This window comes from Schistosoma haematobium, chromosome ZW (genome assembly GCF_000699445.3).
Source record: "Schistosoma haematobium chromosome ZW, whole genome shotgun sequence".
NCBI lineage: Eukaryota > Metazoa > Platyhelminthes > Trematoda > Strigeidida > Schistosomatidae > Schistosoma > Schistosoma haematobium.
Window position 1 is genome coordinate 21,503,895 of NC_067195.1, and position 140,080 is coordinate 21,643,974.

Sequence of the window (140,080 nt, forward strand, 5' to 3'; positions counted from 1 at the left end):
TACTAAATGAGCGCTCTATTTGACTTCCTAGCCACTGCTAATAGCCTGAGGCTGAATCTACACGGCAACTGGAACATGATTGAAAACGTTCAAAGACTGGTGATAAGGATTTATTTGACTATCAAGTAAGATTACTTGAAACATTTAGTTTGGAAAATATTATTCACCTTCAGATTTTCAGTAGTAATTAGAAAAAAGGATTCAGAAGAAATTAAATATCTTTAAAGTTTCTAAACTTTAGTTGTAAACTATGTCCGCACTTCTAGTTATTGATTTCACTAAAATCAACAAACATATCAGTCCTTAAGTTTATTAGTGTTGATCGACTTTGTTGAAATATGAATCAACAGATTATTAATAACTGGTAATCAATATGTTTTTTAAAGTTGGTTTCCTAAATGTTTGACCACAACATAAATGTATTGGTATTTCCTGTACCAACACGAGATGTCAGAAATTATACAAAATAGTTGATAGTTTACATGCAAATAAATACGAAGCAATAATTTCTACAGGTCACCTTAGCACTCATATCTTTGAATTTTTTAAATCGAGAATAATTTCCGATTATAACATTTAAAGTCAATTTTGAATCCAAAAATAACATCGCGCATGAGGGATCGTAGATGAACACTGATGACGAGTCATATATTAGGACGAAACGGCCGTCCAGTGCTTCTAGGTTTTCAGAGATAGCCTCACATTGATCAGTTCATGATCTCAAAGAAACTTAAGTGATCATCTCTACCAGGTTCAAGGAAATAATAAATGTGAGACATGCGCTTTGTCACGTAGAAAACTTCTTATAATTGCTTAGATGGAGACTGATTGTTCAATAAGTTTCATCAACGCACAAGGTTAGCAAATATTTGCCTTATCTGTGTAAAGAATTCGGGACTAGAACTCGAATCATAACGTTAAAAAATAACTCAACTGGACGGATAACAGGTAGTTTGTGCATTTTGTGATACATCTGACCAAGGGACAGTTACTTATATTAGGGAATATCTATACTTGACATGTACTCCATATTTGTTCTGTGATAGATTAATTTTTGCTAAAAATTACTTGCCATAATAAATCGACCTTACATAGTAATTAAACTATTGATTAGGAAAAACTATTTCTGTGGGGTTAGTTGAACTGGCCGCACTTAAAGGTTCTTATCATAACAAGCTCGTGAATAAGTACCAAGATGGTTAAGAAAAGGCGTTAAGAAATACATTAAGAGTATTATTGTTTCTCATCTAAAGGGCACGGACATAATATCAAAATTGAAGATATTTTCTCAATTAGATATCAAATCCCTAGTAATTTGCCAAAAGATGTAAGATTACACTTACTTTATATATTCGAAGCAGTCGGAGAAGAAACCTGACTTATGTGTAGAAAAAATATACATTCAACCTCTTTGTTCACCCTGGCACACATTATGGTTTCATTCTTAGTCCTAATTTTGTCTGTTTCCCTTTATCTTGATTTACGCCCCCTTGCAAGACACTTTTTAATCCTTAATTATCTATTCACTTTTTTTCCTACTTGCACAATATACTTATTATTAATTATTCTTACTGTCGTTATTATTATCACAATGACCACAATTCAGTAATTCCTATTTTAGTATAGGGGATTTGTGGAGACTGTGGAATTCTCACAGTATTGTTCGTGACTAGGTTAGCGCAAAATTTGCCATTTCCAACCTCTAGGATAAATTAATTGAATTTTAATAGTGTAACATAATAAGAATTTTGGATCTATAACTGCAGAGCCTAATAAACTGATCCAAAATGATCGTTCTATCTCCGATTCTTTGCTCTTGGAAAAAAACTTAAATTTAAAATGTGCCTTTTGTGTAGTCGCAAAATACAACTTTAGAAGCATAAATTAAATTATTTAGTCCCTTTCTCTTCGTGTGACTAGAGAATGGTGTTTATCACATTTCAGCTTATGCTTTACTGAACTATGTTGTACAATCAGTTCACTTTACAAATGTACTTCATTGGTTAGGATTTGGACCTTTTGATGTCACTATTTTATTCAGCATGCTAATTTACACTTTACATTTCCTTACTCTTTGTCAGTTTGAAACAAACAAATAATGCACTTATCGATTACATCATAGTTACTAACGTCATAGTATATGAGCGTTAGTTCTCCTAGTGCCCTGTCGACTAAGCTCAATGTTGTTACTCTTCCAAATGATTCGGCATTGGGCGATTGGTCAGAATCATCATAAAGCTATTAATCAATTATGTGTCTAATAACACCTATCAATCATGCACCTCTGAACTCTTGGAGAAGCATACATTATCTATAAGATTTGTGCTGTCATCGTGATGATTAATTCCTAGCACTGACTGACTTCCACTAAATAAGTTGTAATAATCCCGATAGTCTAAGCGATGTGGAATATCATATCAACAACAGTACCAGTCTCTCATAAATATGTTAACACCCCTTATTGACACTTATTGACTTTAATAACGATAAACGATATTTACCTTTCTAATGAATATAACTGGTCATTTACTTTTTATTTTTAATAATAATTAGACTTAAAGAGTTTGATCCTACTTACTCTCAATAAAAAAATACTTAATAATTTTAATACGTTCATTAAAAATTTTGCTAATACATTGAATTCGCCGTTGAAGTAAACATCTTTAAAATTAATTCAAAATGAACACTTTAAATGAAACCAACGAAAATTAAACCTCACTGTGTGAAATGAGCATTGACAAAATAGTCAGTATTGGGGTAATCTGCCTTTCAAAAAAACAAACTTTTACTCGTTTCTTACTTCAAGTGTCTTTTGTTTATGTAAACAATTAATGCTCTTGATTCGATTAATCCTACAATAATAATAATAATAATAATAATAATAACAATAATAATAATAATAATATTGTTATTCTCTAATCATTTAATTCAAGAGTTAGAAGCATTTAAGTATTATTTTTACTAGATATTAGATATTCTTTAGGTGTGAGTGACGGATCCCAAATGTAATCGACAATTTATTCAAGAAATATCTTAAGCAAAATGCTTCAGTGGTTATTTATTCACCTGTTCGTTTATGCTTAATAAATTCAGAAAGCGACCTTATCATGCTATCCAAGTTGCTAGAGAAGAAAAAATTGACTTAGACATCATTTTATTTAAAGAAGACCACATAGAGGACAGGATACAAGATCGTAAGTTGTCCAGCTTCTGTTAATTTCTGTTGATTCGCCAGTGGATCTATTGTGTAACAAAATCAATCTTCATATGAAGCCAACCAACTGAACAATACATCTTTTTTAAATATCATTACCAAGATTTGACTTAATGAGTTCAAATAAATTGAAAATCAAGTAGACAGAGTAGATCACATCGACTGGATTAAAATGTGTAGATTTTGATGCATTATAAATTGAAGAGTCCTATCATTAAATCATGATTCATGGCAAAGAACATATAAACTACAAAAAAGACCAAATATACCTGTAGAACTAAACAATCCAAAAGTCAAATCACGAATAGTAGTAGATGTTATTTTAAAAAAGACATCAAATCAATATTGATAATATCAAAATAATCAAAAAAAAGTTGTCTAATTAGAAAGAAAGACAAATGGATGGAGCTTTTGTATCTTACCAATGCTCATTGTGCTTAATAAAAAGAAGGGCCTTACGATCCATTCAACATGTACCATTTATCCAAATATCTACACATTTAACCTATTCACATCTCACGCAACTAAATTACATACAAATATTTTTTTATATACTCCTTCACATTACAAATACCATATTTTCGAAACCCACCAATTTACATTCATGCATTCAAGTTAGTCCCACATAAAAATTATCATCTTGACGAAATTGATATGTCACTAACCTAATCAAACCTCTTTCTAATTTCACTTGTGCTAAAATTATTTTGGATTGTTTCCTTTGCACTATTTAAACTTGTGTTAATTTAATTCGTTTATTTGTTTTATTGTCTTAAGAAATGACTTACACCAGTCTAAACATGGCTTAAATCGATTAGCAATTACACAGATATATTTCATCCTAATCTTATTTATGATCTTCAGTTTTAGTAGTAATCATACATTTTATTCCAAACTATGTTCTGTATGTTTAGTCTTTTTATACAGACTTCCAGGTAAATCATATAATTAATTGAATGTCGGACATTAGAAGCGTGAATTGCGTACATAAGTGCAAACATTCTGCGACATTACCACCAAATCGTTTCTTTATCATTTCTATTTCGTTAAACTACTAACCAATCAATTTTTAAGTTAAGAGGAGTATATAACAAATGCTGACTGTGACATGAACAAGTTCCTTTCGTGATTAAAATACGCGTTACAAACCTTAAGTGTTATGTTTTATTTCCAAAACTCTGTAGACGTTTTTGTTTTATTATCTTTTTGACAGTTATTTTATGATTTTCCTCTTTATCCTCATAAACTAGTAACAAAATGTAAACTTATTTCGACTACTACTCAATATTGAGAACAAAGTGCATAATGAAATGTTACAGCTATTTAAGTTTCGTTTTAAATAAAGATTTCGTTTTATACAATATAAATAAAAAGAGTTTGTTTGGAATACCAATTAAAAACTGTCACATTACTTTGAGAACCAGTTAACCATGTTATTATTTGTTTCCATGTAGTGCTTATCGTTGTGGAGTAATAAAAAAATTTATGATGATAGCGTACTTGTTGTTGAAATGTAGAACGGAATACCGTTTGTTAGTTAATAGGAAAAACGATGAAACCTACCGGTCAGTGACAACCATGTGGAATTATTGAAATGAACACCCACACAAATTTATATAAAAAACAAGTCCATCTTCTAGTGAAATGAAATGCTTATGAGTGAAGTATTAAATATAAAACTGGCAGTAAGTGAAAGTCATCAAAACAATCGTGATCTACGGATCCAAGCTTCATAGGTAACGTATAAGCACATAAAATTAAAACTTGGTTCTTAGGTATTTTTCTTATCGATTGCATTAATAATGTTCAATACTCGATACATCATTATAACAGAAAATATAATAATAACTACTAAATTGTCTTGCACATTGTCAAACTAGTGGCTTTATTACACGTGATATGTATATACGAAATCGTTCCACGAATTATTCATATCAACTTGGAAAGACTTACCATGATCTAAATAAACAATAAAGACATGTGAAACTCAAATCAAACTGTTTTTTTTTATTTTCCTGCTTGTTAATGACATCAACATGTGACAAAAATAATCCATTTAGTTCCTGACTCTTTTTCAACTACAAATGGTTTTTGTTAAAATTATTTCATCACTTTAGACTTGCATTGGCAACATAAGTCATGCTGTGAATCAACAAGCTATGTAAATAAAGGTGTTTCATGAAAAACACCTTTTTAACTCTATATAGACAAACCTTGAACAAAACCATAAAAATGTTTGAAGAAGCTTTCTAATGTGAACTACTGCAGTGCTTATGTGTTAGACCTTGAAAAAATGTTTCCTATTCCCTTACGGTACTAGTACAATAATGATAACGATCGAATTTAAGAGTTGTGTAACTCATTAACTTACATCAAGTGCTTATATATTTGTGTAATAACATATTTGTATAAGGTTTTCCTAATTTAATATTTTACCTGTCCTAACCGGACTTGGAGCCGGAAGGAAACTGAGTTTTATACCGGACAAAGAAGAAAACAAAAGCTGATAAGAGATTATTTTATTCAGCCTAAAAAACACGCTAACAACTTATTAACCAAATATACTAATTTCTATACAGATATACTAACTATTTGATGTTTGGTCAATGAATGTGATCGTAACCAGAATATTGCGAATACGACCGAATTTTTCACTGGAACTATGAAATTGAATATTGTACTGAACAGATGTTACTATGAACAAACGATTATTGAGTGTCATAATGAACAAATATCACATTAACAAAAGGAATATTATGCTAAGTAAATATCATATTGAATGAAAACACGATAATTCAGTTTATCCCATATCTTAGTTAAAAATATATGATTAGGTTTTTCTGAAAGTGTTCCTCTGTTATTTGTTTACGTGTTAATGAAAAAAATCAAGCCACTGAAGCATACGTTTTATACATATTGCTGTTAAATCAATCTTAGAAGATGAGTTTAGCACGCATATTTCTCCTGAGATTGTGTTATTTGGTTAGCGAAATTGCAAAATAGAATTTGATTGTATCTCAAGCATATCAACAAAATATTACCTTGATATTACTGATGATCCTAATTGTTTTCGTAGAAGCTGAGGTTTCATAACTAATGCTATAATCATTAAATGTTTACCTGACAAGGTTACATGGTTATGATAATCTTAGGATGGACAATGGGTACCGTTAGGAATAAGCGACCAAAGTGAGGTATAAAACTTATGTATTCAAACATTGATAAGGTAAACTATGAGTTATCTGTTTCTAACATGGCAAATATTGCTAATTCCTTTGTTTTGCATAAACTACAGTTAGTTAACTATAAGTCTGCTTTATGATGAAAATGTTCTAATTTACGAGCCTCCTAAGAATTATGAATAATTATGCATTGTAATCGTATACTCTACTTGTTTATTCACATGAGTAATAATTATAATCAATGATGGTTCCGACCATTTGTCCAACTTTCAATTTTTTCCAGAAAGTTTCCAAAATATCATTAACCAATACAATAACAGAACTGATAGATATTTTGTAAATAATGTAAGAAAAATCTAGACAGTTTTAAATCATTATAATGACTTGAATGTGGATACTTAATTGTCATATTATTTTGCATTACCCATTAAAGTGTATTAAGTAATGAGTAAAGAGATTATATAATGTTTGTTTAATTAGTAACTAATAGAGCTTAAATTCAATCAACCATCATTAATTACTATTTTACTGATTTATGTTCAAATTTAAAAATTGCCATTATGCATTTATGTATTTTAAGAGATTCAGTTTGTAGAAGAAATAGAAACGGGTTAAAAATTTTATGGTCTTTTTAAAACAGCCAATTAATATAAACATAGTACTTATTTTTTTACATTTTACTTCTTATGCTGTATTTTTATAGAATAAGTTAATAGTTTTCATAACTTATTTACTATGTAACATAACAGATAGTACGGTTACAGTTGTCAAGCTAATACATATTCAAACATACTATGAAGAATGAAGTAGATATCGATTGTATACAGTCTCACAGTGATTAAAACAAGATATTTATGACCTTATTACTTGTTAGTCCGATATGATTTTAGCTAAAGTTCATTATAATTAAATCAATCAATATAGACATGACTAAACATTCCATCTAGTTGATGAGACTAAGATACATATATTTGGTCCATAATCATTGAATTCTCTAGATTATTATTACATAACATGATAAGAATTGAACATATGAATCAATTGTGGATACATAAACTGGCATAAATATTATCTTTATACAATCCTTTAACACTTCAGATACATTAATACATGAAACGAGAAGAGAAAACTTATTCTTACAAAGAAAATTTATCCTATCATAAGAAAAAAAGCCTTCAAAATGGAACATTGCATTATTATTATCTAAAGTTTATTGAATGGTGGATAAAAATACAATCAGAATAAAATTCATGATTTAGAATGACAGTGAAATAAATAAAAGAAATCAGTCTTAATGAAGGATATTCTATCTGTGATTAGTTTACGTTGAATTCTCGTCAACTTCTTGTCAACTTCATCAATTGAAAATGTCAATGATATTTATTATGGATAAAAAGAAACAAAAAAACGAAACAATTACCCATAATTTCATCAAGAAAATGTCTAATTCGAAAGTGATGTCAACGTTTATGATCACTGAATATTTAAGACAATATTCATTCTTATCATAGATAAATTCATAGAATTCAATGAGTTGAATAAAAGTTTTCTTTCTGATATTTATTCATTGTAAAAACATGGACATTTTAGGGCTCATTTTAAATAAAAGAAAAATTAGATTTTAGAATAAGTCTTAGTGATTAAATGATTTAATATAGGAAATGATAATAATATATAAGGAATGATGATTAAAACACAACCAATTGTCTGTCATTAGCGCGTTTAAGTACTTTTTTTATTTTGGGAGTAGTGAAATTTTTTCCAATATCTGTACAGGGTTTTGTTTTGTTTGTTTGGAAAAGATATATAATAGACCACACGTGAACATGGATGTTCACCATACATATATACTCTCTACATTACTAATTATTATTAATGCAAAATAAAAACGATTAGAATCAAAAGAACGTCATTATATATGAATTAGGTTTATATGTTGAGTTTGTTTGGCTATATAACAAATTAACAAGCTATAAATAATCAAGTTCTTTTATAACCTATATAAGAATATGAAATCGGCTCATAAAGGCCTTTTTTCAAATCCATGAATTAAATGAAATAATTCAGTTATATATTTATATAGTAGTGGTAGTAGTAGAATGAGGAAGAGGAGAAGTAGGAGTATCATGGGTAGTAGTAGTATCAGTAGTAATAGTAGTAGTGTGGTATGGGTTACTTATATCCACATAAGTAATATATAACGGTGGTCAGGCATAGAATATATTTCAGTAGAATATCGATAAGGAAAGAACGGGAATGGAGCGCAGTTGGTATGAAAATGCATGAACAATGAAATCTGAGACAATGGACTGATATTTGCAAAAGGAGCAGTCAAGTTTGAGCGGATGGATCGATATTTTGCAAATTAACTATTTACTATATGAATAAATAATATATTTTTAATATCCCAATGACTGATCACATAACATTCGTGTTGTTCTGCTGTACTATTTAAACCTGAATTTTTTAAAATTCGGTTATTTATTTTTTGAAGAAGTGGCTTACACTAAGTCACGAAACTTCGGAAAACCTCAATTTTCTACTCATTGGGATATTACAAATATATTATTTATTTATAACAATCTACCTAATGCTCAATTTATTCGAAATTATCAAATCAAACCTTGGTAATGATAACTATTTATTATATGGTTCTCTGATTTTAGTGAGATGCTCTGTAATTTCGTGTCAAATATATTCGATTGTCCCCACTCGTGTTCTTGTTCACTACAGTAGTAGTAATAATGGTAGTCGTAGTAGTTAAATAATTTAATTTTTTTGACGATAGGTCATTTATGTTTAGAATTATTTCTGAAGGATAAGTTAAAGGTCGTTTTCATTGGAATAAATATTCAAATCATCTCCAAAGTAAGTAACCTTTGCACATTTTTAAATCATTGTATATTTACTCTATCTGTCATGTTTCTCTTGAATAATTTATTTTAAATCCACATTGACAGTGCTTAATAATTATGATGAAATAAATATTTAAAAAGCCAGTTCATTGCAAAATCTTACTTAGTTGTATAAAATAAGATAATCTATTATTTACACACTTAGACTTCTATAATACTTCCTTTGATTTGAAGATGTCTACATCTAATTTATGTCATAGTGGATTTTATAACATTACAAGAGTTTTATAGTTTAAATATAAATAAGGGACTGGAACGTTTGAATGTAACCGACGTTGTTTAAAATAACAGGAAATACTCAATGACATCAAGATTTTGTTAAATTGGTCATTGATCATAGATAATATATTTGAAAATGTGCCAAATCGTTTTTGATTTAAAATTTATACTTATCAACAAATCAATAATTACAGGGTACGTCACAAAATACATAATGTCTACCAACTGAAATATTATCAGTCATTTATGTGTAATAAGAAGAAATACGCAGAACAATGATATAGTTAATGGTTTTCAAAATATTTTTCAAAGCTTAAAACTTTTCTTATTAAATCGATATACTTTCAAAGTTCATTAAAACCCCCTCAAAATTTCATGTATGATTTGATCGAGAAAAGAAACAGAGAATATCTAGGTGATAGATTAGATTCAAGGCATTACGGTTTTTTCAGCTCAGCCATAGAAATCATCGTCAAGTAATTCGGAGATCTACTGAACATTGACGTTACTGGAGAAGCCTTAGAAACCAGAGAGAAATGGGTAGATACTTACATTACGGTTATAAGTTTCTTACACATGAATTCTCTTGATCCCATATTAAATTGTACGGTAGAAATATTGGAGTTTGGGGCTCTGAGTTGGACGGTTCAGTTGGGAAGCTTCTGAGGATGAAAACTACTAAATCTACACCCTTTCAAACGTCATAATACAACTTTTTTTTCTGTTAGATTTAACGCGAACTCCATCTAACCTTTATGAGTGGTTGGCCCAGTTCCTATAGATTTGGGGGACACAATGAATAATTCAACCTCAGACCCAATCCATTGATAGATGTCCTTATATTCCGTCATCACGAAGCACTAATCTGTAGTTGATTCCCTTCCATTGTAGTTTGCTTGAAAGGTGTCGGGATAATGAATAGATCTACAATTTAATTAAAAGTGATGTAAGGTGGCTAAGAATAAAATCAGGATTTGGCCATCAGCAATGAACAATGGTATCTTATAAGCAATGGACAGCAATCTGATCTTAGCTTTCAACTTATCAGGTGCGCCTAATCATGACATCGCCAGAGATCTGATATCTTGCAATTTGATCATTACCTTTATACCTCCGAGTCTGATCAAACTGTTTAAAAACCATCCAGTTAGTAGTGTGGTGTACCGGTAATCTAATATCACGGAAGACACCGGTTTCGCTTCAAACACAATTAGACATTTAAAGTCATGAATTACGATTAGAACTCTAACTCTCGTTCAGTCAGTCATTAATAACGTGGAGCCTAGCATAGATAACCATTGGCCTAAGTAGTCATACCTTACTAGAACAACGAGATTAAAATAATAAGATGAATAATCAAGGAGCTGAAACAACAAAATATCAAGGATAGTGAGAATGGAAACACTGTGAATATGGTTCAACAAGGTACAGTAAAAATATATGTGTGGAGAAGTACGAAAACAGAGTATATAAAAACCATTGTGAACGATTCTGAGCTGTTGCCTTGCCATAACTGTCAGGATTCACCATTACAATGACCCAATAGATACATTGTCAAGACCATTAGTTTTTTAGGTCCAATCATCCCAGGAAGGTTGGTTAGAAAATAATAAGGCGAAGCCTTACTGTTGACTAAGTAGAGGTGTGATGGTAGTTAGGTGTTTCCATTAAACAACCAGCATCTGCAGTGATACCGCCGTACCATAACAGAAGAAAGTGGTTAGGATAGATCAATCCGAAAAATAGACGCACTACATTTTCCTCTTAAGGATTTTTTTTACCACTTGTATAGCCTTAAAAGTATCGAATTTCACGTTTTGTATGTGAATATGTCAATAAGCAAATGAAGTCCACTGTTAATTTTTAAATGGATATTTAACTATGCCTATAGGTTAAAAGCTGACAATAAAATATAAATATTACGTGACTTTTTTCCAAAATAAATCGAACATAAGTAAAAAGATGAATAGGTTCGTCAAGTTACCAAATCATCAAAACGAATTAGCAATAGTAAGATTATTTCACTTGTATTACAACAACTGGTAACATTTAAACAACTGTTGTAGTTTGTAGATGACACCCAATTTAGATTGATCTCGGAGTACCGATTAAAATCCAGGAAGGAGTGGATAGTTGTTTTGTCCTAGTATGGGACCTCTAACGAGTGTCAATCAACTAACCATCCAGGACCCAAACCTAATACCTATATTTCTTTTAGAGTGTGCCTAACCACTACAACCACTAAGTTGGAATACAATGGTACACACTTCCAAATTCTACCAACTAGCAATTTAAGTCGATGACCATTCATTGTCATTGATGATGTGTATTTTACTACTAATCATAACTTCCCAACTGAATTTCATGAACTCATCTCAAAGTAAATAATGAATATGGGGTCTCGCCCCAGAAGAAACTGATTTTCAGCGCTTCCTGATCATAAAATTACCCTCACTGAGATGGATACGTGATGAATACCATCTACATAGTAAAATTATGGCTACAAAACAAATTCATTGTAAATATTGTAATTAACAAGTATTTGTCATAATTATAACAGCAATAATAATTAAAACAACAGTTAAAACTGGTTAAACTTGATCATAATACAGACCCATTTAGCTCTCTTACAATTCATACTGACTTTCCTATAGTTTTTGGGTCGATTTTTTGGCAATGATTCAATGTTATATATATGAAACCATTGAGATGTGATTGAAATTCGTTTTGTTTAAGAGATTCAACTAAGAAATGTTCATTACATTGAGAACTAAATAGCATAGAAATTTAGACATAATCATTTATTAGTGACCATGTGAACTATGCCTTTTAATAGCAAACAACTCTTAGTAATGGATGAAATGACATTGCATAATAGATTAATCGTTACAAAATCCATTTGCTTTTAATTTAACTTCTCATACATTTCAATGTCTAAATTAACTGAAATATTGCTTTTGTAAATGTTACATTTGTTTTCTTCAGAAACTTTCATGCATTTTGTGAGTTTAGTACTTTGAAAAATTATCTTAGGAATAAAGAAACTGGTATTTTTTATTCTAACTTGTATCCTGTATAGTCGACACTGTGCTGTGTGCTACTGATGTCGACAGATATAAGTCAGTCAGTCAGTCAGTAACAACGTAGAACTTCGTACGTACGTACATCAGTTCGAGTTGCCACATCACATTAGCACAGAGATGCAGTTGTCGATTCCAATCCCGTAGTGGTAGAGGTACTAAGATTATAAGCAGTAATCGGACACATTAGGGTTTGGAGATGTTATTTAAAGAGTATAATCCAGTGAAATAAATTTGGAAAGAGGAAAAAAGGGACATGAAGAATTCAGAAGATTAGAATTTGGGAGAACACAAAGAGTGGATGCACCTGCGCCATTGCAAACGATTTTGAGCCATGTCATTCAACGTCTCTAACCATCGGTTGCTATCATCTCGTGGTCCCCAACCAGGTAGTCTACACCTACCAACATGACTCAGTCCACTTGTCAGTGACTTCATGGACTTATGACATTTGTTGGTCTGTCCGCCCCTAGCTTTCTTCCAACCCACTCCTACACCAGAAAACATCGCACGTCGAGGCAGTCGGTCGTTGGGCATACGTAACACGTGTCCCAGCCATCTCAACTGATGAAGTTTCACCACTTCATCAATCGATTTGCCATCCTTACCTAGTACCCTTTTCCTAACAACTGGATTACTTACTCGATGCTCCCAAGATATACGAGCAATGTTTCGAAGACACCTATGATCGAATACTAGTAACCTATGAATTTCCTCTACTCTTACCGGCCACGTTTCACTGCCATAAAGTAGGACGGGACGAACTGCTGCGCAGTAAACACGTCCTTTGTTTGATAGACGGATATCTCGCCTACGCCATAAATGACGCAAGTTGGTAAAAACTAGTCGAACCTTCTGTGTCCGTGCTGAGATCTCGTCACACACCAGACCACAGGGGCTGATGAGACTTCCAAGATAAGTGAAGCGGTCGACACACTCAACTACTTCACTCCCTATCACTAGTTCGGGTGTCGATGCAACCCAATCCTGAAGCAACATTTTGCATTTCGAGGGAGAGAATCTCATCCCGAACATGCTTGCATTGTTGCTGAGAGTGGTCAGAAGACTCTGCATTTTGTCAGCGTCTTCGCCAAATAAAACTATGTCATCGGCATATTCTAAGTCAACAAGTGAACCTCCCGGTAGAAGTTCAACCCCTGGAAATTTAGATGAGGAAAGTGTTATCTCTAAAAGTACGTCGACCACAAAGTTGAACAAGAATGGGGAGAGTGACAGATATAAGTAGTATGTAGCAGCAATCGAAAGTGAAATGCCTGGAGGTAAAAGGTTAAAAAGATCAAAGCGAAGAGGACGAGAACAAAGAATGATTAGTGTGGAAACGAAAGAACAATGAAGTCTGAGACAATTGATTGATTGATATTTACAAAAGGAACAGTCAAGTTTGAGACGGTTGACTAACATTTTGTAAATGAAGTATTTACTGTGTGGTTCTCAGATTTCACTAAAAGGTTCTGTAATTTTATGTTTAAATACATTTGATTGTCCTCACTTGTGTTCTTCTTCACTATAATACTTGTGATATACAAATCAATTCACTCTAAATTGTCAGATAAATTTTAACAGATTAAAATTAAAAACCCGAAGTTCAGAGAAAGGATCTCTTTTCAAGGAATTTATTATCAAGCTGTACAATCGTATATATATGAAAATTTTTTGTTTTTGTAAAAGTACTAATTCCGTGAGGAAATGTGAACAGAGTTAATAAAAAGGGTTATAATACTAGATTACGTAATATGAATAATAACAATAGATTTGATGAATATAATAAGATGATTAAACTGTTTTTGTCATAATAATTAAAGGTCATAGAGGTGTAAAAATAAATAAGGTGATATGATGAGTATTCACAAATAAAACAATGAGAATATATGACATAACTAAAGGGGAGAATGTAGTAATAATAATAATAATAATAATAACAATAATAGTAGAATAATCAAAATAATTAAGGCCAAGGTAACGATAACGATAAGACGTACTTCTCTTGTACTCATAGTTCTGGTTTAAGCTCCTGGATGGTAAGAGCTTCGGATATTTTCAAAAGTTGGATGCGAAGAAATCTGGGTAGATTTGAATGAATCATATAAACAACCCTAAAATCAATTTGTGCATCTGTAGAATGGTTATAGTCGATTAGGTGTTCTAACTGTTTTCCTTTCACAGATTAGTCACTAACATCATTAAATTGTTATAAAATTGTTTCATTTATTTTCACAGTATATAATAATATAACTAACAATTGATGAAATAGTTTATGAGAAGTAAAAATTGTTCAACGAAATAAATTCAGTTATTTATTTTGACCATAGACATACCAAATGGAGAGAAAAAATCAATATGTAAACATCATCGTCATCATCATCATTATCGTTTTATGGTTCTATTTACAATTAAATTTTCAACGAGGAGAGAAAATGTTAAGCTGAAAATTCATCTTATGCTAAATTTCAAATCTTTCTTCTACCCTTTAAACGACAATCAGAAATATTTTCTCTGACTTGTTAACAGTTATATATAATTTAATAATATTATGTTTCATAGGTATAGCAAAATATTAAATAATTTGTTTACAACTTATCTTTCTAATACTAATCATGTTTCATACATATCAAAGATGCCTTCTGTTTATTTACTATAGTGAAGTAAAAGTGAATGAATTACATGTGGATTTGTGAACTGCGGATTCGATCGCCTGAATTGATGTAAATAGTATTGCTAAATGATGATTACGCATAAAATCTGAATTAATGGTTCACTGGTTTAAAAGAATAGATATTAACGACAGAATTATTATTCAGTATATTGTTAGTTGTTCATTTCTAATAAGATATAACAAAAATTATTAACATAAATATAAAAATGGGTGAAATTCATCCGCAAAGTGATTGATTTTAGGATACAGATCTTCTCCTGCGCTTAAAAATCAATCAAATTAAGGTTTCGTCATGAAACTCAATTCTTTCGAGTTATATCACCATAATCCAATTTTTTTCATTTTTAACTGTTCTACAATTTGAAGTCTTATCACTTTGACAAACGTATGTGTATTCAGTGTTCTTTGTCGCTTCAGTTATTCAATCAAACCATTTAACTGAATTTACAGTAAAATCTATATTCAAAAAAATACCCATACTTCGACAACATAATTAAATGATCTAACAGTACATTAAAAAGTGTTTGTCAGAATATAAGTGCGAAAAACCAATGAAGGGAGTGAATGATTGAAGTAGTTGCCTGTTTTCTATACAACGGTATTTTTAACTACGATGAAGGAAAATAATTATTCCCAGCGTACTTTTATTCAAGTATATTTAATTATGTAAACACGTCATGTATTTCGTACGACATAATTATTTAATATTTGCAGTTTAAATAAGACATATCTGACCTGTGAAATACATTGGATTGTAATTTTCTACCTATTAATGTACATATACCGCTATTTTCAACTGAATTTCAAGACAATTGATCAACTTTCAAAAATGCTTGATGTCAGCAATGTTTTTAGCTCTGTACACTAAGCATTAAAATAAATTTTGAAATTGTTTTTGTTTTAGTGTGATCATTTTAGATTTGATGATTTTTCCCAAGATTCGATCGTTGAATAACTATACTATGGTTAGATGAAAATCTTTCATTTTCAATCAATCCATCTTATGTCTTTTGTAGTCACGTTAAGTTGTTTTGAGTTCATTGAAATATGAATTCAAAAATTGTTATGACTAATGTAGCAATAGATTACCCTCATCAGATCAACCGATAAAACATTTTTTCTTGTGAATACGAAAAATTTCGTTTCACGGGAAAATAAACTGAAGTACTGAAAGTTTTAAACTATTTCTCATAATATGAAAATAATAAATGGAATAAGTATTTCAGTAGGTTGAATTCAATTTTCTACGTAATAATGTATTTCAAGTGAACAGTTTCAAGACAAACTGACATGAACTGAGGAACTGATGATTATCAACCAGAACCGGGCATCTATTATCGTCTATTGTAAGACTTCTTAAGACGCTGTAGATGATTGAGATCCAGTGGGGCCGAGTTCACAGATACATAAGTTCCAAACCCAGTCGGCACAATCATTCTCCTATGGTATCAACGTTTATTTAAATTGTGTAAAGCAAAACCTTACATACATACAATCCACAATAATAACTGTTATACTTAAAAAGAGAGAGAAAAAAATAGAAAATAGATAATGAGTTTTCTATTTAACGTTAACCTCATCATATCTTATTATCCACTTACTTATCTTATTCCTAAATAGATTGACTCCATAAGTCATAGACTTCGGCTAGAGTTTTAGGAATTCTACCATGAAATAAGTCAGAGTATACAGTGATTATCTACTTACTTCATAAAACAACTTACTGCAAATTATATTCTGCATCAAAATAAGTTGTCCAACCCTCCGTTTTATATAAGATCTATTTAATACATAATTGCTGACATCTACAAAGTTGCTTAAGTATTATTGAATTCAGAATTACAAAGGTTTAAAATTACATATTACATTAGACAAAACGTATTCATAAAACAACCTTTTGTCTGGACTAATTCCATGTCATTTCACATCAGAGAATAAAAGAGTTTCTTCTGAATGTAAAGTATTTCAGCGAAAAATCGATAAAGCAACCAAGTAATATGTTTAATCTACATTTTACTTTACTAATAAGTTGACCAAAATGTAATGGACTGGAAAAAGTGATATTAACTTATTATCCTTCAACATATATTTTAATAAATTCTTGAATCGCAATTGCTTGTAATATTATAACTTAATCTAAAAGAATAGAAGCTCTGATTGAGTCGATATCTCGTTATAACTTGTTTTTCGAACTTATGAAGCAGTGGGATATGTTGAGCTGTCATTTTTCCAATTATGTTGAGATAAATATATGCGTTTCATAGCTTTAGTCCTTCTTATTACCTTGACGAGAACTCGTTTGAAATATGTAATCAACTGGGGAAAGAATTGAGGGGTAAAGGTGATAACAAACATAAAAGAAAGCATTTAATCACGTTCTATGTTTTATATAGGACTATAAATAATGAATATTCGCCAAAACAAACACTTGGTTCTATAAACTTAACGAGTATAACAAATTTTATACTCTACTTGTTTATTCACATGAGTAATAATTATAATCAATGATGGTTCCGACCATTTGTCCAACTTTCAATTTTTTCCAGAAAGTTTTCAAAATATTATTAACTAATACAATAACAGAACTGATAGATATTTTGTAAATAATGTAAGAAAAATCTAGACAGTTTTAAATCATTATAAACTTAACGAGTATAACAAATTTTATACAAATTCTCGTATTCATATTTTGTACACACAACAATTATAAGCCCAATAGGTAGACTACGTAATATTTTCCCGCCTAACATAGTGCGAGAAGCCTATTGGGCCTTCGAAAAAAGAGAAGAGTCTTACATAGAGGATTTGACTAGGCACAGGAGAAATCAAAGTAAACTTATTCATTTTGGTTCACTTCGCGATCTTTGTATGTATTTAGGGATTATCTTATCAGTAGTATGGGAGATTAAATTTGCTAACACTATGTAGTGCAGACAGACGCATTTTGGCCTAGACTACACTTTCCCACAACTTTCGGAAGGCTTTATGAGAACCAAAGGCGCTGATGAGCCATCAATGAATTCACCAGTGGTGAACGTGGGACGTTCTCCCAGGTATGCTGTATATGCATATATTGGAATGCACATATCACAGGGACAGGTTCCAGTGATAAACATATAGGCATAGATGGGCGCAGTTGCTAGTATGCGTTACATCTAATCATAAAATGCTCAAACAAGTTCACTCATCCCATAATTAAGTACAGGCATGGAAGTTTCCGCCAACAATTATACGTTAAATGCACATATAAAATACACTGGCCAAGGTTCATGCACTCGACATGTACATAAAGGTATGAATGCGATAACCACGGGCCGTAGCCCAGAGGCTTTTTCACTAAATGAATGCCAAATACTCAAACAGTACGCAAATAAGTCGTCTTGAACAATGTTCTCACTTCACGCTCATATCGCAAGCAGTGTTAGTGTCAACCCCTGTGCACTTGTAATGGCACGGCTTATCGCCTACGCTCTGGCCGGCCCCTGCCAGACTTTATGGGCCCTCCCAGACAGAGTCTGTTCAAGCACCAAAAGGAAGTATTCTCCAGCGTCGAAATTGCTCTCTTAACTCAAACTTAACCTCTTTTCCCCCGTTAATCGGAATTAAGATACACTGGTTGATTAACCCAATCTCCATCATTGGTAGAATGGGTGATAAGCCTGATATCCACCGTTTTATGCCGAGTGACTGGTTAATCCAGTCTATACTGTGGCGCTTGAATTGGTTAGTGGGGACAAAGATCACCCACTATCCAGGGAACCCCCCTCATATTACGTATTATTTATTCAACATAAATACTGTTCTGACAACGTAAACTGAGTCGATTTTTCACTAAAAAATAGATAGCACAATCATTTCAAACTGTGTACTTATTTCAATCTTAAATATTCAGAATAATGAGTTCGATGTCTCCTTGATCGAGAATGAGTTAGATATTATATTCTAATAGACATAACAAATAAAGCTTTAAAAATGGGAATAAAAATCCGCCGTTACAAGATAAAAAACGAGATCAATTGGAGACGTTTAAACACACGGTTGTTATCTCACACACAATCGGGTAAATTTTAATAAATTTATACTGCAAGTAGATACAGTCATTGTGCAAATTTGTAGTAAATATGAGTTATCATTTATTTAAAGATAGTTTTAGCTATCAACTGTTATTAACTAAAAAGCCAGAAAGCATTGAATGATCGATTTTTTCTAGTTTGTAATACTTTAGACGTGTACCTAGAGGACCTCACCTAAGGTTGAACTAATCAAATCGAATCATATCACCTTGAAACCAGTGACTTTCAATTTAAAAATTCATATTTTTAACTTTAGAGTAATCAGTACTGAATACTGTCATTGTGTAATTGTTTCAGTTCAAAGACTATGCATATTTAGCGTCATAATTAACTGACATCGTACAACTTATGGTATTATTAGTAGGTTCATTTACCTTGACATATACATTTAACTATACTAGTAGTAAATAGAATTACAAAAATGAACATGCAGCACCTATAGCCATACTCATTAGATACGTACTATAAAATTAGAATCTCAAGAGATATTCCGAACCTAGACAACAAGTTAGAGTATTAGTTCACTTGGGTCCATCAACTACATTTCAGTAAGACAATTTTTGTAAAGAAACAAAATTATAACATTAACTATGTTGAGCAAAATCAGATAGTCAACAGAAGTAGCTTATTATCTATGCATTCTGTTATGAGGCTAGAAATTTCTTACAGGAAAATTATGTGAATTTCTTAGTGATTTATAATCATTTCAGTAAATTTACTACAGTTTTTATGAAATGAAATATTTGCATATTATCGTTTTTTTATTCTCATCCATTAATGGAACTAGATGAGAATGTCGTGAAAGTATATAAAACATTTTATCCTATTCAAAGTCCCATAAAATTGACTTGATTTCTGTTTCTTTCTAGAATGTAAGCTTCTTATTTAATAAAACTGAACTTGAATCGTGCTCAGTTTATGATAAATATTCTCATTTAGATAACTAATTACAAATGTTGATTTAAAACAATAGGCTACAATTCAAGCTGTTATTGATACTTTATGACATAATACATCAGTGCATAAATGTAAATTGCTATGTTTATTGGTTATATTTAGTTTTCAACTTCTTAATGATTCAGATACCATATTTATGTTCATATACAAAACTTTAAGCCAAGTTCATTGTATAAAAATGAGAGAGACTACTATTCAAAATGAAGTAGATAAATTGTGGTCCGACCGATTTTGAATGTCAAGTACTTAAACTACTGGGTTATAAACTTATATACAATTACATACTAGCTTTAACCTTAGTGAGATTGATAAAATTTCTCTAGCTTTTTTTTAATAATCAGGTTTAAACTAGGATTAGATATAAATTACATAAAGGTCATTTAGAAGAAAAAGATATTACATTTATAGTCATTTTAACAATAATAATTCTTTAAGATGTGTTTAGCTTATTTAGTTTACTGTATGATTCACTTCAAGGTAAAGCACTAATTAATGGGGTTATTAACATATGACGATATTTTTATGAAGTTTCAAAACTCAGTGAATCGATATACTATCAAAATCAGTATGATTGTGATGAGAAAATAAGTGATTTGTTAGTCAGTCATTTAACTGTTGAATTGTAAGTTCAAATCAGGTTCCGCCTACTTCCGTCTGAACAGTCAAACAATACCACTGTTCATACAAAACCTTAGCTCTGAGAAAAATACATAAATAAATATTATTGTTCTTTCGGAGTTCTAAAAGTATTCGACAGTAGATAAGTTATGATAATTAGTTTGTATCTCTCTCTGAAGTCAAAAATTTTAGAAACTGAAAGCATATGAGAACTTTTGGGTAACCTTAATGAATTACTGTCCGATTATCTGAAGTATATTAGTATCTGTTAAATTATTGGACAAGACCCAAGAATTTCTATAAATTTGTAACTACGGAGTACATGAGAACTATCCTTTGGTCAACCAGTCTAACTGTACACATCCGTAGTTTTTTTAATCTTACTGTAAACTATGATGTTTTAGTTATCACATTACTGCTCGAGTTGTTTAACTCATAATTCCTTCTGTTTAGTGTTGTGCATTGCTTGCAATAATTAATTTCTGAATAATCAGTTATACACCAGATGGTGGTTGGAGGTAGTTGATAGGAAACCCTGGACATAGGTTCCGTGCTATTTGACACTCGTCAGTAAGGTGTACCTGTAATCATGAAGTAACTAATGCTTCCTGCCGAATTCCATCCCGTGTCACCTAGCTTCACGTTCAGAGACGTTACTGCTGAGCTATCCGGATCGCGACTGACCTCCTGTAGGGACGGACAGCCCAGTGGTTAAGCCTCTAACCGCGAAGCTGGGCGACACGGGATCGAATTAATCAGAAGGCATTAGTTACTTCAAGATTACAGGTACACCTTACTGACGAGTGTCAAGTAGCACGGAACCTATGTCCAGGGTTTCCTGTCAACTACCTCCAACCACCATCTCATCTTAACGTAGTGCACGCAATGTCGAGTCACCTAGACTACTGGCCACATTGCAACTTGCTCGATAGGATTCGATCTGCACTAAGAAGAACCTGACACACACGACATTGAACACCATTCAGTTATCAATCAATTGTAAATAGTTACACACAACCAGTATACTGAAATTTAAGGTAATGACTATTATCAATTGTTTTTCGTAATTCTCATTCACTTCACTTTAAAACAGTTAATACTTCAAATATCTGGCGGTAAAAATATAAACGTAATAATACTAATAGTTTATTTCGTAACCAAACATTATATATAAACAGATTCATTCTAACATTATTTATATCTATCATGAATGCACCCTTATATATCGTTCACATTTAACCACTTCATTTCATACAGTACACACTACCATTTAGAAAAAAACATTGACTACTATTTGCTCTTATCAGCACACACCTTCTGCTTTATTATTTTCTTGTACTTAAGTTATATGTTTTTTTTAAAGAAAATTAGTTAGTCATAAAATGCAATGAAAAAAGTAATAAGGGTTTCATCTAAGCTATAAAAATAAGGATGAATATTTTTGCAATTCTATATTATTTGAAATAAGATAATCAAGAATCATATGGTTTAGTGGTGACCGTACAAACGTTTATGATAGTTTCAGTCATATATATATAAATCGAGTAAGTCTGGTATGAAACTATTACTTTAATGGTAATGTGCATTAGTACATTATAACATTTGAATAAACAAACCATTCAGAACTGATGATCTATATGTATAAACATAAATTATTAAAAGTGTACTAAGATGATATTTCTTGAATGATAACATTTTACAATTGCTAATAATGTTCTATAATTATTTATTTATTTTTAATAAAAATAAGTTATTTTTACTTGATTTAGATAATCATGTTTATACTTTATCAATGATTTACAGTAATGAGTTAAAATCCATGATAAATATTACGTAACCTAAATGGTTCTGATTTGGTACTAATGAAATATAAACGTAAGTAGACTAGTTTGATTGGGAGTTAAAAAAGCTTCGCTAGTCTTAATAATTTGTTTACTAATATCGGTTTTATTTTCTTCATTAATTTTATTAGTGATAGTATTTCAGAGAAACTCTTATATAAAGAATTACTTGTAAGTACTACAAATAAAAATATCATTTATTTGTTTCCAACAAAGTACAGCTTGTCACTTTACGAAATACATCATTTTCATATTCATAATAACAAATGATATTGATTTATGTATCCTAACTCTGTTTAAACGAGCATCTTTAAATAGGTTTCATGAATGAACTGTTTTGAATACTAGTCTGTCCACTTTTATCATGAATCTTTTTTTATAGATATGTATAGTTACGAATACGACACAGGTTTAACATCCTTAGTAGAGCCATAGAAACATAAAATTTGTAAAAATAGCAACTGATAACAATAGTTATAAAATGTTCGCGTTGGTCTCCAAGTGCTGACCACTGGAAGTAAGTTATTTCATCGTGTTTGGAAAATATCACTTTAAGTGATTTTGATGCTTCATTAATGCTAATATATTGATAAATATACAAGACACGATTTCATTGCGATTATTGACTCTAAAATCGTGTTATTCTACTTGATTGTATAAATATTGAAGAAATTGTTGGATAGTTTTCTCGACTTACGATAGTCTTTGCTACAGTAACCAGCAAATGAAATAAATAGCTTTTATAGATTAGCACACAAAATGCCGTATAATAAAAGTCTAATCAAAGTAAAGTGGTAACATAATATTAAAGACAATTTACTGGTAGTTACTCGATTTTTGGCAGTAAAATCAACAATTGCCTTTTTTGGAATACAAATAGTTTTAAGCAAGAGGGGAAGCCATACATTGATTTGGTAGATGGATTTAAGACGATAAATAAACCCTTCTAACGATAAAAGTAGAACGATATATATTTCCAATGATAAAAGAAATTCTGTATAAACTTGATTCATCTACTTCATCCAAACGTGAAATTCACTCCTCATCATTTGCATGTATACAAAGTTATTACATTTCAATTCATCAATCTTAATCTGATGTTCTACCGAAGCTGTATGAAGAGAAAATGTGATTTTCGGAAACGTAACTGAGCTCTAAAATACCTATCTGCATTAAATAACTTCATATGTGTAGATAGTTTATTATACACATGAATCTAGTGTAAAGGACAGGCACACATGCAAAAAAATTGTCATCCGTTTTCAACATAAATGAACCTCTATCTAATCGATGGTTTTTTACTATATTTATTAATCAAACGTCCCAGCAACAATACGCTATCTACACTCGTAACTGAAATTATGAAAATCTTCTAGTAGTTGTAGGAGTTTTGTATCAGAGAGAATTTATTTGATAAACATTATTGAGACGAAATTATTTTAATGTTTAAACGTAGGCTGATTACAAATATACAACAACTGTAGATAATCTGATAGACAGGTAAGAAACAGAACGAATTCAATTTACAGTTAATAAAATATTAAGGTTAACGTATAAACACAACTGAAAACACCGGGATCTTAAGTTAACCCACTATTCAGCTAGTCTCTATTCTAATTAACCCTGATAACATTTATATTATTACACTAATTACGTTTGCTTAATTATGTGGAAGTATTGTCTAATCTCTGTACTAATAAGTTCAGGTTAATGAATTCATGCTGACCTGCTCAAATCTTTGTTATTGTTCTCTTCAGAATGATAAAGGGAACTATGTGTGTGAAGTTTCAGGTTAATAATTGTTATTACTTTTTGTGTTGAAAAGTGTTATATTCTGGACGATGAAAGAATACTTATATATTACATTTAAGTGTTTTCATTCAATATGAACAACTGAATATATAACATAATGATAAATCAACCTTCAGAAAAGAGTAACTGATAAAATTAACAATGTTTTAAATAACATAACAGTAGTAAATTTATAAGTAAATCGCCTTTACTGAAATTGTTTAGTATAAAATATATTGACAGCTACTTGGAAAAGCATTGTTTAACATTACGGTCAATCATAAATCTAAGCATGCCAATACCACTATTTGTAATGAACAGATGGCGAATTAGAAATTTTAATTCACTGTACTCAGTTAAGTCACAAGTCAGTCATACCAGTGATAAACCTTAAAGACTGGATACACACATAAGAACAGACTGATATAGCTAAATCAGTTTATTGCTTAAGTGATGATGACCTTTAGAACCGTAAATAAAGAATAATGAAAATCACATGGTCAATAAAACAATATCGATCATTGCATTGTATAAGTAGTTAAATAGGGATGAAAAACTTAGAAATGCAAAAGGGTTGCTAATCGTCGTCCCTCTCCAGTAACTAGACGTAATTGTCATTTTCATACATACTGATTATCTCTTGTCAGACGTTATTTTATAAATGGTCATCAGAAATTACAAGTCACTCAGATTATGATGATAAAAAACACTAACTGAATATACGTGGTTTTAAAATAACGTAGAAATCATTTCAATATCTAACTGGTGGTAAATAATACTGAGGACGGTTTCAGCCCTGATCAGTGAACTATCATCCAAGTCTTAGCACTTAAATGAGTTCTAATTGGAAACGAATTCAATAACTCGCAACACTGGCTATCTTAATTTCCATTTAGCTGACGTTTTTGTCAGGATTTGACATTCAAGGATCTATCAAATAAATATATTACTCAGTATGAGAAACATCGACTGGACCTGAATGGTAAAAATTATTCAGAAAATGTAATTTTTTTAGCAGTTCCATTCAACGATCCTTGTCAATCTGTTTTCATCTGAAAGATTCGTGAATTGGCAAAATCTGAAGTAGATCAAGTTAAGCATGACTGGCATATTTTATTATTGTTCATTATGGATACAGTTAAGTTTTCTAAAAGAAAACTTGAAAGAAAGCCGATAAAGCGCTATCATTCAATAGATTTTGTTTATCTTCTATTGAATACTGCTTCATAAGAGAAGTGAGGATGTGAGTTTTAAAAGGTGTAAAAATGTGTACTATGGTCAGCAGTATTCATTACTTATCTGTAATTCGTTAACTCAATATTAGTTAACTAAAAGCGTAACGTTTAATTTGAAATATTCTTCGTCACTTAATAGAAATACCACAGTATATGATATTATAAATGAAATCAAGAGCTATTAAGAAAACGTTTGGATTCTTGTCCCAAAGATAAGAACTACCATAACATTTACAACAAGAATAAGAGAACCCTAATTCAGCAACTCCATTTGGCCGTCCACTTACCAAGACACAATTTATAGAGAATACGGTTATTTATTACCCAATTTTTTAATATCGCACTTATTTCAGACTTTACATTTGAACTGTAGATTGTCATCATTTTCTATGTTACTTCAATGTTCTCAATCTACTTCATTTATATAAATTTTACTATCATTCGTTTGTATTGGTTGTTCGAATCTTTCCATTGACATTGACAATATGTACATCCTGTGAACATTGCCTCGATATTGCCTTAAGTTAGGGGCATTATAAGTAGAAATGGATGTTTGCTGGCAGTGGAATTCAGGATGAGTGTTTCGACCTATTCGAGACTCGTTGGCTAGATATATCTACATCCTAGAATTGACTTTCACTCCATGACACGAACTCAGTACTATATGCACTAAACACCATGGAGTTACAATTGATTGATCACTGGGTGGCGATCAATGTCATGCGTGTCTAGTCCTTATTAGTGCAGATCGAATGCTATCGACCATGTTGCAATGTGGCCACCAGTCTAGGTGACTCGACACTGTGTGCACTATTGTGAGATTAGATGGTGGTTGGAGGTAGTCGACAGGAAACCCTGGACCCGGGTTTCGTGCTACTTGGCACTCGTCAGCAAGGTGGACCTGTAATCTTGGCTGGTGGCCACATTGCAACATGGTCGATAGCATTCGATCTGCACTAATAAGGACTAGACACGCATGACATTGATCGCCACCTGGTGATCGATCAATTGTGATTACACCTCAGTCCTACAGGAGGTCGGTCGCGGCTCGGATAGCTCAGTGATAAAGTCTCTGACTGTGAAACTGGGTGACACGAGATCGAATCCGCCAGGAAGCACCAGTTCTCAAGATTACAGGTAAACCCGGGTCCAGGGTTTCCTGTCGACTACCTCCAACCACCATTTAACGCCACGGAGTTATCCACTTAGCTGCGAAATTCAGATAACTTCATATATTCGCATATAGTACACCAGTGATACTGACTAAAGTTTATATTTCCAAATTAGACTCGAGGAATACTATAACAAAGTGGATGTTTCGTATACTTAGCAAATAACGGTATTAAAATATCATCCCACACTCCTACATTATTAGCTGTTTCTATTAGAACACTCAAAAGGCTATTTACAACAACTCTAAATGTAAACTAACAAATTAGAAGAAATACAGCAATTATTTTCCGTCTACTAATTATTTTGATTTTATTGCAGTGTTATGTAAAAGAAAACCTAATTTGTAGTCAACTTTCAACAACAAGAATTAGACATTTAGCATGACAGTGACTATATCTCAACTTCACCATAAAGTAAGCAAGATTAGGTCTTTCCGATTATCTCAATTTGATAGTCATCATTTATCGCTAATTTCCATATATTATTTTTTTGTACCCAATGAATGACCTGGTCATTAAATTAATTAATTTAATGCCCAACTCATCTTGAGTTACCTGGGATTGGTTAGGACATTAATTTAGGTCATATAACATGCCTGTGACAAGGCTTAGTGATGAAAACAGGCCAGAATTAAATGAACCAATAAAACGTTTAGGCAGAATTTCTTTGAATTTAAAATACAGAGAAACATCAATCCAATAGGCGAATAAAACGTAACATCTATATTACAGACAAGTCTACCCAATACTCTTATGTAGTTGTGCGTTACGTATGCTTGAGCGTTTATGTATGTATATGCGCTGACATTATTATATAAATCTGTATATACCTGTGCAAACAAATGTCTTTACTTGTCCACTACAATCAAATACAAACAATAAAACTTCGATACTTCAAATAAATGCTAAATTAACTAATTTGATAACATTTAACAATTTCTCACTAACTATTAGGATGTTTAGCATAAATCACTGAATATTACGTGATGAAGGACTACAATTCTCATTTGCTTAACTGACTTATAAGAGTTCGTTTACTTACCAAAGTGCACAGTGATAAAACTCAAAAAACACTTTGTCATTTCCTCGTACACAATTTTAAAATTATCTTCTTTCGACATTTCATATATTTAATACATTCATAATTATCAGAATCAGCGGTAAGTGCAGTTTACTTATCAACTTATTATTTACATTTTAACAAATTTATTTTAACAACCTTTTGTCGGGTTATGTAAATAACTATTCCATTTCTCATGTATTTGGAAATGAGATATACTGTTGAAGTGAAGCTTCCCTTACTATCTACGCGCAAGCAAAAAAATTAAACATAGTTCCTTTTATCATTTTGAAAAGAGCAAAAACAAAGATTCTAACAGAATAGCATAGATTCATTCTATTTCGTTGGTTCTAATCGGCTGCTTACAACCTGTGATATTTAAAAATCATGATTACATAATGGGTTTAAATTACTTATATGAAACGGTTGAATCGGAAGTTATGTTGAAGACACATTAGTGTAGTATAGCAAGGGTGTAAATAAATTCAATAGACCGAATATTGTAAACATATACCTTATATAAAAGAACATTCTACAACATACATTGTGACAACAGTTCAAACAGCTGGAAACAAGTGATTATATAATGAGTAAACATTGATAGGAATAAAACGAGTAGAGTTCAGTTGATGAAATAAGATTAATTTGGAAGATAATTAAAATAATACTCAATGATGTAATAAATGCAAGAAAGAGTTTAAAGAAAAAAACATTAAGACACAGCAGAGGAATATTAATCACCAAGGCAAGGAAAGATTAATAACCACCTCTTTTTGAACACAAATCAGGTAAGGTAAATCATGTAAGTGATTTAAACCCATTATGTAATTATGATTTTTAAATATCACAGGTTGTAAGCGGCTGACGAGAACCAACGAAATAAAGTGAATTCATGCTATTCTGCTTGAATGTTTGTTCTTGCTCTTTTCAAAGTTGACCATCACTTCGAAATGGCTAAACCTGACTGCAAGAAAATCTGATATCAAAAACAAACTCTGAATATTCTAGTCACCATTAGATTTAGTGTGGAAATAATGTATTATTGTATTTTATGTTATAACACTGATTTTATTTCAAACTTAAGTGAAGGTTTACCATTTGTGCATATTACTTTCTTAAGAAGTAATACGTCACTCGTTACAGTCAGCTACTAATGAGAATAGTTTAAGTCATGAAAATCACTTATTATCTATAGCAATTTTTATTATACACTTCATGTCAAAGTAAGAATTTATCAGCATATGATATAGAAATTAAAAAAGGCACTTGTAATAAACCGCCAACGAGTGTCTATCTACTGATTTGCTTTAAAATGTCACCATTTCATGTCATTCAGTTCATACTACCAACGTTCTCTTCGTTAACTAAACCATACGAGATGATAGATATCCATACCATATCATTTTAATAACTAATCCACAACCAGTTGATATACAAGGCAAACTGGACACTTTATCATTTAATAAGTTTTAGAGTGGTAGCTATTTGAAATAATGTATGAATATAGTGTACGCAAATATCTTTGGAAATAAAAGATTACTATGAGGGTTTATGCGGATTTTATAAATTCACTAGTCAACATCATAGAATAACCTTAGTTAAAGAACCATCGAAAACCAGGAAGCACTGAACAGCTTCTTCCTCTTCGTATGGGACTCAGTGATGCGTGCCGACGACCCTGGTACCAAGGGTCGAACCCAAGACATCTAGTCTCATGCACATCCACTTAACCTCTAGACTACTGGGTTGGAATCCAACGGTCTACATGTTTAACTACGGTCATTTTGCAATATTCCTGACTATCTTCCAATGTACCTTGTGGGCAACTACTTCATTTAGCATTGTTGAACTTGATTGGTCACGGAGTTTAGCCATGATTAATTACTATAATGAATTTTTGGAGAGACTAGGTACATTTGAAGATATCCGCTGATATTAGAAATTGTTTAGAGTTAACCATGTAAGATCATTTGGGCGCCGGCTCGGTGTTAAGATGGTTAAGTGATCACGGGCAAGACTGAAGGGTCGTTTATGCGCCCCGCTTAGCAATTTATTAGATTTCGATTCAGTGATTGAAAGTTATTTTAGGCACATAAACATCTGAACGCCTTGAATTTGACCTCGTAATTATTTTTTAGATTTTTTTAAAATTCCTAAATGTTCTGAGAGAACAAGCAAACGAGAAACTCATTTTCACTTTTACCCTTTGAAATATATGCAAATTTTTTAAATTATGATCATCTTATCGTAACAGATGTTACTATAGATAGTAAGAGTTTGCAAATGCATTTTAGGTCTTCTACTGACAGGTCACATGACAGACTGACTTCAGCCAGGAAAACTACTGAAAAACAGGAAGTTTCGGACAATTAGTTTGTCCAATTTTCGAACTTACAACCAGCCCGTATTCAACACTCCAAAAGGCAACCAAATTCTAAATTACAGTATCACATTTGATTGGATATGGAAATCTAAACACCTGGAATCATTTTGACCGGCCAAATGGTGACGCTGACACCGTCGAACCTGTAGATCCTTAACTGAATATTTGGTCAGGGTGTGGATATAAATTGTCAAGAAGTCCCAGCATACGACAAAACGTCTACCCAGTGTTATCCAGTTTTCAGTAGTTTTTCAGTTGATGTCAATTTATTACTCTTTACTTAGGAAAAGTGTATTGATTTATACTTTATCAAGCATCCATTTTTAGATAAAACTTTGCATTATGTACTTTAAAAGAACTCGTGAGAAATGAAAGGAAAGGGTGTATATTAAAATTACATAAAAACTTTCAGTGTGTGAATTTCATTAATAAACAAAGTTAAGTTTCGTTAGCCATTAAATCAATTATGATTTGTCCCAGTAAAACAGTAATTAAAACGCAATGTTTATTATTTGTTATCATAGATGTTCTAAGTCATATGACGTTCCCATTATCATACTTGTCGATTGTAACACAATCAAAAAGGTGCTACATAATGATAGAACAAATAAATAATGTAATCAATTTACATGTACCCCATATTCATGCATTTAACGCTGGGTTAAATCATGTGATAATAAATAGTAAACATGGTCTTGAATATCAACGGTTCAGTGACATAAATGAATTATGTCATTGATTAGGGTAGGAAACATTCTGATTTGGTTGAAAAAGAAGTTTATGCATATATATCTTTTAAATAGGGACAGGTTTGGCCTGATTCCTGATATATGAATTAGTTTCTCTTTCCACAGTAAAGGGAATAAATAAGAATCAATATAAAATTTTGTAAATTTTTGAAAAAAAAAATGTATACTTTTATTCACTATTAACGAAAATCTCCTGCTGTTAGGATACTTTTATAGGTCAGTTTCTTTCTCAATATTGCTGTCGGTTGATGAATGACTATTAGAATTTTGTAAAAGTCTAATAATATGAACTTGATTTGAGTGTTTCGGAAATAAAATTGTTCAGGATTTAACTTTTTACAGTTGTGACATAGTAGAAAGCATTATCTAAAAATTCAAAATACCAAAAGAGAGAATGTTCAAGTGGAAATTAGATTGTGCTAAAATTGTATAACACTTTCAGTAATCAGTTACAATATTATCTTCAACCCAAGCTTACAAAATTATATGTTTAAACTGTAAGTATTTATTTTAATTCAAAGAACGATTTGAGGACTTTATGACTGCTTCGTCTAATTTTATTTATATTCATTCATCTTTGTTGCAATCACCATAATTAAGAGGTTATCGATGCTATACAAGACCAATATTATCCCCTCACCTTTTTTAATACTAGTCATTTGAGTATTTTAATACAATCCACTGAGTAATGACAGTTCAAACAATATTCAAACTTCACTGAATTTATATTGAATATCCATCGTTCGACACTGAAGAAAAGAAGTAAAATGAAGAAAGAAATTGAAAAATAGGCGTACAAAAAATTTCTTTTCGATCATCCTGTTTTCTACATGAACGATCATTTAATATAAGAAACCTTAATATCATTTTTGCTCATCAATGTAAAATGATAAATGATTCATTAACTGATGAATGCTTGCAGTCTTAAACTATGTCATAACAAAGAACCTATTAAAATTTACGTCATCATGTTGTCTCAATGAAAAAAAACATAGATAAGATATAAATCCGGTAAGTGATAATTACACTTCTATTATTTACGCATGATAGTATAAACTAATACTGAAAAGTATTTTATAATGAAAAAAAAAGATCTTCTCCATAATAAATCCATAGATCTGTATTAAAAACTATTATCATCATGTCCACATTGGATAAATATCAGAAAAAAAAGAATAATGGAACACTTAATAAGAATTTCAAGTACTTATATTTAAAGATGTATTTCATTGTGGAATGACATCATGTGGAAAACCAACACTATTCAAAGAGAATCAAAAAGTCATTTAGACTGAATTCAAGTTTCCATAACAACATTTCTTCACATTATCTTATGTGATTTCTAATCAAAGACCTATAGAATTCTCTTTGACGATTATACATAAATTAACAACTTTGTTGTTGGCCTAGATTTTGAAAATTTTTACTCTTATAAATTCATGAAATTCTGTAACTATAATCCAGCAATATCATTTCATAATTGTTTCATTTCTTACTTGCTTATCAATGTGAAAGTAGTAACTTAAAGAATACTAACAAAAAATCAATCTTTTCATTGATCACATCATGACAACATTACTTGCTTACTCACATACACCTGTTACCGCTCATGGAGGAGCATAGATCACCCACAAATATTCCCAATCTAACTCTGTCCTGGGCAATACTTTCCAGTTTTTCCCAGTTATTATTCATCCTTTTGAGTCGTGACAACATTTCATTTAGAAATTTTGGGTAACTTTACTCATATTTTCTTTTAACTAAATAAAAAGAACAAATGAAAAATAGCCTTGCAATAAATAAGTATTTTAAACACTTAGTTACAATGAGTTAGTAGATAAGTATAATTCGAAAAAAATATTTATTACAGCCTTTGTTTGACACTTTTTTCAGCCGTTTATACTCACACACACACACACATGTATCTCATGTTTTTGTGGATAAGTCATAAAAGAAACATTGAAGAATAGCCTTACAGGCCAAAGTCATTATTTTTATTGAATAGTATTTGTAAATACCTGTAAAATGTTTGTTTCACATAGTTTTCAGTTATGATTATTTATATTATGAGAAAGTTTGCAGATAATATACAAATAAGTCTACGTAACATCATATATACATATATTTATATATACCATAAAAAAAAGATGATTTATTAGATAAGCCCACAGTTTATTTGTAAACATTATCTTATGAAAAGATAGATTATTGAAGATTAAAAATAGGGGAATTAGTAAAACAAAGGATAGGTATAAATAGTGTTATATCCTGAAGAGAATTATGAATGGTACATTATGAGAACTACTTATGGACAAATATTATACGTATATTCTTACTGTATAACTATATAGTGGCTAGATTATGTATATCTATACTCTTTTTATTACAAACTTTACTTTGACCTATAAAGTACTATTATGCGAATTACCATTTTTGAGTTCTGTCCAGTCTAGTAATTACAGTCTCCCGCATCCACAGTCACTTATAGCTAGATCTTGTACAAATGTTGTTTCTATTTTATGGTACGATGTGATCTGTTTGGTTTGTATATAAACCCAGTATGTTTGAAATACCTGTTTCATATCGCGGAAGATGAGATTGGTGTCCTGGATCTAACAGGAAGGGGTAGGTAAGAAGCATGACCGATAAGAACTCTAGACTGCTCGTACGAGTCTTATTTTTCATTGGTCCTGTCGATAATTCACTGTTCTCTAATTGGCAGTATCATTAGATTATATATTAATAGGGCACAAAGCAACAAGTTATAACAAACAGTATAACAGAGCGTTTAACATTAGGTGATGATGATAATAAAATGAAGAAAAATGATGCTTTATATGCTAACTTCTTGCATGCCACACTAGAGTTTCTACAATTATCAACTCTCTATAGATAAAGGACTTGAATATGCAGTATTGAATGTGTTAGTGTGGATCAAATAATAAATTAACAAAATCAAGAACTAAGATTAGTCCATGAATTATATGTTCTTACATATTGTCTTAAGCAAATTAATGATTTAAATATGATCACAAATAAAAATTGTTTAGCTTAATTTTCCATTTGCAAATTACAAAGACTTTTTTTTCACTATAAATCATATTTTCCATTCTGAAGAATATGAATAAATAGTGTACGTTTAGAGAATCATTTTTATGACTGTTTATTTCATAAATCAGTATCCAATTCAATGTGTTTGAACTTTAAAAACAAAACCCGTTTAGTTTCAGAGCAATAAAAAAGTAGAAAAAACTATACGGATGGATAAGTTAACGAGAAGCATATATTTCAATCGCTCCAGATTAAGTTCTTGATTTCTGTATCTTAATTGATGGCCAAAGCGAATAATTACGCCTAAGGTAGTTAAGTTTTCAGGATATAGAATATGATTCTAAGAATATTCGAAAAATATCATTGCTGTAATTTCAAAATGTTGTAATACCTAGTCGAAATATATATATAAAAAAACACGACTTACTGCAAAACACGACTTACTAATTTTCACACCGAAATTTTTATCAAATGTCACGAGGATACTGAGTAGGTTGTTCATATTTACATGAACAAAATGTAATCAAAGTGGTTACTAATGGTTACTAGAATATAATTGAGTAATTCATATTACAGTTATACTTCAATTCATAATAGGAATTGTTACTGACTTAATAGGTGATAATGCAGTTTACGTTGCAGAAAATACTAAATAGCTTATTTTGTTGCTTACAAGATCCACAGTTTAACTCTATTTTTAACTGCTTTAAAAATGAGGGACTATAATCAGTAAACAAAGCCTCAACTTCTATAATTCGGCACATATAAATCGTTAGTAAATTATTTATCTTAAGATTTTATAGACGTTATGTTATCTGATTATACAGAGAATTTATACTTAAGAAAACATAAAGTATCATCTGTCATAAACACATTAATTATGACCAGGAAAAAGAGGTAAGACGCTTAAGAATAAGTGATTGACTAAAATGATTTTTAGTCATTTGCACAAATAATACCGTATTAGTTTTTCTACTTAGTTCAATGGATATTTTTGCTGCCTAATGTATTTTGTAATTGAAAAGGTGTCTATTTTTATATCTAGTTTTATGTTTTATACAGATTTCCTAAGAAAAATTATGTCAAATACCATAGATAACTTGAAATGTAGTCATTTTACCTGTAGTGATTTCATCGTTACGACCACAAAAACTAATCAGTACCTGATTAATTTATGCTATCTAACATAATGCAATAGCTGTTACTTACATTTGGGTAAAACTCTGATTGATTGACATAGATCCCATTTAGTGTGAAAAAAGCAGGCGCTGATTTTGTAACGCCAAACGTGATTCTTTCGATTTACCCTCTAATTTTCTCTTCAAAGGTGGTTTTTTTAATAAAGTTATTCAGATAAAAATAATTACTTGTGGTTTTTGTATGCACTAACTCTTCTTTATATGGAACTCAGTTATGTTTGCGTAAACTATTGTTCATCTGAAAAATAATCTTCAAAAAACCACATTTGTAGCTAATTAGATAAGTTCAGTTTCATATTCAGTTTAAGACTTCAGATTGTATATACTTGAAATGTAAAGTAGCTAATGAGCATTTAAGGCAGTATAATGTCAAGGGAATAATATCCATATTAACATGTTCTGTTCAGTAAACTGCTTGAAAAGTTTCATAAGTATAATTAGTGTCTATACTTATATTTATATACACTTTAACTAATAAATACATCCTTTTATAGAGGGTAAGCTAATTCGGTGACCAACAAAAGAGCCGTATTTTGAAATAAAACTACAATGTTAAAACAAATAAATCTGATTTTGATTTTTCCACACAAATGTTTGAGTTAACAAAACAAAACTTAAAATGTTATATACTCATAACTGTACTCATCAAAATTATGACGGCTAGTAGTATCTTCCGTCTGTTTTGAAACAAAAGACCAACAGGCAAAGTGAAAGTTATAATGTTCTATAATGCTATCTTTGTCAACGGTTAGATATAATATTTTCTTTATTCCATAGATATCCGATGACAAAATTCCTGTTTCCTATAGATCTTATTCGTTATGTTATAGTATAAATAATTTTTAATAACATTTGAACAGGCAGTCTTCTTTTAAGAAATTTAAAGTAATTAGTCCCTTTGATAAATTTTGATCAGATTGTTTTAAATGTATTGCGCTAATCATATCACATAATTCCGATAATCTTCGTCTTCTTATTACACTATCGAAACATTTGAACAATTTAGATTGGGTATTAATAAATATTGGATGTTGTAATGCAAATTAACAAGTATGTCATCAATGTTCTATTGAATTTTTTAGACTTTATTTTTGGCCTATACAAGATTATTTACCTCTGGTATCAATTTACACTGATGAATGATATTCCCCTGAACAATCTACTGTTTATGAATGCATATTCAATCATAAACTGGTTATCGATTGTTTCGCTACGCAATAATACGTACCTGATTACATATTCATTTGAATTCTCACCTTATATTTACGTCAATTAACTTCGTTATTCAAAACAATGTATAGAATTATTATTATTATTATTATTATTATTATTATTATTATTATTATTTAAAAGGATACGTACACATCTATAATAACATTCGAAAATATCACATGTTAATTTCCTTATTATTTTTTTCCAAATGTTGAAACAAACAAGTTAGGCAATCAATATTTTTACGATGATTACCCGAAACAATTGAACATTGTAAGCATAAGTAGATTGACATTCAAATAAAAGTTAATTAACTTATAGGTTATTTAATTACTTGAAGGGGAACAAGCAAAAACAAAAAAACAAACAATAAATAATAAAACATGTTTTAATAATTACTAATCGATTGTCTTTAAAATTTAATTAAAACTCTTTGATATCTTATATACAAAGTAAATGAATAAGTTTGTTAAACGATTCCCCTACTTTTTGATGTATCAAGCTTAATGGCTTTCAATAATTTTAATGAAGACCATTTTGTTTTTGTTAAATATGGTGAAAGTAAACACATAAGATTGTTTTTATAAACAAGTGGTATTCCATTTATTCAGTAACACTATTAGAATCAAGTCCACCAACTATGTGTAGTTAGCTTAGATTAGTAAGTATTATAAATAGTTTGTAGGAACGCATTGCTTCTATTATGGTGAGTGAAAAAGAACGATAAACATTAGTTTATGATCAATCTTAGTTGGCATATGTTCGTGCTGTAAGGAAGTTGTTTAGAACAAATTAACTGTGGCTAGCAGTGCGATGTAAGAAGCGAGTGTCGTTCTTTTTATGTCTTTGAATTAGTTTAGTATAACGTGGGTCATAGACTCTGATCAAGATTTATTTTCTCTTATTTGTAGGCTCGTCCAGTTGATGGGCCTTCGATGCTTCAAATATATGACTGATTTATTTAGCTTCGGTAGTTCTAACTAATTACTGAGTTACCTTAGCGTATCGCTGCTAGCGTTTTTTCTTAAAATCATTGAGTTAAAATTTCGTAATCCCCGTTTTCAGTCAATCCGGTTATGATATGATTCGACTTTGGTTCAGTGCTATTGCTGAAGTTCCACCTTAATTCCGATATGATTTCCCACAGTTTAATGACTAACATCAGTCTGTGAGAAAAACTAACTTCAAGTTATACACTGTTTCTAATAAACCGATTATCGTAATTAAAATACAAAGTTTACTTTATCATCCGAGTTTTGTGCAAATTGAGATTTTAATGCTTTTTCAGGAAAATTTACTGAATATAAACCAATAATAGTTCTTAATAGGGAAAAATGGTTTATTATATAAAGCATCTTTTTACCATTATCTAATTTACATTTTGCACTGTAAATTCACAATATTTGACACTGTACAGTCATATGTTTCTATAGCGTACCTATTACTTAACCAACTCTTCCTAATATGTCTAGTAATTTGTATTATAATTCACTAGAATCTTTCTATTTCATCCGATTTGTCATCTTTTCTCTGAAAGATTTGTTAGGACATTTTTTACATCAAGTTTTCTTTTAAAAGAAAACTATTTTTTGTGCATTACCGTCTAAAAATGTCAGTAGTTGTGTCTCGCCATTCTTAATTATTTTGTTCTTTATTTGGAAAATATCTCTTAACTTACTTATGTAACAAAATGGTTAACCATACATATATGTGAATATGGTATAACTTTATTAATTTACTATCAAAATTTGACCTAGTCATCCCAGAAAGTAACAACTTGTTGTCTTCATCTTTCTGGAATTTTTCCAAACACATTGGTTAAATAAAAGTAAGTTTGGATATTTTTTAAAGATTTCCAGCAACATCTTGAAGCAAAGGTAAACTTTGATGTCGCTTCATTATAAATGACTTAAGTGAACTTGTAACTGTTTCTCTTATTGTTCAGACAGTAATGGTTTTCACTATACTTAAACACCAGTATAAAAAACTTTTTGAAATTAGAAGAAAAGCTACGTCGTCTTTATTTGGGACTTTTAAAAAGCGTAATTACACAACCTTATTTATGACCAAATAACTTTCATATCTCTTGACAAGCATCCTACTGTTATGGAATTACTGAGTATAATCCAGTTCAATCAGATTAGTTATATGTGTCATCGATGAGTTAGTGAATTAAATTGATTGACTCCATAACTCACGAATTCTCAGTATATATGATTACAACACATGGGCTTTGTGATAATTTCATAGGATGTGAATTTTATCACAATTTACTAGACATCTTGTCAAGGTTCAATGTTTTAATAAATTTATTTTTATTTTTGTAATTACTATCATCACCGGGACGATAAAAAAAAGAAAAAAAAGAACAATTTGATGCCTTGTTATTAACAAAATATGAAGAAACTTTCTAAACCTACAGAGAATAATAAAAGTATTTGGTAAACAGTTATACATAATTTATTTATTTTTAGCCCAGAATAAATAATATAACTTTCTAGTATAGAACTAATGTTATTTTGTTGTTTTTTTGAAAATGGTAATGATGATGTATCTTAACAGAAGCATTAGTCATTGTAAGTCACTAAGATGTTTCTTTAGTTCCAAAAAAGAAAAAAAAAAGAAAGTAGAATATGTTTACATTTGTTTTTTGCATTTTTTCCCTTGCATCCTTTAGTTGTTCACTCTTTGTTTACCATTACTTTTCTCAATAAAATACAGATTTTTTAAAAATATTTCTATAATTTAGATCATTGTAAATAAGTAGTTTAATCTAAAATTTGATTGGGGAATATAAAATTTGTCTATTGCATAACAAACAATGAGTAAATTTGAACAACTTGCATATGGTCATATATTCCTACTAATACCAATTAGGATTCTTGCTTTTTTTAACATTGAATGATGATCTTGGGGAAGTTGATGAGTAATAGTGATTATCAAAACAATTACAACTATAAATGTAAACACATTTTTGTTATTTTGTTATTATAAGTTAATGACTTAGAGAAACGTTTCATAATGCTCCAAGGAGGGGCGTAACTAAAAAAATTCAGTCATTTTGAGAGTAAAACAATAATGAATTATTATATCAGACAATGATCTTACTATAATTCTAGCTGGCTTTAACTGAAAACTCGAGAGGAAAATTTTAAAATCAGCAGCTTGAATTTGTCGTACTGGTCATGAACGATTCGGTGTTCTGTGTATTCATTGACAAGCCACTTCTTCAGAGTGACTTCAGAAGTGACTTACATTAAGTCACGGAACTTCAAGAATACAACGTTTCATAACTCTCTACCCAATGCCCAATTTATTTACAAATAATAAGTCCAACCTTGGTACTTGGTACCTATAAACTCGAAAATAGTATTATGAGTGTACAGCATTGAGAAGCGTTAGCCAATGGTAAAACTAATTATCAACTACACCTTTGCGCTTCATGTTAAGCAAATGTTTAAATAATTTCGATGATTGATAAAAAACGTGTTCAACTGTTATACTTATTCAATAATCACAATCTCTAAATTTATAATTTATTTATTTTCACGTCCTTTGTTCCGTTTTATTGTTAATTCTGTTTCATAAGATGATATTCAACTGCTTTGTCTAATCCTTTTTATAACCTTATTCTAGTGTAAATTCAGTTTTAAACCTGAAGTCACTTATCAGACGAGAAAATTTTAGTAATTTAATAGTTGGATCCGTGAGTCAATTAAAGCTAGACATTAACACTGTTGGATGATGGTTCACCGGTCTAGAAATTAAGCGTTCGCGCGCGAGACCGATAGGTCCTGAGTTCGAATCCCGATAGAGGGGTCGTGGTTGAGCACTACTGAGGAGTCCTATGCTAGGACGAAGCGGCCTTCTAGTGCTTCCAGGTTTTCTATGGTGGTCTAGCTTCAATTGACTCATGAATTCAACCACTAAACTATTAAGACCACTTAATCATATGAAAATTTTTTAGTAATTATTGTACTAACACACTAATCTAGTTGAATGACGAATACCAGTAAAATTACACAATGACTCATTTGACATGTTATGTATTACAATACTAATGATAATATTATAAATTTGATGACAGTCAATTCATAAAATGATTCAGCTATTCTCAAATTTACTTGAGGTTTCATTTTATAACAAGCCTTAAATGGAATAGACAATAGTTATTCAAACCAGACGGTAGAAATTTTGGAAAGTACTACATTTAGCACACATACATATCCTTATGTGAGTGAGTGTTATAAAGTACCCTGTATACTAAATGTAAACAATGAGTCACAGGGCGTATACATACAAATAAAACACTCCTTAAATTTTCACTCAAGTTCTTTCTAAAAAGTCGGTAGAAGAAAACTACCAAAAAATTTACGTCTATATAATAATTAGTTATCTTGTATTAAATAAATGATTTCAGCTGTTGTAGAAACCGAATTGCCAACATTTTGTATGCAAAATATCAACTACCAATAAGAACTAATAAGCACAAATTCGCAAAATACACCAATTCACTCTTCCTTGAATGTATGTTTAATTGGATAAAATGGACATAGTTGTGAGTTTTTCCATATATTAGAAAGTTTCAAAGTCATTTGAATCAAGTGTTTGATAAGAGTTCATTGTATAGATCAAAAAAATCAGTAGAGATCTAAGATCTCTGAATTATATTATTTCAGCGATTAAAGTTATTATTTATGTTAGCAGTAATTTAAACGAAAATGCTTAAACTGCTATACTCATTTTCACAAACTTCGTTCTGATGATAAACCTGAACAAAGTAAAAACAAGACTATATAGATTCATTTGTATTGGTTGTTTGAATCTTTCCACTGACATTTAGAATTGCAATTGATCACTTTGTTTTGACATATGTACAGCTTGTGAACATTGCCTCGATACTGCCTTAAGCCGCGAGCATTAAAATTAGTGATATATGTTCGCTATTAGTGGAATTCAAGATAAGCCTCATCATCTGGATGTACTTGCATCCCAGAATTGATTTTCACTCCATGACTCGAACTCAGTACTATATGCCTTAAACGTCATGAAGTTATCCAATTTGCTACTGAGTCCAGATAACTAGCGACTATATTGAAAACGAAAAAAACTCATCCTATTTTAAGGATTCTTTTCAAATACAAACAACCTAAACTTAAAAATAATAATTTAAGTTAACTCACTCAACGAAGATGAGATACTTGAAAATGAGAAAAAACAATGATGAGAAGGAGAAAACAAAAGTATGGTATATATATACGACTTATATATTGAAACCTAGTTAAACAAGGTAGGAGGGAATAGTCATAACTACTAGAAACCGTAATGAAAATACGTAATTACATACTGAATTGTTATAATCAAGACAAAATAAACTAAATCACCAAATTTTTTTCCACAATATTTGGGCGCCGAGTTAATATGAGACATTAAAGAGGAAGAATGTATTTGGATTTGGATTTACTTCAAATTCTTTCGCTGAGATTTTACAAATACATTCTTCCTCTTTAAATCACTAAATGTTTATGAATGTGAAAAAAAAAAACAAGTTAATTACATTGATTTTTACCAAGACAAATAGAGATTAAACTTTTCTTACTATGCACATAGATCAGGATAGAAATGTTTAATAACAATGTCATCTACTAAGCTTGTCCGTTATTTTGAATAAAATCTGTCGGGATATGCACCTTTTGCTCATTATCTTTTTATTATAACTATCGAACATGAAATAAACATTACCATTTTTTGAACATGTTCCAAAAAGCCTCAGAACAAGAGAAAGAAAGACTCTAAACAGTGTAATGACAAAATATCTCCGTGATGCACGATATCAGGTCGATACTTTGCAATCTTTCAAGGTGATTAGTAAGAATCAAAACTCCAGCCTTCTGAAGTTTGCTGAAGCCGTTTCTGTCAGGCATAAAAAACCTGACTTATGAGTTCAAAAGGAGATGGTTATTAATCTTCCTTACCTCGGTGACAAATATTCCTTCGTTGCGTCTTAGACATTTTTAAAACTCTTTCTTGCATTTATTACATCACTGAGTTTTATTTCAACTATCTTCCGAATTAGTGATTTTATTATATCAAATGAGCTCTACTCATTTTACTCCTATAAACGTTTAGTCATTATGTAATCACTTGTTTCTGGCTGTTTGAACTTTTGTCACAATGAATGTTGTAGAATTTCCTTTTACATAAAATACTTACTTACGCCTGTTACTCCTCGTCAAGGAGCATAGGCCGCTTACCAGCATTCTCCATCCAACCCTGTCCTGAGCACTCCTTTCCAGCTCCTTCCAGTCGTTATTCATCCTTTTCATATCTGCTTCTATTATCCGACGTAATGTGTTCTCTGGCCTTCCTCTTTTCTGCTTCCCTTCAGGATTCCAAGTTAGGGCTTGACTCGTGATGCAGTTTGACGATTTGCGTAATGTATGTCCTGTCCATTTTCATCGTCTTTTCCTAATTTCTTCTTCATCTGGAAGCTGGTTTGTCCTCTCCCACAGAAGGCTATTGCTGATGGTATCCGGCCAATGGATGTTGAGTATCTTGCGTAGACAACTGTTAATAAGTACTTGTGCCTTCTTGATGGTGGTTGTTGTAGTTCTCCAAGTTTCAGCTCCATACAGTAGAACTGCCTTGACATTCGTATTGAAGATCCTCACTTTGATAGTGGTTGAAAGTTGTTTTGAGTTCCATATGTTGTTCAATTGTAGGAATTCGGCCCTTGCTTTGCCAATCCTCGCCTTTACGTCTGCATCTGAACCTCCTTGTTCATCGATGGTGCTTCCCAGGTATGTGAAGGATTCTACATCTTCCAGAGTTTCGCCGTCAAGTGTGGTTGGGTTGCTGTTCTCCGTGTTGTAATTGAGGACCTTGGTTTTCCCCTTGTGTATACTGAGGCCTACTGATGCAGAGACTACTGCTACACTTGCTGTCTTTATCTGCATCTGTTCGTCTGTACGTGATAGGAGGGCTAGGTCATCTGCGAAGTCCAAATCGTCTAATTGGTTCTGAGCTGTCCATTGTATTCCGTGTTTTCCCTCAAATGTCGAGGTCTTCATAATCCAGTCGACCACCAGAAGAAAGGGGAAGGGAGAATATATATATATATATATATATATATATATATATATATATTTACAGTATTCGGTCTATTGAATTTATTTACACCCTTGCTATACTACACTAATGTGTCTTCAACATAACTTCCGATTCAACCGTTTCATATAAGTAATTTAAACCCATTATGTAATCATGATTTTTAAATATCACAGGTTGTAAGCAGCCGATTAGAACCAACGAAATAGAATGAATCTGTGCTATTCTGTTAGAATCTTTGTTCTTACTCTTTTCAAAATGATAAAAGGAACTATGCGTATGAAATTACCATTTTCTTTATCATTAAAACTAGTAATAGTAATATGTTTAGCAATGCAAGAAAACAAACAACCGAACACTAATTCGATTACAATGATTTTTGTCAAAATTTTATTGTTAATTACAATTGGAAATATTTGTTTATTACCTTAAAGTATATTAATGAATAAATAATTGTTCGATTTAGTTAGTAACAAATAAATACAATTATAGATTAATTATACAATACTGTTCGCTCACATAAAACGATTATTTTACGTAATTAATCATAATAGATTAATATTATTTCCCGTTTTTATTGCCAAACAATATATTATTACATTGTACAAGAACACTAATCTTTCTCTTTCTCTCTTTTGCCCCAGTGAAGTCCAACAAAACCTTTTAATAATAAAATTAAAGTGTATTTTATAGGATCAGTTAAGTATGAAATCTACTGAGTATGCATATAAAACAAGTCGTAATCACTTGATATAAATTAAAGGAATACCTCTTTTTAAAGACATTAATACAAAGAAACGAATTAACTAAAAACGAATTTACTTTGTCAATTAATTCTGTGATTTATAATATCTATCACGTCACATAAATCACCATAATCAACAACAGTCATTGTTTATTAATGACTGCTTCAATTTTAAATTACTTGATCACTATTCAGTAGCTCTATAATACAAAAAGCATAAGATTGTGTAGTTTGAGATAATGAGGTTCAATTTATTAATATATTTCTTTAAAGATAAAAATAGAGAGTTGTATCAAGCCATTTCTATTTCTTATAGACAAAACCTGTCCTTTATTCTTGAAGTAGAATTTTAGTGTTTATTATTCTATATTATATGATGTGAATTAAGGAACGTATATTTCATTCATTGAAAAACGCCAGATATGGGTAGATTCGTAAATTTACTTTCCACATATAAGAATGAAATTTATCAACTATTAATAGGATTCAAAGCAGTAGATCATGAGATTTATTCAAAGAACTTAAACATTGCACAAGTGGAAATTATGATCAGTCACCGCTTTCAACTAATTGATAAACATTCATTACAAAATTAATCATTTTGTATCATCATTATACATGCCTAATAAATATTTCTTTGAAAAGTTAAGCAATGGTTATGGGGTTGTATAACTGAGAATTTTTAAAACCTTTTCTATTGACGTTGAGAGAATGCGCTTAAATCGGGATTTATTTTGTACTGAATATCTTCAATGTCATCCCTTCTCCTACACGGTTGAACTGAAAAATATCAGTTTGCTAACTTTGACATGTGAAATGATATGAATATGAATAGAAGGCAGTTTTAAAACTGGTTCAAATGTGCTTGTTTATTGCAGGAGCTTGTATTATTTACCATTTTGACTCAATCAAAGAAATGACTATTTACTAATAATGGCGACACAGAATGAGTAGAATAAGTAAATGCATTATTCTAGTGTAACCAATAAGTGAAAAAAGTGCCATTATGTATTATTTTTCACTGTACTATCATATAGGTTCTAATACCAAGTTTGTAAACAATGGATTGTGCCTGATTATCACTACTAAAACCCAAGTATTTATAAAGTTCTTCTTATGATAAGTCGTGCGTATTTGACTCTACTATAAAACACTGTTAAATATTGTTGTACATATAAACGACTTTATGAGAGATTCACTTCATAGATTGTTAGCAGATTCGATTGTTTTGTATCTTCAAATGAATGATAATGATTTCGTTCGGAAATGAACAACTCTCGGATACAATCAATACGAAATTCAGTTGTCTGCTAAAATTCCAATTTCGTTGTCTTAAACAACAGGTTCAAGTAAATAAGGCGTATGAATTTTATCGTCATGTTAGGATGTTAATTTCAGTGTTCTAGTGGATAATACATTGATGTTCGAAACCAATAGTGCTTGGTCCAACACATATTGTCCACATCAAAATTTGAATGAAGATCATAAGCATGACCGATGTTGTGACGTCACCTAAACAGAAGTTCGTGGAGGTAAAGTCATGTACCCGTTAAGCCACTCCTTTACCTGTTGTTCTATAACAGGTGCAAATGAAATAATTTTACTTAATTATTTCTCTGCATTAGTTATTAGTTAAGAGTACTAACATAATTAATAACATGATAGTAACCAAGTACTCACTTGTGCTTTATTTATGAAATCATTCTTAGGAAATAAGTAACTTTAAATCTTTTAGTCATTTTTCTTTTAAAAATGCTTAGGTTGTTACTTAAGTAGATGAAATAGAGTTTTGAACTAATGTTCTTGCAGTTAAAAAATGCTATTTTGATTATTCGATTTGAAGATACTCCAAATTATAAACTAGCTTTGACTTTAAAGCTACTAAAAACGACAAATAACCGTATAGCTGTTTAATCGTTTTCTGAGATTTCTTGGTTATGTACAACCATAACCTCTTCAGAGATCGCACTTTGTTAGCATCTAATAATTCAGATTTGTGACTTCAATTAAGTTATCCGTATACACCGGTGTTAACTGTCTCACTCCGTAATGGTTATTTAGTGCTCTCTAGTTTACAATACTGGTCCAGCTAAAATTATTAATTGATATAGGCTTTGTTAAAATTGAATAGTCTCGACATATCATGGAACCTGATAACAGTCATAAGGCAATCAAATGAATTTAATTCACATGTCTTTTTTGTTAACTTAAGTTTTCCAAATGTATTCGTTACATTGCGTAATGAAACTATCTTTAATATTTAAAAAACTATCAGCCAGAACAACTACTAAAAGCTTGTTAAGACTTTAATTTCTAACGTCTTCATACTACAAACAGCTTATTCATGATCTCAACCATTAAAATTACCATAATATCCACAAAAACCCTTTTCTGATTATAATCACCATATGCTCACTAGTGACGGTCTCCAAGAGGTGTTTCATGGAGTTCTAGTGAGAAGCAGTGACCAGTGGAGTTCAACCGGGTCTTTTGTGAGATAGTAACTCACTGAGGATAATGGTATAGGCGACGAAACTTCGTGGATTGGTTGAAATCAAACATTAGCACCGTTGGATTCCGGCTCAGTGGTCTATTGGTTAAGCACTTGCGCGCGAGACTGATAGGTCCTGGATTCGAATATCACGAGGTGAGGTCGTGGATGAGCACTGTTGAGGAGTACCACAATAGGACGAAACGGCCATCTAGTGCTTCCAGGTTTTCAATGATGGTCTAGCTTCAATTGACTCATGATCTCAACCATTGAAATTACTATAATATCCGTAAAACCCTCCTGATGTGAATTATTCATTATTGACTAACAATCCATTTCTTTAATTTAATGATTATGCGTAAACTGAAATATATAAACTTATTACTTTGTACGTAACTGAAAAGAAAGCAACGAACCACAACGAAATCATCGTACTTTTTGACAAGATTGTCCTTGTTTAATTTAAATTTATAAAGGAAACCAATTATATGGAATGCTTTATTAATCTAATTACCTTTAGATCTTATATTCAACATTTGTATTTGAAATTTGACACAAAATTAATGCATCCTATAATCTTCTTAATGAACACATACTGATATGATTTCCAACTGGTTCATTTTAGCTTAATTAAAGCATGTATTTTACAAGTATCAGTGAGTGTTTAACTACACACTGTTTCTTTCTTATATTGTTTATCTTTTTTAAAAAAAGCATAAAATCTAATCGTTTTGGTGAAATCTAAATGACTTTTACTTTTTGTCGCAAATCAACAGACACTTACACTTCATTTACATCTCTCTTATTTTCTGTCCCAAATTTAACTTACGTCTCGGTTTTGTCACACCGCACCAATATTCATGAAAAAAAAAAGAAGTAATGAATTACTCTAAAAAAAGTCAGTAAAAATTATTTGTGCATAATGTACAGACACTTTAATTTGTTAAAGAAAAGTATACATTTTTATATTATCGGGAGAAAAAAAATTATTTCCTCAATCAACTGTTGAAAAATATTGGGTAAAATTTCAGTCTTGTTTACATCACTTTGTTCCTTTCAAAATTGTAGTTGTGTATTTTTTTGTTGTTGTTGCTTTATTTACACAAAAAGAAAAATTGTGATGTATTTATGATCAATGTAGAACGGTCGTCTAAAAGTCTACCTAAACTCTTTTTCACTAGTTTAAATAATAATGTATACATATAAGTGTATATGTTGTATTGAAAATTGACCAAGTCATAAACAGATTGAATGATAAATGGGCGACGTTAAAGTGGGTTTATCTATGTTTGTGTATATGTGTCTTTGTGTAAGAGACTCGTCGTTTTTAAGTGTGTCAGTTTCATAAAAATTAGGGAGAATCAGTGAAAATAAGAATAGTTTTTCTTTAAAATTATACTATCTTATGTACATATTCAAATAGATAGCAAAGTATTTGAATCCATTTCATTGTACACTTCCTTAAAGTATTTTAAATTAGATCATGACTCATTGTAAAATACTGATAGAGGAAACAGACAGTTACTAGTACTACAGCTTTTTAGAAAAAAAATTAAAACACTAACTTAGATCTGACTAACAAACTAATTTATCATTATTAATAGTAATCGTAGTAAGAGGTAACATAGTCATCATAACATAATTAAATGACTGGATGACATATACATTTGAATGTTAAAATCTCTGTATAACATTTGAATTTAATTAAACAGTAATTTTGGTAAAACTAATGACAGGCTTCGGAATAGAATATCAATTTCAAACTAAAGAAAATGTTGTTTCTTTTGCGAAGCCTGTATATTGTTATTTTTATCCTGTATGGATAAGATGAAAGGGATCTTTTTTTACAAATTCCTACAATAAAACGATATGTACGCTCAGTGCTTCGTGATTTTTAATAATCATCCAGCTAGTTTTAGTCTTTGACATAATTTACCATCTTTACCACAATTATTTGTCCATAAATTAACTATGCATGAAATATAATTTTGCTGGTCCATGGTAATGATAGTTCAATTTTCAAAAACGTTGATTATTACCAAGAATAGGACTTATAGCGTCTGACTATTGTTAGGCTATTATATGGATGAAAAGTGAACATACAAACACATTTAATCACACTTGTTACTTATTCAGTTCTATTTGTTATATCTTAAGTTGAAAGTGGTATTTTTTATTTATCAAGTAGCAGTTATGACAAAACAAAGTAAGAACAAACAATACGTAGATAACAAGTTTGTTTTGTAGGCAAAGAAATTAAGTAAAAAATATATAATCTCATATTACGTATCTTAAAAAAATATTCGTACATTTCAAATATTCACATAACTGAAATATATATATCTTCAAAAGAGCCACTTTTCTGTAGTTCACGGATAATTGAACATAAAATGCTATTATTCCCCAACTTCTGTTTACACACTCCTAGTTAAATGTGTGTTTTATTTATTTATTTATGTACAGATCGTCCATAAATATTTACAAGCAGAGGATACTGTGATATGTTTAACTGTTTACAGACATAAACTAAAAAGAAAAAAATACTATACCACTAATCAGTTTACCATTTAATTCAATAATCATGAAACATTTGTTAGTATTTACTCTAAACTAAAACTTTGTCGAACAAATTAATGTAGCACTAATCCAAATGTATTTTCTAAATATATAATTAGCATTATGTTTATCATTGTGTTTTCTTTTTTATTTTAATCAGGGAACGCCAAATTGCTCCTTATTACAATACAACAATATTCGGAATTACGTTCTTTTCTTTTTATAAACAATTAACATTTTTTTAAAATCGTAAATAAGAAATAATTTCTCCATTTGAAATGAATACAAACATTTCCATCCGGCTTAGACTAGTACATATGTATTGCAATTAAATAAGTTAAATAACTATCTAATTAATAGAAAAACAAAACTGACTGACAACTTCATTAAATATTTTCTTTCATCTAATTAGTCAAATTTATCTCATTTATCAAAACTAATTTGTTCTCTATTTTCTGTCCACTAATTTTCCCAAACTTATAACCGATAACTTAAATGGTATCCCCCTGCCCCCCCAAACACTGTTGTTTACTGCAAAAATAAAGTGTTTCAATATAGGATAACATTGATTATAAATATTATTTTTGTACCAAAGAAATCAATACGTCGCAAAAAATTAAGCATATCAACAATGAAATTAAATAGTGGAATGATTCTGAACGAATATTGTTTGGTAAGAATTTATCAACCGAAATAAACTTTTAAATGTGTTGTCTTCTGTGTGCCAGATAGTTTGGTCTCTATTTTCTTTTTTTGAAATATGTATTGATGATGTCGCCTAGAAAAAAAGAGAGTGAAACACCTTCAGAATTTTGCTTCTGCTCAACGAAAATTCTATTTATCAACCCAAATAAATTTAACTTTTAAATCCATTAAATTCTTCCATTGGGATTTAGATTCTTTTTTTTTAATTAGTAATTTTGTTGAAGTCTAGATTAAAAAGTAAACATATTTTTACATCACATGACTTGTAATAACCGTTTTTGGTATACAAAAGTAAAACTGATTAATATAATTTCTCAATCGTAACTCAAAAACCACAAAAAAACTTCAGTCTACTTTGAATATTTAGGACACTAAATTTCATAGAACCGCTGACTTGAAGATAGCTAGTCAATTAGCGTGGTTTGAACGTGAGTTACACATGACAATTTAGCTTTAGCCTTGAAGCTGATTAGAATAAAAACATTTCGGAAAGGCTCTGCTAGAAGTACCAAATTAAGACATGGTATTTTTAGCATGCTACACACCACTCATCTCAACAGCAGTGTTCATATAGCTTACAGCATTCAGTATCAAAATATCTATGAAGACGTAATGATGATTATACATGATAGCCATTGCTTAATTTAATTTCTGGCTTCGGTTCTATTTGATTTGTATACTTAACAATGATTCATTTTATGATATTAATCTAATCACAATTGTAATTAATACACAAAACTATTTCTCACATGCGTTTTCGGCTAACATTTCAATAAAAAATGTCCCTACTTATCATTCATGTTGAAACGTAAATAATTATGAAGTGATATTTTTTCGGTTTATTCTCACTTAAGTCACTTAATCATTTTGTTTAAATAGTAAATCTTACTAAATTTTATCACTATGGTAGTTATTAGCAAATAACTCAAAGACTATTGAAATTATCTTTTCGTAACTACTGTATTCATGTAGTTTGCCATCTGTTTTAAAGTAAAAAGTTAATGTATGGAAATATTTTTTTAAATGAACTACATAAAAAATTTAATTCAATAAAATTGGAAACAATTTAAAGACATTAATCATGTGACCAAGACAACATTTCTGTCACAGTATTTTTCCACTCCAAAACTATTATATATTTATATATATATATATATGATACTGATACACGATATGCTACGTACTAACCGTACCACTGAATACTTAAGCGAGAACACAAGAGTAAGCGAGAAAGTGTTTTGGGCTACCGGATAAAATACACAGATACTCATTCATATATATACCACTCTAATTCTTAGGAAATTGATCCATTCCTTACCCAATGAAATGTACTTGTACTTTAGGTAACATCTGATTGCCATCGATTGACTTTCTCATTAGGCTACTTCTGACTGGCTCTCCATATTATATATATTATTTGAAACAAGTTAAAAAATTTTATAAACTCTCAATGAATTACCCCAAAATTGTCATTCTAAGATTCTAATAAACTAACTGTCAAAATACGAGGAAAGAAACATGACGGTTTCGAATACACATGAAAATTAATCAGCTAGGTTTGCAAACAGTTCTATAATTTTAAACATTAACAAGTATATATGTTGTGTGGAAATTCATTTCATAACAAAATTCTTATCCAAAAATCCAACCAACTGTGTTCCAACTGTATATTTCTATACTCATATTGATTACTAATTTACCTTCTTTTATCTGTTCTGATGATGATTACAGTCTGTTGATAAACATTGTACAGTATGCTGTACAGCTGCTTGTTCCTTCACTTTAAACGTATGATTAAAATGAAAGATTTGCATTGTCTTTTAATACAATCCATAATATATAGTTATTGTTAAGTAACGTGGCTGTATAATATACTTAAGTAAGTTATGGTATGCTACTGTTCTTTGATTATATTGATGGTTAGAAATGATTTTCTCAGTGGTCTTTAGTCATTTTGGTAAGTTTAATTTACAAATAACAAGGTCATCTGAAAACAGATATTAGCTGGAACAAATAAAAAAAGTAGCCATACTTTTTAAATCCTCTATCTGGACATAGTAACATGGATTCTTAACATCCTAGTAAAAGTATCATAACCATTAACACAAAGCTATTTCAGTAGTGATAGATGATTTTTATTGTGGTTTAATTAACATATTAGATAGTTTCACCTAATAGACACAATATTAACCAATGACTGTCAACGCCTATTTGAGTTTCAAACAGAGAACTGACTGACATATTTCTCTGACATACATTTGTTGGACCGATGTAAATCCAAATTCATGTATACAGTAAGAAGATGTGTAGTATTCAACCCACACCTGACAATAACCCTGTTGATTGAAGAATACAATTTGATTTACCAACGTGATTACATATAATTTTAAGTTGAACAATATATTTTTTTCTAAACGAAAATAAACCTTACACTGACACTCTCACTATTAGTTTGAACAGAAGTGAACATAGACATACTTTTGAATTATAGAGATAGAGCTTATCGACAAAATTTCTTTATCAAGAATTAAAAATAAGAGTTTATTAGTGGAATCTCACAATACATGGGATATTCTTCATCAATTCATCTTTCAATCAATTTAAAATATTCAACATCATAGAAACAATGATGATCAACTTGAGGAATGAATTAATCAGAGAACTTAATAAAAAGTAAACACAACAACTTTGTTCTTTCCAACTTTAAGTCTAGCTGTAGTTACGGTCGACCTACTGCTAATTACATTCTTCTATGTGTTCGTGATACGATATTACTATCATTCATTTGAATTTGCTATTACCCAAGAATGATATTTGCTTACTTACGCCTGTTACTCCCAATGGAGCATAGACCGCCGACCAGCATTCTCCAACCCATTCTGTCCTGAGCCTTCTTTTCTAGTTCCATCCAATTCTTGTTCATTTTTTTCATGTCTATTTCCATTTCTCGGCGTAATGTGTTCTTTGGTCTTCCTCTTTTCCTTTGGCCTTGAGGATTCCATGTGAGGGCTTGTCTTGTGACGCATTTGGGTGCTTTCCTCAATGTGTGTCCTATCCACTTCCAGCGCTTCTTCCTGATTTCTTCCTCCGCTGGGATCTGGTTTGTTCTCTTCCACAGTGCGTTGTTGCTAATAGTGTCCGGCCAACGGATCTGAAGTATTTTGCGTAGACAACTGTTAATAAACACCTGTCTTTTCTGGATGAAAGAATGATATTTAGTTTCCCCATAAAATATAATTTTAGACTTCTTTATCCTGTACAACTAATGCTCGCTTAAATAAACTCACTTTAATTAGATATTATTAATTACGAATAAACTTCTATCATAATATTCAACTTTCTAGAAAAATGCCCAAAATAACACGGTTCGGCCTATACCTGTTATCGCTTCTGAAATATGGTAACTATGACTACTGCAACTGAGTGAAGGATATGCGTTATGTTTGGGAAAATAATAAGAGTTGTCTTAAATGAGTAAACTGTAACTTAATGAAAAAACATACGACGTGTATTCAGAACTTATTAATGGTGTTTCGTAATGCTTTTTTTTATTTTTCATCCTAGTTACCTCAGGAATGTTTGTAACAATATGACATCATTTGCCAAAGCATGTATAGACTTTTCTAACAATTTGAAAAATTTACGTTTTACTAAATCAAATGCTACAACCACTTCTTCCACGGTCACAGTGAACAATTCAACAGCTACAATGACTAAGTCATCAGTTGTTTTAAATTTTGAATCGGATACAATAAAAAACCCCGTGACAAATGAATATATTATTTCAGCCACTAACAGAATTGTAGCCAATAATTCTAAAACTAACAATCATCATTCCGTTATTAATTCAACTGAAGAAAAAAATCGGTTTGAGAAGAATCATAAGAACAGTGAACACTTTACAGATGATAAATGTACCCTTTGTAATAAACTGTTCTTTATCCCTAATAACATCACTGCTAGCGATGCAAGTAACACCAATAGCAATACTACTAGTATTAGTAGCACAAATCTTGGCGGTAGAATTTCAGATGGAAAAGGAGACTCATCATTATCGGGGAAGTCAGTGGTTGTAAAACATTCTGAAATAAATTCCCTTGAAAACCCTACAATTTCTTCTGGTACAATAGCAATGACACAAAATAGAAAAAACATTATACCTAATGGATTTGTAAATAGTGATTCGTTAAAAACTGTGATTTCAAATTATTCTGATTATCGATTATCGAATTCGAAGATCTCAAACTCGTTACCCAGTAGTCCAGTGCCAAGACATAGTTTTACAATAAAAAATAAGCCTTCATCAGATAGCAATGCTGCTAATGACAGACGTGCTCATAGTAATATAAATAGTTTAACAGATTCCCCATTCACATTCAAAGCTACACTTTCGCCGACTATGACATATCGTTTAGCTATTCTTGCACGTAACTGTAAAAACAGTATTGTTAGTAATAATAATAGTATCAATGGTAGCGATTCTACCGGCTATACATCCAATCGTTATTCAAATAATTCAATTTCATCGTCTTCTTCACCCTTATCATCTCATCGTGGAACAACAGTAGCTGCCATAAAACAAAGATTAGTAAATCAAGGACTACGAATTAATTTAAACATTCCAGTTAAGAAACTATCATGTACACGTTATCGAGATTATGTAAGACGTCAAAAAAGGGGTTGTCCACATACAATCGAATCATTATGGTTGAATAAGAATTTCATGAATAATATATTTGTTTATTTAACTGGAAATGAACTGATTCATTATTCAATCGTATGCCGTACATGGTATGAATTTATGTGTTTAAATGGTTTCCAGAATAAATTATGCTTTGTTTTAAACATCAAAAAATTAATTAGGGAAATAGAAAACAGTCACGAGGATTCAAAATCGAATCAATATGCAGACTATAAAGATCCAGTTATTATTTCAAACCATAGTGATCACATTCCATTGCCAAATGATTTATTGTACAGTTATTTAGAAGACTCTATTCGAATTCGCATTGTATCCGCTATAAACAGACACCTGGAAACCATTAAAATTGTACAGTTAGTTGAGAGATTTAGTTCAGTATTGTATAATATACTAGAAATGCTATTAAGCCCAAATCACAACGTAATTTTGACATCATTATCACAATCCTCCACTATAGAAACGTATTTCCCTCAGATAAATACAACAGTTGCAAACACCTTAACTAAAACTAAAACATTCAACAACCGAATCTTATTGACATCAAATGAAAACTATTCAACATGGATAAATGAAAAAGACGAGAATAATAATCCAGTGTTAAAGACAAATGATTTTATTAATTCATTCCAAAACCAAGTGAAAAAACAACAACAACAAAATGGTTTTATACAAGACAATAGTCTTATAACAGTAAACTATGCTATACAAAATAAATTATCATTAAATACTGATTCACCTTCAGCATCGAGTGATACATGGAAATTTAAAAAAATTAGTGATTCTGAAAACTCTATTTCTTCAAATCGCTCAAGTTTGGAGAACATTAATAGTAATTCATCATATACACATAAATTCACTCATATAATATTTAAATCATGTAGTATACTAGACCAATCATTGTCACGTTTAATAAATTTATTTCCTTCTTTAAAACAATTGGAATTTGAGTGTTGTAACGATTTTACTGAATTAGCATTTTGGTCTTGTCTTTTACCGAGCATTGAATGTTTAACAGTGTTTGATTGCATCAATGTTTCAGATGAAAGTATGAATGCGATTGGACATCTATTACCAGAATTAAAATGTTTTAAATTTCAAGCTTATCATATAACAGATGCAGCATTAAGTTATTTCAGTACAAAACAACGAATTAATATGCATACAATGGAAATGACTCAGTGTATGGATGTAACAAATCAAGGTATTATGACACTGGCCTATACACTGAACAACCTACAAGTTTTGAGTTTAAGTGGATGCAGCAAGCTAACTGATGACGGTTTAGATGTGATATGTGAAAATCTAAAACGTTTAATATCATTGAATTTATCATGGTGCTCGAAGATCACTGACAGCGGATTAGAATGCGTGGCATGTGATTTAGTTCTGTTGAAAAAATTACTACTAGACAGGTGAGTTTCAGCAAATCGATGATGATAATATTCTCGTTTATTCTTTTTCTTATCACTTATACTGATACTTTTATTTCACTATGAATCATATAAACAGATACCACACTTATGGAATATTTGGAAATGCAGTCTTAATACTATTATCAGTAGGTAGTAGAATTTTCCAAAAAATTTAGCTGTATCCACAGTCGTCAGAAATAATTAAACCAATGAAAAACAATTTTGAGGCATTATCATATTATATCTTCAGATGTCTAGGATCAAGTGAATAACTTTCACACTTTATTTAAACTCAGGTCATTCTGAACTAAAAGTGGACTATTTAATAAACTTTTTAAATTCTTAGATTTATGTAAAACGATGGCAGTTCACATCTATCATTAAAGGCACTAACCAAATAATCACGGTGCCTGTTACAGAAGTTAAATGTTATCAGACTGAGGTCGATCAAGACACTGAAGCGCATTTCGTGGGACTGTATTAGGTTCTCAAAATGGATATCTTTGGAATTATTTTGCGCCGCATCAAAAAACAAGAAGTTCAGCGAAGGGATCTCTGTTCAACGAATTCACCATCAAGCTATACTGTCGCGCATATATATATTTGAGGAAACATTAACAATGAATAAACATTATCATGTAACGTAACATTTCTTTTAAAACAACATCCCAATCAGCTTAAAGATTGAAATGGCAACAAAATTTTTACCACTGTATCAGAAAGATGAAGTATGTATTAATATAATAACTTGTCGTTGATCGTTACCTGAATACAATGATTTAGGTATAAAATACAAGACAATTTTTAATAATGTAACCACTACTTCAAATCAAATGGTTTAAATAAAATACCAATAAATAGAATGATTATAGCGAATAAGCGTGGCTCAATCGGGCGAATTTGAAAGTGTTTCGTTCTCTAAGCTGGATGGTTTCATCATAATAGAACTAGCATATTAATCATTTATGGAGAAATTCTAATAGCTCGCTTCTTTTTGAAGTATATGTAGATGACGTTTATAAAGACAATGAAAGCTTCACGATTCAACCAACCAGTCCAGAGAACTCAACACCTCCAAAATAACCAGGGTGAATCGCGTCAAACTTATACGATAGATGTGAGTTAAATATTATGAATTTCAAATAGCTTTATTGAATAAACGCTTATCGAAGTAAACTTGGGGTTCAATGAAACATAATTGAAATAATGTATTCAAGTGCTGTTTGCTGTATTTAACATAACGGTCCATCCAGAAGATCTGTTTTTCGTATAATGAGAAACGACTAGGTCCATACACTGGTACTCGTTATTGTTTCATGTCCAATTCATTTACCTAGTTCAATCTTGCAAACAAATTTTTGAATATGTCAACATTTATTTAGTTTACTTTGTGTATTTAATATATTGGTCGGATTCCAAAATGTTTTCGAAAAATTGATGTTTTATATATTTGGATTGTGATCAGAAGTAGAAGCCAGGACATGTGTTTCATCCAGTTTAGCATTCGTCAGCTGAATGTGCCTAAATTCCAGTGTTGATGTGTACACTCAGACTCCGAAATGGAACCTACTATTTCAAATAGCAATGAGTTATACACCAAGCTACTGAATCCAGATATCCACCAACGTTTTTTTAAAATATAAACCCTTATAAATGAATTCAATTTAGTTAATATGAACAAAAAGTAATTAATTTAATCATTATTAAACAAGTAATAATCATGAAGGATATTGTGTATGGGTGTTTTTAATGTAAAAGTAATGTATGATAATAAAATGATACATTTCTAATATCGTAGTGAATAGAAAATTGAATTTCTGATGCTTCACAGTTTAATGTTAGTGACTTCTTCAAAGAACAAATAAGTGAATTAAATTAAAACAATTTTGAACAGTAAAGAGAAACAAAGAATATTTAGTACAATCAAAATCGGTTTGATCATATCATTTCCGCCTAGATGATTCTGGATAAACTATTATTGTTTACTTTATTTAGTATCAGTGAATAGAGAAATTTTTTTTAAAAACTTCATTTTTTCTTACGTTTTTTGCTTCTCTCAGTAGTATAACGCGTATGTTATAAGTAACTTATGACATTCTGATTGAATAAGGATTTCTAAAGATAACATTACTAAAAAATTAGGATCACTTTGAATTGAAATTTTCTCATAGCTGACTTGATTATAATTCTACAGTTTAAGTATCCTCATTAATTGGAATTTAATTTTTTAGATGTTTCTAATCACTATCCCCATCAATGGCGGAGAGATACAAAAGAATATTTGACTTTACAAAGACGAAATGAATACTAGATAAAAGGGTTATCACATATTTAGTCAAATAACTACCTGAATTCCGTATAAAAATATTCTTCTTAAATGAGAACAGATAAAATTTTATTTGTAATGTAACATTTAAACGAGAATAAGGCCAGTAGATAAACTGAAATAAATCTAAATGTAAACAGCATCAAGGTTTCGAAAATTATTATTAAGATATAAACACTGTATTCCAAATATGCATATATACCTTACGTATAAAAAGGGGTATTGTGGATATTATAGTAATTTTAATAGTTTAGATCATGAGTCAATTGAAGCTAGACCACCCCGGAATACCTGCAAGCACTGGACGGACGTTTCGTCCTAGCATGGAACTCCCCAGAAGTGCGCATCCACGACCCCACCTCGCGGGATTCGAACCCAGGACCTATCAGTCTTGCGCGGGCACTTAACCACTAGGCCACTGAGCCGGCATCCAACGGTGTTAATATCTAACTTAAACTAATCCACGAAATTCATTGACACATCCACCATCGTCTACAGTAAGTTACTCACTTAATTACGCCTGTTACTCCCAATGGAGCATAGACCGCCGACCAGCATTCTCCAACCCATTCTGTCCTGAGCCTTCTTTTCTAGTTCCATCCAATTCTTGTTCATTTTTTTCATGTCTATTTCCATTTCTCGGCGTAATGTGTTCTTTGGTCTTCCTCTTTTCCTTTGGCCTTGAGGATTCCATGTGAGGGCTTGTCTTGTGACGCATTTGGGTGCTTTCCTCAATGTGTGTCCTATCCACTTCCAGCGCTTCTTCCTGATTTCTTCCTCCGCAGTAAGTTACTATCTCATAAAAGACCCGGTTGAACTCCACTGGTAACTCCTTCTCACTAGAACTCCAGGAAATACCTCTTAAAGCCATTCACTAGTGAGCATATGGCCGGATCGTGGATACGCACTGCTGAGTCCCACAATAGGACGAAACGGCCGTTCAGTGTTATTTAGTTATGAGATTTGCTTATATATGATAACCATCATCCTAAACACAGTATTCCTAAAATAAACATAATACTAACTTCAACTATACATGAGATAGGGTCTATGAACTCCGAGTCTCCCAACGTTTGAATCACTGTTAAACTACTGAAATGAAATTTCACTGAACACAGTTTATTAGAGTTTTGTCATTATTTATCCGTTAGTTTAATATTTTATTCATTATAAAATTATTGTTCTTATTTTCAAATCAAATTTCTTTTCAGAAAGATAATGTAATTTAGTGTTTTTTAGTAAGAAGAAATCAATCATTTATTGGTTGATTTAATATTAATCAAAGTCGGTATGATCATAGGAAAACAACATCTCTCATTTCTGTATTAATATGACATAGTGGAACGTCCAAAAGCATTCACTAAATATCAGGTAGTAATTATTACATAAAGTCAGTCATAAAAATAGTAGAGCATGACTCAACTATGAAGCACTTCGAGTTACCAAACTTCAAATCCACACAACAAGAAAACAGAAATGTTTAGTAGAACGTCGCTAAAAATTCACTGAATGTTTGAACACTTTAAGACCTTAACATATGGAAATATTATGAAACTTAATAATATGATCTATTCAGTCACGTGAGTTTATCAGTCAACGCTGTATTTTACCAAAATCTACTATACTAATTCAAAAGCTACCTTCAAGTGTATCTTTGCATTTACGGAAAACTATATCTGAGAGACTCATACTCCATAACTGATTTCCTAGATTACAGAGAAGCTCATGAATCAGAAAATACTGTACTGAGTTACTCCTATCTAAAGAGTAGTTGTCTCACTTGTTTTGAAGAACACACTTCAGAGGACGCTCCTCATGTCCATTGTAATTCTCTTCAAAAGTAGAATTAATGAGATGTTAAAATTTTAGCTTCGCGAAAGACTATGGTTATTATATTACTCATTGATATTACTAATCAAATATGCAGTATTTGATGTCAATTATTTTTAATATGCAATAGCCCTATTTTTACAAACCTTTAAACCTATCCACCATCTTTTAGTTGTTTTCTTTCATTTTCAAACAAGCCGTCAAACACGAATGCAAATGGTAGATGACCATATATTTCCTCACAAATATGAATGCGTTTGGTAAAACACTTAAGTATACCATACTGAGTTAATGCATAGTTTTTTTAAGAAACGAAGTTTAAACGAATGATAGTTTCATTAATGTGCACATTATTAAATACTTTAATCATATAGCTGATTATCACCGCCATAAGGTATTATAACGGTTTCAGGAGTAGTATGTCAAACAAGCCTCATACGGGTTATACCTTAAAACCTAACAGCTTTGTCTTTTCTGTTTTTATCCCCGTACTTTTATGAGTTACGTAATCATCCATTTCAATTACTGTTAGTTTGGAAGTTGGTTTTTATCTTTTCAAAAAAATATTTGATAGTCATAGAAGCAATAGTAATGGTAATAATAATAATACACTCTAAAAAACAACCTGTAATAACTAACATGACCGATTTCTCGGCTTTATTACTAAAATTTTATAACTTGCCACTTAAAATGAAGACAAAATAAAATGAACCTAGTTATCCACTGTCTAATCACCACCACCTCAGAATGTGTCCTTCAAAACTTTATTTCTTTGCACTTGAAATAAAAACAACGAAGTTTCATTTTACTTCACTGTTTAATGATTAGTAAATAAGTCATATTAATTAATTCATACTGATATGTAAGCACAGTTCTTCATGGGATTTAATATAAATATCGTACAATTTCAAGACAGTTTTTTCCACGAAACGATATTTTCTGTAGAACTATTTGAAAACTAGAGATAGTATTGTACTCATCATAAAATCTGAAGGTCCTTAGTATGATTACGTGTAAGTAGGGGATGCAAACTCCCAAGAAGATTCAAATTAGAACTAGATCACTATGAAACCACTTCCTACGAATGTGGAAATCTTTGCATCTGAATCCTTATCCTCTTCAAAACAACAATTTATTTACTCTTTCTTCAATAAGATTTGTGAAGTTGATTATATCAAAGATATTGACTGTTATTACACAGATTATGTTGAGAACATTTTCACGTTTAGTATCACCAAGTAACCATTGTAGTTCCTAAAATTAAGTCTCTTCTGAGAATAACTATGTTCTGTATTTGTAACACTGACTTTTTCTTAGAAAGTTCATTATCATGTATATTTAAACTTTACAACTCCAATCTTCACTATTCAAAACCGGTAGTGGAGTTAAATATGATGTTCTTTAACTTTCAGACTCAAAATATGTGTGCATAGACAAGCACACAAGCTGACTAGAACTCTTCCAACTTATTCAGTTCTGTCATCCAAAACCACTATCCGTTCGTTAGAACCTCAACAAATTCGTCTAGAACGTGTTTAATCTCCCTACAGGTGGTATGGCTCTTAAAAGAGTAGACATCTTGTGCCTCTTAGCTCTTTGTCAGTGCGAATAGGAGTGTATATAACAGTGTGAGTCACCTGTAAATACTTATATTTACCCGGGCACAAAAGGCTTCAGTACATTAAGTTCTGTGCAGTATGCCATCATTGATAATGCTTACCCCATGCATTTCCTTGACACTGAGTTACTTTAGTGGCCTTGGTCCTAGTTAGATCGTATGTTGATTGTTATCGAAATATACGTGCCGCCAACCCTCGTATATTTTCATCAACTTAATTCGCGTTAGCGAATAACAGAGTAAAAGAAGCCAAATATGAGAATGAATTCTGAATACGTATATTTCACACACTCATTGATCTGGACAGACAATCAGAGAAACGAAGTGAAGTGACACGCAACGAAGAAGGCGAGTGAGCCAACTCCTTTTGATCAAATATGACTTAATATTTGCATTCACATAAAAAATGGTCAGGGTTAATAAGAGAATAATTGACAAGGTCGAAATGTGGCTTGAGAATAATGAGCGAATTTTTCAGTAGCTAGAATAACTTATGTGTGCTTGATATCGTACCAGTCTCTACTATACAGCTCCATTTAAATGAGATTATGTTGAGGTGACGTCTTTAGGCATATCTTTAGAGGTTAAGGTTTTACAACAAGCTATTATTTTTCAAAATCTAACAGCGAAACTAATACACCTGGCCACTTTTGTTCGTACAAGCCATTTCACCTACTTATGTGTATTTGGTATTTCAGTAACCATTATATCCAGAAGGTTCCAAAAGACTATTTTGCACGAATCAGTCAGTCAGTAACAACGTAGAACTTCGTACCTACGTACATCAGTCCAAGTTGCCACACCACATTAGCACAGAGATACAACTGTCGATTCAAATCCCGTAGTGGTAGAGGTAGTAAGATTATAAGCAGTAATCGGGAAGATTAGGGTTTGGAGATGTTATTTAAAGAGTATAACACAGTGAAATAAATTTTGGAAGAGAAAAAAGGGACATGAAGAATACAGATTAGAATCAGGGAGAACACAAAGAGTGGATGCACCTACGCCATTGCAAACGATTTTGAGCCATGTCATTCAGGGTCTCTAACCATCGGTTGCTATCATCTCGCGGTCCCCAACCAGGTATACTTAGAGGTAATAATAAATGAATAGGAAGTGAAAGTCATTCGGTGGTAACAGACTTATCATCTAAGGTTATCTCTACTGTGAAAAGAAACGTTACAAAAACAGTTAGTCCTTGTCTTCTCTACAACCCCATAGCGTGTGTCCTTCACCTAGGAAGCCATGTTCTAGTAAGGCCTGCATAACTCAATACTATAGTCTTCATCTTCACTATTAAGTATTGACCAACTGTTTTGTCCTGTTAACATCTTACTTTAAATTCATTTATAAAATTTGTATTTATCTTATTCTCCATTTTGTTTTAATATGTTACGCAACCGATTTACATAGTCGTTTATCTCTATCCAATCACAACGTCAGTTTGAATAATGATAATAATAAATGTCTTTTGTCTTACATTAAATTATCGATTGCTTTGCTATTATGCATACAGTTTTATAATTGTTTTCAATAAATTTGCTGAATCACGAATCAAACAAATTTATTTAGAATATGATCAATGAATTCATTTTTTCTATTTATTTCATATTTGAAGGTAACTACATGTTAAGACAAGTGAAGAAGTAATGATAGCAACTGGTACAATATACGAACTGAAATTGAAAATAATACTTGCTGGCCAGAATCAACTGATATGAAGCCTAAGTCCAGGATTCTCCATCTATTGTTTTCAACTATATCATATCAGAAACATAATATACCGCCATGTTGAATGGCTTAGTCTAGTGGTCGCATTTTCACTTAATCAATATATTTCGATTAGCAATAGAGATTAAAAATCAGAACATCGGTTACTATTACATGATCGATCAGTGTATTCAATTGAACAAACCAGTATTACTTACCAATTTGCAAAATTATACTAAGGTCGTCCATCATAGATTATTGTAATTTTATTACTACAAGAAATTTACACATTTTTGTTAACTAGATAGACGTAAATGTACATAAAGCATATCTGTAACTTTTGCCTGTTCAAAACCAGTGTAGGTATGGTAACTTGAAACATTACAATCCACTAACTTGGGCGACGTAAAAAATAAAACAGCCAAGTCATAGCTTCACACAAGTAGATATACTTTGATCATTAGAACTAATACTGCAGTATGAATTTGTTACACAAGATTCAAATGTTGTATAGTTCTTGACCAGATACACGAAGAATATATTTCTTTATGTTATTAGATAATAACCATCTTATTAAATACTACATCAAAGTATAATAAGAAATTCTTAACACAAGATATAAAATTTCGATATAAGTTCTTCTTAGTCAACATTTTAATTGTAAAAACTCAATGACAAAAGTATTAAAACATTGTTTCAACCAGCCAATTCTCTGATTTACAATTTTCTCTTTGAGTTGGTTAAAGTGATATGTAGATTTTGCATTTGGTTTTACTTATGTGAATCCTAAATTACACGCTTCTCGTTTCACCAATGAATAACTATGAGTAAGGAGGATAGATTGCATTTGCTTACATAACACTGATCAGTTGCTTACACGAGTCCAAACGTCCATTCACAATCAATTAACTAATAAACACAAAAGGTTTATCACCGACTTCACTGACAGACTTCTAGATCCTAAGTCACACACTTTGGCTTTTTCTCGAGTGTTCAAGAGATAGTAGGGAATAATGCAAGAAATTTAAAAAAATAACCATTCATTAACAATTAACGGTTATGAATAAATTATTGTTATTCATAACCTTGCATAGTATAGATAAACATTAAAAATATATTTCCCCAAAGTTCAGATGGACTCAAATTGATATAAAAGCAATGTTTTTTGTCCATGAGTAATTACAGCCCATCAATGATAAATCAATTGTATTCATAAACATACGTCTCAATTGCTTATTACTTTTATGACTAGAATAATCAAACAACCAATCATAATGATAATAAAGTGTATTTCACTGAATTTCTATTGCAATAACTTCCAACTCAATAATTTAAATCATTGTTATATGATCTTATTCTAGTGACTTTTTATTGCATGTTCGTAGCATACATATACGTTAGAAATTACAGCACTAGGTAATTATGTCAGGTAGCAGTCATACACAACTATCATAACGTATTTCATCATCACAAGTAAAAGTGAAAGAACTCCAAGGATAAGCATAAAACCCATCCATCAACCTCGATGCAATTACATCCTGATTTGAATGAATAATCGAGCGACATAAGTCATTAGTGGAGGCATAAAGCATTCTCTACAGATTTTAGACTATCAAAGAACTAGCACCATTAAAAATTCACAGATCTATATCCACGAAAAGTAGGTTGAATCTTTTCTACTTTGATTGGTCACATGTTCAATAAGTAAAAGATTATCTCAAGATTAAGGTAGCTCATATTTATTTTCCTTCTGTATTTTACAGTTTAAATTTATTTGGTTGAACTATCTCTCTCCTTAGATAGTCGAGCAATGTATTAAATAGTAACTCCTTTTTTATTATATTTCACTTAATTCATATCATTTCATGAATTACGTAATCTGGCTGAACATTACAAGTGGTTTTTATGCTTCAAACTACTTCCCTTTATTGTGACCATTGACCTCATAGATGTATTTGTCCTAAAATCTGATTCAAGCCTAAATTACATTATATTCGGGACATTCTTAACAAATTATAACGTATTTCACCTTCAATCTCATAATTTCAGTGTTGTATTTCTAATGTCTCCAAATTACCCATCACTTTTGATTATTAGTTTGAATTGGTAACTATAGTATCTAATTGGAGCTTACTTCTTTTTAACTATTGATCCACACATCTGTGTTGTGATTAGTTATTAGTAGGATACGAAGAGAATAGTTATACTCATGAAGGTAGTTTCAGAGACTGATATTTTCTTATGATCATAATAAAATTATTATCCTCTTTTCTAATCATAAATTTATTTTACAATTTTGATATCTCCAAACCCCATTCACCCGCTTTCAATAATTATAGGTGTACAGAATTGACTGATCTGGGAATAAGCCATTTAGCGACAATGTCTAGTCTTCAACATCTCAGCGTAAGATGGTGTGTCAATTTATCAGACGGTAGTATACCTCATTTACTTAGTACGACAGGATTAAATTATCTATGCTTAAGTGGTAAGTTATACATGCATACTTACTTAGCAATGACATTGTTTTTATCAAATATGCACTTTCAAAATCATAAGAGAGTGAGTAAACGAATTCATCGGAATTATAATTTGTTGTACTTTGTTAAACTGTAATTGAAGAAATGAGAGCTCATCAAAGTAATCCTAATGTTACATACTGAAATCGAAAACGAATGATCAGAAATGAATTTGTAGCCTTTTTAATTTCAGGTTAGCGAATACAATTTACGGGCCCACAAGTTCAGTCCATAATTACACCATTTCGAATTAATTCAATATTTTAAAATCGCCCGTTCATAATTTTGGAATCAAATATCCTTCATTAGTAAGATATGTTTCAATTTCTGGATAAGCCAGTAATAATAATTCTAAACTAAGTTATTTTGAACATTTTTAACTTTAGTCTAACAATTCCAGAATATTTTCTAATCTAGGCTAACACTACACAGTTACATATAGAATTTACCAGTTTTATGATTCAAGCAAGCCAATTATATCCATTACTCAGAGCTTTGAAATTGACTTAATGTTTCGTTCAAACGCAAGAAATGATTTAAAGATAACTACTAGTTTCGAGTGTTCGTATATTATTCGACTTCAAATAATACATGTAAGTCGTACGGTAAAACAAGAGTAACTTTTTGATAATTAACTTGCCTACAGATAAGTGGAGTGATTAAGGCAGTCAACCACTTCATTTTATCAGTGGAAAACGGTACCGAAGATTTAAACCATACTTTACAGAAAAAACTAGGATTTGGTTTTTATAAAGATCTCACAGCCTATTTAGTTGACTGTTGTTTTTTATTGTAAATGGATCAAATGAAAAGCAGGAAGCAGAAATACTCATAATACCTCTCTATAAAGGATCGAAAGAAAACAACTTTAACAGACAAGACTGGCTATTTGCAGATCGAATAACGAATAACCATGAGCTTGACAAAAAAGCCTTTCGTCCGAGAAGAAATATATCACACGAAAATATCATCAATGAAATTACATGGATCTTCTGAAAACACCGAAGATTTTTTGTAAGATACTAGTATTCAAAATCTGCCACTTTAATTTTAAGTCATTTACCACCAAGAGAAAATTTTGTTCTATCTGTGCAATAACACTTGCTTGTGAACCGATTTGTATACACTATAGTGATTACTATGATTATTCAGATACAGAGATCAAGAAATGCACTACTTCTAAGAATCTAAGATCTCTTTGTTGATGGTTTCGAACGAAGGTTTATAAGACGCTGGTTCAATCACCAAATATACGAGTTTCATAAAGCTTTTATGAGACTCATGAAGATCAGTGCCCAGAAGCATGGTATTTTGAAGATTGGTTTTTACTACCTTTTATTGATCGGTTTTCGAATCTGAAGTTCAAACAGCGATATTATTTCGCTGTTATGTGACAACCATTAGTGAACTGCTTCCGTGAAATCTTGTACGACCTGCTCTGAGAGCTGACTGATAGTTGGTACGATACTCTAGTGCATTGACTTAAGGAACAAAACCTTATCTTAGCTATTGTATTTTAAACAAGAGAACAAGATCAACAACACTGAATAATAAACTATAAAATCCATTTGCCACTTAGTTTCTCACCTTCATATAATATATTTCATACAATTTTACTTTCATACGATTTTAATTTTATTTAAATAGGTTGTAAAAGGATAAGTGAGGATGGTCTATGTACATTAGCTCGTCATCCACGTTTGAATTATTTGGAATTGGCTCATTTACCAGCAGCTACACAACCAGTGAAGTTATATTTGAACAAAAATTTACCCGGTTGTAAATTATTATGTTAATAATATAAAATATGTACATATCCATATACATACATACTCATATACATATACTTATCATTTTACATTCTACGTCATGTGGTATATATATATCACAAGACAATTATGCGTAATTAATACATACCATACAAGTATTTTTTTTCTTCTATCCCTTCCCATTTTGTTCATACAAATCACGTCTTATAACAATTGAAATCAAACAAAATCACCTCTCGTCAACTTCTTCTGTGATACAATATATAAATTAATAAATAACGCTTTTATTTTCGAAAATTTATATATTTTTTGTGTTATATTTTCTGTTTACTCAATATATATATATATATAATCTTGTTTATCATGACGTTTCCACTTTTCTTAAAAAGAAAGTAATGAGGGTACATACGTCTTTTTTCTCTTCAAATTTACCGTCATCACCATTAACAATAATATTTCATTAAAAACAAAAAATAACCCCGGTAATAATCAAGTTTAAGAATCTTGAAATACATACATTATAAACAAAAATATCATATCAAAAGAGTTTTCTTTCAGGTTAACTGACCCACCAACAAGTTACACCTAGTCCATCAGCTACAACGGAACCCTAAAATCAGAAACAGAAAATGGATGGAAAAAGAATGTAGTAACAGTCTTCCCTTTACAGAAAAGATTAAGGTAGACTACTTAGTGGTTAAACAGAAATTCGGTTAAACAATAGTAATAATAATAATAATAATAATAATAATAAGAAGAATAAGAAGAAGAAGAAGAAGAAGAAGAAGAAGAAGAAGAAGAAAAGTAATAATCATGTAACTCAATAGTCGGTTACAAATTTGCATAATGTATTTTATTCCCTATTTATCGTGTGAAATTCGTTAAAATAACATGCCTAGCCGAACGCCAAAGTAGATGAAGTAGTGTTTGGACCTGCGGAATCCAAGTGCTATAATCATTAAAATTTCGCTTATAATTTTCAAAATAACAGTTAATTATTGTAATACTCACCGTATATTTACTTTGAATAGATTTATCAACAGTTCCAACAATAACTAACTTTATATTTGAACCAAGATCAGTAATATTTATCACTAAGCCTTATCGTTTTCATATTCTATACTATAATTGTGTTTTACAAATTAAATTAGGTTTGAATTTGAAACCAAATAAATGATATAAACAAGTTTAATCAAGTCTTCATCGAGCTGTTTATGAAGCCTAAGATGAATTTTATAATCATTAGTGTCGAAAACAAAAAGCAGAATGATCGAATTACGATCACTATTTTTATGGTTTATTCCTATAGCTTACAGCAATAAAAAATTCAATGACAAACAAACAAATCGATTCATCTCAGAAGACCAAACACGATCAAACGAATCCCTAACAAAAAACAAACAGTCAATATTACATATTTAAGGTACACTTATAAAAATATTTTCATAAGGAACGCCAGTTTTATTTTTAAATGTCTAAACCTCAGATACAGAAAAACCTGAGGCTTGTCATAACTAATATAATGCTAATTTGACAAATCAAAATATTACAATATACCACACGAAATCGAAATCAGAGCTTTTATATAATCGCAGGTGAATCAACATTAATTCATTTATGAAAAGTGCTGTTCATTCAAAAGATAAAAGCAACTTCCACGCAGTGCAACTTGACCCTAGAATTCCATGATAAAATAGTTTTACATGAACCACTAAATATCACTGTATGTCTATTTTTACAATTAAATACATGCAAAATCCAAGTTTCTGGGAGAAAACTATAATTTTTGAAATTTGAAATGAAGGAACTGTATCATAACCACTTCAATTGAATCACTTAATGGTTTTTTAACCATGAAACTATCAACTTGTCACCTCAATAATAAAATTATATTCTCTTATACATCCGATTACATAGTGTTTTTTTTATGGTTAGTAAATAAACTGTAAACACTTATTAAAATTTAAAAATGAGAGAGAGTAGTTACGTGAAGAGATCCACTATCAGAGGTATTATTTCGTGTTTATGTAAATTTTTTGCTAACATTTAACTTTCTGATTTGTTGTACCAAGTGAAGCAACGCATTTCTACAATTCCGCTTAATTTATCAGTTCTTATAACAATTCTGTTGTCTTAAATCTCTAATTTTATGCGTGGATATCTTTTTGTATATTTCTCCCTACAATTCTATCCTGACGAACGATAAACCAGTTATTATTATTGAAAATATTATAGACGAGATAAAAAGACGTGGTTGTTTAGCTTAGATAACGCAATGGTTAAAAGGCGATCGCCCCGTTGAGCCGCTCTTTACAGCATCGAATTTTCTTATTCACAAATCCCCCAAATACATGTTATATTCAAGCAATTTCTGTTTTTTCCATATACCATTGTCATATGAATGAAATACTTGTTAACAAACTGATAAATTTTATTGTATTATTGGCCTCGTGCAACACCTTCCAAGTAGTTCCTTATCTATCGAAATATATATTACTGATATATAAACAAGTAGCAAAACAGAAAACAGCTAATATTATCAAGGATACGCTAGGAATAAGAAAAAATCTACAAAATTACGGGGAAAAGCTGTCACGATTTTAACTATCTGAAAAAGATATATGAACAGAAGAAGCAAACGAAAATACTCTGGACACTATGGGGAACCAAAATTTAATTTGACTTTAATATTAAATCAACTCAAAATGTAACGTAGTTTATAAAACCACAATGTTGGTTTCTTTCCAATGAAATTTTAGTTATAACGATTTTCAGGATACTTAAATAGAGCAGTAGAAATTATAGTGTAGAGCTTTCTATGATTTGTTCGTATCAAGTCGCACATAGAACAAGAGCATAATTCACGATAAAGATATACCAGAAGCGATGAGATAAACAAATCAAATAATCGACCTTCTTCAAACCGTGAAAGTAATAAAGTCAGAGGCTTGAGTGTTTCTCCCTAACAAATGAACTCAGTATGGGGTTAAATAAGGAAGGCTAAAATTATGTTTAAAGAGGAAAGCATAATGACTGACAGCCCCAAAAACTACAAAACTAAGTAGAATTTCACGACCAGAAAACAAAGATTGGAGATGAGGGAATTTGTTGGACTAAGAAAACACTTATGACATTTATTTAGGACTTCCTGAGATGTCCTTACACACTAACTCAGTGCATGGAGACAAGTAAGTGACTGGCCTTCAGTAGAAATAATAACCATCCCAACCTAACTTGCAGAAGCAAACATCTGATGACTAACTTCCGTCCTAAAGCTTCATCGAACTTTTTATCAATTCGAAATAATTATAAGAGTATCTTCCAAAGAATTCTCAGTCATCGTGAGAAAAAAAGTACGTTTTCACTTTCAGGATGACTAGAACAACAAAATATATCTCATTTCTATTTGTGTATTTCTTCAAACCATTTAAGAGAATCGATTTCTTTCCATACAATGTAAATCAAAGACCACTGATATATAGTCAAAAGTCGTTATATTATGCTTTGACAAATGGAATAATCCATAGTTATTTTTAAACTATTGAAGTTGAAATCAAGTTGTATCGATGGTGAAAAGTCTTTAGGGAATGCCAGCAATATTGTGTTAGACTAAATTACTCACTAACTAATTTATTAACGATTTCAGTCCAGTTTTAGGTGGAGTTTTGATCTCTGAGCTGGATGGTTTGGTCGTGAAGCTTCCATCATTTGCGCTGATGAAGCCACTCGGAAGAACGATGAGAGCCCCATGACCAAACCATTCAGCTCAGAGGACAACAATCCACCCAAACCATACACTTGGGCTACAAATCTTCTCAAACATCTCAAAATCTCAGTCCAGTCTCATTTTAAAAGGTTAAGTAGGGAAATAATAACCTTAAAAATCTAAATAAACGAGATACTAAAATAATGTAACGGGAAGCAGGCAGAATATGTTAACTCGGAGATGTATTTTCATTTTCCAAGGCAGAAATAAATCTGTGAAACTACGAATTACTATGCATTGCCTTCTCGAGGCGGGAGTGTTGTTTACGAAATTGAAAGAACGAAAAGCGAAAGTCCAGTTCTTAAATAGGGCTACTGGGTATGAAGGGTCTATCTAAGGGAGGTAGAAAACCCTGACTGCGAACAAATTGTTCACAGGAGCTCCAGGATCCTCAGGGGGCAAATGGCATATGAACCTATTTCTGGTCACTGACTACCATGAAATTACAGTTCCTAAAGTTGCTCCACTGTCCGATGGACTAGACCTCTAGGTCAAAGGCTCCAACAGAGGCAATTAAGGATGAGTTCTACCACCGCTCAAGTGTTCTTCTACAGAAAGTGAGTTCGACAAATACTGTAGTTATAACCGGAGAATTAAAAGATCGGGTTAGGCTACTAGGCACAAAAAAGAATCGTTGGAATGACCGATGGGAACTTTTTGGTCACAGATCAGATAACAGTAACCGTCTACTGCAACTGTGTGCAGATCACAACCTGTTTCTGGCTAGCACTAACTACAGGCACAGTCACCACCGATGTGCCACCTGGTGTCCTCCCTTCTGATTCTCGAGCGTAGGCTCAGATTGATCACATCGCGATCAGCTAACGCTGGTGTGGTTGTGCACGGAACCGTCTCTCCTTTCAGAGTACCTATCTGGACTCCGATCATGCTATTGTTTGCAGTAATTTTATCCTACGTTTCAGTGGCCAACAAATTCATCGTCCTAAACGCATCGATGTCAGAAAATTGGTTGCAGCTTCTGTTGCAACTAAATATTAAACCGAGCTAGGTTCACGGCTAGCTACCATCTCACCGAAAAGTATAGGTGAGAGTCGGCTACAATTGCATGACGCGATGAAAATAGTGAGTAAAATTACTTACCTCTGGTTCTTTGTACAGATGGTGTCGACCTCCAGGTTAAGGAACTGACTTAGTTGTATAGCAATTAGAGAAATTTCCAACATTGTGGAATGAGTCGATAGTTGTCCCTATCTTTAAAAAGGGTTTACATCACCTATGCAACAACTATCAGGTAATAAGTCTACTTCCGATTGAGTCCAAACCACTGGACTCCGTCATACTTTGCAGATTGTTCAAAACCCGAGAAGCATTGACTCCTGAGGAGCAGCCTGCTTTTCGTCCTAGTCAAGATCCTATTACCCCCGCCAAGTGTGAGAACACCGTTATACTTGTTACAGACTAACAATCGTAGTGTTCTTGATATCAGGGCCGCCTTCAATTCGCTGGACAGGATTGTTCACTGGGATTGTGTATTGAAGAAAGGTGTGTCTGAGTTCACTATATACAAACATCTCAGGCAGAGTGAGAGCATACAACCACCTCTCCCTATTGTTGTGTTCGAGTAGTTGGGTCAATCTGGGTTGTCCAATCTCACCATTCCTCTTCAACTTTGCCATCGATGATTATCTGGAAACAGTTCTGATGGATGTAGGTAGTGGTGGTATGGATTTGTTACCTGGAGAAAAACTTCTCAACCTTGAGTATGCGGGTGATATTATCTTACTGTGCAACGATACAGAAGCCATGCAACCCGCACTTAATCAGTTGGCAATCAGTATCCATAGGTATGGGATTCCCTTTGCACCTTCTAAGTCCAAAGTGCTTTTAAAATACTGGTAGGACCCTGAACCTTCACTCACTTTTGGTAGCCAGCAGATAGAAGTATTCGAGAAATTCGTGTAACTGGTTAGCTGCGTAAGTGATAGTGGTGGTTTGAATGATAAGATCAACTCACGTATAGTGAGAACCAGGACAGCTCATGTCAATCGGAACCAGCCCCCAAATGCCCTGGTACGGCCGAGGGTGGGAAGAGTTAGCTCTCCCTCTCGAAATGCTCTCACATGGCCACATGCATACAGCCAGTACCAGGGAAGTCCTACTCACTGCCTTCTCGCACCAGGGGTGTTATTCACAAAATTGAGAGGACGAAAAGTGAATTTCCGGCTCTTTAACCGGGTTGGTGGACACGGAGAGTCCGCCTAGGGGAGTCGGAAAACCATGATTCTAAACCAATGGTGCACATGCACTCCAGGATCCTGAAGGAACAAATGGCATATGAACCTATTGTTGGTTACTGACTACCATGGGACTGCATCTCATAATGTTGCTCCACTGCCTTTTGGATCAGACCTTTAAGTCGAAGGCTCCGGGCATGGCCCCCTAAGGAAACCACCTGTTTCGATCTGGGCATCCGGGCAGCATCACAGCCCACACGCAAATCAAGTGACCTGTGTTGTACATAAGTATTCAGTGCCTCTTAGTATCAATATTTATGTGTTCAAATAAATAAATCGGAACCACCTTTGGTGCCGTTGTGATATTAACCTGACTGTAAAAGGTAGGATCTACAACGCATCGGTGAGAGAAGTTCTGCTCTGTGCTTGTGAAACCTGGTCTCTCCGAGTTAAGGATGTTAAGTAACTCTGTGTTTGGTCATCGTTGACCTAGACAAATTTCCGACATTCAGCGGCAACACTATGCTAGTAATGTGGAGGTCCAACAATGTGTATGAGCACAGTGATGTTAATTCAATTAATGTCACCATTTCGAAACATCGACTTCAGTGGCTTGGGCATGTCCTCCGAATGTTATCCCAGAGAATTCCACATCGTGGATTATTTGCCGATGCCGAGACTGGTTGGAAAAAGCAGAAAGGTGGTCAGTGTATAAAGCGATACCCTGATGTGAAAGACAGCTGTATAAGCCTCAGATATCTGTCCGTCACTCCCCACCTGGGGTTCTAGGGATAGTGCAACACAGTGGTCTGAAACGTTATTGGATATGGCTCAGAATAGAAGCTGGTAGCGATCCTGCTATAACCTTTTTATTTATTTTATATAAGTGAGAGGAACTTCTTTGGCTGAAAGAATCCTTCCTGGTTGTATTTCTCTTAACTAAACTGCTTCATCAGGCTCTCAGGTCAAGTTGTGAGCCAAACGTGGAGACACTCGAACACTTCACTTCTACCTGAAGTTTTTGCTGATGATATTGATCAGAATGATGAAAGCTCTACAACCAAACCATTCAGCTCAGAGAACAAAACTCCACCAAAGCCATCCACCTGAGCTACAAATCTCCACCATCTCAAGTCCTCAAATAGATGGTTATCTATTATAATCAGGTCATAAGTCTAAGGGCTAATATTTTCTACACATAAACTGATGGTACTACGTCTAGTACATAGGGAGACCATAGCTTCGTGCTAGTGCATTACAAAATAGGACCGAACGGCTGCAAAATACTGCAAAGTTATTCATTTTTAACCATGTAACTTAGATGCTTGATAGTAGCTAGGATAATAAATACTTTCACAGACAAAAAATCGTGATAACAGAAATGACAATTGCAGAAATACCGGAGAAATAAACTCACGATTATTGTATAGGGGGCTTTGGGTTCAATTAAAGAGTCTGGATTACCATCACCGCACTCTAATGGGTCATTAGAAGTTGAAATGCTAGTTTTGTCACTATCTGGGTTTGGATCAGACCAAACTTCTTCAACTACACGAAATCTACAACGGAAATCGAAAGTGGAGACAGTTTTCACACCTCGTTAACTAAATTAAAATGAACTGAAACAGTGTTTTTAAATATACACACGGAAATATTAGGGTGAATTCTGTAAAATGGATTCAATGACATCAAGACCAAACAGAAGCGACTCGAAATCCTCGGAACTCAAATGGAATTATTATATATTTTGGTTGAAGTCCAGCTGGGATTAGATATGGTAGCTCGCGTTTTGCTTCAGAAATTAACGCCACCTATACACTTAAAACAGCGAGAAATCACTGTCCAGTTTCCAAACAACCTAAAGGTAAACTGCGCTAATTCTCAACATTAGCTGCGTAGTCACGTTCATGACTGAACTTCCTGTATCCAGGTTTCGGAAACGCTACAAATATGTCACCTCTTAGTTTGGCACAATACAGAAAGATATTTCATCCCAAGTAACGAGATAAAACGGGATTAGTAAAAATACTTTTATTCGCCAAAGCCACAAAAGCAACTGATTGAGGCCAGCCACACAAGACATTTAACTGGATAGTTTTCACTGTACTAATTCCGTAATCTCCGAAACTTATCGCTAACACTGGAAAGCCGTGGAATGACAAGGAAGATCTTTACTAGCTCTTTTGTCCGTGAAAAGGTACAACAGTAAGAAATTCTGATTATTTGTGGAAGACAGCTTACTGCCGCCAAAACACAGCATAACCAGCAGTACAACTCTATTCCTGGAGCTTATATATTTTACTTCTGAGCTTACCTCAACGAAAACGATCCACCTGGTATGTGAGGACCTCAATCAACAAGCGTACAAGTCATATACCTAAGCTTTCAGTCATTCAGTCAGCAACAGCGTAGAACTTCGTACCTACGTACATCAGTCCAAGTTGCCACACCACATTAGCACAGAGATACAACTGTCGATTCAAATCCCGTAGTGGTAGAGGTAGTAAGATTATAAGCAGTAATCGGGAAGATTAGGGTTTGGAGATGTTATTTAAAGAGTATAACACAGTGAAATAAATTTTGGAAGAGAAAAAAGGGACATGAAGAATACAGATTAGAATCAGGGAGAACACAAAGAGTGGATGCACCTGCGCCATTGCAAACGATTTTGAGCCATGTCATTCAGGGTCTCTAACCATCGGTTGCTATCATCTCGCGGTCCCCAACCAGGTAGTCTACACCTAGCAACATGGCTCAATTCACTTGTCAGTGACTCCATGGATTTGTGACATTTGTTGGTCTGTCCGCCCCTAGCTTTCTTCCAACCCACTCCTACACCAGAAAACATCGCACGTCGAGGCAGTCGGTCGTTGGGCATACGTAACACGTGTCCCAGCCGTCTCAACTGATGAAGTTTCACCACTTCATCAATCGATTTGCCATCCTTACCTAGTACCCTTTTCCTAACAACTGCATTACTTACTCGATGCTCCCAAGATATACGAGCAATGTTTCGAAGACACCTATGATCGAATACTAGTAACCTATGAATTTCCTCTACTCTTACCGGCCACGTTTCACTGCCATAAAGTAGGACGGAACGAACTGCTGCACAGTAAACACGTCCTTTGGTTGATAGACGGATATCTCGCCTACGCCATAGATGACGCAAGTTGGTAAAAGCTAGTCGAGCCTTCTGTATCAGTGCTGAGATTTCGTCACACACCAGACCACGAGGGCTGATGAGACTTCGAAACGTTCAACTACTTCACTCCCTATCATTAGTTCGGGTGTCGATGCAACCCAATCCTGAAGCAACATTTCGCATTTCGAGGGGGAGAATCGCATCCCGAACATGCTTGCATTGTTGCTTAGAGTGGTCAGAAGACTCTGCATTTTGTCAGCGTCTTCACCAAATAGAACCATGTCATCGGCATATTCCAAGTCAACAAGTGAGTCTCCTGGTAGAAGTTCAACCCCTGGAAATTTAGATGAGGAAAGTGTTATCTCTAAAAGCACGTCAATGATAAAGTTAAACAAGAATGGAGAGAGTGGGCAACCCTGACGAACACCACTTGAGGTAATCAATTCTGATAACAGTTCGCCATAAGCTCTCACTCGACCAGTTATGTTCGAGTAGAGAGCCTTTATAAGGTTAATGTACTTCTTTCAGTGACAAACACTACCATAGAACCTCACGATCAACAGAGTCAAACGCCGCCTTAAGGTTAAGAAATACTACTATTATGGGGCGTCTGAATGTGTCTATGTTCGAGGACCTGACAGAGTGTGAGTATCTGGTCTATACAACCACGTCCAGGTCGAAAACCAGCCTAGTTTTATCTAGTCTGCTCTTCACGAGCTTTGGTTAGGCGTCGAAGTATTATTGAAGCTAATATTTTAGACACTATATTAGTCAAGTTGATTCCTCGGTGATTGTCACAAGAGGACTTTTGTCCTTTCTTATAGACTGGCACAATCAGTGATTGAGACCAGTCAGATAGGATTACGTCCAGTTCCCAAATTCTACTCAAGACCTCAGTTAATCTCACTGCTAATACTGGACTGCCATCCTTAAAAATTTCAGGGGTAAACCTGTCAAGCCCTGCTGCTCTCCCACGCCTCAGATTTCCTATGGCTTTTTCAACTTCGTAAAGAGTTGGAGGACTTACATTAACTTGCCATTTAGGTCGACTGAAGATCGTGGAAAACCGAATTTTGGCTGAAGGTCAGTTAAACTGATCCCTAAAAAGTTCTGCCCATCGATCAAATCTCCTGTATTGACAGTGAATAATATGTCGATCTTTTTTCGAGATAGTTTCGTTAACAGTTGGATTCTTAATACCGGTTTCCTTGACAAGTATGAACAGGTGTCTGTTGTTACCTATTGCCATTGCCTTTTCCATCTCTCTTGCTTTCGCTACCCACCACAGTTCGCGATCATTGCGTAGGTTTTTCACCAGCCTGCACTTCAACTGACTCCGCTTTTCATTATGTTCAGAGCCAGATGGAATGAGTTTTCGAGCATCTATCAGTGGGGTAGATGCTGCTGAGACCCAGTGTTTCTCCCTGACCTTGTGGTTTACCTTGCTAGCAGATATCACTGCTGTTTCCACAGCTTTTCGGATATCATTCCATGCTGCCTCGGGGTGGGCATCACATACATGGCTGCCTAACTGTTTTCCTAGTTGTTCCTAAAATATACTCTTAGCTTGACTATCATTAAGTAGGGCCCTAAGAGGTTTACTTGCAGCGTCTTTCCTACGTCCAGTAAGACGCAGACAGATACGCGCTCGTACTAGAGCATGATCTGAATCTAAGCATGTGCTCCAGAATGAGCGACAGTCTTCTATCGAGCCCCTCCACCGGTGGCGATATGATCTAGTTGGGTCCAACGTTGGGATGAACTCGGGGTCGCCATGTCAAAAGGTGTTTTTCTTACGCTTGAAGTTAGTATTTGCTAGAAACAGGCGATTATCTGAGCGTAGTTGCAACAGACAGTCGCCATTATCTGTTCTTTGAGCCACGACACCATAAGATCCACCCAGGTGTCTTTCCTTTTCGCTTAGTTTATCTACTTGAGCATTAAAGCCACCAGCCAATATTACTACATCGGAGCGCCTAACTTTTTGGCGGAGGTCAAAAGGCTTCCTGTAAAACTCATCTCTTACCTCATCTGAGCTGAAGTCAGTGGGAGAGTAGGCAGACGACGAGTGTTCCTATCATTTCGAGTTCCTAATGCTCCGTTTAGTCGGGCAGCGCACAAGCAACTTTTTACTGGGATCCAGTCTAAGAAAGATAGTTCTGCCCTAGGACTCAATACTATACCTATACCAGCGAGGCCATGGGAAGCAGCGTCAGGGCTTCCAGATACATGAAGTATGAATCGAGATGGTTCTTTATTATGATATGATGGGGTCAAATGAATGACGCTACTCGGATTCTGTATACACGTTTCGGAGACGCAGCATACATCGATGGCGTGATATTCTACAGTCCTAGCTAAAGAAGCCTGTTGTCTTATTTGGCACAGTGTTCGGACGTTCAAAGCTCCTACATGTGGTTTAGAGCGTGGTTTCAGGAGACCGGGAATAACGTTCCGCGTACTCGAATCGTTTGCATTAGCGGTGAAAGGTGATAAAGGAACGTGAGAGGGGTTAGTCGTGGAGATAAGAGGCTTATTAAGAGGTGTAGGAAGGGTTTGGTTGTGACCAACCTGCTCTTGTGTGCCGTTACGGGTATGAGGGCTGATGTCACTACCCGGCTGCCCACACTGTGGGAGGGTATTTCTTGAGAAACCTGAAAAGGAAGTTAGATTAATGTTGGTCTTAACGACCTGGGAGCGTGGCCTCAGAGCTAAAGGAACAAATGCTTGAGGCCGGACACGCACAGACTTTTTGTGGGAAGTTTTTAACGTGTTAGCTCTGTTCTTCAAAAGGCCTTATCGTCGGAGACGGAAATCCGTGAGATAAGGTGAGGTGTGACATTTTTAGGGTTGACCTTTTCTAACCCCTTCCTTTCTTGTGAGAAGGAAGCATCGCTACAGATGCTGGTTGCCCGAGGGAAACACTTTACTGCTGTCACGCCCCTCTACAATCAGCAGTACGATTTCTCTCTCAGACCTTGAGTTACTACTCTTAGTCTTACCGTTCTCCAATCGACCTGCTTGGCATGGTAGAACCTACAGGAACACATGTTCCAGCCAATGTAGCCCGGTTGGGTCATCACGATGGGTAAGTCAGACCACCACGTCAAGGTAACAGCTACAGTCGGGTTACCTAAGCTGAGTATTGACAAAATTCAAATGTAACCATCAGGCTTAGCTGAAAGCTGCAATCAGACGAGAACTGTTGAGGAATTCATATCTGTTCTTAGTATAACATCCTGACAAACAACTGCATGTTTATATTCTCGACTTCAAATTCCATCACAGGGGCTAATGATACTGTATAGATCTCTCAACCGAAGTGGATCAATTTTCGAATATGTTATGTATAAGACCTAATTTTCCGAATATACAGCCATATCTCCATACAGAAGAGAACCAAGAACTAGAACCTAGAGGACGTTCACTCCATGGTCTGAAATCGTTTCATAAATGACATTAACTTATGGTGAAAGTAACCTTTAAATTTCAAGTATTTTATAAAAATGAAATATTCTTCGTGGTTTCCTCGTGAAATTCTCAGAAATAGATATACTCTACCAAGATCGAAGATTATGAAGCAAAAGTCCAATAAGTTTGTGACATACCTAAAAATCAGGTGATTTGATCTGAAATCGATGGCCTTTACAGGTTATTTTTGTATTCACATCTTAATAAACTAACATCCACATAATCAGTGAACCATAATTACTTCAACAAAATAATAAACTGTAACAAACATGAATACTCACCGAATCGTATCATGTTTGTCAATGCGCAATTCAGCTGTTTCACCTTCGTACGCATACTCCCATATCCATGCATTTTGTTCATAGTCGCTAAGATGAAGAGTGAATAACAAATTGATAGAATTTACTATCTTGAAGGTGAGCGTAGTTTTTCTGCAGGTATAAATACATCATCAAAAAAATTCAGTGACACACGTAAGCCAGCTTTGGAGAGAGATTTTACAATTCCAATAAGAATTTCATCAATAAATGGACGAAAGCAAACAATTCGAAAGCTCACTAATTAGCCAGCACTGATAGGGAAGGAAATTTTACTACCTGTAGTATAATAGGCACCATCGACATCTGATATAAAGCTTTCTTCAACTTTCAGAATGTCCCATAAAGAAATGCACAGACCAACTTTGTAAATAACCTGCAATTAGAAATATTTGAAAATTAACTTTGAGGAAGATTAGCTATAAAATGAAAAACGACCGGAAAGAAACAATTAAAATAACAAATATAAAGCAGTTTTACATATGCCGAATACTTAAACAAATGACACGAACTAGACTGTCAATCTCAAAGCATGAATGATAGAAACTAAACATGCCTTATTTGAATGAAACTATTAACGCGCGTGTTTACATAAATCTCAATTCGGAAAACTTATAATTTTCAGTGATATTTAAGGTACATAAACCCACTATGACGGAACGTTCATTTAAGTGCCATGTGATGTGAGAATCGTTGTAACATAGTCATAATGTGCCTCGTAGCAACTAACCTGTTTGACTTATAAAAGCCACATTGATACCACCTTAAAAAGCACTGATACTACGCACTCTGTCGTTTAAACTAGCATATGTAGGCAACGGAAAAGTGATCGACAGACGAGTATGCAAGCCAATGGGTGGTTGCTGTGTTGTGATTGATGAAATTTCAACTAACAAATCAATAGAGGTTATTCAGTTGTGTTAAATGAATGGACAAAGGGAGCACGAGAACCAGGCGACTGTGGTGTAGGCATTGGTGCGAAATAAAGGATCCTAGATGGGACAACATAACGAAGAGAAATGAGCTCAGAAACAAAGCAACAAAATTATTGAAGAACATCTACTTGATACCGCCTTGTCTGTATACACATAAATTAGTGAAGTTCGAATGACGTTGAGCGGGTATATAGCAGCTAGAATCCACGGCTCAGATTTACGCATCTAAAGTAACATTTCTACTTAGCTATAAACGTTAACACTAATGTACTTATTTCTACAAAATAAAAAAATATGTATTGCTTACTTTGCTGCAGAAACGAGAATTAAGCTCCTGCTCCATTATTTCTTTCATATCTGAACCGATGTAATTAGGCTTAATTACAACGGTATCCTTCAAAGAAACAAGAACAAACATCTCACTAACAAGTAACGTCTACTTTAAACTAGCCACCATCAAACGTGATACAAAACCAACTACCAGTACACGAAAACTTCAATAAACTCAGTTTCACTTCATAGGAACGAATCCCGTATCAGCCTAAGTAGATTCCACCCTTTATTTGATCCGAATGTTTTTAAACATTCACACAAATGAGGCTACTACATTCAGCTAAAATGGTTCAAAAGGTTGTGAACGGAATCGAAGAAACTTTCGTTTAACAGGCTTCCATGTCTAGTAGTAGTAGATCATCGATACCTCCAGGCAAGGACCTAGGTATATTAACGATAATAGAGAAAAAATAAATTGGTTAATCATAATAAAATATTGTCCTTTGTCCTTAAGAATAGGCCACGTTTCTTCCTAAAGAACTCCTGGGAAGTCGCTTGGACTAGCTCAGCCGGCAGTGAATTCCAGCATTTGGCAACCCTTAAGGAGTAGAAGTTGCGTCTACCGTCCGTTCTGCTGTGTTGTTTCTCTAGTTTCTAGGTGTTACCCCTTGGGTTTGTATTGTTTAAGGAGATGTTCAGAAGCATTAAGAATCCGACAGAGAAAAACAATGCGTGGTGTGAACTATGAGAGTTTCGTGAAATCATCCTTTTATCTGGGATTGAGTCGTAGTTTTCATATCTTTTATGTCTTAGTTTGAAGTATTATCAATAATGATTATGAGAGACGTTGTTACTGATTTCTGTTGAAATATTCTTTCGAATTTCGGACATTGTTCGCGTAGGTTATTTACTTTGATTGTGGTGCATGTGCAATAAGTAAGGATCAAGTGGTCAGTTTTCTCCATCCAACTCCAAGTATATGTACTTGAAGGACATTTTGTGACGAGTTAATAGTGATTTAGTGTTTTTTAACTTTCATAGAATTCCTGACAGTTGTGTAAGGTCAGTGATGTCATGGCCTTAGCCAAGTCACGCGGCAGTCGAGTCGCCGAGTATGGACCCACGTCAAGGTTAAGGACGACCACCGAGCATTAATCAGTTGAACCTCATGAGGCAGCAGTCGCACTCGATTATACATATTATTACCAGACATTTCTGTAATGTCGTTATCTATACGGTCATTAAATTAGCCACAGTACCTGGGTACAACGTAGGGGTGGCCCATGCTACGTGCTAACCTCATGGCGTGACGCTGATGTAATCTATGGGGTCTCACCATTCCCGTACGGCTCAAACAGGCCCTCAATCATCGACACAGACCACCTACGTTGATGATTTACGGTTTTTAGTGTCTATTTTGCTACAGTGTTATTTTAAGAGTTCAAATGCGTGAAGCAATATGCACCATATATTTAGAACTAGTTAGTTAAGAAGAATTGTGTCCCATGTTTTCTCTAACTTAATTTGGTAGCCCACACTCGACAATTGGCAATCGTGATTATGTCGGTTCATTATATGAATAGCATTCGGCAGTTTACATAATCAACCCAATTCTTCACATGCGATGTACCTGTAAGTCGCCCTCCAGGCATGGCCTCGCATTATAGTCTGTCTTGAGAATTCCGTATAACGGTAATGGTCTCCACAGGTACTCTGTAGTGTTCAGGATGCTTTCACAAGGTCCTCCTGTCTACGCCATCGAATCCCTTCTTAAAATCAAGGAAGTTGATATATACCAACAGGTCTCTCTCAACTAATTATTCAGTAACAATCCGAAGAGTCACGGTTTAGTGGATACCCTCAATAAATCAAGGTTGTCGGCCTGGAATATGATCGCCTGCTGAATCTTCTGTTCAAGTTCAACAACGCTGTTGAAACCCTTGCCTAATGCCGATAAAAATTTAATTTCTTCGCAGTTTTTACACATGATAAGATCATTCGTTAATATCTTGATGTGGTATCATTCTTTGCAGTCTCTTGATACTCGTTCTTCCTCACAAATCCTTCCAAAGAAAATTCACAGCACCTTCGTGACCACCCCTTTATCTGACCCTAGTGCTTTGGTCGGTATGTTGCCTGATTCTGGTGTTTCATGCAGCTTGATTTTTCGGTATCCCAGTTAATTCGTTTAACTGTTAATGGGACAGCATCTATAAAAAGGTCTGTGTATGGCGCTTCGATCTACAGTAAGTTCAGTTGCTTTGGTCTGCGTAAGAGCTCTCTGCAGGGTTTTCATCTGTTCCAGTGAACTTGAGTCCCATTAACTGGTTCTCCTTCCTTAACTACGACTGGTCTATACGCTCCTTAACATTTCCCCGCAAGCTTCTACGTTACACAACATATCTACTCCCTTAGGAGTTCCTCAAGAGGAAACATGACCTATTCTTAAGGACAAAGGATAATATCTTATTATGATTGACCAATTTCTTATTTCTCTATTGTCATTAATGCACCAAGGTTCTTGCCTGGAGGTATCAATGATTTACTACTACTAGACATAGAAGACCGTTAAGCGAAAGCTTCTTCTATCCAGTTGAAGACGCTACAGGTATTTGAAGTTTGACAACGCTTTAACCAGCAACACCTTCCATTATGAATCGCACCCATCAAGCGAAATCAAAAGACAGAAGTGAGGATGTTCGAAGATATATTTGATAGGCTATCAGTATACCGAGGAACAACTTATCTAATCTGGCTAGCGATTGCAGAGGATGTTGAGCACGGCGTTTCCACTCGTGATCTGGTGCGGATGCATGACCGAGCACTTCCAGCTAGGTGAGTCCAATAAAACTAATCTGGTCAGCATCCAATGTCGAAGACTTACAGAGCTATTGATTTTGGAGATTTATTTACCGCTACACCGTCCACAACCATTTGAAATCACATTCATGTAACATATATAGCACACACCAATGAAATAACCTTAGGCACCAATAGTACTTCCAAAGTTTCCTTAACAGCGGACACGATATTCCAGACATAATTTTTCATCTATTCTTTTATCATTCCACATATTTCCTGACCATCATTGACCCTTCAGAGCGGTAGTGTGGTTCGCCATCTTGAGTTTGACCTTCGGAAACAAATATTAGCGGTAGACAGGAATTGACAGCGTTGCAATTGGCTACAAGTGTTTACTGTTTTTCTAAAGCGAATAACTACTCATTGCACTTGTTCTCACTAAAACAAACGAAGTTTGATTATGAGTCTATCCAGGTTATCGTTGATTGCATGTTGCAGGCGTGGACTTTCTGTTTCTCCCCACCGACTGAGTTCTACAGCACATCAAGGAGGAGCGGTTAATTGGCTTATTAAAAATTATCCGGTTACATTTCTTGGATCAGTAGTTTCGTTCGGTGTGGTCCTCATGATTGGTTACAGTATTGTTTGTGTGGCAAAGAATCCTGACCTTTACATCGCGATATACGATAGAGTGCCTCGAGATGAATTCTTTTTTAATAAAGACTATTTTGGGGCAAAAGTACCAGAGACCTCGAATATAGCCCCTCCTGTCCGAATGCACTATAACGGAGTCTTGGACCTACCATACGAAAATAAGCATGTTCATCCCCCAAAGGAATTGTAAATCGAAGCACCTTTTTCCTGATGGGAACTTTGATTATTCTTGTGAACGGTGAGGTTAGTCATTAACTTTACTTAGTGTTCCAATGCTTTTCGAAAGATATTTAGGTGTAGTTTGTATTTTATCATAAAGTATAATGTTTCTGAGGATATCGTCTTGCTTTTTGACGTGGATCTTACAGGGATGAGATATTTAGTCTCACAATATAAGTATTGTGAAATTCTCCGAATTAACCAATAGCTAGTGAGTTAACACAGGTAACGTCCTTGAATAGTTTATTATTTAGTAAACTAAGAATTCGTTTGTGACATTTTCTTCATCAAACTATTAGTGGTATGTATAATAGTGTGAAGTGGAATGATTTATTTCACTAACTTTTCCAACTAATCTCAGCGTCGGGAAATGAAATGAAACGGTAGCCGTGTAAATACCCTCCAGTCAGTTTGCCAAGCTTACAATAACTTCCTGCTCATAATCCTCGTACCCAAACACACGTTACTGAACCTTGGCATTATGTGTAGTGTTACAATATCAGATCATCCACTTGTAGATAAAAATACTAGGTACGATATCCCCAAAATCAGTTCAGAGAAGTAGCGTAACAATTCTATTTTAGTGCTATCTATGCGTTGCATATCCGACCTTCGATGTTCAGACGGACACCACGATGACTCCAAAGGCTTTCTGGACTGGTTTCATGTATAGGTCACAACACAGCTGCTTGCAAACATCTTGTGAGTTCAGGCCAGTGACAGCGTTTAATTGCTTCTGCACTTCGTGTAAATTAAACATGTGTTGGATGATGGTTATTGATTATTTAAGTGTAGTTGGGATAATTTGCTTTCCATCATACAGCAATATGATATCAGACTCCAGAAGTCCTGATTTTTATTAGGTCTAGATTTCCATGAACTTCCAAAGTGACATCGGTAGTAAAATTAAAAGCCAGTGGCAAGATCAAGCAATACTGAATAACCATTTGTTTCCGGAGTCGAAAAAAACGTTTATATCCCTCAATGTATTGCTGTAGAGTTCTCAACATGTGAGAAACGCTTCATATAATTCATTAGCTTAGGAATAATCTCAGATTATTGTCTTGCTCAACAAGAGTGCAGTTCGTATAATAAGAAATTATAATTAAGTCTGTAGTACACTTGACAGTCGCTAATCATACGATAGTGTAAAGCCTTAATCAATAATTAAATTAATGCAGGCAATCGTCCTCTCTCAATGGACAGGATCTGCACATGTTTTTAATGAGGAAGCAGACCGAGTTACTGATTAACATACGTAGCGAAGGATAGTGAAACACTTGGTACTCCCTCCCATATGCACCGACGATAGTGCATATAACGGTTTGATCGATGGTGCGGCCAAACTTCTTAGCAATTATCCGTCCAGTAATCCTAATTGGTTTGATATGAATCTCAAGGTGTTTGTTTGCTCTGTATGAAAGCTTGAGGAAATTCTGTCATCTAAAAATACTAGTGAATATAAACAACACCATACGTATTCATGCACAACAGAACCTTCAAATAGCATATATGGCTTGTAGAGTAGCTGCATTGTACAACAAATTAAGCGGTCATATGTTTATAAAAGCCAATATGAAAACTTAGGTAAGTCTTAACAGACCTGGACGTCCATCAGAGATGAGCGACTGAGTATGGTAAGCTTAAAAATTTGAAAAACTAGGGCACACGGGATTTAAAGAGCATGCTAATGTTAAGCGCTGTGAAGATTGGCTTGTTTGTAATAACTTAGTCGAATTTCGTAAGCACAACTTATATTTGTTAGGTATTTTTTGTGATCTGCTTTGAGGTTATAATATTACTAGAGCACCCAAACTAAAGTGAGGTTTATTGACGAGTATGAGCATTGGTCTTAAGGACGTAGGTCTTTGTGGCAGATGGTAGCCGGAATTCGTTTTTACAGAATCACAAAATCCAAATGGACTACTCTTTTGTAATCGGTAATAACTTCTCATAAACCTACATAATTACGAAGTCTGTTTCTGGTGATGGCACTAACACTGATAAAACTTGCTGAAAGACTGACCATACGCGTGACTGAAAGTGGAATACAACTCTCAGGACGGTGCTTTACTCAGCAATCGTAGTTACTGATGACTTTATCCGTCGACACCATTGTAACCAACTTTAATCCATATTGTGGTCTCTGTTTAAACTTTTACTCAGGAACCCTACATCGTTCAACCAGGAGTGACGCCAATTGCTACAGACTTAGTCTAACCATCCCGATGTTTCTCCGACCACTTTTTCCTCACTGTAAACCATCTCGCGTTGGCACCCTTGCATCGATTGCGTTAATCAGTGTAAGTATATGACTATATTGGTTGGCTTATCTCTCATATAATACTTTTATCTTCGGGTCATCATTGCATACCTAGTTGATTTGTCGTTCTTGCTGATACATTCAGTGGTGATGTATCGTGGACCAAGTACCCTCATTTGTTGGGCCATATTTATATCAATCAAGCAAATAATGTCTTTCCCCTGGTCAGATCGCGGGACTGACACATATGCAGGAGGTATACTGCGTAACTATTGTAATACACACGTTTCTGAGTCAATTATGTTAAGAATACAGGGTCATTTCCAAGGTGTGTTCTCATTTTTACTCAATCAACTAGTTCAAGTCTCAATTATCGCGTTATACCTAAGGAACAAATATGAATTACGGGACTTCACAGTTCATTATGTATGCGATACGAGTTGAAAATCAAACGACCTTCATGTATTTTCTATTGTATTCTTAACAAATCGTGTTGATTCGTAAGCTTTTCGCAGTTGCTAGACAAGATATCGTTGATTCGAAGTTGTGGTGCGTTTTTGAGAGAATCCTGCGCATATTAGTTTTGAATGTGAATTAGTAGAGGTTTGTCATTGTTACTTTCGCCACGTCCTTTACTCTTGTGTTTAACATGTTAACAATGTTGGGAGTCGTAACCGACTAATCTAGTAAGAAATTGTGAATGGAGTATCATTCCACTGTTGGGTAGTATTTCGCCGAGACAACCCATTAAATAATATATGGGTAAGCTACGATGTACTATGATTAGTTTGTAAATGACTTAAATTTATTACCAAATGTCATTGGAAGTGGTAAAATACACCTTGGCATGGTTAGCTGAAATAGCTAAAGAAGTTACTAAAAATTGGTCAGTTACACTATTATGTAAAGTAGAATAAATGCTTAAATAAAGGTCTAGTTCATGCTACTAAGTATATCAATATTGGTAAGCAAGTAGAGTATTAATCTATGTAAATACGAATTAGGCTAAGTCAAATCAGAAAGATTTCACCAGCCATTCAGACATAATTAAATAAAGTTAGGTTTTGGTATGTATTAGTACTTCACACAATAAGTGCGACCCTAAATAGCCTAGTGAAACTGTACTCTGTGTGTATGTTACGCCACTTCGATTTCTGGTTTTTGAACACGTCGACAGGACATTGGTCACCTATGGTGGAATCATCTAGTGACTAATGATGTTAGCCATAATTTACTTCAGAGATATCATGAATCGACCGGTAAGATGAGGAATCTTTATTGAATGATTTGGTCGAGAAACGTATTTTACATTCCGAACTAACAGACTAAGCGCAGCCAGGTCTCTCCACTCACTTAATCATCATAAGTTTGCCTTACAACTGGCCTTTATGAACGTGTAAAGGATTAGTAATTGTTAACCAATATAATTTGTTTCATATGAGTTGAGGAAACCTTCAGTATTTAAAAGCAACCAGAGGGCGGAGTTTATCTTTAACAGTCCCAGTAATTAGTCTGTGTCATGCAAACGTTTACCAAGTTCCTCGTTAAACAAACACCTTCCTAGTTGGTTGGAAGAGACAGTCTCCAAGTATTGAGATCCTAGTCGAATTCTGTAAACTAGCTATGTATGTCAATCACCTAAATGTCTTTTTTCACTATTACTTACGCGTTGATCCCAGCAGATACGAACAATATTTCTAAGACATCTGTGGTCAAATACTATTAGCTTACGAATATCTTCTACTCTTAATGGCCACGTTTCGCTGCCGTAAATAATACGGAACGACCTGTCGCGCGGTATATTCGTCCTTTTATTGATAGACGGATACCTCGACTTCTCCACAGGTGAAGTTGGCTAAAGCCGAACGAGCTTTTGGGATCCATGCTGAAACCTCGTCAGACAAAAACCTATTAGGGCTGGTCAGACTTCCAAGATAACTGAAGTTGTCGACGCGTTCGACTGATTTACTCCCTATCCTTAGTTCAGGTGTTGACGGAAGCCAGTCCTGGAGCAACAACGTGCATTTAGAGGGGGAGGAACGCATCCCAAACATTCTGGCATTGTTGCTCAGTGCTACCAAAAGATTGTGTTTTATCAACGTCTTCACCAAATAGGACTATATCACCTGCGTTTTCTAAGTCGATAAGTGGACATCCTGGTGGGAGATAAATGCCCGGAAATTCAGTCGAAGAGAGCGTTATTTCCATCTGTAGGTCTATGATGAAGTTGAACGAAAATGGAGATAGCAGACAACTTTGCCGGACACCACCTGAGGTTGAAAAATCAGATGACAGTTCGCCATAAACTGTGACTCGATTAGTAGTGTTCAAGTGTAGAGCCTTCACAAGGTTTATGTACTTTTGAGGCACACCTTTCAATGACACAATGCCGCAGTACCTCTCGGTCTACAGAGTCAAATGCTGCTTTTAAGTCAAGAAAGATCATTGTCGGACGCTGATAGGCGTGCCTGTGCGCTAGGACGTGACGGATATGTGGTTGGTGCAGCCAATTCTTAGTTCCAGTGTCTTTTATTAGTCTGAAGAGCTGTCTTGTGTTGGTTAACCTAGAATTGATTTGTTTTCGCTCTTCATCTTGTTCAGAGCCTGATGCGATGAGTTTACGAGAATCCACCAGCGCAATAGACTTAGAAATCCATTGGTTTTTTGTAACCGTTTGGTTTAAATCACTGATAATGTCACGGCTGTTTGCATACTTTTCTAAGCAACATCTGGGTCATCCTCGTTTTCGAAACTACCTACGAGTGACCTCAGTTGTTCTTGGAATCTTTGGGATTTCTCGTTACTGAGTTGAATTCTAATAGGTGTTTTTAGTGTGATTTTTCTGCGTCCAGTGAGGCACAAGCAAATGCGTACCCGTATTAGCAATATGCAACAGATCAGAAAATGTAAGTCTGCAGAATCCTAGCCCGAATTTTTTTCAGCTGTTACATCTGCATTTGGTTTGGGACGTTACGAACAACAACAATTCCTTTTTAAGGAATTAAGTGAACTGAATATTTCTGAAGGCTTCAATCAAAATAAATGTTCATCACTGGAAATTTGAAATTCAGATGCAGGTTTATTTTATATTTCTACTTTCAACTAACTTTAGACTTTTGCATATTTCGAGGTCGGCTTATCTTATTTTAACATTGAAATAAATTGTAATAAGACGCTTGAAATGTACGATCATTTTATTCACCACACGTTAAACGTCTTTCTGTGCATCCATAATGCACTTGCCTTAGTTGCAATTGGATTAAATCTTCTCGATGGTTTGGCACTCCGATTTTCATTCACTTCATTTATCTGCTGAATCAGGATTAGGAAAATCCGCGTAACTCTAATCTACGGACGACCTTTGAACGAATCTTAAGTAACCTTGAGAAATACTAGCCAATCAGCAAACGGTCAGATTAGAGTAAAAATATGTTATACAAAACCAAGGAGACAAATTGGATACACTTCTTATACGTGGTTCAAAAACTTGTAAAGGTTAGAAAGAGGTTCTAAAATCGTAATGCATGAAGTAGAGGAAATCATCCATACGGCTACGAAATAGTCGGCCTCTGGAGCCATGATAAAGTCTCAAAAACTATTTCAGCCTCGACCACATAGCTCCAATATTGTTAATGTGCACTCCGGTTGTTGAGCACACAAAATGCCACTTGTGGATAACGACACGATGCACATAACCAAGCCTATGTAGGAGTCTGTACGCTCTCCAAACATCCGTACATACTGTACTACCTGGTTGCAGCCAATGCTACTGGTGCTTTTATTATCCAGTTCCCAATATTTGTCGTAATTTGCCTTAGTTAGGGATTATATATAGGGTTTTCATCACGAACTGACATAAGCTATAAAGCCAGAAATTTATTTAGCCAAATGGATGAAAGGCTTTCGCGTTAAAATCCAAGATTTATTATCTTATACCTGATTGATTCGTCCAGAAATTATAGTCCCGCCATTTTATTTTTTATAGCCGCTCAATTATCACGTTTTGTACAAAATTCCCTGTGAACCGATCGTACGTTAGCATTAAGCTCTGAAGTTGACACCGTAACCTTAAAATCTCTAGAACGCCTCTGATTGGCCCGTCCAAAAATTAGTCTCGCCGGAAAGTCAACAGAATCTCCCGAAACTATTCTTTCCTATCCAGCCTGGGTCCAATGGAATTCACTGATTTCCGAGCACCTCCAAGTTGTATCTCCTTATTTCCTCAATTATTTGACTGGTCCTTCCGATCTCCCACATTGTCGGAACATTTGATGTACCTACATTAATCGTTGCTGTGGTTGTTAGAAGAGGCATCGGCCTCGTGATTCTTGAAGAATATCGGCTTTCGCCACGAAGCGTCACAATTCTTATTTAACTCAAAGAACAGAATTTAAATGGTTTAGTGTGTGTATTCCAGTTTTTATCAAGGCTGTTTCTTATGTTGTGGGATTGCTGACTCCATGCTCAACCCTCCTCCGTTACCAATGATAACCATAGTGAAACAGACGAAGTTGGTTACCCAGAAAAATTACTCAGTATGTCGATGGGTTGCAGTAATATGGTTTTAGATGTCTGGTTAGAACAGATTTCTCGGCCAACAGGCTAGACGTCCGTTTACAGAGCAAATATACTCATGTTGGTCTATTCTTCACTAGATTAGCAACCACGGTTAGTGTGCATTTAGGGATTTGAGACTGGGGTAATCATCAAGCTGGTTTGTCCTCAACTAGTTATATGGAAATGTAGCCCCTATGAACACTAGTGAAAGGGTCATTCAATGTAGTTGCATTTTTTTCGAACAATTTGTTGAGATTGTCAGGACATACTACCTCCCTTTAACTCCATTTGCTTGAGACCTTCAAAATAGTAGCAGTTGAAAACATCTCGCGAATTATGCTTTTGCTTCAACCCGAATGTTTTCCAGTGCCTGGAAATCACCGACTTAGAGCTTGACTTATTGATTGCGAGCATTTTAGCACCAACTCTCCTCGCAACTTTTGTTTTTACTGAACACTCATCACACTCACACATCAAAAGCTGTTAATTATTTACATATATTTATGTGGAAAATATCATAGTTAAAGTACATACGCAATTCTTGAGGATAGTCTTTTAGATCAAACGAGAGCCCATGGTTCCTCAGCCTAGAAAAGAGAAAGAAGCTATTTTTTTCATTCAGATTCAAATAATAACAGTAGCTTCCAATCAGAGATTGAAGCTTCATATGGCACCTACGAGGTCATCACAATACGAGTAATACTTACCAAAATCTGCCAATTTTTGCGTATCCCACATTTGTTAGTGCAGCTGAAGGTATGTGAAACAATTGCCTTTCCAAAAGCGATGAGCTCCACAAGCGATAAGTTCAATAAAAGACAAATAACTGAATGAGTGGTGACCCACTGATCATGGCTTGTCATAAAAATACCAAATTGATTTGATAAATTAACTATTCGCTGATGAATATCAAAGCACTAACTTTGACTGTCTGACTGGAAAATGTTCACTTGAGTGAACCATAGAATTGCGTTGGTCATGATCCAATATCAGAATTTCATATATGACAAGAAAGAATTGTTGAATCTAATAAACACGAATATGGCATGAAGGGCATATTAGTGGTGCGTTATAATGTTCAAGTCAGTATATCTCCCAACCTATGTAGGTTTGCGTTTACCCTGAAAGTAATTCATGAGCTAGAGGAGTATGAACAGCAGTGAGAAATATGGAACAGAAAAGAAATAACAAAAAAAGTTAGTCAACTCATCGAGCACTAATGCTTGAGAGGGAAAATAAACAAGAATTATGAAACGACACAAGCATGAGATTCAGGCAACTTAGGCAAAATATCGTTCGAGTGTTCCATATAAATACAAACACACCTTTTTTCTCAAATGACGTTGTATGTATGGGTATTTCATCGCATTTGTCATGCAAACCCTACTACAAGTAAGTGTTTTTCGAACACTGCACTGTCATTTACATTGTGTATTCTAATCAGCATTTTAGGGTGCACTTTTTAATGGGTTTTCATCTGGCCTAAAGACGTTTTACGCGTGAATGAGAAAAGCAGTGTCAGAGTAAGGATGATATGGAAACAATAAGAAATAGGCTGAATACTCAGTAATGATACAGCATATGAAGTTAGCTGCCAGCAACTAACAAAAACACTACATAAGTCAGCTTGGGATTTCAGTTACTTTTCAAGTGTATGTTATAAATGGAGTAGACGTTTTCAAACTTGTTATAAATTTACTTTGCTTTTGTTAATTGCATCAAAACCTTAATTGGTCTACTTTACATTGAACTGTTGCGATTGAAGCTTGAGATTTTTCTCAAATTCATTCTTTGATACTCCATTTTTGGTCGAATCTCACGCCTGCTAGCAAATTGTTATTTTGTCCGTTTTTTCACTAAAATTTGCTGCATTTCATACTATTTTATTACTCGATGGTTGTATATTAGTGAATTTGTGATGTTAAGTTTTTACACTGGTTGAGTGTATTATTTATATATGGATAACCGAATTGTTCGTTTCCTGTTAAGGAAGGAATGAAGTGTGATGGGTTGAACAACTGGTTCCACAAAACACATGCTCGTTAGAAACTTATTACACACAGGAGATTCTTAAAACCTAACTCCCTTAGCTCCGTATATTTCACTGTTCGAGTAAAGCAATACTGACCCGGGAGGCGATCGACCTTGTAAGTGGAGGTACAGAAATACCTGAACAGCCTACTGCAAAAGTGGCGGAGAGTGAAATATATGGTGTCGGTGGTCAAGACTAATATTGTACTGTCAGTTTCAAATAGTTCTGATATGGCTGTCACGAGTAAAGAGAACGACCACTGTCACGAACAGCGCACACCTCACTGACAGGCTTTCATTGAGAGTCACAGAATAATCCACCAAAAATCTAATGTAAAACCATAGTTAACTATAGCACACGAGCAAAAAGGCATGGTTACATTGAATATAACCGTAATCTTGTAGAATCAAAAGACCCAAATTCGGTTATTAAATCAAATATCGTAAATGGGAAGCCGGTTTTTCTAATTGTAGTTAAGAAATCTAAGGTTGGTCAAAGTGACAGGTTACTTACTTCCCATAGAGTCAAGGAAAGTTCTATGCCCAGAACTCGTCTCGATCATGACGTTGAGGGAATAAAGATTCCACTTGACCGGCTAGCGCCTCAAAATATTTCTGAGGTCACCTCACTGAAATTTTAAAGACAAGGCAGTCAGACAAATGTGAAAAAGTCGAAACAAACTTCTGAAGTTGGTATTTAAATCACTCAAATCAAGTTGAATCAACACTAAAGAATGGGTATAAACTACAAGAATCAAGAAATTCTGTTCGTAAAGGCTTGTCGAAAACCGGGAAGCTGACAATGAAATAAAACCAAGATCAGGTGTCTAGGGACAGAACACTAGCACTTTTAATTTCCAAGGTGGTGTAGCTTCGACAGAGAATGATGCCGAACTCATTTTAGGCGTAACGCGAAGCTATATAAGCGATCTTTGAATATGTGACAGAAATACTTAGCATTCACTTAACAAGCGATTGGAGCTTAACGTCTAGTTAGATTATGTATGATCAGGTATAATTTCTGACGGAAGCTTGGCTGACTCGATCATCAGTCAATAGGGAACTTGGTTCGGAAAATTTCACTCCACTGAGATCTGACAGAACCCAGAAGTGTAGAGATAGAGTGACTTTGTTCATTAGAAATACTATCCCCATTGCGTTTATTTATTAACAACATAACCCACGAAATCAAAGTACATGAATCAGTTGCTGCTTGAGATGGAAGGGAAATGAGCTGCTGATTGGTTTGTTTTAGCGCAGTCTAAACTTGGAGGTGAATGAAGTCTTGCTAAACGGATTCAGTGTTTGGTCTTCGAATAATCGATGTTGAATTTTGGAGGACATTATTGAACCCACTGCAGACTGGGAAAACCCAAGTGTGGAGTCACTATAAAATTTCTTCAAACAGGAACTGGATGGAACGGTGATTACATGTGCACTAGTGTGACATTTCAAGGAAGTAAATAGGCGCGACCCAGACTCTGGATCACCTTCACTAAATCTCATATTGATTCGTTATGAGGATGGAGTGTCAAACCCCGACAATATGCTAATTCGAGATCAGTGAACCTGCAATCCCAATCCTTTCTTTCTATACGGTTGTCAAACCTGTTGCGTCTGCTGAAACCAGACCAAACGTTTTTAAAGCAAAAATTCGGTGAATACTGCACTCACAGTTCTCACCAGCTTGGAAGACGGAACTGAATCCCGTATTTAAACAGCTTGGGAGGTATTCGGGTATTTGTTCACGCACTGCACGTCCCTCGGACTGCATCAAGGAGTCTAAGGAGCTACTCACCACGGTTCAGTAAGGAAGTTTTTAACCTACTTTAAAAAGGAAAAGAAAGTGAGGGTGATTTAGGCTATTAGGTTATAGTGAAACGAAATCTCGATATTAGGAAGTCCAGAGTGCCTTTTTCAACCGCTCCCAGATCCAGAATGCCCATCACACTTGTATTTACGTAAAGGAATGAGAGGATAGGCGACATCCCCAAATCATATAGAGATAATAGTACTACAATACTAGTGGAAGATGATAGAGCTCAGGTATACTCTGACTACCTTAGCAGGGCATGTACAGTAGAGACGCTTATTTGGTATATATTGATCCCCTTATCTATACCCGAAAGTGACTATTAAGGAACTCAATTTATTTGGTCTAACAAATTAATCAAGTGTTAGTAAATCAGCGAGACCCTATGGAATATATCTTAGGTTACCAAAGGAACTACTGAATTTCATTACAGACCTCTTAAGAATAGGTTTTGATCTACTCATAACCCAGGGCAAAGCAACAAAAAACACCACACTGGGTCTTGTCTTGAAAATAGGTACGAGACACAAATCAAAGAACCGTCAAGTCATAAGCATAACCAGGGTTGTCTAAATTCTAGTAAAAATCATTCGAAATAAGTATCCAGACAATATCCTGATATTTTCTGAAGAGCCAATGTTGTACCTACCCAAGATCCCAATTTTGGGAAAGCCGCTATAGTAAACTTTAGGGAAATGGCACAAAAACCCCAAAATTTCCACAGACCTAGGGAAATTCCCCAAACTTTGGGGTTTTTTCCCCCAACTCTGGGGATTTCCCAAAGTTGGGAGCTTGGGTAGTTTTAGAAAGCACTCAATAAGTATTAGCATTACCGATGTTGAGAATATGAAGTCCAAATTTACTCGGATTTAATGTGCAGTGAATTATTCCTGAGCATGCACTGCTAGGTTTGATGTGTTTAGTATGTCACAAGAAAAATTGACGGCGATACTCTAATTTAGGGACGAGCCAATCAGAAGCGTTTGAGCAATTTCAAGGTCACGAAGCCAAGTTCCACACGCGCTGCTAACATACGATCGGTTCACAGCGGATTTTAGAGAGTAGGTGATTAATGAGAGGTTACAACAGATAGGACGGCGAGACTCTAATTTAGGGACGAGCCAATCAGAAGCGTTTGAGCAATTTCAATTATTACTCAATCAGAAGACAGCATAAAGTAAAAATATATTAAAAGAAAGTAATAAATTACAGTGGATATTCTTCTTTAACATGATTTAAAAACTCGTATGTTAGCATCCTAACCCTAACCTTAACCCTCAACTAACCCTTAACCTTAAACCCTAACCTAACCCTTAACCCTCAACTAACCCTAAACCCTCACCTAACCCCAACCCTAACTAACCCTAAACTCTAACCTTAACCCTAAACCCTCACCTAAACCTTAACCCTCAACTAACCCTAACCTTACACGTAAACCTAACTCTAACCTAATAGACGAGTTTCTATTCCATATGCATTGTGAATTCAGAACCTCTGAACCTTAATCAAACCTTAACAAGTTTTTAAATCATGTAAAAGAAGAATATCCATTGTAATTCATTACTTTCATATAATATATTTTCACTTTATACTAACTTTCTTCTGATTGGCTAATAATTGTCAAGGTCATTTAAGATTCGTTCAAAGGTCGTCCTTAAATTAGAGTCTCGCCAACATCCGATATTAAGTTTGCAATGAAGAAAAGTTGGCCCCGAGCAGACAATCTTTTTGTGTTCTTGTTGCCTACACACCATACAGTGCAAGAAGGATGATCAACTTGCCAACATCTCAAGAGTTGGTTTGGTCATTCTACGTTCTCAGAGGAATAAGTAAGCAAATTACCGTATCGTTATGTATGTGTGATATCACAAACGTGGTACAACACTCATTCCATATTAACACGACTAAAATATATGGAACAAGAGATTCGGTAGTTGACCTCATAAACAAATAAAATCATTTAGGCATTCACGATTTTAAGCGTGATAATGGACTTTTAAAAAACCTACTACAAACAATAACATAAAACAGCCGATCTTTTAGCCTTTTACCAAAGAATAGTATTCGGGGTGAAGAAACGTGACATCGATGGGATTAGTAATGGATACCGGCATGATACCGTCACGAACAAAAAGCGCGGTCTCAGTTTCAGTTTTGAAAAGACAGGAGGCTTCATGGCCTGTGCTAGTTCTGGCAATTATGGTCTCTCAGTTGACCCAACTTCTTCTTGAAAGAGTCGACGGGTGGAGTCTCAATCACGCGCTGAAGTAATGAATTCCACTCGTTGATGATTCGATGCAAAAGTCTATATTAAGCTGACAAATAATTTGTTCTGGGCATGTGAACTTTTTAGGAGTGTCCTCGTAAATTCTCTATTTTGGAAGACGGGAAAAATGAGGGCGTATCAGGTGCAAATTTATCACCAAGTAATTTGAAAACTGAAGTCAAGTCACATCTAGTACGTCGATACGACAACGGGGATAAGTTTAGCTTAGCCAGTCGAGCATCATACGAGAGCTTCGCTATTCCGGGGATCAGCTTAGTTGCCGTTCTCTGAGCCCTTTCCAGAAGCCCAATGTCTTTTTTAGGCAGGGGCTAGCTGTTTGTATGCAGTACTCAAGTTTAGGATGTACGAACGCTGTATACAAATTCAAAAGATTTTTGGCGTCGACATTCTAAAGGCCCTACTTATTGACAATACGGTTCTAAAACCTTCGGCGGCTATCACACGGCAGCGTGTGGTAGTCTTTAAGTCTAGGCTAACGATGACTCCTAATTCATTGTGTCTGGACAGCAGGTAGCTCAACGTTATTCATGATGTATGCATCTGAACCTTGATGACCGATCTGCATCACAATACACTTGGAAGTATTTGTCGAAAACTGCCAGATTTGAGACCATTCAGATAATTTCTCTAGATTATTTTGAAGTTCTAAGCTATCACCCCTATTTCTTATCTTTGTCCATAACCTGACATCGTTGTCATTTAGTAAGACCGATGATGATGGGAGAAGAGGAAAGTCATTTACATTCAAGAGGAATAACACTGGCCCCAAAACTGTACACTGAGGCGCTCCACTAGGCACAGTCTTTCAGCTAGACAGCTTGGAGTCCGCCCATATACCTTGTTAGTGCCAACTAGGAAATCTTTTATCCACATCGATCGATTGCCTCCAACCACGACATTTCCTACCCTACAGCCGGCTGTGAGGAACTTTGTTAAAAGCTTTGCTGAAGTCAATGTAGCCGACGTCTATACGTAAATTTTGGTCTTTAAGAGCGCACCAGGTTTCACAAGCCACTAATTAGTTAGTGAGACGGGAATAACCTATTCTAAAATCCATGTTGCTTTTCAGAAAGAATCCCGTTTTCATCGACATACTTATACAATGCCTTCTGAATAATCCTTCCCAGAATTTCAACAACCACACTAGTTAGGCTAACAGGTTGATAATTCTCGGATTTACGTTTCGTACCTGTTTTGAATACAAGACTTAATATGTCGTTCCTCCAGTCTTTTGGTAAATGACCCTGGGTTATATATAGATTAAAGCATATACTTAAAGTTTACGCAACGAAGTTAGCTAATTCCTTTAGTAACCTAGGATGCAGTTCACCGGGTCCCATAGATTTACCTATATCTAGCTTATTTAGCAGACCAAATACATTGAGTTATTTAATGGTCACGTTGCCCACTGTGTGTGTGGATTTGTATGGACTGACGGGAAGAGCGCTTTTTAGGTATATACATTGCTAAAGTAGTTCGAGAATGCTTGAGCTTTACGAAAGTCATCCTCCACTAATGATGAAGCATTACTGTCTCTCCATATTGCCGAAATTTTTCTTTTTTTGTCCCTCGGTTTATATACGAACACAAGTGTTTAGGACATTCTATGGATTCTATGGCAATTTTCTCTTCGTTCAACTTTCTAGACTTACGGAGTGACGAGGCACAGGTAGTCCGAGCTTCTAGATATTAAGATTTCGTTTTATCATTCCCTAGTAACCTGAATCTATCACATATTTTTCTCCTCTTACGAAGAGGGTTGTGAAAATACCTACTCGTGTAGACCTCCGTAAACATTTGTCGAAAAGTTTCCTTCTAAAGAAGACTTATTTAAACTCTTTCTTGTCAATTGGCTACAGTAATAATGAAATTCTGCGCGAAAATAAAATCCCAGTTGATGTGTCTAGAATAGCATGGTTATCTTACTACTCAGTAAAGTCTCATGCCATTTGAAGAGCCTTAACATATGTATGTGATATAAAAACCGAAGTCTAGATGAATGTATTAACTTAAATTCTGAATTCCAAGGATATAAACAGACACTATGATTACATGAAACCCACGAAAATCCCTTGAGTTGGCCTTTGTGTCACGTTGTAACACTTATTACCATTATTTGCTTTGATGATGTCACAGGTATTCAGTGTTTGACAACGCTTCTATCAGTAACACCTTCTAATGTATTTCGTTCCCACCCAGAGAAATCAAAAGACAGAGTCGAGGAGATCGGAAGAGTATATTTGGCGATGACCAATATATCGGAATTCTCTGATCTAATCTGGCTAGCGATTGCGGTTGATGTTGAGCACGGCGTTACCACACGTGATCTGGTGCGGATGCCTGACCGAGCGCCTTCAGCTAGATGAGTCCACTAAAACATATGGTCAGCATCCAATGTCGAAAACTTAGTGCTATTTATTTTGGGGATTTATTTACCGCTACAGCTTGAAAGCGAGAGAGATCTCAAACAACATCATCCAAATCAGGACCAGTGAATGTACGAGCGGGGAAACATGTTATGCTAACAACAACATACGCATATTTCAAAAATCGGATCAGGCGTTTTTGCTACAAAATGGTCTCATACATATTTTCGCAAGTCCAGTCCACGCAGGGCTTGTTCTTCCCATTCCAGTGCACTTTCCCTTTGTTGCCAGCAATAAAAAATCACATAGGTACAACATATAATGATTTTTAATACAGTTAAAATTTTCATGCATAAAAAATCATCGAGTTTGGTTTTCACTGTCTAAAGATATTTGGGTTAACCATACGTAAACCAATTAGGAAATAAAAGTTTTATAACCTCAGAATGTTTCATATTTGGTTCAGAAACCACAATCGCATTTCGACCACTAGGTTGTAATGATGAGAAAGCCTGACATTGGTTACTAGGATAAATTAAAAGGGAGCTTGTGTAGTTAAAACGTCAAAGAATTCTAGCTCCTTGCCTAAGTTTTACACGTCTTACATCACTTAAGGTGAATAACTATATGGCCGTATAATATATGTCGGAAATAGGATGTTTTACAAACACGTGATGTCTATAAAATAATAGTATTTACATTTCTGAGTTAGTTTTTAAAAATCTGATCGCAACTAACGCATCAACACTACTGTCGTCACTTTAGCTAAATGACTTTCAGCCAACGGGATGGTAAGCGTATTATTTTAACAAGTCTATTCAGAACTACACCCATTTTTGGGGTTGGTACAGATTTTTCTCAATCCACACTGTGAGCCTGGAGGCTCACCTATAACTGTTTTGTTTTTACTGAAATATTTTGATTACCGATTCTGCCCTGACTCATTTTGGCCTTTAAAAACATCGCAGGGAAATTTCCGTGTTATAACTGAACTGTATGAAAAACCTTATTGTCGAATTCTCGATCGTTAATACTCTATGGTTGCTTGAGTGTAATGCGATGAGTATACAGTGCGGCACTGAGAAGTGATTGGTTCCTAACCACACGACTCTTCAAGCTTAACCTAAAACAAGTGGAGAGACTCACAATAAAGTTTCGTAGGGTCAGTGAAACGTCAGTGGATCTTAGCCAAATCACTAAATCTCGAACAGTTCGCCGATCCTCGTCAAGTTCAAGGACGACCAACATGCATCAGTTACTTGCACGATATGGAGCGGTCCATATTTCAGTGGTCGCAGCTTGTTCTTTCTACTTACTTCTACCAATATATTCCCGTAATAACGCCGTCTTTTCCTACTGTCATCACATATTAGAATGCTCTTCCCTAATAAGCAACTTAATAAAAGAGATAAATAAAAATAATATATCTGTAATATCCAAATCAGTAGAATATTAGATTTTCTGACGTTTCGTGATTTAGTGTGAGTCACTTCTTCAGAGAATAAACAATCAAATTAAAATTCATCCAAGTTTAAATAGTACAACGGAACAATGCAAGAATAATATCTGATCAATCAAGAACAAGTCTGAGCAAGTTAATGTCATGTCATTTCTGTCAAGGTGATTCATGAGTGATATGTATGTAAATTTGTGTATGTATGTGTGCATTGTTTAAGAATGAACACTTGTGTGACCTATATGGTAAGAAAGGATGGAGTTTAAATTTGTTATATGATAGTGTGAAATTATAAATACGATCAGACTGAATGGCTAGGATAGATGGTCCAAGTAGGATGTATGGTAAGGCCTTCTTTTCTATTGAGAGAAGTAGGATTAAGCATTATATGGAACGCCTCAGCTACCCTCTTTTCTTTGTAGTTGGAAAAGCCTTTTTGCAATATTCTGATATTTTTAAAATCGATTTGGTGGTTGTTGAAAATGGCATGAACAGCTATTGCCGATTTAATTTGAAGTTCGTTCAATTCTACAAGATTGTTGGGAGGTTTCTTTGTGTACCTAATATGTTCTTTGGCTCTAGTCAAGATTTCGCGGGATGACTCTCCAATATAATAGGCATCACAATCGATATAACCTAATTTGTAGACGCAGTTCTGTGTGGACATGGAGGGGATTTTCTCTTTCAGGCGAACTAAAGTGTTACGTAGTGTGTTCGTTGTTTTGTAATATACTTTAATTCTGTGATGTTTTAAGATTCTTTGGATTTCTTTTGTTGTGCCATGACGGTATGTTAGAGAATTAGACTGAGTGGTCATACCTTAACTATTTCTCAATGAACATTGTCTGCTCTACCTTGCGTCCTTTCTTTTTCTTACACCCTTTATCAGCCCCCTCGAGATATACCAGTCATTTGATATAGATCATCTGTGCCAGTGTCTCACACGTTGAACATTTAGAGAAAGCAAAACCGGAAATCTCAGGAATAGTAAGTCTAGATGACATGGCTCGACTATACTGTGCAGTCGTAGTGTCATTGGTCCCTAACTACACAATCTTTGAAGCCGAGTATATAATTACCGAGAATTTTTATATTCAACGTATAACGCTCGGAGAAGGTCGGTAATTGTGAACATGAAAACATTAATTGAATTCAAGAATTAATCAGATGGCGTGGCTCAACCGTGAAGGCGTGGTCATTATTGTGTGACCCACATCTTTACATATCGAATACAACATTCTATCCTCAGCCAAATGTGCTCTACGTAAGCGCCAAACATCGTTTTGTTGAATGTCATGATACAGTGAGTTTGCGAATACAATGATGTGACCTCTACGTAAGGTCTTTATGAATGGGTTGTCAGGTTTAATATTATAGCAATACTAATAAAGACCATAATTCAACATAGTCTCTTCCTCTTTATTCTGAATATATATTTTTCTGTACTGAATCAGAATGTATTCGCACAGGGTTATCATGGACGTCACGGTTTTCACGATGGTACGATTCAGTATAGGTAGTGTAACGACCGAACAACCAGTATTCGGTTGGAACGCCGGACTGACGAACCAAAATTTGTTCGATTAGACCAGACTACTTTCCTCTGTATAGCGTACAAGCGTTTTTGAGATACTCGCATTATATTATATCAAAACACAAACTCTGTGCTCAATATAAACGGTTCTAATTTAGAAAATAGAACAAATTATATCAAAAATACAAAATACCTAAAACAGTACAGCCTTTGCTATACAGTCAGAAGCTTCTCTAACGCAAAATAGAGAGCTAAACAATAAAAGAAACAGTTAGTACCAAAGGGTCCGATACCTGAGAATTAATAAAATATTCCCAACAAAATGGGATCAAATATCTATCTGCAGGGATTCCAGTAATCCTCCCAAGCAGACAGTCAAAAGGTTACAAGTCACACTGAATCACGCAGTGACCTTGAGCTTAGTCAAACACGCCCTTACTGTCAATAGTCCGGCAGCACGCAGTAGAAAATTAGGTAACAAAATACAAGTCTTTAATCGAAATCTCAATAATGGCTCAGACGAGGAAGACTGAAGAACAAAAGGTGTGGTTAAACGAGATCTGAACAAACGTTAAAATACACAACAGGGAGAAGAAACAGATAAATGACAGTACTGTCCAACAAAAATGCTGCAGATCGATTTTCATCGTTCTATTTCCGTTACAGATATTAACGCGATTTCTACATATGAGCTACATAAGATCTTGGTGATAGTTCAGCTACTACTCATTCAGTTAAAGAAAAACCCTTTGGGGCACTATACAGGCTAAGATATATATTTTTAGTAAAGAAGCTAATGTCTGGAAACGCTACGGAAATAACCTTGTGTAAATTTTATGATTTGGGTAGTCAGACTGCAGACCGGATGAATGGTCGGGCTCGGGCAGATAGGGTGTTAAGTACATTCGCAACCTAGATTAAAACCTGATTTTCCTTAAACATGCTACCTGGGTCTGAGCATGATAATGTTCATGTGCTCCGTATGATCAAAGGCTTCCAGTAGACTTGGTCTTCATAAGCTTTAGTAATGATTTTAATAGCAAAAAACCGCCGACTATATTAGGTAAATCCGGGGTCAAGAAGAAGTTGCTTTGGCAGTAAACCGATTTAATAGTCGTTCATTAACAAATGGTTTTGCTGGCCTGGCATGAATAAAGACGTGAGGGAGTGGGCACGCTCCTGTGTAAGCTGCCAAAAATCTAAGGTTATCAGACACAATAAATGTCCCTTAGGCTCGTTTAAAACTCCCGATGCTCGTTTCGACCATGTTCATCTGGATTTGGTAGGACCTTTACCAGATTCAAATGGATACTCTTACCTCTTAATCTGCGTAGACCGTTTCACTCGATGGCCAGAAGCAGTACCTATCAAGGACATCACTGCTGAAACAGTGGGCCACACCTTCGTCGAACGATGGGTAGCAAACTTCGGTTGCCCTTCAACCATCACTACAGATCGCGGACGTCAGTTTGAATCTGATCTTTTCCGTCATCTGACCACACTTTTAGGAACCACTCGCTTCCGAACGACCGCCTACCACCCACAAGCAAACGGGTTGGTAGAACGTTTTCACCGACAACTAAAAGCCTCAATATCAGCTGCAAACGTTTCACAGTGGACCGACGCTCTTCCACTTGTCTTACTAGGTATCCGCAATGCAGTGAAAGCTGACATTGGATACACTGCGGCTCAACTCGTCTATGGAACGACACTTCGACTTCCAGGAGAATTCGTGGATCCTTCGTCCTCTTCAATGAACATGGATCTAACCTCCTACACGAACAGGCTTACAAACGCAATGCGTTCAGCTAAACCTGCTTCCACTCGACCACAATCAACCGATGTTTTCGTTCAACCTGACTTACGATATAGTACACACGTTTTCGTTCGTCGAGACTCGCATCGACGACCATTCGAATCAGCATACGAAGGACCCTTCAAAGTTCTTCAACGTGAATCTAAGTACTATATAGTCGATAAGAACGGAACAAACGATAGCATCAGCATCAATCGCTTAAAAGCAGCGTATTTAGAAGGAAATCCTATTCACGTCGACTTTCCTTCGGTACAGTCGCACAACACGACTCCTACACTCATAATTACTCAACCGACAGCCAACACTAGCGATGATACTCCGAATGTATATGAAAATAAACCTAAAACGACGCGTTCTGGAAGAAGAGTAAGATTTCCAGAACATTTAAACGACTACTGCACGTAAAGCACTACTCGACATTTAATATTATCTCGATCTTTCTTTTTACGATATAAATTTTTTTCTTTAAAAAACAATTTTAATATGCCTGTATATTTTTATTTTTATTTTTAAAAAACAAAAAACGAAAAATTATTTTTTTTAACGCTATTACGTGCGCTTGAGTATATTTTCCATTTTTTCGCCGACATTGTGTTTTTACGCACATACGAGTGTATTTCGACATGCACTTACACTTTCTTTTTTCTTTTCCAGGACGACTGGAAAAGAACGATGCAGTTTACGAGGAGTCGAAGTTTTCGTTGTAACTCTTTCTTTTGTTACTATGTTGTACCTCGGTCCCATATAGTAAGGAAAGACGACCAGACGCTGCTAAACTTAGTAAGCTATCAGAAGAGTGTTTACCAACGACAAACTCGTTGGGTTTAAACTTCTGGCTGGCCACGTCTTAGGGTCGTCACTGCCCGACTTGGGGGAGTGATCTGTAGCGGTAAATAAATCCCAAAAAATAGCTCTAAGTTTTCGACATTGGATGCTGACCATATGTTTTAGTGGACTCATCTAGCTGAAGGCGCTCGGTCAGGCATCCGCACCAGATCACGTGTGGTAACGCCGTGCTCAACATCAACCGCAATCGCTAGCCAGATTAGATCAGAGAATTCCGATATATTGGTCATCGCCAAATATACTCTTCCGATCTCCTCGACTCTGTCTTTTGATTTCTCTGGGTGGGAACGAAATACATTAGAAGGTGTTACTGGTAGAAGCGTTGTCAAACACTGAATACCTGTGACATCATCAAGTTGTAACCAAGGGGAGTACACTCCCAACTCATGTCTATGATAATGGCTTGAACCTTAGTCAGTGTTGGGGTAAATTCGACATCGATGTTTTCAGTTTTTGCAGGAGATTCGCTCGACTGCCAATACTGATTATTTGCATGCATGATTGTGTCGCTAAACCTATAATTAGACTGACAAGGTTTTGAGATACTTACTTAATGAGCAACTGATAGAGAAAATACTGTAATCATCTGTAGTGAATGAAGATAAAAGAAAAACAACACTAGTGATAATTATGAGTCAATTTGCTGACCGATTTTGTTAATAGTTTCATTAATTTTATCAGTCATATTACGTGATTGTCAAGTTATGACAATGCTTTATGACGATATCCTGAAACTATTATGTTTAACTAGTTAGTGTTGAATGAGGATTAGTCAGTGGAAAAATAGGTATTGTTGCTTTAGGTGATTCGAAATTATCAGAAATTTGTAACGTTAAAGAATCAGAGACGCCTAATTTAATTATAAATTTTAATTCAGAAATATTCGTCTAGTGTTAATTCTAGTAGGCTACGGAGTTTTGATTTGAAATGTTTGTTTAGCCAACAGCTACCTAGGGATTTAGTTATTTTACTAGTACAGTTGATGGTACCTAAATTTTTAATCTTATCATCTAAACTATGTTCGCATTTTAGGCTGCTAATATGATAAACCAATCCATAAACCCAAATACGATTAGCAACAACGACTATGATGGGTTTATTGACAAATGTTAAAGGCGATCCAGATGATTTCTAAATTTAGAAGACATGGAGATATAGTGCAACGCGTGTATGGGTCAGGTTAACAAGGAGGTTGTTGACGTATATGACAATTTAAAAATAATGAACAGGACCAGACTGCTTATGAAACTTCAGGCAGGAATATGACGCGTTATAAACATTCCATAAGAATTTACTGCATTTAGCCCTAGGGACACGTACAAATATATGAAAAAAGCAACTGGGAAACATATACATGTTAAGTACAAAAATCGTTAAGTAAAATAGTTGAACTCGCCTGGGTTATTTTTGAAAATTAGATTATTCAGTGGACGACATATATAACGCCATTCGTGAGGAGTAGTAATGATACAAAAGTATCCAGAATAAAACATGCAGTATGGCAATTAATTCCGGGGTGCTTGATGCCGTTGACGTTTTTGCCACTCGCTCGGATCAGAACAATCGAATGAATCCAGATAATTGTTTTGTCGCCATTGAACGAGCTATCTAAAATGACTGTATGTTTCTGGAGTAGTGCCATTCTTGTTGTTTGGCAATGGAACTCAAAAATATGAAATTAGGCAGGCAGTGGCCGGAAGAAAAATATTACAGGATAGTGCATAGTTTAAAACAGGATGAGGTGTTAAGTGAAGGAACACTGAGAATTAGATCCAGATAACTATTCAGTCCTTGATTGCATTGTTAGTCAATGTATATTTACGTTATTTATATGTCATATTTGCTAGAGCTTAATGTTTAAACAGGACTATGTTGCTGAAGCATGTAAATGCTATTAAAGCTTGTTAAGGAACCATCAAAGCTATTTAGTTAATATTGATGACCAGTTTTTACCATCGATTGAGCTAGTATGTTATGAGAACTAATCAACATAACATTACGATAATACATGTGAGCATTAATCGGAGGACTATTAGAATAATGAGTTTACACAAACAAAAATCGATTGAGAAGGTGGATCTAAGGATTAGCAATAATAGGTTGCGCTTCTTTAGTTGGGCTCACCAATGTAGAATTATGGTCTACTATGATATTAGTACTGCGTTAATAATAGACCTAATCCTAAAATTGTAGATTTGTCATGATATAACAGCCTAATCTACAAGATCTTACGTGGAAGTCACACCATCGACTACACCAACTCACTGTATCATATCAATTACCAACACATGATGTAGAACAAGGTTAGGCTAGAGAAAGAACAATATATTTAATATGTATAGAAGATATAAGATAACATTCAGCAGGGACCACGCCTGCATGGTCGAGCCATGCCATTCGGTCAATTCAATCCATTGTTCTCGCCTTTTCCATCGTTAGGTATTTCTCCGTGTTAAATATTGAATATCTATTTTCTGAGTAATCTCGTATTCAGCTTTGAGGATTGTGTGGTTATGATCCAATGCCATTACACCACTCCCCCACTAGAATCAACGTGGTGTTGGTTCGATACCAAATTGGATGGGATCGTCGCGCGCCGGAGGTTACCAAGATTAATAAGGATCCTCCGGGTATCGATAAACTGAAAGATAAATAAAAAGGCGGCAGCATCTGGTCGGAAAATACATGTAAGAATTTTAAAATATCTGCCTGCATGCCTAACACGCTTGAAATGAAAATTTGGGTGAAGATTATTTGAGCTATAAAAAATGGGATTACAATAACAATAATAAAACGATGCGTGTTAGTAGCCGTTGGTTAATAACTTAACGTATAGGTAGTAAGCATTTTGTGTTTGGAAATATTAAAGTAATGAATATTGTAGAAATGTTAATATTGGTATTAGTTTTGATTTAAATTATGAAATCAAATAACGATTATGCCGGTAACCTGTCCATATGTGATATTCAATAGCATCTGTATTAGTAGGCTAACTGAAGGAACAAAAGTATTACCGTGGAGAAGAATTCCAACTAATGTTGCAGTTAGTTTGATACGGTTCATCTAGTTACGAAATTTTCACAACCTCATTTTTACTTGACCATGACAGAATTTAGTAATACTACTAATACACATGAATGTTTATCAAAACAAAATTTAAATACGTGAGTGATAATTATGTGAATTTTGGACAGATAGCTAAGAACAAATCATTAAACATGAGTGTATTCGTAAGAGACATGCTCTAGACTCAATGTTCTGATCTACGGCAGACTATTTATTTATATTTATACTTGCTGGCTGATTGGGCATACAAGTTAGTTGAAAGTATACAGTTTATCATAAGGCGGAATACGATTTAATTGAGATATAGTTGTTATAAGTTATTGAAATCAGTTAAGCCTATGTATCATATTACTAAGTGATGTGGTGCTGCAAGATGTATTTGGCTAAATAAGTTTTTACAAGATGATTAAATAGTAAGTGATGCTCATGTGATTATCAGGGAGAACATAAGTTTGTAGCGGTAAATAAATCCACCCAAAAATAGCTCTAAGTTTTCGACATTGGATGCTGACCATATGTTTTAGTGGACTCATCTAGCTGAAGGCGCTCGGTCAGGCATCCGCACCAGATCACGTGTGGTAACGCCGTGCTCAACATCAACCGCAATCGCTAACCACATTAGATCAGAGAATTCCGATATTTTGGTTATCGCCAAATACACTCTTCCGATCTCCTCGACTCTGTCTTTTGATTTCTCTGGGTGGGAACGAAATACATTAGAAGGTGTTACTGGTAGAAGCGTTGTCAAACACTGAATACCTGTGACTTATCATTGGTGAGACCGACGTGATCTGGTACACCTTATTGCAACTGTGAGTCTGTTCCTTTTTGGGATTTTTATATATCATTGCCTTATTTTTTATTTTTTTTTAAACATTGTGATTTTTTTCGTGTTTTTTCTTGGATATATATAGTTTTTCCCCTCGTTCATTATCGTACTTCATACTTCATCATGACTGAACAGACACATAAAGTACTCAAGCTTAAGACCTTGTCCCCGCCTTCGTTTCAACTGATGCCTTTCTGGCCCGACAACATCGAAGCCTGGTTCTGCTACGCAGAAGCCGACTTCCACGAGCACGGCGTGATCGACACACGTGCACAATTCCTCGCAGTAGTCAAGGCACTACCGCGCGAATTCAACAGGTACGTAACACCTAGTATGTTTACTAGTGATGTTTCTGAACCTTACGAAACCTTGAAACGTTCGATTCTTAAAAGAGGAGACCTAACCGATCGACAAAGGTTAGATCAGCTCTTCAATAACATCGACCTGCAACATGGTTCTGCGACAGACATGTTGCAATGGATGAGAGAGGTTATAGGCCCAAGAACTTTCGACGAAGGTCTATTCAAACAACTCTTCTTGTCAAAACTTCCCCAACAGGTGCAAGCAGTTCTGGTCTCGTTCCAGAACAACGCATTAGACGAGCTAGCTGCATCTGCCGACCGCATTTTAGAAATTACGAAAACTACTACCGAGGTATTTTCAGTCAAAGAAAAACCTCAAACGACTCAGAACGATATAAACGACTTATGTCACACACTCACGCGTTATCTTAGCCTTCGTACCGACCGTAAGAGATCGCGCACCCCACGTAGAAGCATGTCACGTAAGCGATCTGTCTCTAGACCACGAGAGACAGATAACCCCGACTGGTGCTGGTATCATAACCAGTATGGAAAGTTTTCCAGAAATTGCAGAAAACCCTGCAATTTTCCCAACACGAAACCGAGTGACTCGAAAAGCAATTCGGGAAACTTCCAAGCCGGCACGCGATAACGGTAACCGTAGCCGGCGAACAAAGCCGTCTGTTATACGTCACAGATGTGACAACGAGAGTTCGCTACCTCGTCGACACTGGCGCAGAAGTTAGCGTTCTCCCAGCAAATCCTAACGACCGACTTCACGAATCGACCTTAAACTTACAGGCGGCAAACGGAAAACCGATCGCTACGTATGGCAAAAGGTACGTTTACCTTAACGTGGGTTTACGCAAACCCATTCACTGGATCTTCGTTGTTGCAGATGTTTCTATACCAATCATTGGTATGGACCTTCCACAACATCACAATCTGATCATCGATACGCGCAAACGGAGGCTAGTAGACGGAAACACTAATTTATCCGTTTGCGTAACTTCCTTCTCTGTTTGTAGATTATCCCCAGTCACAATTAATAATAATAATAATAATAATATATTTCTGCATGTGCAGGTACACACCATTTTTACAGGCATGATCTATAAATTACAACATTTGTTGGTTCGCAAAATGCTTCCCAACTTATTAAGTTTGTAGTTGTTATAAAGTGAAATCGTAGAGCGCTTGCTGTAAACTATGACCTTGAGAGGACGCGTACGTCAAGTTTGCTCCAAACGTCAGAAGTTTCATAGCTGTGCTCTCAGAGCAAGATTCTGAAACAGAAGAAAAGAGAAACAGAAGAGCAGCAAGGCACTTGGATATGAACGCCAAAGGTTGCTTAACATTGTGTAGTAGTACGGACAGAGGTAGAATAAATTAGAATAAATTCATATTATGTCTTGTTAGAGTGAAGTGAAGTCAGAGGCTCCATATTAGAGAATGTACTAATAAAGAACAATGAGTTGTGATGTTTAACAAGTTGGAGTAAGCTCACATGAAGGAAGAGAAGTCAAGGTTGGTACAAGGAAAGCGGTTTATTAGAAGGGTGTGTACATAGAGAGTGTAGTGTTAAGAATACTAGTGACTATATCTTCTATTGTCTTTTTTCTTTTCTTTTTTTGTCCATCTGATGTCAGCCACGCAATCCCAGTGTAAAAGTCCGAGTTAGCATGTTATAGGTTGTCTTAGTAGAATAGCTAATCCAGCATAATATTGGAAACATGAGTCTGAGTGGTGAGCGTAGGAAGACAATCTATATCTCAGATTGACTGTCTTATTCTCAATTATAAAGAGCCTGGTACATACAAAATGCTCTGTCCCCACAAACACGGGTGGATTGAAGTTATCGCCCTCACCATCAATGCTTGCTGGTCAGAAACTCCACCCTCCCTCCTTTTGTGATGTTAGGCTCATTTAGGCTTATTTTTTGTATATACGTCATACCTCACACAATCCTCTGTTTCACAACCTGTTGGAAAGCACTATTTCTATAAGTACCATTTTACAAGCTTATCAGGCAGTTACAAGCTATGGACTGCGGGTAAAGCATCGATGCAGTGCCTCTGTTGACTATAGTATAATGTATAGTTTGCCAATCAGAGTATAAGTGTTAAGAAGGGTGTATTGCAGGGTAGTTGTTTATCTAAGCAGGCAGAAAAAGTAAAGAAGTATGAGTTGTGGATAAGGGAACGAATGGAGAAATAATATTAATTGCTAGTCAACATAGTGTACAGAAGAGTAAAATGTTAATACAGGATAAACAGGAAGGAACTCACAGTAACTTGGTGCTGATGTTATTTTCTGTTGTCTTAACCAGTTGATTGGTAACAGGTTCCATAGATGCAAGACCACTGGTAGTAGGCAGCCGATTGTGCGGTCCTCTTGACTTTTTAGGGTGGTAGTGAGTGTCCCTTATCGACCGAGTTTAGTTTAACAGTAATGATAGGTCCAGTGAGTTACCTGTCTACTTCAAGTGAAGAAGTAGGGTGAAAAAAGTAATTAATACAACTGCAAAGTAGGAAAAATAAGGCAAACTGAACTTGAAGTCCATTTTGGTCTAGACATGGAGAGAGCCTATGATGTCTGAGTGGGGCGCAGATGTGTTCGTACGTGCAAGATCAGTGCGAGTGAGGGCTTGATCAAGCAGTTTCACAAACGTATGTAGTTCATCTGCCATGCGAGTCTCGGAGGGAAGACTGTTCCATATCATTGCATACTTGGTGAGGAAGAAGTTTTCCCGAGTTTTTGATCTGTATTTCTCAACTGTGACCGTAGATACTTTGTTTCGAAGTCCGTATTCATGTGAATCTCGGGCAAGAATTATCTTACATGTTGAATAAGTAAGGTTTTTGAGTAGTTTGAAGTAGAGAATCAAATTAGACCTAAGCCTTCTCTCCCAAAGGGGTGCTATTCCCAAGATTTGGCATCGAGAACTGTAGTCAATGTCCGAGTCAGTCTTAAGTACTTTGCGGGTGAAGTCTCGTTGTATTCCTTCCATCTTTAGTATATCAGATAGGCGTAGGTTGGAAAATAAGAACGAGCAGTATTCAACGATAGGTCTTACACAAACTTTGTAAAGAAGGATTTTAGAATGAAGCCAAGCAATTTCCTCATTTTGAATGCTTTGGCTGAGATGTGTTCAGAGAAATTAAGACTGTGTGAGTAATGTACCCCTAGGTCAGTTACTGATGCCAGTCTGGGCAGTGTGTGATTGCTAAGTGTTAGTTTCATTTTAAGAGACGTGTCTCCTATACATAACCAGCCGCATTTCTCTATGTTGAGCTCTAACCTCCAGCGTTTGCACCAGTCATCTACCATGTTGAGTTCATGTTGGATTGTTTGCATAGTACTGCGTAAATCGCAAATGTCAGTTTTATAGATGACTTTTAAGTCATCGGCATAGAGGTAGGTCTTACCTGTGCTAAAACACTTGCATATATTGTTGATGTAGATTATAAAGAGCAATGGACCCAAGACACTACCCTGCACAACACCACTGGTTATTGGTCGAGGTGTAGATGTATTAGAGTTAATGTTATTTATTTGATATCTGTTCGTAAGAAAAGACTTGATCCATTGCAAAAGGGGATTTATAATTCCAACTGACTTCAGTCTGTTGATTAGAAGATTATGAGGTACTTTATCAAAGGCTTTCTTAATATCGAAGTATAGTATAATAACTAGTTTCTTCTGGTCACGTATACGAGTAACCTCGTTAAAGAAGTCTATCAGGCATGTACTGCACGACCTTGTTCTAATGAAGCCGTGTTGTGACGGGTCTATTAGATCTTCCTTGAGTAAGTGATCAGACAGTTGATTTGTATCACTTTTTCCATTATGCGTGATATGACTGGAGTGATATTTATAGGTCTGTAGTTTTCAACCAGGTTTCTCGGTCCGGATTTGTGTTTGGGAAGAACATACGTTACCTTCCAGGTTTCCGGATATGTACCTGTCTCTAAAGATAATGTGTATATTTTGAGTAGTAGCGTCTGTATGTCCAGCCCTGACATTTTATAAACGATTGAAGGGATATCATCGGCACCAGAACTCGCATTTGGCTTAAGGGTTTTAATGGCGGTATGTATACTCCTAATGTCGAAGTTTATGGTACTAAGATAGTTTTTGCCGGTGCACTTTATGTCGATATCTGGAGCATCAGATGTATTCCCATTGTGAGAAAACCATTCACTTAATAGTTCACATATGACGGTTTGGTCATTATACGTTACTCCATCGTGCAGTAAGGAGTGAATGTTGTGGTCTGTGTTCTTTCTTATGCGTTTCGTGAGGAGACGACATAGGGCTTGGGCTTTAGATGCAGCAGCGAGCGCAGTACGTTCCTCTACCTGTTTATGCTTGTTGTGTTGACTTTGTACTCCGTCAAGTACAGAGTATATCTGGTGCAGGGCACTGAAGTCTTTTGATATATAGTACATCCTTTTCAGTTTTCGCAGTTTAGACCTAGTCTTTTGGTTTATATAGGGAGTAACTGTTTTAAAACCAATTTTAGAGGGTATAGTAGTGTCTAGTGCAGATTTGGTGGTGATATTGAATATTCCTAATGTTTCTAAGAGGTTAATACTGGTAAAGAAACTGCCCCAGTCAGAGTGTCTTATTAGAAATCGAAAGTTTTCCCAGTCAGCGTTTGCATAGTCTCTATATTGGAATCGCGTGTTTAATGTCTTTAGTTTGTTGCATATGGCAAGAATCGGAAGGGTGCAGAGGACTATTTTATGATCGCTGTTGTGAAACTCTTCGCCAACCACCATTGATGTTGGTGTGACATTATGACAGAATATCAAGTCAAGAATGTTGTGATTTCGTGTAGGCAGGTGTACATGTTGTTGCCAGCCGTGTATGTCTAAGGACCTAAGTATGCTTTCAAAGCTCAATGGGCCAGAGTGTGTTTTCCAGTTGATGGTGGGAAGGTTGAAGTCACCACATACAATTTTGTAAGTGAAGTCAAGCGAGGCAGCCTGAGCAAATGACTTACTTATAATAGTGTCAGTAGAACTAGAAGTGTTAGGAGCTCGATATATGCATCCGATTAGTATTTTACACTCATGAGTGTGCACAGTAAGCCATATCGATTCAGGAAGTTTGCTGAGGACGTGGTCGCTATAGATTTCCGCTCTCAAATTTTTTGATACATAAACGAGACAACCACCACCCTTCTTGGTGACTCGATCACAGCGGAAGAGCTCATAGGTGTCTATTTGTAGATATGTGTCTGTGGTATCAGAGGACAGCCAACTTTCCGTTATCAAAACAAGTGAGGGGTTGTTTAGAAGTAATAGGGTGCGTAGGTAAGTCATCTTACTTTGTACAGATCGAGCGTTGATTAACATAAGTGTCAGGTACGGTGACTGTTTGTCTAGTAGAAGGGTATGATGTAAACCGAGTGGTTTGTCTGTTTTGCCATGAGAAAAGGAAGAATTGGAAGCGTTGACTCCATATTGATGAGCGTTTAGTTTATTACCAGTAGGGTTAATGCAAGAAGGGTAGTCGGGTGTGGTTTTGGTGAAAGAAGTATGTCTAAGAGTGGAAGGTAGAGTTGAATGGTTAGGTAATGTGTCCGGGGAATGATCAGGGGGTTCAGTCAAGGAGTTTTCAAGACTAGAGACAGTTATCGAAGTTGAGTAGGATGTGCGACTCCCCATTAAATCGGAGTATATAGATGGTTTCAGAATAGTGGGATTGTCGCCCTCAACATTTGGAGACCCCATAGCAGTAATGTTGAGGGGGAGAGAGATAAAAAAGGATGAGATAGTGTGTATGTCGAATTAGGGGGGACTAAACCGTTGTATTGGGTGGCTTGACTTAGATAGTACCTAGAATCAGTAGGTGGGTTCCCAAGTAGGCCAACGTTATGGCTTCCTCGTGTGTGGTGGGCAATTTTAGTCCTATTGTGGTTAGTTGGGGAGGTTGTATGTTTCTGGTAAGGAATGGAGGAATGCCTGTTATTGTTGCCAGGAAAGGTGTCTCTGTTGTGTATAGTTTTGTGTTGGTTCATGGGGCTTACAAGGTTGACACTATATGACTTATGGGTATCACGTGTGGGTGTTGCCAGTTCACTATGTTTGTTGTAGGGCATTCTATTGCTATGAGAAGGTGCATGTTTTGGGTTAGGGGTGCTGGAGAATTGGTGGGTTTTTACGGAGAGTTTGGTATTATTTCGTACAGCGGTGTCTGAGAGTCTGTAGCTGTTAGCGCAATTCCTGGGAGGATCATTTTTAGGCATTTTATAGGGGCCGCTAGGGTAATACTTGGACGCTATTGAGGCATAAGTGGTTTGGCATTTTGGGGTAGCTGAGTGTTTGGGCTGAGGGTGAGTGGTTGTAGCTGCTTTATGTGCGGTCTTGTCCTTAGGAATAATAGCAGTGTCCGACGTGCCTCCATTTTTTTTTGGGGGGGGGCAGTGTATATTTTAGGATTTGTGCAGTGACAAGAGCTGTAACTGCCGCGGCTACGTAAGCTGGGTTGATCAGTTTGTGTTCCATTGCAGATTCGACGCTGGATAGCGGTCCTGTCATGAATGATCCTAATCTTTTTAAATGTTGGAATACGCCTCAGTAATGACTGACTATTGAGGAGGTGATTAGCTTCAGTGGTGCTACCAAACTGAAATAGAATGGGACAGGAGGCTTTAGTGTGTGCTTTACGTAATCTTCTTGTTACACACCGAGATTGCGACAATCCACATTCTTGTAGTAGAGTATTTTTAGCAATTTTTATGTTCGTACTATCAGGTATATTATACACAATGACATTCTGCATACACTGAAGTCTTTTCAACACTTCAGATGATATATGGTCAATTAATTTTTCGGTGTTTTTTATAATTTCCAGATCGGGATTTTCTGGAACACTGATTAAATATTTGTACGGTAATAGGTCTTGAATAGTTTGGGTGAGGCTAAGTTCTGTTTGGCTGCTTTTAGGTCTACCAGTGGTGAGATTATTGGAGTTTATATCAAAGTTTTTAAGGTCGATATGGTTACATACAGGCCTGTTGCATGTGTCTAGCGGATGGTCACTTTGTGCACACTTGGTTGGGGGATGTGTCTGGGGTATATGTCTGGGTGAGTAGTCAAGATCTACATCATCGGGCTGGCTATTGTAGGCAGGCTTACATGTACTCCGTGGGCCGATACTCAGGATGACCGATTGTGAGATTGCTGGGTGTTTGGGGTCAACAGCACTGTCTAAATACTGCTCACAACATGTGGTGCTTTTGTTTGGACTGACAAATGATGTCGACTCTAACGGTATGTGACTGCTATTATTTATATCGACAAGCGAGATGCAAGGTAGTGATATGTCTTGTCCAAGTAAACGGTGTACGTTTAGTGTGGGTGAGGGAAGATCAGAGTAGGATGCAGACTGATCAATGTGTTTATAAGGTTTCACATTATTCGCTTTAGTGACTGATTTAGATCTTTTGCAGGTGCTATAGGCATCAGGAGAGATTATGTTTTTTAGATGGCCTGGACATTATCGGAAGTGATGTAAATACAAAGTTTAATTAGGTGGACGGCGATAGTTGTAATTTAACTTAGTGAACGTGTAAAGTTTTATGTTAGGATCAGACCCAGTATTAGTTAAGAGTAAATATATTAACGTTAATTGGTGATAGAGATAGCGTGAAAATTAGCAAGATTAATTTATGACGTTGAGTTCCTAAATAAGGTGTCAAGTTGATAGAACCCTATCAGTGACGAATTATTTATCGCTATTAAGTGTTAAATTGAAGAGAAAAACTAATAGGAAAATAAAATAATACCACGTGAAAAAAAGTTACAACCTTCAAAAGCGCGAAATCCATTAATTTGGACGACACCGCACGAAAAGCATTCTCCACAGTTAAGGAACTGATCGCTAAAGCAACAATGCTCGCACATCAGGACACCGAAGCACCCATTAGTATCGCAGTAGACACATCCGACTCAGCAATGGGGGGATTATTACAACAATGGGTTAAAAACTCCCGGCAACCCTTGGCATTTTTCTCCAGAAGGTTGCTAGACACCGAATCGAGATACAGCACATTCGGGAGGGAACTCCTAGCTATGTATTGTGCTGTACGGCATTTCCAACACTATATCGAAGGCCGTGAGTTCACTCTTTTCACGGACCATAAACCGCTCACTTTCTCGTTAAGCTCTCCTTCAGACAAGTACTCCCCCGTGAGTCTCGACAACTAGACTACATTTCGCAGTTTACTTCAGATATTCAACATATCTCTGGAGCAAACAATGTAGTTGCAGACGCCTTATCTCGCATAACTTCCTTGAACAGTTTCCAAGGAATCGAACTTCTTAAACTCGCCGAGCTTCAAAAAGAAGACAGTGATCTTCAGCACGAGTTATCGTCCACAACCCTTAAACTACGCATCAAACAGATGGGAACAGGTAAGGAAACCTTACTGTGTGACACATCTACAGGTAGGGATCACCCAATCGTGCCGAAACATTATCGACGCAATGTCTTCAATACATTGCACAAACTTTCTCATCCAGGTGTTCGTGCAACCATCAAGCTTATAGCAGAACGGTTTTGCTGGCCTGGCATGAATAAAGACGTGAGGGAGTGGGCACGCTCCTGTGTAAGCTGCCAAAAATCTAAGGTTATCAGACACAATAAATGTTCCTTAGGCTCGTTTAAAACTCCCGATGCTCGTTTCGACCATGTTCATCTGGATTTGGTAGGACCTTTACCAGATTCAAATGGATACTCTTACCTCTTAATCTGCGTAGACCGTTTCACTCGATGGCCAGAAGCAGTACCTATCAAGGACATCACTGCTGAAACAGTGGGCCACACCTTCGTCGAACGATGGGTAGCAAACTTCGGTTGCCCTTCAACCATCACTACAGATCGCGGACGTCAGTTTGAATCTGATCTTTTCCGTCATCTGACCACACTTTTAGGAACCACTCGCTTCCGAACGACCGCCTACCACCCACAAGCAAACGGGTTGGTAGAACGTTTTCACCGACAACTAAAAGCCTCAATATCAGCTGCAAACGTTTCACAGTGGACCGACGCTCTTCCACTTGTCTTATTAGGTATCCGCAATGCAGTGAAAGCTGACATTGGATACACTGCGGCTCAACTCGTCTATGGAACGACACTTCGACTTCCAGGAGAATTCGTGGATCCTTCGTCCTCTTCAATGAACATGGATCTAACCTCCTACACGAACAGGCTTACAAACGCAATGCGTTCAGCTAAACCTGCTTCCACTCGACCACAATCAACCGATGTTTTCGTTCAACCTGACTTACGATATAGTACACACGTTTTCGTTCGTCGAGACTCGCATCGACGACCATTCGAATCAGCATACGAAGGACCCTTCAAAGTTCTTCAACGTGAATCTAAGTACTATATAGTCGATAAGAACGGAACAAACGATAGCATCAGCATCAATCGCTTAAAAGCAGCGTATTTAGAAGGAAATCCTATTCACGTCGACTTTCCTTCGGTACAGTCGCACAACACGACTCCTACACTCATAATTACTCAACCGACAGCCAACACTAGCGATGATACTCCGAATGTATATGAAAATAAACCTAAAACGACGCGTTCTGGAAGAAGAGTAAGATTTCCAGAACATTTAAACGACTACTGCACGTAAAGCACTACTCGACATTTAATATTATCTCGATCTTTCTTTTTACGATATAAATTTTTTTCTTTAAAAAACAATTTTAATATGCCTGTATATTTTTATTTTTATTTTTAAAAAAACAAAAAAACGAAAAATTATTTTTTTAACGCTATTACGTGCGCTTGAGTATATTTTCCATTTTTTCGCCGACATTGTGTTTTTACGCACATACGAGTGTATTTCGACATGCACTTACACTTTCTTTTTCTTTTCCAGGACGACTGGAAAAGAACGATGCAGTTTACGAGGAGTCGAAGTTTTCGTTGTAACTCTTTCTTTTGTTACTATGTTGTACCTCGGTCCCATATAGTAAGGAAAGACGACCAGACGCTGCTAAACTTAGTAAGCTATCAGAAGAGTGTTTACCAACGACAAACTCGTTGGGTTTAAACTTCTGGCTGGCCACGTCTTAGGGTCGTCACTGCCCGACTTGGGGGAGTGATCTGTAGCGGTAAATAAATCCCAAAAAAATAGCTCTAAGTTTTCGACATTGGATGCTGACCATATGTTTTAGTGGACTCATCTAGCTGAAGGCGCTCGGTCAGGCATCCGCACCAGATCACGTGTGGTAACGCCGTGCTCAACATCAACCGCAATCGCTAGCCAGATTAGATCAGAGAATTCCGATATATTGGTCATCGCCAAATATACTCTTCCGATCTCCTCGACTCTGTCTTTTGATTTCTCTGGGTGGGAACGAAATACATTAGAAGGTGTTACTGGTAGAAGCGTTGTCAAACACTGAATACCTGTGACATCATCAAGTTGTAACCAAGGGAGTACACTCCCAACTCATGTCTATGATAATGGCTTGAACCTTAGTCAGTGTTGGGGTAAATTCGACATCGATGTTTTCAGTTTTTGCAGGAGATTCGCTCGACTGCCAATACTGATTATTTGCATGCATGATTGTGTCGCTAAACCTATAATTAGACTGACAAGGTTTTGAGATACTTACTTAATGAGCAACTGATAGAGAAAAATACTGTAATCATCTGTAGTGAATGAAGATAAAAGAAAAACAACACTAGTGATAATTATGAGTCAATTTGCTGACCGATTTTGTTAATAGTTTCATTAATTTTATCAGTCATATTACGTGATTGTCAAGTTATGACAATGCTTTATGACGATATCCTGAAACTATTATGTTTAACTAGTTAGTGTTGAATGAGGATTAGTCAGTGGAAAAATAGGTATTGTTGCTTTAGGTGATTCGAAATTATCAGAAATTTGTAACGTTAAAGAATCAGAGACGCCTAATTTAATTATAAATTTTAATTCAGAAATATTCGTCTAGTGTTAATTCTAGTAGGCTACGGAGTTTTGATTTGAAATGTTTGTTTAGCCAACAGCTACCTAGGGATTTAGTTATTTTACTAGTACAGTTGATGGTACCTAAATTTTTAATCTTATCATCTAAACTATGTTCGCATTTTAGGCTGCTAATATGATAAACCAATCCATAAACCCAAATACGATTAGCAACAACGACTATGATGGGTTTATTGACAAATGTTAAAGGCGATCCAGATGATTTCTAAATTTAGAAGACATGGAGATATAGTGCAACGCGTGTATGGGTCAGGTTAACAAGGAGGTTGTTGACGTATATGACAATTTAAAAATAATGAACAGGACCAGACTGCTTATGAAACTTCAGGCAGGAATATGACGCGTTATAAACATTCCATAAGAATTTACTGCATTTAGCCCTAGGGACACGTACAAATATATGAAAAAAGCAACTGGGAAACATATACATGTTAAGTACAAAAATCGTTAAGTAAAATAGTTGAACTCGCCTGGGTTATTTTTGAAAATTAGATTATTCAGTGGACGACATATATAACGCCATTCGTGAGGAGTAGTAATGATACAAAAGTATCCAGAATAAAACATGCAGTATGGCAATTAATTCCGGGGTGCTTGATGCCGTTGACGTTTTTGCCACTCGCTCGGATCAGAACAATCGAATGAATCCAGATAATTGTTTTGTCGCCATTGAACGAGCTATCTAAAATGACTGTATGTTTCTGGAGTAGTGCCATTCTTGTTGTTTGGCAATGGAACTCAAAAATATGAAATTAGGCAGGCAGTGGCCGGAAGAAAAATATTACAGGATAGTGCATAGTTTAAAACAGGATGAGGTGTTAAGTGAAGGAACACTGAGAATTAGATCCAGATAACTATTCAGTCCTTGATTGCATTGTTAGTCAATGTATATTTACGTTATTTATATGTCATATTTGCTAGAGCTTAATGTTTAAACAGGACTATGTTGCTGAAGCATGTAAATGCTATTAAAGCTTGTTAAGGAACCATCAAAGCTATTTAGTTAATATTGATGACCAGTTTTTACCATCGATTGAGCTAGTATGTTATGAGAACTAATCAACATAACATTACGATAATACATGTGAGCATTAATCGGAGGACTATTAGAATAATGAGTTTACACAAACAAAAATCGATTGAGAAGGTGGATCTAAGGATTAGCAATAATAGGTTGCGCTTCTTTAGTTGGGCTCACCAATGTAGAATTATGGTCTACTATGATATTAGTACTGCGTTAATAATAGACCTAATCCTAAAATTGTAGATTTGTCATGATATAACAGCCTAATCTACAAGATCTTACGTGGAAGTCACACCATCGACTACACCAACTCACTGTATCATATCAATTACCAACACATGATGTAGAACAAGGTTAGGCTAGAGAAAGAACAATATATTTAATATGTATAGAAGATATAAGATAACATTCAGCAGGGACCACGCCTGCATGGTCGAGCCATGCCATTCGGTCAATTCAATCCATTGTTCTCGCCTTTTCCATCGTTAGGTATTTCTCCGTGTTAAATATTGAATATCTATTTTCTGAGTAATCTCGTATTCAGCTTTGAGGATTGTGTGGTTATGGTCCAATGCCACTACAAGTTTGTAGCGTGAGGTCGAGTCGCGATCGATTATGAACACCATTACAAGAAAGCGCGTACCAGAAAACCAGAAGGCGATGATGGAGCGTAACCAGACTTATTCCATTGGCGATCTCGTGGTATCGAGCGAATACAGAGATCGTGCCAAAAGGAATACAAGCGGAATTAGTGAGCGAGAGCGCAAGCGTACGAGGCCACAGTCCACAGGAAAGTATGGAAAGTAATGGCGTAGTAATATGGCTGTCTTTAGCACAGTTAAACAAACGAGCACAGTAAAACAATCACTGGTACGATTGGTTATAATAATAATTATTTCGATTAAACCAATAGCGTTCTCTTGGTAAATGTAGGTCGCTACAGGAGTCCCCCGCTAGAAAGGGTTCACACTTTCGATAAGCAGAGGTTTGATTCGCAGGACTGATCGGTAAACGTGCTATCGTATGACGAGAGGATTGACTGAACAGAAAGCGACCGTTGATCCTCGAGTTACCAACGAAGGTCTTTTACTGCGAACGGTACCAGAAGTGTGCGGTATTTGTTGCTCGATTTAGCATACCACACGAGAATGGTTTGTATCCAGGATCTGAAGAGTGCGCTCGTAGGGATGCGGACCAGAATACGCTTCAGACGTACGACGAAACCACGTTGAGCCAAGAAACCAGAAGCGACCACAACAACCAGGTTCGAGACCATATGTATGCCAAACATTCGAAACCTGAATATCGACTGAGTGTGTTGACAAGAGCGTGGGTGATCAGGTCAGCTTTCACCAAGGTTGACTGAAGTCGACGATACCAAACGGGCGGTGGTCGGCGGCGTGTGCTCAGGATACAAAAAAATCAAAAGAAAAGAGAAAACGTGTAACACGCATGTAGTATAGGAATAGTCCCACACCGTATCCGTTGTTGATTGTGCGGTTAGTCGCGAAAGCGTACGGGTAAGCGTACTCGGCGACCAGAACGTGAGACGGTAGTCTCGTTCGTAATTCGTGAGCCTGCAGTCTCATCCGAAGCTAAGGGCTGCGTGGTCTGCTGATCTGGGCGTGAGACTGTCGTCTAATCCGTAGACGGTGCGGATGACGCGTGCTGTTGACCGGGACGTGAGAATGAGGTCTCTGTTGTATCCAGCGTGGGACCTGAAGAAGATGTAAGGATCCTGCTAGTAGGTTTGATAGGTCTAGGACTGAGTCTCAAGTTATCGTGTAGGGCACTGCCATCGACGTGTGCTTGCTTGAGACGATCAATGCTGACGATCTCGATGCGGCCATGTCGATCAACCTTGAAGGTCTTTTCGTGACAAGAAGTCATGTGAAAATGTCCTCCGTAGGGATGTTGCAAAGGTTTGCGTACCAAATATACTCGTATGAAAACATGTGAACAGGTAGATAACTCTCGAAGGAGAGCGGCCTGTCGATGTTGTATTCGAGTTGACACCGGAGGCAGTGTTCGCATAAATGCAGACAGTCGTTGAACGTAGTCTGATTTACCGAAATCGTTACTGCCCCGTGGTGTGAAAAATTCCCCGGGCTGACGCAATCTCGTGCCGTATACAAGTTCAGGGGCAGAAAATTGGATGTCTGCCTTCAAGCTCGTTCTGATGTCTAAGAGAGCAAGCGGTAAGGTTTCGTACCAATTGTCGTTTTCGTGTGCTCGCAGAGCACTTTTAAGTTGGCAATGGAACCGTTCAACTTAACCATTTGATGCCGGGTGGAAGACGGTGATGCGTATGCATTCCATACCAAGCAGCCGGGTCAGTGAGGAGAATAATGCGAACTCGACTTAGTGTCCTCGGTCAGTCATGACGGTCGAGGGACAACCATACAGCGCTATCCATCGTTCTACGAAGCGGTGAGCAACTGTCTCCGCCGTAATAGACATGGTGGGAATAGCTTCGGGCCATCTTGTAAAACGGTCGACGCATGTGAGTATGAGATCATTCCAATGCGATGGTGGCAGTGGTCCCACAATTTCTATATGAACGTGATCAAAGCGAGTATCAGGCGTAGCGAACGTGCCGATGGGGGCAGCTACGTGCCTGTGCACTTTTGATCGTTGACACTGTAAGCATTGCTTTACCCACATACGTACATCTTTTTTCATGGACGGCCAGACGTATCGTGCAGTGATGAGACGTAATGTATCTGCGATACCTGGATGAGACAACCCATGCAGGGCAACGAAGGTGAGACGACGGTAAGCGGAGGGTACGATGGGTTGGGGAGGACCGGTAGAAGTATCACATAGGATAGTACCTGAGCTAGTAGCTAGGGGTACTTCCTGGCACTGAAGGGATGTAGACTGTAGTGCTTCTGTACAAAAGGGGTCGTTTGCTTGAGCGGCAGCCATAGCAGGAAGATCGAGCACCGATGAAGTAACTGCATTCACTTGGATACGTGAAAGAGCATCAGCAACGTTGTTCGACTCGCCGTTAATGTAACGAAGGTCTGTCGTGAACTGAGAGATATAGTTCAAATATCTGCATTCTCGAGGTCGGTATGCAGAGCATACGTTAAGGGCTTGTGGTCGGTGAATAAAATAAAATGGCGACCCTCTACTGCGCGCCGGAAATGTTTTCTGGCACAGTGGGCTGCTAGCAGCTCTCGAACAAAAGCGCTATATCCCGTCCCCGTGGGAGTCAGGAGTCGTGAGAAAAATTCAAGAGGTTGCCAACTTCCGATGATGTTCTGCTGCATAACAGCTCCTATGTCAAAATCTGATGCATCAACCGCTATACTAAGCGTAGCTGATGGGTCAGGATGAGCGAGGAGTGTGACTTGATCCAGGGCCGTTTTGATCTGTAAAAGTGCAGTACGTGCGGTATCGTTCAATTATAATTTGCGTGGATTGCCTCGAAGTAAGTCGGTTAATGGTCGTAACCGTTCTGCCGCATGTGTGATGACACGTCGGTAGAAGTTAAACAAACCGAGAAACGCCTTCAGTTCTTTGAGTGAGGACGACACGTTGTACACCCTTATTGCACGTACTTTGTCCTCGCAAGGTAAAATACCCTCTTGCTTGATGATGTGACCTAAGGACATTATTTCTGATTTGCCCAGTTCTCAATCTTCCGGGTTGACTACTATTCCATTATCCGAAAGACGTTGGAATAATAGTGTAAGATAATGATAATGTTCATCTACGTTTTATGATGCGATCAGCAGGTCATCAATATGGACATGAACAAAATCTAAGTCTCCTAATATGCTATTGATAAACCTTTGGAAAGTTTGAGCAGCATTCCGTATTCCAAGTGGCATTCGTAGGAATTCAAACAGACCAAAAGTAGTCGTGATAGCGGTTTTCTCAATATCTCCAACAACGACTGAGATCTGCTGATACGCTTGTACCAGATCGATCTTAGAAAGGATATTCGTGCCCTTGAGCGATGCCGTGATGTCGTGTATGTGGGGATGGGGTAGCTATCAAAGCGTGCAGCTAGGTTTAATGCTCGGTAGTCGCCACATGGTCTCCAACTAACCCCATACTTTTTCCGCACCATATGAAGAGGTGAGCCCCAACGACTGTGAGGATGACGAGTATTATCAGTAGCTAGTAATTGGCAAACTGTGGTGTTAAAATGGACTAATGACACTTTTGTACTTGTGGATTGCTCGATTTCGAATTCCAAGTACAGTACATTCGTTTGTGGTTATCTTGATCCGACTGCGTTATTTCTGGGATTCCTAGTTCATACGATAATTCAAATACTTTCAAGTATTCTACTGACGTCGCGAGCAGGACCCTGTGATGGAACGGTTGGATATACATTCAGATTTTGATGCTTTTGAGGATTACTTTGAAAGGTTCGAAATCTGGGTTATGACCAAGGAAGATGATGGGGATGTTAGTATTGTAGCACATTTCCTCACATTCATCGGAAAAAGAAGCATATAGCTTATTAAAAACCCTGGCTTTACCGGAAAAGCCCATTTCGCTTTCTTATACAACTTTCAAGGAGCTACTACTTGGCTATGTCAAGTATGCAAATTTTGAATGCGGTAAAGGAAGAAGATCTTGTAAAATGATTCATGAAGATATAAAAAAATTCCACTACATTACTACGTCATCCCAACCCAGTGCATACTGAAGGTTATGCAGATAATTCATTGAGGAGTTGCGATGCAGTTCATGAAAATGGCCACAAGTTTGCTCAATATTTGTCCTGTGGCAAGTTCCACTCTTTTAATTCATGTAAATTTCGTAATTCTGAGTGCTTTAAATGTGGTGATATTGGACATATTCAGTCAGTTTGCAATACTACTTTACATCTTGCTACAACTAATATTAAGTCTTGTAATTCTGATTCTATTAAGTCCAGTGTTCCTAATGATCATTTATCTTCATCAACGATTTCAAAAAACAGTGTAGAGTCATATAGCAGTTCAGAGTTAAATGAAACTCAGAATCCATGCGAGACAACAGTTTCTAATCAATCAACTTGTCAGATTTCTCATGTTATTGTACCAGATATGATTTTTCCTAATGATTCACTTATTTCTGACGAAATTCCTTGCAAGTCTGATGAAAATATGTTGAATGAACCTAGTCATGATCAAAAACCTGATGTAGTTTTGATAGATGCTGATTTTTCTAATGATTCTTCACTCTGCAATGACATTCTTAATAAATTTGAGGAAAATATTTCAGAAGAATCAAATCTTGATGTTCTGTCAAATATTATTTTTCCTCGTAATGCATTTTTTCTTGTGGAAAACTTGTTCAATGCGAAGTACGAGTACTAAATGATCTCGATTTTGACTACACTTCGGATGATTTCATATCAACTGCTATTCATCCTTATCACAAATTCACTTCAAATGTATACTCTAAACAATGTGAGAAATATGTTTTAAATGAAGCCACATTATCTGCAAATTGGGGATATAAAGATCCAACATTATTTCGTGGGGGAGCATAGTGTTGAAAAATCTATGTTTCGAATTCTAGATATTAATGATTTCAGTACAAAACCGACATGCTGATTGTATACAGTTCCAGGTGAGTCCGTTCCGATTTCAGTTGCTAATTCTAATACTAATGAGTGTATTCTAGATAATACAGAGTTTTGAACCAATACAATGTCGGACAGACTCAGGATGAACTTAAGGAGAAGACGTACAACCGATTACAGACACTTATACTCCTATTTAAGCTGTGGCGGTTGTAGTGTTTGAATGAACTGATGATACCTTTGTACTTATGGATTGCTCGATTTCGAATGCGAAATACAGTACATTCGTTCGTGCTTGTCTAGAACTTCTTGATTCGATTACGTTAAATCTGGGATTCCTAGATCATACGATAATTCAAAGACTTTCAAATATTATACAAACTCACGTTTGTCGAACCCGACCGTTGTTGCTACCTTGACGTGGTGGTCGGGCTTGCCCATCGTGATGAAGCAACCGAGCTATACTGGCTGGAACAACCGTTCCTCAAGGTCCTACCATGTCAGACAGGTCGGTTGAAGAGCGGTAAGACTAAAAGCAACAAACCCAAGGTCCGAAGGCGAAGTCGTACTGCTGACTGTACAGAGGTGTGACAGCAGTAAGGTGTTTCCTTCAGACAACCAGCATGACAGCGATGCTGCCTTCCCACAAAGAAGGGTAGGGTTGGAAAAGGTCGACCCTAAAAATGCGCACCTCACCTTACCTCACGGATTTCCGTCTCCGGCGGTAAGGCCCTTTGAAGAACGGAGCCAACACGTCAAAAACCTCCCACGAAAAGGCCGCGCGCGACCGGCCTCAAGCAGTTGTCCCTTGGGCACTGCGGTCACGCTCCCAGGTCACTGAGACCTCCTCTAATCCAATTTCCTTTTCAGGTACCTCCAGAAGAACCCTTCCTCGGTGTGGGCAACCGGGAAGTGATAACCGCCCTCATACCTCTAACAGCACCCAAGACCATTGTATTCATAATCAACCTTCCTCTTCAATTCCTATTATTCCTCCTACATCGACTTTCAACCCTAAACTTCCTCCTTCGGCTTCCTCCTCAAGTGTCACCATAGCCAACGATTCTAGTGCTCAAAACTCTGTCCCAGGTCTACTGAAACCTCGCTCCAAACTACACATTGGAGCTTTCAACGTACGCACTCTATGTCAAATCGGTCAGCAGGCTTCCTTGGCTAAAACCCTAGAGTCTCTTTCCATTGATGTATGCTGTGTCTCCGAAACACGCATACAGGATCCCAGTGTGGTCATTCACTTGACCTCACCTCGGCAAAACGGAGAGCCAACAAGATACACCCTCCGTGTATCTGGTGACCCGATGGCCAGTTCTCGTGGACTGGCAGGTGTAGGCATAGCACTAAGCATGAGGGCGGAACAAGCACTGCTAGAGTGGATCCCCGTCAACAGTCGTCTATGTGCTGTTCGGCTAAACGGCTCCGTAAAAACTCGGAAGGATAAGGACACACGTCGTTGCCTTTTCGTCGTTTCTGCCTACGCTCCCACTGACTGCAGCTCAGATGATGTGAAAGATGAATTTTACAGAAAGCTATCTGAACTTCTTCAGAAGGCTAAACGCTCAGACATAGTACTCGTAGGGGGTGACTTTAATGCTCAGATAGGTAGCTTAAACCAAACAGAAAGGCATTTAGGTGGATATTTTAGCATTCCGGCACAGCGAACAGATAATGGTGACCGTCTGCCGCAACTGTGCTCAGACAATCGCTTATTTTTAGCAAACACAAATTTTAAGCATAAAGAGAGACATCGTCTAACGTGGCGACCGCCTGCACCAAACCAACGATGGACTCAAATAGACCATATTGCCATCAGTCATCGTTGGAGAGGGTCGGTACAAGATTGTCGCTCATTCTGGAGTACCTGCTTGGACTCCGACCACGCCCTAATACGGGCACGCATCTGCTTGCGCCTCACAGGACGCAAAAAAGCCACAGTAAAAAGACCCATTAGAACCGAACTGAGTAGCGAGGAAACCAAAAGTAGGTTCCACGAACAACTGAGGTCACGATTAGGTAGTTCTGAAAACGAGGCTGACCCAGATGTTGCTTGGACAGCTATACAAACAGCTGTGGAAACAGCAGTGACATCTATTAGCGACTTAAACCACAGAGTTTCAAAGAACCAGTGGATTTCTTCAAAGTCTATCACACTGATGGATTCTCGCAAACTCGTCCCATCAGGTTCTGAACATGATGAAGAGCGGCAACAAATCAGATCTAGGTTAAGAAAAAGTCTAAGAAACGACCGTGAGCAGTGGTGGGCAACGAAAGCAAAAGAGATGGAAAAGGCAGCGACTATAGGGAACACAAGACAGCTTTACAGACTAATAAAAGAAACTGGAATTAATAAGTCAAGTGTAAGTGAGATTATATCGGAAAAAGACGATACACTCATCTGCTCCCAGTCCAGACGTTTAAAACGATGGACGGAACATTTCAGAGAACAGTTCAGCTGGCCTTCAGCTACACTACAACTACCCTCCATTCCCAGACAGTGTGAATGGAACATTGAAGTAGGTCCCCCAACTCTTGCTGAAGTTCAAAAGGCTATAGTTAATCTGAAACGAGGAAGGGCAGCTGGTCCAGATGGATTGACCCCAGAGGTCTTTAAGGATGGTGGTCCAATTTTAGCGATTAGGTTGACTAATATTTTAGCTAAGATCTGGCAGTTAGACGTTATCCCATCTGGCTGGTCACAATCACTTATCGTCCCAATATATAAGAAAGGGTCAAAATCATCCTGTGACAACCACAGAGGGATTAGTTTAACTAATATAATATCTAAAATACTAGCCTCGATAATTATCAGACGCCTAACTAAGACTCGTGAACTGCAAACACGAGAGAGCCAAGCTGGCTTTAGACCTGGTCGTGGCTGCATCGACCACATATTCACCATTCGTCAGGTTCTAGAACACAGGCATACTTATCGGCGCCCGACAATGGTGGTCTTTCTTGACTTGAAAGCAGCATTTGACCTGGTAGACCGCGAGATTCTGTGGCAGTGTCTGTCATTGAAAGGCGTACCCCAGAAGTACATAAACCTTGTAAAGGCTCTTTGTTCGAACACTACCAGTCGAGTCAGAGCTTATGGCGAACTGTCATCTACTTTTGCAACCTCAAGTGGTGTCCGTCAAAGCTGTCCACTTTCTCCATTTTTGTTTAACTTCATCATAGATCTACTGATGGAAATAACTTTCTCGTCGACTGAGTTCTCGGGTATTGATCTCCTACCAGGAGGTCCACTTATCGACTTAGAATACGCAGATGACATAGTCCTGTTTGGTGAAGACGCTGACAAAATGCAGAGTCTTCTGGTAGCACTGAGCAACAATGCCAGGATGTTTGGAATGCACTTCTCTCCCTCTAAATGCAAGTTGTTGCTTCAGGACTGGTCTGCGTCAACACCTGAACTAAGGATAGGGAGTTGACAACTTCACTTATCTTGGAAGTCTGATCAGCCCTAATGGGTTGGTGTCTGACGAAATCTCAGCACGGATTCGAAAAGCTCGATTGGCTTTTGCCAACTTGCGTCACCTATGGCGAAGGCGAGATATCAGCCTATCAATAAAAGGACGAGTATACTGCGCGGCAGTTCGTTCTGTTTTAATTTACGGCAGCGAGACATGGCCATTAAGAGTAGAAGACACTCGTAAGCTATTAGTATTTGACCACAGATGCCTTAGAAATATTGCTGGCGTCTGCTGGGATCACCGGGTAAGTAATAGTGAGGTTAGACACAGGGTATTAGGGAATGATGGTAAATCAGTCGATAAGGTTGTGAATCTTCATCGACTGAGATGGTTGGGCCACGTGTTACGTATGCCTGAATACCGATTACCACGACATGCAATGCTATCCGGTATTGGAGATTGTTGGAAGAAAGTTAGGGGCGGCCAAACCAAAACGTGGCATCAGTGCTTGAAGTCACTAACTTCTAGTCTGAGCCATGTTGGTAGATGCAGACTACTTGGTTGGGGTCCGCGTGACTATCGTAACCAATGGTTAGAGACTCTTGGTGACATGGCTCAGAATCGATCACAATGGCGTCGGTGTATACACTCCCTGTCTTCCCTTAAACTAAGAGATTAAAATCGCTTCATATCTTTCTTTCTACGAACCAATTCTTTCTTCTTGTACTATATCTCTATATGCAATCTTTCTCTTACATATTACTACCTTTGACCTAACCACTGCTATGAATCCGGTGTTCATCTTGTTGTGCTGATGCGGTATGGCAACCTGGACCGATGCACATATGTGCCTGGTCCTACGTTGTAGCTGACTGACTGACTGACTGACGTTTGTCGAAGGCTAATTTGTCCGGTGCCAGTCGGCGTGGTCTTGTCGTGACTGGTGGTCCGCGGGTGACTATGTGGTGTACCACACGGTTGGTCATCGATGGAATCTCCTCGAGTGGTTTAGTTAATGTGGGGAATTTCTCGAATAAAGCGTGGAATTAATCGTCACGCAAATAAAAAGTGCCTAGGATTCGGTAGGTGTTTGTGTGAGCTTTGCAGCCCACGACTTTGCTGTTCGACGAAGTATCGATTAGCTGCAACCTACGTAAATTGACCAGCGATTCGTAGTGCTGTGGGAAATCAATACCTAGTATGGCTGTGAGAACATCGACAATGATGAACATCCACAGATACCGTCGTCGGTTGCCCAGGTTGACCGTGAGTTGTCGTGTACCATAGGTAGGAATGACCGAGCCATTCGCAGCGCGCAGTCGAAGCGTTGTAGCTTGTGATTTGCTGTTACCAATTGGTACGACAGAAACTTGGGCCCCAGAATCCACTAGGTACCTAGCGTTTGTGCGGTAATCCTGCACGCAGAATAAACGGCCAACATGGGGGAGGGGCCGGCGAGTACGGCCGCATTTACTCGCCGGCTTTGGAGTTTCCCGCCTTGTAAGAGAACGCTGCTCGACAATGGCGGGCGCCAGATCCGAAGGACCGGTGGAACCAGCACCAACCTCCACTTGCTTCCGAAGCCGCCTTTCGGTGTGGCTTGGAAAATGTCCTCGTTGGACGAGTGGTGACGGCTTTGCGGGAGCGTGAACGGGCTCGGTGGGCATAGGGTTGGGTCACGTCACAACGGTCTCGAAAACTAAGATGTGTGTAAATACACCCGTCCCTATCGCCTTGAACCGAGGAGTGAACGGCCTCCATGTTTGCACTCGGACGTGCCGTTGAGGCAACTATATAGCTGTCTCGGTTACTAGTCCTCGCTAAAATTTTGTCTGCTATGAGGGCTACCTGGTTAAGTGGTGCGTTCTCAAGCAGGGCTGTCACTGTAGGTTGGATGTGTTCTGGTAATGACTCGAGTCACAACTCCTTGACAAATTCAGAATCAGCTGCCGTGGGTCCTGCAAGAGATTGCAGGCGCGTGAGGTGGTGGCTTGGTCTAGCATCACCCAGAGGGTGATGTGCTAATAATGTCCTCAGTCGTTCCTTCCTCTATGGGAGGAAATGTCTAAGAATGGCCTCTTTGAGGCGACCATAAGCATTAGGTACATTGAAATTGAGGACGACCTCACGGACAGCAACTATATGGTCCTCGGGTAATGATTCGAGGGCGTAGCCATAATTTTGCCTTTGGCTCCAATTTAGACTCTAATGCGGCAAACCTGACCTCTGGGTCGTGGGGAATAAATGAGTTAGGTCGAAAGTGAATGGCCTTGATAAGTCACAGGTATTCAGTGTTTGACAACGCTTCTACCAGTAACACCTTCTAATGTATTTCGTTCCCACCCAGAGAAATCAAAAGACAGAGTCGAGGAGATCGGAAGAGTATATTTGGCGATGACCAATATATCGGAATTCTCTGATCTAATCTGGCTAGCGATTGCGGTTGATGTTGAGCACGGCGTTACCACACGTGATCTGGTGCGGATGCCTGACCGAGCGCCTTCAGCTAGATGAGTCCACTAAAACATATGGTCAGCATCCAATGTCGAAAACTTAGAGCTATTTTTTTGGGATTTATTTACCGCTACAGATCACTCCCCCAAGTCGGGCAGTGACGACCCTAAGACGTGGCCAGCCAGAAGTTTAAACCCAACGAGTTTGTCGTTGGTAAACACTCTTCTGATAGCTTACTAAGTTTAGCAGCGTCTGGTCGTCTTTCCTTACTATATGGGACCGAGGTACAACATAGTAACAAAAGAAAGAGTTACAACGAAAACTTCGACTCCTCGTAAACTGCATCGTTCTTTTCCAGTCGTCCTGGAAAAGAAAAAGAAAGTGTAAGTGCATGTCGAAATACACTCGTATGTGCGTAAAAACACAATGTCGGCGAAAAAATGGAAAATATACTCAAGCGCACGTAATAGCGTTAAAAAAAATAATTTTTCGTTTTTTTGTTTTTTTTAAAAATAAAAATAAAAATATACAGGCATATTAAAATTGTTTTTTAAAGAAAAAAATTTATATCGTAAAAAGAAAGATCGAGATAATATTAAATGTCGAGTAGTGCTTTACGTGCAGTAGTCGTTTAAATGTTCTGGAAATCTTACTCTTCTTCCAGAACGCGTCGTTTTAGGTTTATTTTCATATACATTCGGAGTATCATCGCTAGTGTTGGCTGTCGGTTGAGTAATTATGAGTGTAGGAGTCGTGTTGTGCGACTGTACCGAAGGAAAGTCGACGTGAATAGGATTTCCTTCTAAATACGCTGCTTTTAAGCGATTGATGCTGATGCTATCGTTTGTTCCGTTCTTATCGACTATATAGTACTTAGATTCACGTTGAAGAACTTTGAAGGGTCCTTCGTATGCTGATTCGAATGGTCGTCGATGCGAGTCTCGACGAACGAAAACGTGTGTACTATATCGTAAGTCAGGTTGAACGAAAACATCGGTTGATTGTGGTCGAGTGGAAGCAGGTTTAGCTGAACGCATTGCGTTTGTAAGCCTGTTCGTGTAGGAGGTTAGATCCATGTTCATTGAAGAGGACGAAGGATCCACGAATTCTCCTGGAAGTCGAAGTGTCGTTCCATAGACGAGTTGAGCCGCAGTGTATCCAATGTCAGCTTTCACTGCATTGCGGATACCTAATAAGACAAGTGGAAGAGCGTCGGTCCACTGTGAAACGTTTGCAGCTGATATTGAGGCTTTTAGTTGTCGGTGAAAACGTTCTACCAACCCGTTTGCTTGTGGGTGGTAGGCGGTCGTTCGGAAGCGAGTGGTTCCTAAAAGTGTGGTCAGATGACGGAAAAGATCAGATTCAAACTGACGTCCGCGATCTGTAGTGATGGTTGAAGGGCAACCGAAGTTTGCTACCCATCGTTCGACGAAGGTGTGGCCCACTGTTTCAGCAGTGATGTCCTTGATAGGTACTGCTTCTGGCCATCGAGTGAAACGGTCTACGCAGATTAAGAGGTAAGAGTATCCATTTGAATCTGGTAAAGGTCCTACCAAATCCAGATGAACATGGTCGAAACGAGCATCGGGAGTTTTAAACGAGCCTAAGGGACATTTATTGTGTCTGATAACCTTAGATTTTTGGCAGCTTACACAGGAGCGTGCCCACTCCCTCACGTCTTTATTCATGCCAGGCCAGCAAAACCGTTCTGCTATAAGCTTGATGGTTGCACGAACACCTGGATGAGAAAGTTTGTGCAATGTATTGAAGACATTGCGTCGATAATGTTTCGGCACGATTGGGTGATCCCTACCTGTAGATGTGTCACACAGTAAGGTTTCCTTACCTGTTCCCATCTGTTTGATGCGTAGTTTAAGGGTTGTGGACGATAACTCGTGCTGAAGATCACTGTCTTCTTTTTGAAGCTCGGCGAGTTTAAGAAGTTCGATTCCTTGGAAACTGTTCAAGGAAGTTATGCGAGATAAGGCGTCTGCAACTACATTGTTTGCTCCAGAGATATGTTGAATATCTGAAGTAAACTGCGAAATGTAGTCTAGTTGTCGAGACTCACGGGGGAGTACTTGTCTGAAGGAGAGCTTAACGAGAAAGTGAGCGGTTTATGGTCCGTGAAAAGAGTGAACTCACGGCCTTCGATATAGTGTTGGAAATGCCGTACAGCACAATACATAGCTAGGAGTTCCCTCCCGAATGTGCTGTATCTCGATTCGGTGTCTAGCAACCTTCTGGAGAAAAATGCCAAGGGTTGCCGGGAGTTTTTAACCCATTGTTGTAATAATCCCCCCATTGCTGAGTCGGATGTGTCTACTGCGATACTAATGGGTGCTTCGGTGTCCTGATGTGCGAGCATTGTTGCTTTAGCGATCAGTTCCTTAACTGTGGAGAATGCTTTTCGTGCGGTGTCGTCCAAATTGATGGATTTCGCATTTCCACGAAGTTGGTCGGTCAGAGGTTTCATAAGTAATGCGCATTTCGGTATGAAACGTCTATAGAAACTTACCAGGCCGTTAAACGTGCGTAATTGCTTGACGGTGGTCGGTTCTGGGTAATCCAGAATGGCCGCCACTTTGGTTCTAAGGGGTCGGATACCTTGAGCATCGATAGTGTGTCCTAGGAAGTCTAACGAGTCGGTTCCGAATTGGCATTTCTGAACGTTTACAGTAATGCCATGTTTTTGTAGTCGTTCGAAAACAAGATCCAGATGCTTGAGATGTGTTTCTCTGTCCGGACTTGCGATTAGACAGTCGTCAACATACGCATGTACGAAGTTGAGACCTCGAAAAACGTCGTCTATGAATCTTTGGAATGTTTGAGCAGCGTTCCTTAGACCGAAAGGCATTCGCAAAAATTCATAGAGTCCGAAGGGAGTTATGATAGCTGTTTTCGGTATGTCGTCAGTAGCCATGGGGATTTGGTTATACGCTTTAACCAAGTCGATTTTCGAAAAAACAGTTGTACCTTTCAAGGTAGATGTCAAATCGTGAATGTGAGGCAACGGGTAACGATCGGGAATGGTTTTCGCGTTCAATCGCCGATAGTCACCAGTTGGACGCCAATCGTTGCTGTCCTTTTTAGGGACCATGTGCAACGGAGATGCATATGGGCTACTTGACGGTCGTATGATTCCTAAGTCTATCATATGGTCGAATTCGTTTTTCGCTAATCTTAGCTTTTCGGGAGCTAGTCGTCGTGCTTTAGAAAATACAGGTGGTCCTGTAGTCGTGATGTGATGTGTAACGTTGCTGGTTACACACGGTAATCTCGGTTGAGTTTGTTGTATCCCAGGGTACTTATCGAGTATTGGCTGATAGAGTGGGTCGATCATATGCTTAACTGTGACTGGGGATAATCTGCAACCAGAAAAGGAAGTTACGCAAACGGATAAATTAGTGTTTCCGTCTACTAGCCTCCGTTTGCGCGTATCGATGATCAGATTGTGATGTTGTGGAAGGTCCATACCAATGATTGGTATAGAAACATCTGCAACAACGAAGATCCAGTGAATGGGTTTGCGTAAACCCACGTTAAGGTAAACGTACCTTTTGCCATACGTAGCGATCGGTTTTCCGTTTGCCGCCTGTAAGTTTAAGGTCGATTCGTGAAGTCGGTCGTTAGGATTTGCTGGGAGAACGCTAACTTCTGCGCCAGTGTCGACGAGGTAGCGAACTCTCGTTGTCACATCTGTGACGTATAACAGACGGCTTTGTTCGCCGGCTACGGTTACCGTTATCGCGTGCCGGCTTGGAAGTTTCCCGAATTGCTTTTCGAGTCACTCGGTTTCGTGTTGGGAAAATTGCAGGGTTTTCTGCAATTTCTGGAAAACTTTCCATACTGGTTATGATACCAGCACCAGTCGGGGTTATCTGTCTCTCGTGGTCTAGAGACAGATCGCTTACGTGACATGCTTCTACGTGGGGTGCGCGATCTCTTACGGTCGGTACGAAGGCTAAGATAACGCGTGAGTGTGTGACATAAGTCGTTTATATCGTTCTGAGTCGTTTGAGGTTTTTCTTTGACTGAAAATACCTCGGTAGTAGTTTTCGTAATTTCTAAAATGCGGTCGGCAGATGCAGATAGCTCGTCTAATGCGTTGTTCTGGAACGAGACCAGAACTGCTTGCACCTGTTGGGGAAGTTTTGACAAGAAGAGTTGTTTGAATAGACCTTCGTCGAAAGTTCTTGGGCCTATAACCTCTCTCATCCATTGCAACATGTCTGTCGCAGAACCATGTTGCAGGTCGATGTTATTGAAGAGCTGATCTAACCTTTGTCGATCGGTTAGGTCTCCTCTTTTAAGAATCGAACGTTTCAAGGTTTCGTAAGGTTCAGAAACATCACTAGTAAACATACTAGGTGTTACGTACCTGTTGAATTCGCGCGGTAGTGCCTTGACTACTGCGAGGAATTGTGCACGTGTGTCGATCACGCCGTGCTCGTGGAAGTCGGCTTCTGCGTAGCAGAACCAGGCTTCGATGTTGTCGGGCCAGAAAGGCATCAGTTGAAACGAAGGCGGGGACAAGGTCTTAAGCTTGAGTACTTTATGTGTCTGTTCAGTCATGATGAAGTATGAAGTACGATAATGAACGAGGGGAAAAACTATATATATCCAAGAAAAAACACGAAAAAAATCACAATGTTTAAAAAAAAATAAAAAATAAGGCAATGATATATAAAAATCCCAAAAAGGAACAGACTCACAGTTGCAATAAGGTGTACCAGATCACGTCGGTCTCACCAATGATAAGTCACAGGTATTCAGTGTTTGACAACGCTTCTACCAGTAACACCTTCTAATGTATTTCGTTCCCACCCAGAGAAATCAAAAGACAGAGTCGAGGAGATCGGAAGAGTATATTTGGCGATGACCAATATATCGGAATTCTCTGATCTAATCTGGCTAGCGATTGCGGTTGATGTTGAGCACGGCGTTACCACACGTGATCTGGTGCGGATGCCTGACCGAGCGCCTTCAGCTAGATGAGTCCACTAAAACATATGGTCAGCATCCAATGTCGAAAACTTAGAGCTATTTTTTTGGGATTTATTTACCGCTACAGCCTGTACGTCTAAGTCTATGACATTAATACTATTCTTGTCGCTATCCGTATGTCGAGTATATTATATATTGAAAAATAATAATATGAAAATATACGACCGACGTGGATAGATAAACGATAGACTCACCGAATCGACTTCTTTGGAAAATTTACCCAGAGGTTGGGACGTGTTCCAAGAATTGGCTCACCTGTTGTAGCGTGAGGTCGAGTCGCGATCGATTATGAACACCATTACAAGAAAGCGCGTACCAGAAAACCAGAAGGCGATGATGGAGCGTAACCAGACTTATTCCATTGGCGATCTCGTGGTATCGAGCGAATACAGAGATCGTGCCAAAAGGAATACAAGCGGAATTAGTGAGCGAGAGCGCAAGCGTACGAGGCCACAGTCCACAGGAAAGTATGGAAAGTAATGGCGTAGTAATATGGCTGTCTTTAGCACAGTTAAACAAACGAGCACAGTAAAACAATCACTGGTACGAT

General features: G+C 35.8%; 3 protein-coding genes across 4 annotated transcripts; 1 reads left to right on the forward strand and 2 right to left on the reverse strand.

The window, feature by feature from the left end:
* The first annotated feature begins 31,351 nt into the window (after positions 1-31,351).
* Positions 31,352-68,301, forward strand: FBXL16_1 (F-box/LRR-repeat protein 16). Of its 2 annotated transcripts, none has more exons than XM_051210692.1 (5): positions 31,352-32,174; positions 53,794-56,343; positions 63,736-64,067; positions 66,167-66,315; positions 67,994-68,301. In XM_051210692.1, the coding sequence occupies exons 2-3, from the start codon at positions 53,819-53,821 to the stop codon at positions 63,737-63,739; spliced, it is 2,529 nt and encodes an 842-aa protein (XP_051070711.1). In that variant the 5' UTR covers positions 31,352-32,174; positions 53,794-53,818; the 3' UTR covers positions 63,740-64,067; positions 66,167-66,315; positions 67,994-68,301. The 2 variants fall into 2 exon arrangements, with proteins under 2 accessions (XP_051070711.1, XP_051070710.1); XM_051210693.1 differs by lacking the exon at positions 67,994-68,301 and adding an exon at positions 57,344-57,460 and having other exon boundaries at positions 63,736-65,487.
* Positions 68,302-68,576: 275 nt separating this feature from the next.
* POLR3H (DNA-directed RNA polymerase III subunit RPC8) lies at positions 68,577-82,410 on the reverse strand. The gene is made up of 6 exons (XM_051210697.1): positions 82,252-82,410; positions 81,289-81,385; positions 81,099-81,249; positions 80,974-81,060; positions 75,494-75,635; positions 68,577-68,725 (listed from the first exon to the last, which is right to left on the reverse strand). The coding sequence occupies exons 1-6, from the start codon at positions 82,360-82,362 to the stop codon at positions 68,675-68,677; spliced, it is 639 nt and encodes a 212-aa protein (XP_051070712.1). The 5' UTR covers positions 82,363-82,410; the 3' UTR covers positions 68,577-68,674.
* Positions 82,411-112,030: 29,620 nt separating this feature from the next.
* MS3_00001111 (uncharacterized protein) lies at positions 112,031-121,261 on the reverse strand. Its single transcript, XM_051208617.1, has one exon. It carries the CDS (start codon positions 116,797-116,799, stop codon positions 114,853-114,855), a length of 1,947 nt encoding a protein of 648 aa, XP_051070713.1. The 5' UTR covers positions 116,800-121,261; the 3' UTR covers positions 112,031-114,852.
* Between the last annotated feature and the right edge of the window lie 18,819 nt (positions 121,262-140,080).

Excerpts from the sequence above, each read along its gene's own strand:
- FBXL16_1 (XM_051210693.1), top strand. The coding sequence starts at position 53,819 with ATGACATCATTTGCCAAAGCATGTATAGACTTTTCTAACAATTTGAAA.
- POLR3H (XM_051210697.1), bottom strand. The coding sequence starts at position 82,362 with ATGTTTGTTCTTGTTTCTTTGAAGGATACCGTTGTAATTAAGCCTAAT. Across the intron at positions 75,636-80,973 it reads GACAAACATGATACGATTCG|ATTTCGTGTAGTTGAAGAAG; the intron begins GTGAGTATTCAT and ends TTTCCGTTGTAG. Across the intron at positions 68,726-75,493 it reads AAGCCCCCTATACAATAATC|GGTTCCGTTGTAGCTGATGG; the intron begins GTGAGTTTATTT and ends TTCTGATTTTAG.
- MS3_00001111 (XM_051208617.1), bottom strand. The coding sequence starts at position 116,799 with ATGGGGTCTCCAAATGTTGAGGGCGACAATCCCACTATTCTGAAACCA.